The sequence below is a fragment of the Bos javanicus genome, chromosome 26, assembly GCF_032452875.1.
Source record: "Bos javanicus breed banteng chromosome 26, ARS-OSU_banteng_1.0, whole genome shotgun sequence".
Classification (NCBI taxonomy): domain Eukaryota; kingdom Metazoa; phylum Chordata; class Mammalia; order Artiodactyla; family Bovidae; genus Bos; species Bos javanicus.
The window spans coordinates 38,643,160-38,765,756 of NC_083893.1; the positions used below are offsets into that span (position 1 = coordinate 38,643,160).

The 122,597-nt window shown below is 44.4% G+C and overlaps 5 protein-coding genes, 2 non-coding genes and 1 pseudogene across 9 annotated transcripts; 2 read left to right on the top strand and 6 right to left on the bottom strand.

Moving 5' to 3' along the window:
- Positions 1–8,407: 8,407 nt before the first annotated feature.
- Positions 8,408–10,343, top strand: NANOS1 (nanos C2HC-type zinc finger 1). Its single transcript, XM_061403623.1, has one exon. The coding sequence runs from the start codon at positions 8,648–8,650 to the stop codon at positions 9,527–9,529; it is 882 nt and encodes a 293-aa protein (XP_061259607.1). The 5' UTR covers positions 8,408–8,647; the 3' UTR covers positions 9,530–10,343.
- A 2,595-nt stretch (positions 10,344–12,938) lies between these two features.
- On the bottom strand, positions 12,939–44,615 carry EIF3A (eukaryotic translation initiation factor 3 subunit A). Its single transcript, XM_061403625.1, has 22 exons — positions 44,395–44,615; positions 38,761–38,951; positions 38,468–38,604; positions 37,919–38,082; positions 36,366–36,565; positions 35,032–35,240; positions 33,146–33,317; positions 29,894–29,998; positions 29,212–29,310; positions 27,868–27,984; positions 27,428–27,613; positions 26,475–26,822; positions 25,929–26,033; positions 25,736–25,849; positions 24,268–24,390; positions 23,607–23,760; positions 22,851–23,035; positions 19,914–20,002; positions 18,608–19,353; positions 15,764–15,989; positions 14,901–15,082; positions 12,939–14,167 (listed from the first exon to the last, which is right to left on the bottom strand). The coding sequence occupies exons 1-22, from the start codon at positions 44,441–44,443 to the stop codon at positions 13,926–13,928; spliced, it is 4,143 nt and encodes a 1,380-aa protein (XP_061259609.1). The 5' UTR covers positions 44,444–44,615; the 3' UTR covers positions 12,939–13,925.
- LOC133239701 (small nucleolar RNA SNORA19) lies at positions 28,302–28,431 on the bottom strand. Its single transcript, XR_009733946.1, has one exon. It is a non-coding gene; the product is annotated as a small nucleolar RNA SNORA19 (small nucleolar RNA).
- On the bottom strand, positions 29,446–29,573 carry LOC133239702 (small nucleolar RNA SNORA19). The gene has a single exon (XR_009733947.1). It is a non-coding gene; the product is annotated as a small nucleolar RNA SNORA19 (small nucleolar RNA).
- Positions 44,616–60,164: 15,549 nt separating the features above from the next.
- LOC133239613 (10 kDa heat shock protein, mitochondrial-like) lies at positions 60,165–60,937 on the bottom strand (annotated as a pseudogene).
- A 1,216-nt stretch (positions 60,938–62,153) lies between these two features.
- On the top strand, positions 62,154–79,764 carry DENND10 (DENN domain containing 10). 3 transcript variants are annotated; one of them, XM_061403627.1, is made up of 10 exons: positions 62,186–62,296; positions 64,611–64,807; positions 66,193–66,272; positions 69,154–69,302; positions 70,238–70,349; positions 72,282–72,382; positions 74,529–74,636; positions 76,648–76,742; positions 78,220–78,730; positions 78,819–79,764. In XM_061403627.1, the coding sequence occupies exons 1-9, from the start codon at positions 62,242–62,244 to the stop codon at positions 78,394–78,396; spliced, it is 1,074 nt and encodes a 357-aa protein (XP_061259611.1). In that variant the 5' UTR covers positions 62,186–62,241; the 3' UTR covers positions 78,397–78,730; positions 78,819–79,764. The 3 variants fall into 3 exon arrangements, with proteins under 3 accessions (XP_061259610.1, XP_061259611.1, XP_061259612.1); XM_061403626.1 differs by having other exon boundaries at positions 62,154–62,296; positions 78,220–79,764; XM_061403628.1 differs by lacking the exons at positions 62,186–62,296; positions 66,193–66,272 and having other exon boundaries at positions 64,717–64,807; positions 78,220–79,764.
- A 2,175-nt stretch (positions 79,765–81,939) lies between these two features.
- Positions 81,940–98,497, bottom strand: SFXN4 (sideroflexin 4). The gene is made up of 14 exons (XM_061403629.1): positions 98,314–98,497; positions 96,762–96,827; positions 95,484–95,558; positions 94,557–94,583; positions 94,419–94,473; positions 93,703–93,728; positions 92,750–92,803; positions 92,609–92,665; positions 92,411–92,476; positions 91,636–91,714; positions 90,001–90,116; positions 86,948–87,033; positions 84,068–84,185; positions 81,940–82,349 (listed from the first exon to the last, which is right to left on the bottom strand). The coding sequence occupies exons 1-14, from the start codon at positions 98,350–98,352 to the stop codon at positions 82,272–82,274; spliced, it is 942 nt and encodes a 313-aa protein (XP_061259613.1). The 5' UTR covers positions 98,353–98,497; the 3' UTR covers positions 81,940–82,271.
- Positions 98,498–100,528: 2,031 nt separating this feature from the next.
- Positions 100,529–109,912, bottom strand: PRDX3 (peroxiredoxin 3). Its single transcript, XM_061403630.1, has 7 exons — positions 109,804–109,912; positions 107,979–108,114; positions 106,203–106,344; positions 105,065–105,200; positions 104,123–104,226; positions 101,698–101,863; positions 100,529–101,384 (listed from the first exon to the last, which is right to left on the bottom strand). The coding sequence occupies exons 1-7, from the start codon at positions 109,837–109,839 to the stop codon at positions 101,331–101,333; spliced, it is 774 nt and encodes a 257-aa protein (XP_061259614.1). The 5' UTR covers positions 109,840–109,912; the 3' UTR covers positions 100,529–101,330.
- Between the last annotated feature and the right edge of the window lie 12,685 nt (positions 109,913–122,597).

The following is a 122,597-nucleotide window of genomic DNA, read 5'->3' on the forward strand; positions in this document are numbered from 1 at the left end:
CCCTTCTGGTTTCCTCAGTGTGTATGCCCAGCAGTGAGATTGCTGGATCATAAGGCAGTTCTATTTCCAGTTTTTTAAGGAATCTCCACACTGTTCTCCATAGTGGCTGTACTAGTTTGCATTCCCACCAACAGTGTAAGAGGGTTCCCTTTTCTCCACACCCTCTCCAGCATTTATTGCTTGTAGACTTTTGGATCGCAGCCATTCTGACTGGCTTTAATGATTTTAATATGTCACTTCCTTTGCTTACCATCCCTTCTTGCAATTCAGACCCTCAGTGATTACTTTCCATCTGCCTGAGGGACACACACACACACATGCACACACACACACACACAAGGCTCCTCCACCCCATAGAGTCCCCTGTACTCTGTCAGATCCTGACTGGCAAAGGAAAGCTCAGTTCACCAGCCCAGTTGACTTCTGGACATGCAAAGGTCCTGGGACCCATGTGTGTTGGTTGGATGCCCCTTGCCAAGGGGTCCCAACAGTCCTCTGTACTCCTCATGTGGGAGGCAGAATAATGCCCCCCACCAAAGATGCCCACATCCTAATTCCCAAACCCGAAGAACTATGCTACTTTCCACAAGAGGAATTAAGGTTCCAGGTGGAATTAAGATTGCTAATTAGATCAAGTTTAGATCTAATTAGATCATCATTAGATAGATTGCTAATTCAGTTCAGTTCAGTTCAGTCGCTCAGTGTCCGACTCTTTGTGACCCCATGGACTGCAGCACGCCAGGCCTCCCTGTCCATCACCAACTCCCAGAGTTCACTCAAACTCATGTCCATTGAGTCAATGATGTAATCCAGCCATCTCATCCTCTGTTGTCCCCTTCTCCTCCCGCCTTCAATCTTTCCCAGCATCAGGGTCTTTTCAAATGAGTCAGTTCTTCGCACCAGGTGGCCAAAGTATTGGAGTTTCAGCTTTAGCATCAGTCCTTCCAATGAATATTCAGGACTGACTGATTTCTTTTAGGATGGACTGGTTGGATCTCCTTGCAGTTCAAGGGACTCTCAAGAGTCTTCTCCAACACCACAGTTCAAAAGCATCAATTCTTCGGTGCTCAGCTTTCCTTATAGTCCAACTCTCACATCCATACATGACTACTGGAAAAACCATAGCTTTTACTAGCCAGACCTTTGTTGGCAAAGTAATGTCTCTGCTTTTTAATATGCTGTCTAGGTTGGTCATAACTTTTCAAAAAGGGAAAGGATCCTGGATTATCACATGGGCCCAATGTAATCACAAGGATCCTGAGAAGTGGAAGAGGAAGGCAGAAAAAAAAAAAAAAAGAGCGATGGCAGCATGGAAAGGACTTAATCTGCTGTTGCTGGCTTTAAAGAAGGAAGGGGACGACAGTCAAAGGGATGCAGGCAGCCTCGGGGAAACTGGAAAAGGCAACAGTTTCTCCCCTAGATTCTCCAGAAAAGAACACAGCCCTGCAGACAACTTGACTTTAGCCCTGAGATCCATTTCAGATGTCTCACCACCAGGATGGTAAGAAAACAAGTCTGTACTGTTTTAAGCCACTATGTTGGTGATCATTTGTTACAGCTGCAATAGGAAGCTATTATGCCTTCTTCCAAAGTATCATCGTCTGTCTGTCCAACCCATCAGAATATGAGCTCCATGAGCTCGGAAGTCTGTCTGTCTTATTCACATTCAGCCCAAGGCCTTGATGGTGAACCAATAAATCTGAGAGCTGGAAAAGTCTAAGAAATCACTTAGGCCACCTAATTTTTTTTTTATCTTGAGTTTATATCCTATCCCTAGGTTTTTTTTTTTTTAAACAACTTTATTGAGGTAGAATTTGTCCCCAGTTTTTTGTTTGTTTTCTGGGGTGTGTTTTGGGTTTGTTTTTTTTGCCACACCACATGGCATGTGGCATTTTAGTTGCCTGACCAGAGATTGAACCCCCTGCATTCGAAGCGCAGAGTCTTAACTACTAGATTCTCAGGGAAGTCTTGGCCACCTCATTATTTTTAAATGAGAGGAAACTGAGGCCCAGCGAGGGGCAATCACTTGCTTAAAGCCACTCAATTTGTACCAGCCTGGGCCACCACCCTGCCTTCTGGTTGCTAAGCCATAGAAGCCCCAGGACAGGCACAACTGCCGCCTCACCATCAAGGGCAGGCACTGTCAGGGCACAAGAAGACCTAGAGAACTCGAGACAGCTGGGGAAACGCTAGCATAAGGCAGGTTAAGATGGAGAAAAGGTGTCTAAAAAGAGCACTCAAAATGTTAACCCCAGTGGGGCTTCTGGTCCACCACCACTACCGGGGCAGAACCGAGGCCGGCACCCACCTGATCAGCTCAATTAGAAAGACACTAACACCTGAAGCTTAAAAAGCCCACAGGCATGTAGCTAATGGCAAACTGAGGGCTGCTTTCAAGAATCTTAACATTTCACACTTCTGGTCAGAGTCAAAGCTTTGGGCAAATTAGGAAAAGGCATTTCTTCCACAAGGCTTTTCCAAATGTCAGAATATTGTCATCATATACTGATTTCATTAGAAAAAGACTTTACTCCCAATTTGCCAGAAAACTATCATAGATGTACTCCTACATATATCAATATTACCACGTCTGGGAAGCACAAGGCACTCCCTGAGATGGGAAGCCCTTGCACAGTGCACAACCTGCAGAACTGTACAGAGCAGCCCTGCTGGGCAGGCTGCCCCGCCCCATCCCGAAGGCCCATTGGAGAACAACCTTACCCTCATAGTATACCATTTTATGTCTAACTCTTCCACTCGGGAGCCCCAGCCTTTGCGCCTCTCCCCTTGCAGACAGCAGGGACTGAAGATGAGCAGAGAGAGCTGACAGTCCTAGTTAGAAAGAAGGTGAGGAGACAGGAAGACAGGAAGTGGGGGATTCTAACTCAATATCCACAGGTCAGGAGATGGTCGAGGAAGTAGGGTAGCTCCCAGCTCAGGCCTTGGAGAAAGCCATGCACTGCCCACTGGGAGATGCTGGACACATTTTTAGGGGGTGGGGGGTGCTGTGCTGGGTCTTTGTTGCTGTGCGCGAACTTTCTCTAGCTGTGGTGCGCGGGCTTCTCATGGCAGTGGTTTCTCTTGTTCCAGAGCACAGGCTCCAGAGGGGACGAAGCTTCAGAAGTTGCTACTCCAGGGCTCTAGAGCACAGGCTTAATAGTCGTGGTGCGGGGGCTTAGCTGCTTCACGGCATGTGGGATCTTCCTGGACCAGGGATCAAACTCATGTCTCCTGCATCGGCAGGCGGATTCTTTACCACCACGCCACCAGGGAAGCTCTGGGCACACTTTTTAAGCCTCCCCAAACCTTGTTTTCCTTTCTGTGAAAAGGATATGATTATAGGACTGCTGGAAGAATTTAAGAAACTACAAGCTTGGGAGTTCCCTGGTGGTCCAGTTGTTCAGACTCCGAGCTCCCAGTGCAGGGAGCATGGTTTCGATCCCTGGTTGGGAATCCTGCCTGCTGCGTGGCGTGGTCAAAAAAAAAAAAAAAACAAAACTATGCGCCTGTGAGGGTTCTGGATGTGCCAGCTATTGTTATTGCTGTTATTATCACCACCATCAGCCCAGGGACATCTGCCCTTCAGGCCCTCAGCTTCCAGGCATAACTTGCTTTAAACAAAATTGGAACCATACTGGCCGGGAGGTGGAGGGTGTGTTACAAACAGAAAGGACTAGTCGTTGAACCAAAGTACCCACTACTGGATAAATAGAAAAGTCCACACCACTTTTGAACAAAATTGATTTTGGTAGGGAACAATCTCTGACACAATGGATGGGCCCAGTTTGGCCTTGAATGTCCCCTTCAGCCTCCCTCAGCCCCCGCTTGGCTCTTGGCCAACCTCCCCAAGCTGTGCCCTGAAGCCCCAGGGCCAGAGGATGACCAGGTGAACCCAAGGAAGCACAGCCCAGCTTTGGAGAGGGACACAGGTTGACATGTGAGCTCAGCCTCAACTCGAGGATAACACGAGGGCAATCCCAGCCAGCCCTCGCGCACCGTCTACGTAGGTGGTACCGAGGCGATGCTTCGAAGCACCTGGTCTGATGGTTGTGGTGTTATCAATACTAACATCAGCTGGGAGGCTTCAGTGCAAGGCAGGCTGGGTAAGAGAAGAGCCCCACAAAGCTCCTGTTCTCAGCCCTCTGGATTTCCTTCCGTCCCCTGTACACCTACACACACACATATAATGCTGACATGTTTGTCACCTCCATCTGGCCAGAATGGGGTGTCTCCCCTTCATGACAGAATTGCCAAATGCTTTTTTATATTCCTACATCTCAGCTGGGCTTCCCAGGTGGTGCTAGAGGTAAAGAATCTGCCTGCCAATGCAGGAGATGCAGGTTTGATCCCTGGGTCAGGAAGATCCCCTGGAGGAGGAAATGGCTACCCATTGCAGTGTTCCGGCCTGGGAGATCCTGTGGACAGAGGGGCCTGGTGGGCTACAGATCATGGGCTCACAAAGAGTCGGACACAACCGAGCGTCTGAGCACAACACGTCTCAATTAGACTGAATTTAGCTGCAAGGAATACCTGCCTTGCAGTGGCTGAAACAATCAAGATGCTTAATTATCTTGTGAAACAAGTCACAGGACAGCAACAGAAATGTCACCGAGGCTTCATTTTTCTAAATAACTTTTCCAGGCAGCCATCAGTGTACCAGCTTTTTGTCCCGAAGACTTAGCTTTGCCACCTCTGGGCTGCCTCAGATTTTAAACCTGCCAGTGACTGGAGAAGGTGAGGTTCCTGGTTTTGTTTTACATTTTCTGAAGAAAGAAGCAAACTCTCTTCCAGAGCCTCCCTAACAGACACCCTCCTTATATTTCAGGCACCAGACGTGGGTTACCAGCCCTCTCCTAAAACTATCAAGGAACAGGGGCTGTTTCTGCTGCCTTACACCTTTCACGGCTCACCTCGCCAGGTTCAAAGGAGAGACTTCATAGAAGTAAGAAAGCAGGGAGGAGAACATGGCTGTCCCTCTACATAGAGCCCCTTCATTGACGGAGGAAGGAACTGGAGCCCAGAGTGGTAAAGTCCCTCATCCAAGGCCACTCAAGACTTTGCAGAAGGACCAAGGTAAAATCTGAACCACTGGCCCAGCCAGCTCCCGCCACATCACCAACTGTGGCTGACCCTAAGCCCCAAAGGGCACTCTGAGCTTGGCCAGAGGCATGACGCGGACAAAGTCAAGACCGTTAACAGAAGTGAACCCCTGATGCGCCCAAATGCGCCTCCAGGCCCCAGGCACCTCCAGGCCCCAGGGCTGTGTGGGGCTGGGGCAGTCAGAGCACTTCCTGCCCTTCACAGGAGCTTGGCAGGCGGGCCACGGGAACCCAGAGCCTGACAAACAGCATCTCTGTAGCCGCCTGGACCCCTGCCAAGCTGCCTCATTCCCTGGGGCTGACCTCATGTTTCTGAAGAGCCTCAAGACGCCGAGGTCTGTGTGTTCCTCTCCTGGTTCAGTACTGCTGCCAGCAAAGGCAACGGCCCAGGATGGGGCCTGGGGGCCACGTGGAGGGGTGGACACCCAGAGCCCAAGCATTTAACAACTCACCCCTGCCCTGCCCTGCCTGTGGCATGCAGGCCCCGTTCCAGAAGAAATGGAAGATACACTGTCTAAGCTCTGAAATGAGGCCCCTCCTGCTCTGTCTTCCTGCCCCCAACCACCTGAAGGTCCCTCGAAGAAACTTTCACACTCAGGCTTTTCTGTCTGTTTCAGTTCGGACTTACTGGAAGCGGAACCAAAGGCAGTCAGACTTCATCCAGCAGAGGTACTAAGCACATCTCAGAAGTCGGCTAAAGAGCCTCAAAGAGAGCTAGAGGGCTCATGTGAGGTCTGCGCTTGGTGACAAAATTAACTGCTGATTGAGCCGAGAGCTGGGGCAGGCACGCACTCTAGCCTTTCTGGGGTCACTGACAGTATACTGAGGTGCAGCATGTACCCCCTCCCCTGCCAAAAAAAAAAAAAAAAAGAAGCCTTCGTGCCCTTGACCTCCACTTCCAGACACTCTTTCAGGGCAAAATACCTACTCTGGGCAAGGCTGAGGACAGCAGATGAGGTGAGTAGCCTGGGGAAGCAGCATGGAGCCAGGGCCCCAGGATGCACCCCTCCAACTCTCCCCAGGACATCTGCCTCATGATTACCACAACCCACCCACCCAGGCCGCAGCTCCAGATCGAGGCATTTGTTCCCATTCAAGTTCACTTAAAAGCGTTTATTTCCCTGCAAATCCACAAGGGCCAAAAAATCCACATGAGAGAGGAAAGAAAGCCTCTCCTAGTTGCCATTCTCTCTGGTCTGACCAAGAGGGGCTGGCCCCAGCCGCTGGTGGCTTTAGACTTTGCTCACAGAGGTTTTTCTCAGAATAGTAGCTCAGAGTCTTCAGAGCTTGAAAAGCCCGCATACCTTGAAAGTACGCAGGCTGCAGGGCTGCAAGAACAGAGTGGAATTTTCCATTTATAGAATAATACTCTTCATACCACTCTGGGGCCAGCGTTCTCGTGGTAAGTTCAGTGTCAGCAAACCCACCATGCTTCTGCAGGAGCCCCACACCAGCCGGGCCCTTTTATTTATTTTTGGTGGGAGACAGGAGGAAATAAAGGAATAGCTTTTCAACTTGAGTGCCAACACAAACTTGGAAAAGGAACTGGCTTGGCAAGTGCTGAATATCACTGCCTGGTTTGGGGACTTAAATCAACTGTCAGGGAGTAGGAGGTGAGGAAGAGGCTGAAAAATATACCTTCCACCCCAGAATGTAGACAGGTGGCTGGGACAGGCATCACATTACTGCCTCAAGACCTTCCCTGTCCCTGCTGCGTGGTCCCTGGATCATGCCTGAGGGCAGGAGCCCATACCAAAGGCACAAGGCCCCACCTCGCTTCTCTTCCTCCGTACCCCCATGTGCTACACTTGATTTCTGCTGATGCAGGCACAGACAGACTCAAAGTCTGAAATAGCTTCCATATTCACGGTGTAGAGGGAAGGTCACCAAGCCAGTCATGAAGAGGCCTGAGTCCTCACTCTGCAGTGACAAGTTCACTGTGTGGCCTAAAGAAGCCTTCTCTTCTCTGGGTCTCATTTTCTTCATCTGTAAAGTAAGATCGGACTGAATGATCCCAAAGATCCCCTTCACTGCAAACATTCGGACTCACTCATTCATTCTACTGTTAACCCGAGCCAGCACCAGGTTCTGGGCATCCCTACGGGGCCACTCTAAACCTGCTGGGACATACCCAGACCCACCCACTAATGACAGCTGCAACACCAGTCTCCCAACCCTTGTTCCGACAGACAGAGCTCCTCCAGAGAGAGGAAGGAAAACCCTGCCTGCCAGCTTAGAGGAGGCATTGTCCCCGCCCCTCAGCACCCTACAGGAACCCTCCCCCTACCTAATACTTCCCCTACTTTCCATATTTTAAAAAACTGTGTTGCTCCTTCTCCTGGGAAGGGCATGGCCATCTCGTAGCCACCTAAAGTCTTCTGATTTATTTTCCACCGTTTTTACAAAAGTACAGTATTCATTTCAAAGTATTAAATGGTGACGCTCAAATGGCCCCTGAATACGCCTTGTTATTTCAGTTGCATAAACACCTCATATTTCAATACGGTCCCTCCACCCCAGGGGCAGGGGGGAGTGAGGAGCTACACACACACTTAGAAACACACACACACTGATCACTGTCCTAAGGCCCTCACCCCTACCTGTCTGTCACCAGCTACTGGCCACCACCTGGTCTCGGAACACCTGTTGGGAGGTGCTACAGTGCTGCTGTGGGAAAGTTATGTGTCCTTCCACTACTTACGAGGTAAAAACCAAAACCTCTCTGAAGCTCTCTGAGGTTTGTGCGAGGATTCCACCCAGTTGAAAGCTCTCCAAAACGCTGTGCAAAAGGAAGTTACTTGATTGCTGGGCGGCTCCCACTTAAAAACTGCATCGTTAGCTCGCACCAAGTCTTGCCTCCCCACATCTTTCCTTGCTGATGTTGATGAGAAGGAGAAAGGAGAGAAGGGGTTTCTCAGAAGGCAGAAGGCTGGCCCAGGGCACTAAAAGCTTGGGAGGTGGGTCTCACCCCCAGGCTGAGGGAGATCCAGGACTGGTCACCTGTTCCAAACCAGTGGAACAGAGCTCAGACGATGGCGGGCCCCAGCAGCCGCCCCTCCCCTACCTCCCCCTCCCCTCCCAGCTGAGCGGTAGGGCACGCCCCCTCCCCCGGATTCACCAATCAGCGCCCGGAGCGGCGCCCGTGGCGCAGGGGGCTCTGGTCAGCAGCCAATTAGCGCAGCGGCCCGAGGCGGCGCCTGTCCGCCCCCTCCCAGAATGAAAGCTGCCCCACAGCTGGCGAGGCGGGCGCAGCGCGTGGGTTGCAGGAACCTCGCGGGCCGGAGCAGCGCGCGCTCACTGCCCGCCCGCCCCCTGCGCGTCCGCCTCCGCTCCGCCTCCGTCCCGGGCGCGGGCGAGGTGGCCCGGGCGGGGGAGGGCAGGGGGCAGGGCCGCGGCGGAGAAGCCGCGGGGCGGGGAGGAGCGGGTCCCGATAAAAGGCGGCGAGGCAGCCCCACCCCGAGGCAGGCCGGCGGGCAGGCTCAGCTCGTCCCTTCCGTCCGGCCCGCGCCGGCGGCGGGGAGGCGGCGCGCGCGGCCCGCAACCCGCCCATGGAGGCTTTCCCCTGGGCGCCCCGCTCGCCCCGCCGCGGCCGCGCCCCCCCGCCCATGGCGCTCGTGCCCAGCGCCCGCTACGTGAGCACCCAGGGCCCGGCGCACCCGCAGCCCTTCAGCTCGTGGAACGACTATCTGGGACTCGCCACGCTCATCACCAAGGCGGTGGACAGCGAGCCGCGCTTCGGCTGCGCCCGCGGCGGGGACGGCGCCGGGGACGGCTCCCCGCCCTCTTCTTCCTCCTCGTCGTGCTGCTCCCCCCACGTGGGGGCCGGGCCCGGGGCGCTGGGGCCCGCGCTGGGGCCGCCCGACTACGACGACGACGACGACGACGACGACAGCGACGATCCGGGGTCCCGGAGCCGCTACCTGGGGGGCGCGCTGGAGCTGCGCGCGCTGGAGCTGTGCGCGGACCCTGCCGAGGCCGGGCTGCTGGAGGAGCGTTTCGCTGAGCTGAGCCCGTTCGCTGGTCGCGCCGCTGCCGTGCTTCTGGGCTGCGCACCGGCCGCCGCCGCCGCGGCCACCGCCGAAGCAGCGCCGCGAGAGGAGCGGGCCCCGGCGTGGGCGGCCGAGCCCAAGCTGCACGCCGCCTCCGGGGCTGCCGCCGCCCGGCTGCTCAAGCCCGAGCTGCAGGTGTGCGTGTTTTGCCGGAACAACAAGGAGGCGGTGGCGCTCTACACCACCCACATCCTGAAGGGACCCGACGGGCGGGTGCTGTGCCCCGTGCTGCGCCGGTACACGTGTCCCCTGTGCGGTGCCAGCGGCGACAACGCGCACACCATCAAGTACTGCCCGCTTTCCAAAGTGCCGCCGCCGCCTGCAGCCCGCCCGCCGCCGCGCAGCGCCCGGGACGGCCTGCCCGGCAAGAAGCTGCGCTAAGGGCCCGGACCCCGGTCTGCTGCTGCCACCAGATGCCACTGGGGTAGCCGCCCGCCCACTCTCGTGTTTGGTCTGCGCACCATCTCTTCCTCACTGCCGGGGAGTGTGGAGCTCGTCTTGGTTTTTCCAGAGGAAGCCGACGGTACCGAGTATTTTCCTAACGAAGAGCAGTTGAGACTAGACGTTAAAATTTTGATTAATGTTTCTAGTTTGTGCACATCCAGATGGTGAAGGCTGGGTATTCCACTAACTGAAATGTGGCAACTTAGAGGCGCTGTGGTTTATTTATACGTCGACCTATTTTAGATGCGCATCAGTATGAAATTGTCTCAGTCTAATCTTGGATGTTTAATTTTATGAATGGAGGCACTTTACTAGGTCTAGAATATTTTTTTAAAAGCCTCTCAACTGAACTTAAAACTGGCGATTTTATGGAGTGTCAGCAAAATGACTATTTTATTGTCTGAAACAATATTTCTGTTGTCCTTACCCAGTTGTAATTCCAGGTGAAGCCCTGGGTGGTAGCATCATTAAGTGAAGACTTGGTATACTTTACAGTGTTAGTTTGGGTGGGTGTTCCCTCCTTGTGGCTTGTTTTTGTCCTAGCTGGAGATGTATAAAGTGTACAATTTGTAGGTAGCAGGTAGAATACAGCTCATGTACCAGATCTTTTTATTACTGAACGAGCAACTACCGTTTTTCCCCTTTAAAAATAGTGCCAAGTTATAATCATATTGTGTATACACTTGAAAATGGTGCTGTTTAAAAAAATTGTGTATTTATACAGTAACAGTATATGAATTCATTAACCTTGCCTTTAACTCTACTTGGCTTTTTCTTTATGCCCCTTCCTATTCCAGTTCTTCAAAAATATGTGATACTTAAGATCAAACGGGTGCAATAACTCATTCACTCTGAATTGCTCCATTTCAGGGTCTCTAAATAGTGGAAATCTCATTCCAGCTGTTGCCTCTCAGACTAAATGTAAGATGGAATCCTTTGAGTTCTGGAAGGTTAATGAAACAACTGGTGTTCAGGAAGGTTCCACTCTGGACTGTGTCAGCTTTAAACCATCACAGAAGTCCTCAAACCAGTATAAGTACCAATTGAAATGACTGGGTGTAGGGGGGTAACACAAGGAACACAGCCTCCCTCTATTGTGTTCCCATTCTCATTAGAAGACAACCCTTCTGGAATCCCACCAGTTATTTTCATCAGTGAGATTAAATCTAATCTTGGGCAAAGGTGCTTGACTTCTACTTTTAACCTCCCATCTTCATTTTCAAGTCCACCACAGTGCATACCACACCGTATGTACCATCGGAACAGACACAGAAGGTAAAAATGGAAATGAATTAACATGAAGTCATCTAAAATGTAAAAAATCACTATCTGAAAATAACAGCAACAGATTTAGTCTTTAGAGGTTCCAGGAGAGCTTAGCTAGATTATTAAAAATTAGGCTGCCTTCATATTAAACAACTCCCTCCCTCCACAGCAGATTTGCTTGATTTGAACACTTCTTTTAAAGTCTAAGAAGCTGCCATGATAGCTGAGATAGCTATGAGCTTTTTTGGTCAAAGGGTGGGAGAAGGGGGAGGGGGGTACACACAGGCAAACCATTCATTTCTTGGTCAAGAAAAAAAACCTGTTAGTACAGCTCCAAATGAGAAAACTTCAGACATGAATATACCTAAACTCAAAGGCATGCATTAACTTCTCTTCAGTTTTTCTAGAAAACATACCAATTTAAAATAGTTTTGCTTTCTGGGTTGTTTTTAGGTCACACGAATTCCTGTCACCTCTTGCCACTGCTTTAATTCTCCCTTTTCAAGAGTCACTGTTAACAGATGGGTGCATTCTCCAGACGGGAGGGACTAGGCAGGTCACTTACCTATCAGTTCCAGCTAACTTTAGTTTCTAGTATTTTAAAGCATAACGGAGAATGTCAGTAGTTCTCTAGAACTCTCTTACGAAGTTTACTAAACAGGCTCTAACACATTTAAAAGCAACTCTCAATCTGAAACATCTTAAGCACTTGAAAAGCTAAATTTAAGATAAAAGGAAATCCAATTTTTTGAAGTCTAGAAAGTATACAAAATAGTGACAGAAGTACTTATTTTCATAAGACTGCCTATTTTTGGAAAAAGATGTACGGAATCCTCAAAAGAGCTTTACCAACTGTGCAGCCAGACTGCCTTACATTTTAAAATCGTACCACAAATGAACATATACTTCAAAGAAAAATTTCAGTGTTAGTCCTAATTTTCTAATCTGTTCTTAGCTACAACATGAACATTGCTTCCATTAATTTCCAGTATATTTTAGTTAGACTTACCGGTGTCTAGCCAAACCATGTCATACACATAGATGCCAACCTCCCCCTAGTAGCCAGTTTGGACAACCACTGGGATGTGGAACCTTCTTTGGGCCGCTGCCTCCACCCTCAGATCCACCCATGCTGATAGTGATGACACCCTGTCTACAAATGCAGAAGAATAAACACTGAGGGACGGGGTAAGACTGAGACCCTGAGCAGGATCACAAGCAGCTGCACTCTTCTGCCCTTACCCTGTGCTCTGATTCCATCACCCAGGTCACAGAACTTGGGAGAACAGTACATCTGGGAGAGGGTCTGGGTAGGAAGGGTGGTTTGCAGACCGCCTGGAAACCTAACCATCAGCCAGCCATCTAAACCAATCAGCTCAAATGAATGTCTGTTGGGGCCTGTATATGACTGCCCAGGTATGTCCTGTTCTAGTAACTTGGGGACAAAGCAGGTTACTGTCCCAAGTTTTCACTTGTTACAAAAGGCCCTCTTCTCACAAGACTTTCACTTGTTTGAAATATAAATTAAGAAAAACATTTTTTTAAAGTGAGTTCTATCATTATTAACATCAAAAAGGAAAGGCTGCACTTGGTAAAGTTTTTTATAAAAAAGCATCAATACTCCCTCTTCTGGCCTCATGGCTGCACCAAGAGTAATTCTCACCACTACTCAACACCAGAGAGAATCTAAGTGCCTAGAGCCACTATAAATTTGCAATTAACATTCTGTGAAATCAATTATGCTTTTAATTTCAGGGGAAAACTCAAGATGTACATCACACACACACCACACAGAGAGGACAACTTTACAGGGAAATGCAACTTTACACACACACACACACACCCCCATACAGACAGGACAACTTTACAGGGAAACTAAGAGGTTCATCCGGTAACAGAGGAAGACACTTTAGTGGAAACATCCTAGCCACATTTGCTTTTTGTTATATTTAGGTTATTTTCTTTGATACTCAACAGTGAGAAAGTTAGTATCACTGGTAAAACCTCAAGTGAAATAAACTCAAGGAATATGTAAGCTAAACATTATATATGAAACACTAACCACAAATCAACACTAAAACAAATTCTGTAAGTGTTTTATTTATCATTGAAGAAAAAACACAGCAGCAAGTTCTGTGTTGGCTTCAATAAGACCAAAGAGTTAATCTTTAACATAGCTACTACACTCCAAAATTGAAGTCAACACAGTCATTACTACAAATTACTTATTGAAAGAATCTATTCTGAAGAGAAAGGAAATTAGGAAAAAGAATTTAAAGAATTCCTCCAAACCACACATTTATAAATATTGTCATATTTAAAATGCTTGAAAGGCATGAATTCTCCATAAATGGAAAAGCAGTTTGCTATTGGCAACAGAAACAACTCAGCCACAGTTTACCAAATGCTTTAAAATTTAAAAGCTATATCTGTTTTGGATTCACACTCCAGCAGTATTCTCGTCATTATAATAATGACCACAAGTTGGCTTATACTCACCTTCTTTCAAGTAAAATCTACCAAAAACTCCACTGTATCCAATGTGTCTAATGTTTACTGCACTTACAGTAAACCTAAAAACCTTCTGAATTTAGTAAATACCTCAAAGTACCTAGAGGTATGTCTCAATGGTGTGAGAACTGTTTCAGCTCCCTGTTTTAGAGACTTCAGATACATTCTCTATAACAGAACCTTACTTCATTCCAAATTAATACCAGATATTTCAAAATCAAAAGAAAAAAGATCAGTTCTATACCAAGATATAGGTGTTACTCAATACCTGAAGAACTCTCATTTTAAATTTATTTTTAGTTTTTCTTTTTTGTAAACAAATGATTGACGAAATAATGCAACACCTTAAATTCAAAAACATGGCGTGGTTTTCCAACCGTCTGTGGATGCGGTGCCTGATCAATCTATTATATAGGATTAATACAAGTTCATGCTTTTTGTGTTATGGTGAGACATTAAAGAATCCAATTTAGATTGGTTGAAGCACAAATATAATAATCCTTGAATGTGATCAAACCTATGTAAAGACATGAGTTTGAATCCACTATCTTGAGACTTAACGTCGTACTGTGGTCCATCCATCTTCATCAGTCTCATTTTTAGTACGACGAAGAGATTCCCTATCTTTCTCAGCTCTCCAGGAAGTCTTCTCTTTCTCACCTTCCCTTTCTCGGTCTCGGTCTCGGTCTCGATCTCGATCTCGGTCTCTTGAAAGAGCTGCGGGAGGAACACGACGAGGAGTATCCCGCTCTTCTGCCCTGTCATCTTTCCTGTCATCAGTACGTCTCCAAGAACTTACTTTAATTAAAAGAAAAGGAGAGAGAATAAATTTGTACTGTATTCTATCAGCTCAGACTAAATAGAACTGAAGCAAAAGGAATGCCTCAAATTACTCAGAAATCCAGTACTGAAGATGATAGAGAATCTTCATTTAAAAAAAGCTAAATACATTTTAATCATTTTGATACAATTTCTGAAAAACCTTTAAAATAGACAAAAATACCAACTTGCAAGCAAGAAATCACTGGCTTGGGAAGTGTCCTAATTTTTAAAAAATTTAGGATAAGGTGACAAAAATCTGGCTGGATAAAAATTTTTTACAGGATTTTTGGCTCCCATTGAAGACTTAACAGCAAATAAGTGAAATATATTTCATTATACTATAAAAGAAGAAAATACCCTTGATGTAAAACCAAATAAATAGTAAAAGCTTTTGAGGCAAAAGTGCCATGGTCATTTTAAACAAAATGCAAGTGAAACTGAAGTTGCTCAGTCCTGTCCGACTCTTTGCAACCCCAGGGACGGTAGCCTACCAGGCTCCTCAGTCCATGGAATTTCCCAGGCAGGAGCACTGGAATGAGTTGCCATTTCCTTCTCCAGTAACTTTGTGAAGACCATGAACTTTAAATGGAATAAATGATCTACTTGGCCATCTTATTTTTGGTGTTCACACAAGTTAAAGAGACAGTAAATCCCCTCATCAACTGTGGCTCCCCAGTGTTCAGCGGTCACACAGAAAACACATCTCTACCTTCCTCACGCTCTGATCTGAGAGGCGGTCCTCTTCGTTCCCTGTCATCCCGTCTGTCCCTTAGATCACGGCGATCATCTCTCTCACGACGCCGGTCATCACGGTCCCTATCGTCACGACGACTTGCATCTCTCCAGCTTGAAGACTCCTCAGCTGGTCCTCTTCTCCAGCCACCTTCATCCCTGCAAGCCAATTTAAATGACAAGTTCTATTGTTAGACAACATGGGTAAATTTAAGTGGATATATAATACCCAGATCAGCAAATAACAGGAATAAACTTTAAAGTCGTGAGTTGACCTCAAACTGATGCTTCACGCATGAAGTCAAATGAGAACATCTGGCTCTGCATTGTCCAAAAGAACAGTTATTACCCCTTCCAAACACTCAACAGTCAAACGTGACAGCTGGTTACTGTGTGGACATTACATCTACAGGACACTTTCATCCTTGCAGGAAACTGTACTGAATTGTGCTGATCTAGATTAGATTAGTACAAAGCCACTTTGACCAGATGAAGACAGAACTCTTAAAACTAGTAAAAGCAAAGGGGCTTTTTAATAATTTAAAAGCAATAACGGACCTCAACCACAGGGGAAAAGTAATGGACAGGGAAGAACCTGGATTGGCTCCACCACCACAGAGCCACACCGCCTACAGACAGCACCAGCCTGCCTGCCTGTCCCCTCTTTGAAAAGAGGAATCTGGTTCAATTAGATGACCTCTAAATTTTTTAAAATCTATGATGCTACTAGATAAATATATGAAAGGGGGGAGCATGTTTTTCAAAAATGGCTGGGAATGCATAGGACAACATTAAAGGAATTTTAACCGTAAGACCACAGTCTTAACCAGAGTATCAAACCTTGGCCGTCTGAAGCGGTCGTCTCGATCACCATCTCTCTCTCTGTCTCTCTCTCTCTCCCTCTCTCTCTCTCTCTCTCTCTCTGGGTCCCTGTCGTTCTCGTCTCGATCTTGATTATCTCGGTCTCTCTCTTTTTCCCTCTCCCATTCACGGTCTTCTGATGGTCTCGGGTCTCGAGGTGGACCCCAACTCTCTTCTCTGGCTTTTTCTTTCTCTCTCCATCCACCTAGGTTTTAAAAAAAGAAATGAAAATTTCCACTCAAGAAACAGACTGGCAACAACAAATCTTGATGTTAATCCATCTCCACTGTAATGGCTAATTAAGACACTAACATAATTTAAAAAAACTAAATGCATTTACCTCATTTCACAGAACCAACTCCTATTTTGACTACCTATTATTGTTTTTCTAACATATAACACATAGGAACTTTATGTTCCATATGTAAAGATTTCAGGTATAAAAATCTTTAAACCTGTTCTGACAGTGAAGACAACTCATTTAAGCAGAGAACTTCAAGGGTGACAGGTAGGATCTAGATCTGAGAGACAGAGCCCCAATTATGAGTTCATGTGTATCTTTCAACATTTTCAAAACCTTTCTAACAAAAAAGACTCTTTCCTTTTACCACCATAGTTCATGAAACAAGGACAAAGCCTTTGGCCCTCTCAGTATCTCACTTAGCCATGGGATGTCCAAATCTAGGAAGAATGTATGCACACAAATGCACAGGCGCACACAGAAAAGGAAATGAGAGGAAGCAGATTATTTCGATGAAAATCTCATAGCTGCAAGGCCAACAATTATCATCACTACCATTTATATTCCAGTGGGCTACAGCACTAGTCTAAACCGTCTATTATTAGCTCTTTCAATTGTAGCCACAGCTCTGAGATACGCAGATTATTCCATACCTGTTAATTTGCTACTTGCTAAAAATCTGTAATTCCAAAATTAGCACTCCAAAAAAAAAAAATAAAAAACAACAACAACAACAAAACAAAATTAGCACTCCAGCACTTTCACCAGTCACTCCAGGCAGGTACCCAGTGGTGACATTTGAGCCACCTGATGGGCCTGCTCTCAGCTGAGCTAAACAGGCAATGCTGTCTTCTGGCTGCAGCTCTCCTACTTTAAACAAGCAGCCTCTGAGTGGCCTATTTAGTGCCACATTTCCACTTTTTTTGTGCTTCTTTTTAGTGATTTCAGTTACCCCCAGCATTCTCCCAAAGACAAAAAGGCAATGGATGTGACTTAGGGAGAAAATACAGGTGTTAGATAAGCTTCTTCCAGGAATGAGTGACAGTGCTGTTGGCCAGGGAGTTAAATGCTAATGAATCAATAATATACATTAAATAAGGTATCTTTAAACAGAAAATTAAAACAAGGTTATGTGTTGACTGGCTGGAAAAAACTGACCAGAGAGTTCAGGAAAAAACAGGAACCTAACCTAGTATTTCCCTTAGTAGCAATGGTTCAGTATTCACTGACTTTATAAAAATGTAATTATCATGAATTAATGAGAATCTACTATGCTATTATCCCCATGTTACAAAAAGCACAGCAAAGTTAAGCTTACCCAAAAGTCACAAAATTTCACAATGGAATAAAGTGAGAAGAAACACAAGTATGCAACAGAAACCACTCAGGCTAAGGGGCAGGCAGGTGCTCAAACTGCTTTTAAAACAAATTACTGAAAAGATATCAGTTATTGAAAAGATACGAGGAGGATGAAAGAGCAGAGTAAAGGAGAACTCCCATTTTATACAATTAGATGGACAGTGATGCCCCTGAAGAGAAAACGTGTGTGGGTTTGGTTTTTTTCCCCTGGGGAGGGGGGGAGGTGTGGGCAGGGAGGAATTCTGTTTTCATAGGTTGAGTCTGAAGTGTCAGTGACCAGGTGCTACACAAAAGTTGGAAACTCAGGTCTGAAGGTATGGGGAAAAGTCATCTGGGCAAGACAGTAATGAAGGCATAGACCTGTACACAGTTACTTGAGAATAATAAAAATTATGAAGGGGGGATAGTTCCCTGGTAGTCCAGCAGCTATAAAAATTCCACTCTCCCAATGGAAGCCTGGGTTCCATCCTTGGTCAGGGAACTAGAACTCACATGCCACAAACTAAGATCCTGCGCTCAGCAGCTAAGTCCCAGCTACTGCTGCTGCTTGTTGCTAAGTTGCTTCAGTCGTGTCCAACTCTGCGCGACCCCATAGACGGAAGCCCACCAGGCTCCCCCGTCCCTGGGATTCTCCAGGCAAGAACACTGGAGTGGGTTGCCATTTCCTTCTCCAATGCATGAAAGTGAAAAGTGAAAGTGAAGTCGCTCAGTCGTGTCCGACTCTTAGTGACCCCATGGACTGCAGCCTACCAGGCTCCGCCATCCATGGGATTTTCCAGGCAAGAGTAATGGAGTGGGGTACCATTGCTTTCTCCCAGCACAGCTGAATAAATTTAAAAAAAAAGTATGAAAGGATGAACAGGCCCAAGACCGAGAAAGGAAATGGGCTCCTCTCATGAACATAATGCCATGGTTGACAAGAGTACAGACAAATGATTAGTAAGTATATTTTTATTTTTCATTACTTCTACAAGTAGTCCAGTCCAGGAAGGATCCTGAAGAACACTGATACTTAGGGACGAGCACAGAAAGAAGAACCTCAAAGCCCTGAAATAGCAGGAACACGTCTTACTTAACAATCAAAATGTAAGTTGTCCTTTGAGACCTATGTTTTTTCTTTGAGATAACCTGCTGCCCTCCATAGAATAGTGGGGATTAGCTGGTATAAAACTTCAGGTAGCATTTGTAAATATATATAAAGCATCCAATTACCACAATTTTACCTGGTTTGACAAATGGTCTCCAGGGACCAGGTCGTGAATCATCACCCCTTCTGGGAATCCGATCATCATCAGCCCGTCTTGAGATCCGATCGTCATCCATATTTCTCCAAGGCCCCCTGTCATCATCTGCACCGCGCCTGGAAAATCTGTCATCATCTGCACCACGCCTGGAAAATCTATCATCGTCGGTATTCCGCCAAGGTCCTCGATCATCATCCAAGCCCCGCCTGGGACCCCGGTCATCATCCAAGCCCCGCCTGGGACCCCGGTCATCATCCATGCCCCTCCTGGGACGATCGTCGTCAGCATTCCGCCAGGACGAACGCTCATCGTCCGCACCTCCTCGGCGCGGCCCCCGGTCCTCATCCAGCCCACGTCTGGGTCCTCTGTCCTCATCAGCCGTGCGCCAGCTTCCTCTGTCCTCGTCCAGTCCCCGTCTAGGTGGTCTGTCATCATCCGCGTGACGCCAGCTACCCCTGTCTTCATCGCCAATTCGTCTGGGAGGCCGGTCATCGTCTGCACTACGCCAAGAAGGCCGGTCATCGTCCGCCCCCCTGCGAGAGAACCGATCTTCATCAGGACCACGTCGTGGGCCTCTGTCGTCATCCATGCCACGTCGGGGAATGCGATCATCATCTGGTCTAACAGAGGACTCTCTCTCTTCATCATCCCCCAGGCGCCTCGGTCGGTCATCGTCTCTTTTGTGAGGTCTCTCTTCGTCCCGCCCTTCTCCACGTCTCCACTCCCTGTAGAGTAACAAGTCAAACACCTTTAAGAGTATACTTAACAAAGTACGTCATCTCTTTGGCAATGATTTTACTCACTTCCAAAGTGTAAATTCACTAATCTTAGTCCTACAAGAGTATGTTCCAATTAAAAAAAAAAAACAAAAAACAAAACACAAAATCCAAAATTTTATGTCAACAAATAAACCAGTAAGCAGACAACTGCCTCTAAAAGGTATCTTCATTTTCTGAGGAATGCCTTAGCAATTTCTAAATCTATTACTACCAGCTTTCAAAACGACAAGAAAAATACTATGAAACCATTCACTATACTCTAACCTCAAATACCATTAGTTTAGGAAATTAAAAAAGAAAAACCTAAAGCACATATTTTCAAGATATCTATGTCAGTAATTACAGCAGCACTGAAGTAAACCATGACAAACATTTCAGTAATAGATACACATACAATTCTTCATGACTCCCTTTTCCCCACCCCCACAAAATATGCCAAATTAGAAAAACACTAATAAGATACTAACAGGACCTATTATTAGTCTCTTCTCCTTAATTCTACTTACTTCTCTGGAGGGCCTCTTCTCCACTCAGAATCTGTTTCGGGTCCTTTTCTCCAAGTGCCTTCTGTATCTCTATCTCCCCAACGAGAGTCCTACATTGAGCAAGTGAGAGTCACTACATTAGCAACACCGCTGATAGAAACTGAACGGGAACCTCAAAGAGCTAGTTTCTATAGCACAAAGAGATGAAAAAAATAACTGAAACATTAAAAGAGATAAAGAATAGGATTTTGAAAGGCCAGAAGAAGAGAAAAGGAGAAAAAATCTTCCTGAGTTAAGACAATTCAATACGCTCTACGTAAGCTGAATCCTGACTGATGGGCACACGTGCCGAAAGGGTGAACAGTAAAGACCTAAGCTTAGGCAGCTAAACAAAGACTTGGTGAAACATTAGAACTTCTTTTCTCAGAGCTTCCTAGGAATACAGCAGAATATCTACTGAACTAAAAAGATCAAGATTATTGTCAAGAACCCTCTCTCTTCCTGCTAAGTACTAGGACAGTAAGCACAGATAGGTCTCTCAACTTCTGAAGGAGGATGATTTTGAACTGGCTAAACCAATGAACCATTATGCAACTGTGAGAGAAAAACAAAACTTCTTGTGAGGCATACACAAAAATATAGAATATACAAACAAAAAACTTACATGCAAAGGGGAAATGATACAGTGTAAACATATTTTAAACTAAATCACCTTGCCAATGCAGTTGTGAAACTGCTAAGTGATTTCTAAATAGAAAACATTGTTTAAATGCATTGGAGGCAATAAATTTAAGTAAAGCTTTTAAACAGATGTGGTTCAGACAGTAAAGAATCTGCCTGCAATTCGGGAGACCAGGGTTCGACCCCTGGGTTGGGAACATCCCCTGGAGAAGGGAATGGCTCCTCACTCCAATATTCACTCCTGGAGAAGTCCATGGACAGAGGAGCCTGGCCAGCCACACAGTCCACGGGGCTGCAGAGTTGGACACAAGTGCACGACCAACACAGGTGCTACTGCAGGAGACACAGAGGCCTTAAGCCTTACGGTGTTCGGGCTTCTCCGGTGGCTCAGTCAGTAAGACTCCACCTGCCATTCAGGAGACCTGGGTTCCACCCCTAGGTTGGGAGAGCATGGAGGAGGGCACGGCAACCCACTCTAGTATTCTTGCCTGGAATCCCCATGGACAGAGGGGCCTGGCGGGCTGCAATCTGTGGGGTCACGAAGAGTCAGATGCGACAAGCACAGCAGTGCTTGTTTTGTTTGTTTTGCACATTTTGTTTGTTCTAAAGAAAGGGAAGAGTTCTCAAAATCTACAGACTGTAAGTTTAGACTTTGAAAAGAATGGATGGTCAAAGAGCAGAGAAAAGCATGAATGCCAAACAAATATCAGGAATAAAGCCCGAGACTGCATTTCTAACAAGGGATGTTGAATACTGGCTGGTCCCCCAAATTCATCTTTGAGGACCCTTACATCATAGCAAGTAGTCAGTCACCACAGTTAGCTACCATGTTAAACATGAACAGAAAGAACTGAACACCCTCCAACTGAAAGGGAAGGGGGAGCTAACAAACAGAAACAACAACAACAAAGGATGAACACAGAACTGCAAAAGCGGATAAAAACCTTTGAAATCCATAGCCATGGGTGGTCTACCTCATCTGCTTCAGAAGAACTGAATTAACAGGATGTAGCAAATTACACACACACAAGCAAATCACACACACACAAGTGCCCAATAGAAAAAGAACACTAATAATAATTACCAAGACTAACAAAACTAAAAATCCATTCATATATTATAAAACAAACTGAAGGCTACATAACTAGGAGCAGACCCTCCAATAAAGGGAAGCACTGATACAGGTGTGGCACAGATAAAGGCTCAGAGCCATGGCAGGCAATAAACCCTCCAGCCACTTTCCGCTAACCTTAAAAAACAGCAGTATTTCATTTAAAGGACAGCACAGACACACTGCAGGAAAAACAAAGAGCATGGAGGCAGATGTCACAGACACAGTAAAAGCTAACACGAGCTCAGAATAGCTAGAGCAGAAGTGACTAAGGAAACAGCAACTGATGAAGCTAACAAAACGACAGTAAACATAAAAGGCCTTGACTGCTAGGCTGTGTTTGATTTAGTTGGGCTCCAAGCAATGAGTACGACCCAAAGGAAGGTCTGAAACCGAAAGCAGAGGTGACAATCAAGTATGTGTTATGAAAAACCAAGCAAGCCACAGTATAGATGAAGGTCTGAGGCTGGGGGGAAAGATGACAACCAGGGATAAGACCTGTAAGTAATACAGGCAAAAGAAACCAGCTGAATTAAGGCAGGAGCACAGGGACACAAAGGAGGGATGGATTTGAAACAATGTGATTTAAGGAAGTAACAAAGCTACTGCCAGAAGCTATCAGATACCCTTTTTATACAAGATAAAGTCAGAAGCACTGGTCGCTTTGGACACGAATGGAAATTAAAAATAAACACTTAGACCAGCATTTGAAGCACCTGGTAATCTTGTTAAAATGCAAATTCTGGTTCAAAAGATTTGGCTCTGAGCCTGAGACTGCATTTCTAACAAGGAATGTTGAATACTAGCTGGTCCCCCAAATTCATCTTTGAGGACCTTACATTATAGCAACTCCTTTCAAGGAACCAAACATATTCCTCTTCCATGTGACTGTGTTACTTTTCCTCAAATACTTCATTTCATGGGATTAGTTCTTCCTGACAAGTACTCTAAAGCCTATAAAATCCCAGCTTGCTAAGACAAGTCTAATCCCCTCCCCATCCTCCTTAGGAACCCTCCGTCTTTGGAAAGATAAAGCAGTATCAGACTTAAATCTGAACGATGTGATTCAAAACACCATGCCCAGACACTGACACACGAAGACAGCTCTGATATGCAGAGACCTGGCTGTTAACTACACATCAGGTAACACTGACATTCGTACTTACCTTTCTAGAAAGTGAGTCATCACCAAGTCTCCTCTCCTCCTCTCTACGACGCTCCCTTTCTTCAATTTCCAACTCCCTCTGACGTTTTTTCCTTTCAACTTCTTCTAACTTCTTGACCCGCTCCTGATATTCCCGAAGCTCCTCCTCACGCTTCGCACGCTCAGCCCGCTCTCGCTCTTCTCGCTCTGCACGACACATGAGGTTATAAAATGTGCCTCCCACCCACACGTTCCCACCAGTGCTATACGTCTACTTTTCGGGTATTAGAGGCAGCATAATGTAGAAAAAAACTCTTTTTAAAAAGTTTAAAATAGTTTACAATCAGCTAAACTTGAATATCAGAAAATATTCAAGGAAACAAGTATTATCCTACTCAACACAAGTAAAGATATTAGAATCCCACCCCAACACCTGAGCATCTGCGATGCCACAAAAAGGATCATTTGAGAAACTTCACGTGGCACGTTTTGCTCAATAAATATTAATACTATACAGACTACAATGACAAAAAATACGAGGGCAAAGTTTGTGAAAGAACACCAAAATCGTTGAAATAGGCTGGCAGAGGACATTAACAGCCTCACAGGTAACACACTGCAGAGAACCAAGTCAGGTTGTCAGCACCTGAGAACCCATTGGCTGCAGTGAGGCAGCTAATCGCCTTGGCGCCACTTTCCCGTTTCCTAAGTAAGGCTGTAGAGAGAAGACCTATTGTCCACCTTGCCGCACAGCCCCAGTCTCGGTCTAAATAGTCACCTTTCAGCATCTTTTCTTCTGCCCTCCTCTGCTCTTCCTCTTCTTTTTCTCTATAGTAGGTTATCCTTCGTTCTTCTTTACGCTGCCTTTTACGTTCTTCCAAGCGATTATGACGTTCTTCTGCTAATCGCTCTTCAAACTGTTTCAGTTTTTCCTGTAATTGAATGATCACCAAAAGAAAGGAATCAAATTATCAAGGGCTACAAAATGGCAATAAGTTACAAAAGCATGGTTAAGTCTGGTGGAACCATAAAAAGCAACCTACAAACCTAAAAATCAAATTTCCAAATAATAAGTTTTGGCGTTGTCAAATGGTTAAAACTTTGAATTCTCAGTATTATCTATACATAGTGGATTTATATAAATGATTAAATCAGAGTCTAAGAGCAGGACTTTTCGATCTAGTTTTTTTTCTCTTTCTGAATCAAAGAACAAAAGTTTGTATCAAAGGCAAGTTTAATGCAGTCTATTTTCACCTTCAGAAAAAATCCTTTTATAGTGATGGCTACTTAAGTCTAGGAAATAATTTCAAGACATCTCTATTAAAATATTATTTGAATGATGATTATGTTTGCTCAAGACAGAGAATGTACCACCACACTGAAGAATCCTTAAGGCAAAAGCTCACGAATAAAGGTTTCCCTGAAACCAAAAAGTTCACCTCATAAACAGACTGTCGTGCTGCCTTGAGCCGCATTACAAACAAATCTCTGTCTTCAAGCATTCGTGACATCCGGTTCTTATGTTCTAGAGCCTTTTCCCGTTCTAGCTGCATCGTAGTAATCTGCAAACACATGATACAAAGTTAAATTTCAAAGTGCTAATCATCTGATTATGAATTTATCCCAAATTTCTGACAGATATTCTTGAAGAAGTGTAAGTATTTCCTCTGCCCCCTCCATTCTGCCCCTGCCATACCAACAGATCCCTAGGATGACAATGAGGAACAGAAGATGAATAAAAAAGACGTGGGGCATCTGTAAGAAACAGCTTTAACCCCACAGCACCATAGCATCGCTAACTCAATGGACACAAGTTTGAGCAAACTCCTGGAGATAATGAAGGACAGAGAAGCCTGGAGGGCTGCAGTTCATGGAGTCACAAAGAGTTGGACAGGACTTAAGAGACTGAACAAAGACAACCACAAAATTTATGGAGGAAGAACTAAATTGTGTGTGATAAAACAACAAATACTTCATGGCTTTATTATTTACTGTATTTTCTTCTTTAAAAGCAACTGGAGGGATTTCTCTGGCCCCTCCAGGGAGTGTGGGTTTGATCCCTGATCAGGGAACTAAAATCCCAAATGCCATGAGGCACAAGCAAAAAAAAATTTTTTTAATTTTGTTTCAATAAATTAACTTAAAAAAAAAGCAGCAAATCCTCTCAAGCTTTCTCTAGTTTCGTGTTAAAAGAATTATCACACAAATTCCAACTTCTAAGAAAACTGGAAAAGATGGTTAACACTAGGCCCAGAATGACAACAATCCAACGAAAGCAAGAGGAGGCAGCCAGCACAGATATACGTTGTCTCCTGCCTATGGTTACTTTTTTAACCAAAATGAGGTCACTCATTTTTACTACAAATTTGGCCACTATAAGCATTTGCAAATGTTGCTTTTGTACTGTTAAGTACATATAAACAAATAAAACTCCTGAAGGAGCTGTCAGTCTCACACACACAGACTATATGATTCCACCTGTACGAAATACCCAAGGCAGGCAAGCCTAGAGACAGAAAGGAGCTAAGTGGCTGCTGAAGGAGTGGAGAGAAAATGGAGCGACTGCTAATGGTATGAAGTTTCCTTTGGGGTATGTTCTAAAATCAGATTGTTGCCCAATTCCGTATACTAAAAATGTCGATTGCACACTTTAAATCTGTGAATTATTATCTCCATAAAGCAGTTTTCAAAAAAAAAAAAAAAGAAAGTTCAGCTATCCTTTGTACTTTACAAGTTTCATTTTTTAATCTCTGTTTTGTAAATGTCTACTGACCTGTCTGTATACAGCCACTAAAGCACAATTTCTGGTGAAATAATACAAAAATCAATTTGAAACCCTTTTCCCATTACCGGCTTTATTATACTTGCTTACAGTCTAAAAATATTACAATTAAATTAAAGCCTTACTCTTTCTTCTTCTTGTTGTTCCCACAGATCCATGTCTTTAATTCTCTGTTCTTCGTAAGCACTCTTTATCAAGGGGATTTCTTCCAAACGCTTAGCTCTTTCAAAGTAGTCAATCTGAGTATCATGAAAACAAATGTTGTTAAAAAAAATCTTTTAACTTGGCACGTTAAAGTTCACCAGTTCTTTCATTTACCTTCTTTTCTTGATTCTTTAGGCGTTCCTGAAGTTCCTTCTTTTCTTTCTCCAGTTGTTCAACCTGTTTAGCCATGATGAAATCAGGATCCAATTCTTCAAGGTCCTGAAAAAGTAACAGAAATGTACCACAATTAATAAGAGTATAAAAGAAGTGCATACCAGTCAATATGGAGCACCATTTCTTTCTAGAAATGGATCCTAAATTACTTTATTTCAAAAGGGCAAATGCTTACAATGGGTAAATTCAGGCAACAGAAAAATGTTTTAAAAAGGCTTATTTGATTGTGAGGAAAAACAATGTAATCATAACACCTACTTCTTATTCCTGTATTCTATTGTATCCAAACTCCATTTCAACAGTGACTAAAAACCGTGGAGTCACCAAAACAAATGCTTATTTCATAGACTAATGAACTATTAATAGCTGTAATCAAACTGAGCAAAATAACCAAATAACCTAAAGTAAACCAATAAATGGTGAAGAATTGTGCTTCTAAGAGACCTGAATAAAACTGGAATTTTAATTTATTAATACGCTACATACTTCAATGTCAATATCTTTGAATGCTTTGGCACCCAGTTCCGTCTTCTTGATTTGCTCCAAACGCTCACGAACAGTTTTCTTCTTGATTTGTTCATGTTCCTGTAAGATCCGCTCCTTCTCTCTCTCCTTTGCCTCCTGTCTCAGCCTCTCTTCCTCAGCCTTCCGCACTTTCTGGAGTTCAGCTTCCCTCTGCTCCAGTTCTTCTTTCTCACGCTGAATATTCAGACTCTCAAGCCGCTCTTTTCTTTCCTCAATTGTCTGACGGCGAGCCAAGATACGCTGGTGCTCTTTCCGTGAATTTTTAAGGTATGCAGTAACAGCCAACTGATGCTGTTCTTCTTTCTCTTGCTTCAAGAACAAATGCATTAAAAATATTTTTAAGTGACATAGCACAGTATCCAATACCAAAAATACTGCTACATACTCCTAATGTATTATCCTAACATGTATTTGCATTTAAAAAGAGAGGATGACGTTATTCAACTACTGGTTTCTAGCACCAAATACTATGATGCTACAACTATTCAAAGTCTTTAACAGCAATGACATAGCTGAAGAACCTTTATCTGTTAGGCCAACTTTTATCTGAACCACGTGTACTATAAAGTGTTCAAGCCAAGGAGAAAATACTAACAGAGTTCACAAACAACTTAAACAGAAAGGCAAGGCATGATCACAGTCCTCCCTATGTGGAGGGTCATCAGCTGTGGTTTGTTATCACTCATCACAGTACTCCTATGATCACCTTAACCTGTTATTCTGACCCACAGAAGGCAGCTCAATGATCTGTGTTATCTGACAAAGATATTTAACAAAATATCAAAAGTATCAAACACAGCTAAAGAGGAAATATATAATAAATCCCTTCTCTGAGATATCATTTCAAACCTTTTTGTCAAAGACCTAAAGGGCCCCTCATAATTCCATCATCCATTTCTCCCACAGATGCATACCAGGATATGAGCTGGCTTAATGACTTCAAGTGCTTTCGCAAGTACTGAGGACATGGCGGTCAGCTGATTTCTTATCTGTTCTGAAGGCATGCTTTGCAGATGAGGACCAATTGGAGCATCTTCTCGAGTAGCATAATTCAAATCAGATCCAAAACTAAGGGTCCGAGAAGTGTGGTCAATACGAACCTATGAAAATTGAAGAGTATTATCAATAGTTAAATCTACATGCAAATATAAAGTCTTTATACAAACGAGTGACTTTGATTAAAATTTCAACTTTAAGAAAAAAAAATCCACTGAAGAATGTCAAATATCAAAGCTAGAAACCTCAATTCAGTAAAGCTTTAAAACAGTGCCACTCTACCAAAAGCAGAGAACAAAGAGTATGTGTTTTAGTCCTTAGGCCTTCCACCACCTCAGTGTCCCCTGGAAGCACCTACCTGCAGGTCGCAGTGCCGAGCTGCATCTACTATGGCCCGTTCCAGTTGGAAAGCATCAACAAAAGGAACCAGAGAAGTCAAACGAGAAAACTCAATGCTCTGATAAATTTGTGCCACCTGCATAAGAAACACAAGGTTAGTAATAATAGCTATCATTTACTCAGCCATTGTTACGTGGAGTCTCGTGGAACAGTAGAAAGTTAGAAAGTTAGCCTATTTTTCAAAGAAAAGAAACTGAAGCTCAGAGTATGTAAACATGCACTGCTGGAGCCAGAATTAAAATCCAAGGCTAATGAAAAGATTATGCCATATTTCAAACCATCACATAATCCTTTCAAATCCTAGTTCCGTAAAAACAAAAAACCCTAAATGGTCACATATTTGTAGATAGAGACCTGCTACTTACCTAATTTATCTGAACATTTAATAAAACTGTTTGTCTGAAGGAGACTGGCAGTATTACTATTTAGTTATACTGCTAATTAGCCTTCAATTATTTGTATAGCACAGAAGAAATAACACTGCTCACATACAAGAGAGAAAGCAGGTCAATGACATGTGCACAAATATGGAAGTTAACATATAGTAAACGCTCTCCACCACCAACGAAACAATGGAAGACACAACAGGATCATTTAAATCATACTGTAAACCATAATATTCAAACTTAAGTATAAAGCTGAACTGCAATAGTTAAAAGACTGACAATACTGGGACTTCCCTAGCAGTCAAGTGGTTAAGAATCCACGCGTCCAATGTGAGGGGTACGGGACCCATCCCTGGTTGGGAAACTGAGATCCCACATACCACAGGGTTGCCAAAAAAAACTAAAAGACTGACAATACTAGTGTTAGCAGGAAAAAAAGCTTTCTTCATTACTGGTGGGAGGGTCCATGAATTCAATCTCTGAGGATCTATTAAAAAAAGTTTTAAATGTGTAGACTATGACTAACTCCACTTCTTAGCTACAAAAGTTACAGAAGTATGCAGATACTTGTAAAGAAGTTCACTATTTCAACTTATTATGGCCAAAAAAACTAAAAAATTTCCACCAATAGTCTGAATAAACAAACCATGGTACTTTTAGACAATGAAAAACTACGTAGGTATTAAAAGGAATAAGATGTACATGGCTAACTCTTTAATAACAAAAAGAGACAAAAGCAGCTATGAATTCTGTAAAATAACTAGTTTTCAAATCAAACACATAAAATAATTTTGGTGAGGGTTAGAATTTGAGGAAGCTTTTTTCTCGGCTATTTCTAAATTTTTTAGTTTTGTGATCAGAACAATCAATGGAACATTCCCAGCTGTTCCACGAAACATCCATCTTTCCATCTTTACCTGCTGGAGAAGCCGGAGTATGGTGTTGTTCTGCAGTTGTGGAACATACTGTTGTAACTCTGGTTCCTTTTCAGGTTGCTCCCTAACCCAATTGAGAACCTATAAAATCCATTAAAAGAGTTATATTTTCTCTACAATAAATACTAAAACACTTGTGATACTTCTTCATTTTCTTCACAGACAAAATCACCACACAATGCAAAGAAATACAAAATATAACAGGAAGCTACTTACTCTTGTGTGAAGGTGACTGACAGCAATGGCTAAATTAAGTCATGCTGCTAATTTACCTCCAAAGGTTTATTTAGCACATCAGAAATATCTTTTCTCGACACAAAGAAAAAAGACAATGAAATGTGCACCGAATTCGAACACATAGGATAACACTCCTCTGTTAACAAATACGGGACTAACTGGGAGGTTCTGACTGACAAGTACACATTGCCGGGTGGAAAACAGCTAGTGGGAAGCCGAGACACATAAAGCTCAGCAGGTGCTCTGTGATGAGCAGGGTGCAAGGAAGTCCAAGACAGAAGAAGACATATGCATGCATATGGCCGATTTACTTCACTGTACATCAGAAAAACAGACACAATGTAAAGCAATTACATTCCAATAAAAAAGAAAATACAAGGTAAAACCGTAACAGGGATGGCTACATGATAACATAACCAAAGCTTACCTTTGTGACTCTCTCACAGAGTTTTAGTGGGTTAAATTCGACTTCCAGCCAATTGTAAAGGTCTTTTACTTCTGGGACAACATATTGTAGCACATTGAATCTGACCTACAGTAAGCAAAACAAAAGGATTAACTGCTGAAGGTATTTTGTAACTGGGATTCTGAATTGATTATAAATTAAATAAAAATATCAGACTGGAGATCTGGGAAATGACTGGTATTTATCTAGCTCAACCACCTCTAAATTTACCAAAGAGAAATCCAGGACCACTATGTTGAGTCTTTTGCCCCAAATTATGCAGCTCTCTACAGTGAAACCCCACAGGAATTTACAAAGGAAATAAAAACTCATCAATACAATCAAAATATGTACAAAGACAATTCATGTGGCCAACACAGATCAGTTTATTATCAATAAAAAGTAAATACCAGTTTACAAATGGCTGTATCAGAGAAAACTTATTACAGCAACACTGCTCAGAAAGCCACAAACTCAAAAGAAAAAACTCAGGACAAAACAGGCCCTGATTCACATAATATACAGAAACAGTCAAAAAAATAACAACTATATTCAATACATGAATATATCGCACCAATGAGGACATATTTATGTGAGATTTAAATTTCCTATAAAATACACAAACAGGCAAAATTAATCTGTGGTGTTATAAATCAGGACTGTGGCTACTCTTGGAGGAAATAGGAAAAAGTGGTGAATAGAAAAATCTTTTTGAGAATTTACGCAATTATACTTAGGACATGTACTTTAAAAATGTATGTTACAGTTTAATCATATTTTAAGTTGATATGTGAATAGAACTTCCTTGCACAATAAAGCTGTAGCTTGTGTAACCTGCCCTCAGGTTATGGGACATCAGTCCCTATATCAAGAAATGATAAAAACTCATCAAGAAATGATAAAGAAATGATAAGAACTCAAGAAATGATAAAAACTCATCAACACAAACGGCCACCTATTCTATGGCCATTAACAAAAGAAATCTATAAATAACAAATCCTGGACATGGTATGGAGAAAAGGGAACCCTCTCACACTGCTGATGGGAATGGGAATCAGGGCAGCCACTAACAAAAACAGTATGGAAGTTCCTCAGAAAACTAAAATTAGAATTATCACATGATCCAGCCATCCTTCTCCTGGGCATAGACCCAGAAAAAATAATTCAAAAAAGATCCATGCACCCCTACAACTGTGAACAGCAGCACCCTTCTCAACAGCCAGGGCATGGAGACACCGAAACATCCATCAACAGATGAGCTGATGAAGAACACACACAGCGGAGCACTATTCAGTCATAAAGAAGAATGGAGTAATACCATTTGCTGCAACACAGATACAACTAGTGATTATCACACCAAGTGAAGTCAGAGAGAGAAACACCATACGATCACTTTCATGTGAAACCTAAACTATGAGACAGAAACAGACCCACAGATAGAGAGAACAGACTTATGCTTGCAGGGGAATGGACTGGGATGCTGGGGTTTAGTGACGCAAACTGTTACACACAGAATAGACAAACAAGATTTCCTACTGAGTAGCACAACTATATTCAGTATCCCAAGATAAGCCACAATGGAAGAGAATATAAAAAAGAATGTATATAAAATTAAATCACTTTGCTGTACAGCAAATGAACACATTATGAATCAACTGTACTTGTATTTTAAATAAATCAATGTTCTGGATTTTCCATTGAGCACCCCCTCCAAATAAGGAATGTACTGAGACAGGCTATCATCATCTACTGAAGTATACTTGCTTCCCAAGCTTAACAATCTCTTAGGAACTTTTTGAGTCTGTTCCTGAGATACTAGAATCATTCTCTAGGTGATTATGAATTTAGCTACATAAACCTAATACTCAGGTCTCGACCTTGTACATAGAGTGAACTCAAGATTTATAAAGTGCCTCCTGACATCTAGTTAAGCCATTCATCTGACACCAACTAGAAGCCGCCTTATAGGCATTTATTTATGGGTCCAATGAGGACCCAAACGTGAATGTCCTGCCTACTGATCCTGACCCCACCAACAGATTCCTACATCAGTATCATAACTGATCACCTTTAACATCAAGGTATGCTACATGAGCTCAACAGATATGGATAATACTTCCATCAGGCACACTTTGCAGTATTTAAAACAATTTTTTTTAATACTTATTTGCTAGTTAAGACCTCTTCCTAAATACAATGCTCTTATTTAATTACGTTTAATCCTAATTCAGGAGATGGCAATGGCAACCCACTCCAGTACTCTTGCCTGGAAAATCCCATGGACAGAGGAACCTAGTGGGCTGCAGTCCATGGGGTCGCCAAGAGTCGGACACGACTGAGTGACTTCACTTTCATGCACTGGAGAAGGAAATGGCAACCCACTCCAGTGTTCTTGCCTGGAGAATCTCAGGGAGGGGGAGTCTGGTGGGCTGCAGTCTATGGGGTCGCACAGAGTAGTACACGACTGAAGCGACTTAGCAGCAGCAGCAATCCTAATTCAGTCCCATAAAAACATGCCAACACACAAAGCCGGTTTTTATAAATGGCAGCACAATAAAACATGAAGGCATTCAGAAAGAAATATCATTTCATAGGTTAAGTTAGTTCTTTTGAAAAATTTACCACAAAGGGAACTTGTCTTGCTACTATAACAGAGAACTGTTAAAAGAGAAAACTATCGCCATATACAAAGTATATTAACTTTTATCCAAACTGATTGACCCTGCCAGTGAAGGAATAAGGCCTATATTCTCTAGCATCTCTCTTTTTTCTCTTATCCTGAAGTAATTTGCTAGAGGTGTACCACAGTAAACACTAAGTCAAACTACTGTGAATCAAACTCCTCTGGACTACAAATTCCATTTAACTATCACTTGCCTGGCAGGTAACAGACACTAACATGATAAATTCCCACTGAATTAGACAGTCCAGTGTACCCCTGAAATAAGCCATGATTGTTCTTGCCCATCATACTTCCCTTATCAAGGGGCCCATGCTATTCCTCAAAGCTAATCTGAGTCTTGTCTGCTGCATCCAATTTAACTCCAGCTCATTCAAGACAAAACATCTCACCTCAACACAGGGCTGACTTACACCAATGTTTCTCAAACTTGTCCATGCATCAGAATCCCCTGGCAATGCATCAGAATTCTCAGCATTTAATCATAAATTATAAAACCTGATCATAGAGGGTTCTGTTCAAAGCTGTTAAAGAGTGCTAAAACTTATACCAACCATATCGTTAATAAGGCCAATTCGCGTTGGTGGGGCTTGCAGGCCTAGCAGGGTTGCAAGGCGACGCTGTTTCTCAACTATAATGCCGTCCATATCCAGAAGTCGAGCAATATCAGTACGCTCAGGGGTAATAGGGATGGAAAGAGTGGCCAAAAGGACTCTAGTAGACATTCTGGAGAACAAAGTTACAATCTGTTAAATTTGCAAATGTCGATAAGCAGAAAGATACTTCTCTAATTATCTAGTACAATATGCCAGTGATAGAATATGTATACCACCACTATGAACTGGCCTCCTAAGTGTTTATCAAAGCATGGGATTAATTAAAAAAGAAATGGATTATCCTAAAATGAACCCTTGGAGAAACAGAACTTCACCCACCCACTTACTACTGTCAGTGCTTTCTAGCTAAAGAGAAAGACTGTGTTGAATGCAACACAGACACACCTGCATATACCCCTACTTCCTTATAAAAACTATTAGGGAAGACTTTAAAACTAAGAAAAAACTAACACTTAAGAGGGAAAAGTTACAAGGATCACAAAAACATATTTATGGGAGTTGAGGGCAAAAGTTAAACGTTAGCTTCCTTAAAACACAAAACTCGGGGTGAATTTGGAGCACCAGAGGACACCAGGGACTGCGGGCTCTGGAGCCCACGAGTCAAGAGTTGGAATCTCAGCTTCACCATTTCCAACTGGAACCCTAGGCAAGATACTTGATTTTCTAAGTCACAAGGTGTTGGGAGGGTTAAGGAAAATAATGCACATATAGCCAAACAGCCTGATGATTATGACAGCACTCTTACAGTCTTTTCTAACAGAAGACTATAGAAATAAAGAAAATCAAGTTTTTTCCCTTATTCCAACAAACAAGGATTACATATATAACAGATAGTGAATGACATAATGAACACTGTCCTCAATAGTTTTTTAAGGGACTTTCCTGGTGGCCCAGTGGTTAAAACTCTGAGCTCCCAATGTAGGAGGCACAGGTTCAATCCCTACTTGAGGAACTAAGATCCCACGTGATGCTCTGTGTGGCAAAATATACATATATATATACGGAAGTGCCAAGTTTTAGTTGCTCAGTCGTGTCCCAACTCTTTGCAACCCTCATGGACTGCAGTCCACCAGGCTCCTCGGTCTAAGATTCTCCAGGCAGGAAGACTGGAGTGGGTTGCCATATACACTAGAAAAAACTCAGTTGGTTTCATGCACTGCTTACAAGCTAAGAAAAACAATTTGGTGTATGTACTTCTATTAGAGACCGAAATAACATGGTCTGCCAGTAAGAAACGGCATGTGAGCTGCCTAAACCCAACTAAAATGTATAATAAAAAGCAAACATGACTGAAAGTATATATGTAATGCTAAAAAAATAAAAGTCTTTAGATTGTTAGGTTATAGTCTATCTACATAAAAATACACATGCCAATTATTTACAGAGTTAATGTTGTATAGCTGGGGGGGGGGAAGTTACTTGATAAAAGTACTCATTTGGGGGGAGGGGGTCTAATCAGTTCCTAGATTCTAAATACCTACACTCAGTTAAGGAAGCTAATACCTTAACACTGCCTTTCCTAACATTCCATTTTCTCAACTGGAGGGTTGGTTACCAGATAAAAGATAGCTACCGAAGACCAAGAATACTGCCCAAGAATACCACTGAGATTTTTTGGTAGTTAACAGTTAGAAGGCGTGCTGCTGGCAACCAGTGGGAAAACCAGGGATGCTGCCAAAGACCCTAAACACACAGTCCCCTGACAAAGAAATAACCAGCCCCAAATGTCAACAGTGCAGCTGAGAACCCTAATCTAACATTATCATGCCATTTACAAGATAGTTCTTTTATATCTCAATACTATCCAACAATAAGATTCTTACCTTTGCATCTCTTCTTGTGTAAGATTCTTTCTCATCTCTCTAGATAAATGGTAAAGACGATGGAGTGTCGACGCATGAAAAAGAGCATTTCCAGATTTCCAAAATACAGTTGAGACTTTGTTATAGTAATTTGCCATCAACTGAGGCTTGGGCGGTTTTTTAGATAAGGAAAATAGCCCATGAATATCTTCCACAGCTTTGAATGCTTCCTAAAATTAGTGGTATAAATTACAGTCATTACATTCTAAACAAACAAAACAACAACAAAAATCTATGAAACTTAAAATATATTACACTTAAGAATAAAAATGGCAAATAAAATACCTTCATGTGTGGTTCTTTTTATTCATAATTTAACTATCTGATATATCTCAGAAAACTAACACAATTTCTTAGACTGCCCGTGCCTTTAAAGAGTATCGTACCACTTGGGGGAATATATTTTTAAAGAATCTGGAAGGACATAAAACACAACATAAAGGCTATTTCTGAGTGTTAAGATAATGAATAAATATTTTCTTCCTTTTACTTATCATTTTTTCCATACTAGGCATGTTTTACTTGTCTTCTATTAAAATTTTTTCCTTTAGTTCAGGTATCTTAAGGGTGTACCTGCAGAAAAGGAAAATATGGGAGAGCAGATCACATTTTCATTGGCTGAAAACTACCAATTTTTAGTTTCTTCCTCTGCAATTTCAGTAAGATTTGGTGGGGGAATCAAATATATAAAAATAACTCATGAGAAAATGTCTGCAGAATCCTTAGCGTAAAAAAGTCCATGTGGACAACAAAATGCCCACTACCAAGATCTCTGATGTAGCATCCTCACTGTGCAAGCTTCCCAAGTCTGTGCAGCACTGAGAGATCCAGGGGACAGTCTCGGGCTGCATTTCTCCAACTCTCTGTGGTGAAGGCCAAGTCTGTCTTTGTGATTTCTCAACTGTTGCCATCAGTACTTAATAAATTACTATTAAAATAAGATGGAAAGACCAACTGATTTTTTTAAATCCGGGTAAACAGAGACAAAACTACCATGAAATTATTTACAAAATTTTGTAAAGGCATACTCTCTAGGCATTGAGCCACAATTTGAGCCCTGAGGTCTGAAAAAGAGATTAGATGATTTGGCTTGGAATTGACAGCAGGCATCAAGAACCAAAATAACTGAGACTTCTTGTCCCAAACTCTTCCTTCTCCATTAGACAACCTCAAATCTGTTACCTAGCTACTGAAATTAACCAAGAGACACCAAGACGCAGATACTCATTAAGAGAAGAAAAGGTAATATGGGTTATTATTACTACAAAGAAAAGCCAAAATAGTTCACAACATACCTGCCACAATTCCATGCTGATAGCACTGTCCAACTGAACAAGCCTGGTTTCCAAATGCATAGACTGGCTCTCTGGATTATTAAGGTTGATTGCTGTACTTTGGTTATGGTGGCGTTGAATCTGAGACAAATGCATTCTCAAGTTGTCACACAACTTACGGAATTCGGCTTTCCGGGTATATTGGAGGCAGAATTTGAAAGCTATAAGCATAAATTGTAAAATATATTAGGTACTTTCCACCATAAACTTAGTATTTAAACAGGTTCTATTTCATGTATTAAGGTCAGTTATCTTAACAAGATTTACCAAACTCAGCATCAGTTTTAAGAAATGATCAGTTGTAACTCACTTAATGTGCCCTGAGCACCTTTTAGACACAGTCATCAGTCCTGGTCTAAGACTGAAACGGTTCTGAGAGCTAAGGAAGCTATTTAAGTTTAGGTCTAAGAGGGACTCACCTTTCAAACACTTATCACTTCAAACCCTAAAAGAGCAAAAAAATTCTCGTCTGAAATACAATTAACTCTCTTACCTACTTTACTAGAAAACAAAGCTTCTGCACTAACTGAAACGGAATAATACAAATTGGGGGTCTGTGGTAACCTAATTTCAGTTGTGCAGATGTATAAATGAACTACCTGCTCTATCATTAAAACACATAATTTTCTACTATCATACATGCAATACTAAAATAACTTCTTTGAATGTCCTTTGTCAATCCCTTAAAAAGAGTATTTCTATTTCAATAGGCCTGAAACAAAAGGATGCAGTTTAACTACAAGTTAATATTTAACGCAACTGTTATCAAAAGGTCCTAGTTGCCTTGTGTTAAATGCTAGCCATGTGGGCAAAATGAAACAGATTCTAATACTCCTAGTAAGCTATTCTCAGTCACATAATCACTTAAAACTTGAATAAACAAAAACAAATGCCATATTAAAAATGGTGACAAGCTTGTGCCTAAGGCTAAAAGTAAGAAAAAGCCAAGAGCCACTCATGTCATATATAGTTAAAAGGCTGCACTGACAGGACGATAAGCTGCAACAGTAAGGCAAAAAGACAAGATTAGGAAAACAAACTTAATACAGTTCTCCAGATTAAAAGTGCATGGAGTGTTAACTACTGGATACTTTTTACGGTGATCCTGAGTCTTCAATAAGGTTTAGTTCTATATTCAATAACACTCCGGAGCTCAGAAAGACCTTAGAAACCCAGTACATGGTTAAGTAGCTTGCTGAAGAGTATGCTATAGAGTCAAAAGTATTGATAGAATCAAGTTTGCCAGAAAGCAATAGAAAAGTTTATCTTTTCAGTCACTTAGAAAACTCCAAAATGACTTTAAAAGGTGCTTCAGACATCAATGGAAAACACAGAATTACCTTGACTAATGAAACAAATTTCTCATTTAATATCCAAATGAATGCCAATCATCTAAAGAAAGAATTAAAACTATGTAAAGTAAGTACTACAGAGAAAAGGAGATTAACTTTAACAGTTAAACCTTTCGCAAAACCTATGCTTGAGTCAACTTTTCAAAGCAGTTCTTGTTTTACCTTGTTGGGCAATATCATGGTAGAGACGCTCTACTCTAGAATTGTTCCGAAGAAGGTCCAAACACTGTCTGTATGATTCCCACAGGAATTTAACCCATGGAGTTAAAAGTAATCTGTCAGTACGATCCTGAGTGTCTTCACCACTTACAGCACTTAGGAGAACACTACAAAAATATTTAAAAATGTTGAAAACAATTTTAGACATGGTTTCCTACTTTGCCATATGATTATAAAACCAAAACCAACAATCATTATAAAATAGTTCAAATTCTATCTACAACTTCAAACATACTGTAAAGCTATCACTTAGTCCAAGTATTTGAATTCTTAATCTGTATTAAAGCCATTTAAATTAGTATACACCCTATCAGATGGTTTAATTTTTCACTTTTATGAACTTTGAACAGTACGTGACTTGAAGTTACTGTACATTTAAAATTCCAAAGACAAGCATTCTTTCTAATAAACATTTACTTCAAATGGGGACAATGGAGACAAATGTGAAGAAAAACAATGAGAAAGATCTATTTAGCAATTCAGCCCACATACCTCTCAGGAGTTTGAATATTATCCAGATCTTCTATGTCTAAGACCATCTGCTGGGACTCTTCTTTAGCAGCTTCTGTTTTCTCCTCTGCCAATTTCAAATATGCCCTGACAACATCCTCTAGAGATTTGATGTTCACCTAGCCAATAAATAAATAAATAAAACTCGTCTCCCAACAAACCAAAAAATATTTTAAAAGCAAACTTTATGGTATAAAACAGTAAATATGAAAGGTAAATGCCTCCCAAAATGACTAAAAGCACTTACTAAAATATAAAAACCCAGCTGTTCATACCTGTTGACAAATGTTCTTATACTGATATAAGCCTTCTTTAGCCAAATGGCTCTTGCGAAGATCCACACAAAGTTCCAAGTATTTCAACATAATCGGCTCGTGTATCTTTTGCCATGTTCTATGTTTCTTACTTTTCATAACATCATAAAGAACGTCCAGAGCAGGTTGCTTTTTGCCAACTTCAAGAAATTCTGGAAAAGTAAATCAGGAGAAAATTAATTATGTATGCTATATAAAAACCTAAATCTTGCTTTTTAACTTGGCTGTTTTAATTTCCCAACCTATTACCATCTCCTTTGAGGTCACAATTTATTTTTGATTTCTAACACTATGCCAAGGTAAAAAAATGAAAAACTGATACTATCTCAAATATGACCTATGCGTAAAACTAGATTTCACTCAATTCCTCTGCACCAATTATATCTAAGTTACTTTATAAAGTTCTAGAGATTCAAGTCATGAGGGTAACAATCTCCCCCTTGAATAGGCAGAAAAAGCAAGTGTAACTTCAGTCACAATCTGGCTGATGCATTTCTTGCTAGTTTGTATTAAGACTTAAGGTAGAAAAAACATTAGATTGACTATGTTCCTTTTAGATCAATGGACTATGTGGGTCTATTGCAGGGCTCTATTTTATCATTTCTCTACTGACCTGCCTAGGCTTCTGCCAATACCTCACTGTCTTGATTACTGTAGCCTGACAGAAAATCTTGAAGTCAGGTAGTGTGAGTACTCCAACTCTGTTCTTCAGTACTAGCTGGCTATGTAACACCTTTTGTCTTTCCATACAAACTTCAGAATTGCTTGTAGATACCTACAAAATAGCTCACTGGGATCTCACTGAACCTTTATAACAAGTTTGGAAGAACTGACAACAGCATTTAGTCTTCCAATCCATGAGCACAAAGTATCTCTCCACTTATTTATCCCAATCTAAACACGAGAAATAAACTGAGACAAATCCCAGCTAAGAGACAAAATACCTGACAACCAATACTCCTCAAACTGTCAAGGCCACCAACAAATCTAAGAAACTGCCACAACCAAGAGGAGCCTAAGGAGACACCGAAATGTAATGTATCTTGGGTGGGATCCTGAAATACACAGGAGACATTACAGAAAGCTGAGAACAATGTATGGACTTTTCTTAATAATAATGTATCAGCATTGATTCATTAGTTGTAACAAACATACCACACAGATCTAAGATATTTATTAACAGGAGAATCTGTGTGTGGTGTGACCCTCTGTACTATCTTTGCAATAATTCTGTAAATCTCAAACTTCTAAAATTAAAAGCTTATTTTTTAATTGAGAAAAAAATTTTTGAATGTAGAACAAACAAATGTATACTCTTTTAAAAATTCACTGCCTAAATCTGATGGCATTCTGTATGTAGCAATATTTCAAAATCTGTTCCAACCTCAGATTTTGGGTATACTGCTTGTTTTGAAAAGCAAAAGCTCCTCCATTACATTTCTGACCAAAGTTAAAATTTATCATATTTTTTTCTTTTTTTTTTTAAACTTTCTCAATACACTTAACAGACTACGGGTGGTTCTTTTCTGGTTATGTTTAACTTAAAACTAAGTACCAAATTTCACACACACAAAAATTTCTCCACTGAAAATTTGACAATAATTTGGCAGAACACTAGTTTACACTATAAAAAAGTTAAAACACATCTGTTTTTTAAAATCAATGTTCATTTTTCTTAAAAAAAAAAAAAAAAATCGTTGACAATTGTTTTAGGCATTGACCTAACAATGTACAGCATTATCTAAGATATAACTATTCTAGGGCAAACACAGACCAAAACGTCTCCTATCTGAAGGATTTACTTAGTAACTCATTTCTTCTTCCAATCATCACATCTCTCAGGAATGCTGCCTCTGAACATTCCTTCCTCCAGGAAAACTATAAACAATATTTCTATTCTAGTATATTTTTAAAACTTTATACAGGAGAAATCACAAAACACATTGAAGTCAGTATCTTTTAACACAATATCCTAAGTCATCCCATATTATACCAAACCAAACTCCTCACATGCAAATAAATATAAACCCCTCTTCAATACTTCAATAACCTCAATATCATATCTGCCAATATGGGGGCAAGGCCATTTTCACTTGGGTCAATTTTATTACACCCCTCCCAATCAAAGATGTAACACTAAATACAACTAGATACTTTGCTGGAATAAGCCTTTTCTGTTTCAAGGAAAGGACCTACTTATCATCTTCCTGGAGCATGCACACACAGTTATTTTAAAATTTAACAATATATTAGTGTTTTTTCACAACTATTTAACAGAAAAAGCTTCTATCAGCCAAAAATTGGGGAGTAAATGTTTTTACGTTTATCCTTTACATTAAGGGTATCACAGCAGCCCACCAAAATAATTTATTATATCCAATTCCCAATCTTACACTGAGGATTTAAAACCCATACTACTGTATATAAGCACTATCAATATGTTGCAAAATAGGCACCAAGAGTTAAATTTAAGAGCTGGCCCCGGTATGATGTGGTGACAAAATAACAAACTAGCCAAAAATAATTCCCAATCTCTTATTTTTAAATGACTGTGGTAACAATGTCACTTAAAAAAAATAGTAAGTCTTGTTTAGTGATAAAACTGAAAGTACTTTTCATTTCCTCAATAGCTAGTCAAATTAAGATTCCAAATCCAATACTTTCAAATTCCAAAACAATCATCTAATTAGGGGGAAAAAAACAAGTTTTTGAGGCTGTGCGAGAGAAAACTATCACACACTAAAAGCTGTACTGCAATCTTTAAAGAAACGTTCGTTTCCAGATTGATTATCATCTTAAAAATAAAATCTGGAATTACAAACTATTCCTAGGAGGGTAGGCATTCTTAAAGACACAGTGAGTGATCTATGTATCTACCTATAGTAAAGTTTAGGTCAGCCCTTCAATTTTACTAGGTTATTTGTGTAACAGATCAAGTAGATAAACTATAATGTTACATAATTTGTGGGCTTAATAACAACTTTATTTTTAAGACACTGGTTGTAGAGTGTAAGTTAAAAGGCCATTATACAGTCAGAAGCAACAGAGCTGGCACTATCATCAATATGAACTGGAAAGGGGGCTTTTTCTGAATGATTCTGGGGTATGCAAATTTCTTGCCGGTAACTGCTGGGACTCCGTCTCATTTTCCAGAATGCTTGTTTTCCAACTGCTTCCAAAACTACTGCTCTGACAAACCATTCTACACCTAAATTAGGATACTCTAATGCTGCTGCTGCTAAGTCACTTCAGTCGTGTCTGACTCTGTACGACCCCACAGACGGCAGCCCACCAGGCTCCTCCATCCATGGGATTTTCCAGGCAAGAGTACTGGAGTGGGGTGCCACTGGCCTTCTCCTAGGATACTCTAATGGATGGGATCTAAATGTGATTTGATTTGATATTACAAATGTTATAGATAAATGAGATTATTCCCATTAAAAATAAAATGTGCTCTGATTACCCTATTTATAAAATTTTGTCAACAGTGTCATATGCCATCCACATTCTGCTCATTGATACTAAAACAGGATCTAAGATGAAAGGTACAGAAATTATACTACTTGAAAGGAAGGCCTCTCTACCATACCAGCACTCATCTAACAGCTTTTTAAAAGGCCTTTTACAAAAACTACACTAACAAATTGAAGACCCCATCCCCATGTCTTTCTCATCTTGCACTACTTGAATTTCTGACATTTTCACAAATTGCTCTTCATGAATCAAATCTATTTCAACTTAGAAATTGTGAAAAAAGATTTAAGATGTTAACATACATTACTTCTAATTTTAAAGTTACTGAAATATTAAGTTCATATAGATTCAAAAGGGAGGAGTGAAGGATACAAGGCTTGAACACATCAATATGTAGTATTTAGGCCATGGAGATTACAGTGCTTCAGCCAATTAACATGGAAAAAAATGTATTGGTAAAGCATTCAAAGGGCTGTAAAACACATCTATAGTAGTAATTTCACCCAAGTCATATGTATACCACAATATGTAATTCTCTTAAGTTTCAAAACATTTAAGAAATAATGCTTTCCCTAAATTTGCTAGTTTATTTTGTAGGATTAAATTTCCATCTCAATCTTATTTTCTTTCCTATAAATTAATCAGCACGTGTAAACTTCCTGCCTGTTCAAACTATTTACATGGAGGATCAGAGTGAGTGATTAGATCAAAGTTGTAGTTTCCATTGTTTTTTGGAACAGTTACTCTATTCCACAGAATGCGGCATTATCCTATTCCACAGACGGTTACTTATCCCCGAAATTGTTAACTTACAGTAAAAATAACAAGCATACGACAAACAGCTCTCTGGCCCTGACAGATTATCAGTGGTATCAACTGTACGCACTGACTGAAACTGACCTTTTCCTAAGAGGATTTTCAAACGAACTAACAAAATAAGCTTCATAAGTATAAAAGGGTTAACAGACACGGTACATCGATCCACAACAGGGGTAAGACCCAAAACTCGTTTGGCTTGAGGAAGCGTGAAAATGAAAGAGCAATGGACGCTCTAACACTTATAAACCCTAAATAATAATCTATTGGAAGACCAGAGAATACATTTGCACCCCCTGTAATGGCAACGTAATAAATGCCTCTTGAACAGATCAGGACACACACAAGTTTTCCCAACAGTGCCGCCGACTCAAGCACACATATGGAAATAATCCCAAGCAGCAGCGCAATAGTGGGGGCGGGGGGAGAGAACCACGATGGATCTTGAAGTTCAGAGACCTTGGTGTTAGGCTTCTAGCTCAACAACTCACTCCCAGAGTGACCTTGGGCAAACCAGTCTTCCTAGGCCTCACTTTCCTAATCTTTGAAACTTCAAGTCCCTCTTATAGTATTAACTCTGTCCCAACTTCCTTGAGACTCGGAGTAGGCTTCGCAACAGCCAATAATCAATGCCAAAAGAAAAAAAAATTTTTTTAAATAGGGAACGAGTTAAAGGGGTCCGAGTCCCCGAAGCGAAGAAGAGGGGTCGGAAGGGGAAGTGTCCTGAGCCGGCAAAGCGCGGCGCTGGATTCGGGGGCGCGGAGGCGTCCGCAGGAGGGCCCGGAGGTGGGCCTGCCAAGCCTCCCGGCCCGGCGGGAGGTGGAGCCGAGGTTCTCGCGTGCATTGTCCCCGGGAGGGAGCCATGTTTCCTCCTCCCCGGCACTCCCAGATGGCGGCCGGGGGCGCGGGGCCGAAGCGCACAAGGCCCCGTGGTCTGGAGTGAGGGGGTGCCCAGCAGAGGCGAGGAGAGAGAGGAGCTCGGGCCCGCGTCGGCCTGTCTCCGGAGCCGCGACGCCGCCACCCTGCCCCCCGAGACTCACCGGGAGGCGGCGGGAGGAAGGCGAGCCCCGCAGAGAGACGGTTCCCGGCTCCGCGCCTCCCACCCTCCCCGCTCTACCTCCCATGTCAGTTGGAGCGAGAAGGTATACCATACCCAACCCCCGGCTGGGTCGGCGGCGGGCAGGCTGCAGGGGCCTCCCGTGCAGCCACAGTCGGGCGGCCGCACACCGCGCACCAGGCCCGGGCCCCCTCGACCTCCGAGGCCTCGGGCCGCCCCAGTCCAGCGCGCTCCGATCCCCTCCTCACCGTTGGCGCGCTTGAGGGCATTTTCCGGCCTCTGGAAATAGGCCGGCATCTTGGCGGCAGGCTCAGTTCACCCGGCGTCAGCGAATCCTCGGGGTCCCGGGCCGGGAGAGGAGACGAAGGGGAACCAACGCGAGGCTCCACGCGCCTCGCCAGCAGTCGCCCGCGCCCAGCCGGCCAGAGACGGAAAGGAAGGAACCACGTGACCCGCCCTGCGCGGCGGCGCCGCCGCCGCTTAGGCCCCGGATGTAGGGGGCGGGCCTCCGGGCGCGCCCCGCCCCTCCCGCGCGTAAGCGCGTTGGCGTCACGCGCGCCGGCTGACGTGGCGGCGGTGCTCGGCTGACGGGCGCTCGGGTTCCACCTCTGGATTCTGCAAGACGTACGTTGGGGAGCAGATTCTCAGGCCCCTAGCTCCTCGAGTGAGAATAGGGGTGAGAAACACGCAGTTTGGGTCATAACTACTGTCTGGCGAGAAAGCGCAGTCTTCCTCTAATAAGATTTATGCGGAGTCCTGCAAAGTTAGAATCAGGTCTCATTCGCCTCAGTTCGGTTCCGTTCAGTCAGCTGAGTCGTGTCCGACTCTTTGCGACCCCATGGACTACAGCACGCCAGGTCTCCCTGTCCATCACCAACTCCCCGGAGCTTGCTCAAACTCATCTCCATCGAGTAGGTGATGCCGTCCAACCATCTCGTCTGTCGTTCCCTTCTCCTCCCGCCTTCAATCTTTCCCAGCATCAGTCTTTTCCAATGAGTCAGTTTTTGGCATCAGGTGGCCAAAGTATTGGAGTTTCATTCGCCTAGGGAAGAGAATGATCTGACTTGGAAGTGAAAATTAAGTCGCTCAGTCCTGTCCGACTCTCTGCGACCCCATGAATTGTAGCCGGCCAGGCTTCTCTCCTTGGAATTCTCCAGGCAAGAATACTGACTTGGCTGAGTTAAAATACCGAATTTAAAAAATAAATAAATAAATAAATAAAATACCGAATTTATTCGCTTATCACAAATGCAGAGAACATATAATTAGGCCAAGGATTTTCACCTCTAGTGGAGACCTGTCACATGACGGACTAGCATGGGGAGGAGAGTTGCAATAAGTAACTAAACAACTACGCAGGCTTTTTTCACATCTAGATAAAATTCTAAAGTTGGTGACACAGAGAGTACCTGGGCCCTCAGAAAGGGCTCGTTTTGAGCCAAGACCTGAAGGTTGGGGATATACTGGAGACAGCAGTCTGGCGTGGGGAGAAAAGACATGCAGCAGACCAGACCCTCAAAATATTTGAAAATACATGGGAGTGTCGTCGCCTTTATGTTGAGCATATACTGCACACAAACCTAAGAAAAGTGTTAATGAAAAAATTCTGTAACAGGCCCTTCGCTACAGGTCTTCTATTTTTGATGAACAACTTTAATGTTCAAACATTATACCTAGAACTTGAAAGCCATTTAAACTTAATCTAATTATTCAAAATGAGTTCTAGGACTTGCCAGGCAGTGGTCCAACGGTTAAGACTACGCACTTCCACTGCCAGGGCATGGGTTCCATCCCTGGTCAGGGAAACAGAAAATCCTGCATGCCCTGCAGCTTGACCAAAAAAAATAAGTTCAGAAGAAAAATTCAGAAAGCAGCAGTGGAATAAATTGTTGCAAATTTATTACACATTTTGTAATAATGAGAGGTAAAGAATCTGCCTACAATAGAGGAGACCACCTGTAATGCAGGAGATGTGGATTTGATTCCTGGGTGGAGAAGACCACCTGGAGAAGGAAATAGCAAATCATTCCAGGATTCTTGCCTGAGAAATCCCATGGACAGAGGAATCTGGCAGGCTGCAGTCCATGGGGTCACAAGAGTCGGACACAGAATTAGTGACTAAACTCACCACCACAATAATAGATGGGATGTGTAAATTAATGAGAGTACCGCATTAATGAATGAGAAAACTACAGTATATACACACAAAAAGCATTTCCCCCTCATTCCTTCTGTCTCAGCACAGGTTTTTCTATTTAAGTTTATCACTAGAAAGAATATTTGGGAAATGCAGACATAGACAAAAAATAAATCACGAATTCTAAAAAAAAAAAAAATTCTTTACTTTAAAATTCATTTCAGAGAATTCTTCTTCCAAATGATTAGATCACCCTGAGCTTACACCTCAAAAAATAAGAGCAGAGTTGAGCAGTAGTTATTAAAAAGCCATGGGAACTGTTTTATAGGACAAGATCAAGAGACTTATTTGTGTATACAATAATTAAGTCAAAATTAAAGAGCTAAACATAAGAGCAAATATAGCTTTTAAATGCTATAGATAGAAAACTTTTTCAGTAGACCAGAAAGGTATATAACAGAATAAAATGAAAAGAAACCTGGCCTAAGTATCAAAAAAGCTTTCCAACTTTCTTAACTTTCCATTATCATATCTCAAAGAAAATGGTAAAATTATTATTGATTATTGCTCATTATTTGGTAGACCTGAAACAAAAATACTGGAAAATTGGGAGGTAAAATGAAATCCAGTGTTTCTACATCTTCATCCTTTTCTCTTTGAAGTTATTTTAAAAGTTCAACCCTTTGCACCCACACCTGTGGAGTTCTGCATCCTCAAATTCAACTAGACATGCATCAGAAATATTCAGAAGGGAATTCCCTGAAGGTCCAATGGGTAGGACTCTGCACTTTCACTGCTGAGAGTCCAGGTTCAATTGCTGGCTGGGGAACTAAGATCCCACAAGTCACGTGGCACAGCCAAAAAAAATAAAATGCCTTAAAAGAGCAACAGATAGAAAATATTTGGGGAAAAAGTTCCAGAAATTTCAAAAAGCCTAATTTGAATTTGTTACTGGCAACTATTTACATAGGTTTACACCGCATTATGGAGAAGGCAATGGCACCCTACTCCAGTACTCTTGCCTGGAAAATCCCATGGAGGGAGGAGCCTGGTGGGCTGCAGTCCATAGAGTCGCAAAGAGTCAGACACGACTAAAGCAACTTAGCACTCACACTGCATTGAGAGTTATAAGTAATCTAGAGATTATTTAAATTATATAGGAGGATGTGATAGGGTTACGTGCAAATACTATGCCATAAGACTTGAGTATTGCACATTTTGATATGTGGTGGGAACTGGAACCAATCCCCTGTAGATACCAAGGGAAGACTGCATTTGAAGCATTTGGTAATATATCAACACCAAATGGGGCTTCCCTCGTGGCTCAGTGGTAAAGAATCTGCCTGCAATGCTGGAGACCCCGGTTCAATCCTTGGGTCTAGAAGATTCCCTGGAGGGGGGCACGGCAAACCAATCCAGTACTCTTGCCTGGAGAATCCCATGGACAGAGGGGCCTGGTGGACTGCAGTCCATAGGGTCACACAGAGTCGAATATGACTGAAGCAACTAAGTAGCAGCAGCAGCAATACCAAAGGACCATGTAAGTGCATGAAAAGTATTTAGAGCCTGTTACCATATTTTTGAATGAGTAAAGGTATAATGTCAATTTCTAGGATAAATTTACCTATTAAACTCAACTAACAGGTATTCAATACCAGCTAACAGCCATAACGTGAGATGCTGGGGATAAAAATAAGCACGATGCCTCCTTTCATAGAGATGATGATTCACTGGTGAAAATAGACTAGTACACAAAGAGGGACAAGATGGGATCTATTATGGGCCTGGAGAAAAGCATAATTACTTGCTGTTGATTAATGCTCACTTAGTGGAAAACAAGCAACCTGAATAATGCTAAAAGCCACTCAGGAAGTGGCAAAAGGATGTAATCAGGCTGATGAAGGTTTTTTCCCCCTAATCAAGCTACGTTTATACTGTATATAACTGGATACTTTCTCTAATACAGTGTTTTGTAGGATTTTTCTGACTTGAGTGGAATAAATAAGGTTCTCAAAAAAAAAAAAAAAAACACAGTTGTTAAGGGTTCAACTGAAGTACTACATTATACATATTTGCAACATAATACTTCACAGCTTTAAAACAAGTATCATGTTTCACAGTTTACTGAAATACTTTCACATTCATTGTTTACAAGAATGCTATAATGAAGGTATTTGTACTGATGAACATAATAAATTTCAGAGTTAAACTAAGGTTCATGTTTATACGTTCATTCAATAAACCATAATCAACAAACCATTACTATGTGCCAGACTCGAAAGGCAGGCACTCCATAGGTAGGTATGCAGCAGTGAGCAGGACAGATTTGGTTCCTGCCTTCTCAGACTTTGCAGTCTAGAGAAAAGAAAACTCTGAACACTCATCAGAAGCTCCATGGAGGGAATTCCCTGGTGATCCAGTGGTTAGGACACCATGCTTTCAGTGCTCAGGGCCCAGGTTCAATCCCTGTTCAGGGAACCAAGATCCTGTAAGATGTACCAGGCAGCCCAAAAAAAAAAGCCACATGGAGACGGAGAATCCACTCCAGACCAGGCTGCCATTGTCTCTCTAGACCCATCTCTCACCTCTCTCTGTGTCTTTCAGTGCCTGAAACAGTTCTCTCCCGCCTCCAACCCAGGGCATGCCGTCACTTCACTTGGAAATTTACCACCACCCATTCCTTACTCTGGCAACAACAACCTATTTCTCCTTCATACTAAATGTCACTTCTGCCAGGATTCTTCCCTGGTTCCCAAATTAATTTAGATGCCAAGGCATTGAGCACCAATAACATCCTCTCTTAGCGCTGACCATCAGATCAGATCAGTCGCTCAGTCGTGACTTTGCAACCCCATGAATAGCAGCACGCCAGGCCTCCCTGTCCATCACCAACTCCCGGAGTTCACTGAGACTCACGTCCATTGAGTCAGTGATGCCATCCAGCCATCTCATCCTCTGTCGTCCCCTTCTCCTCCTGCCCCCAATCCCTCCCAGCATCAGAGTCTTTTCCAATGAGTCAACTCTTCGCATGAGGTGGCCAAAGTACTGGAGTTTCAGCTTTAGCATCATTCCTTCCAAAGAAATCCCAGGGCTGATCTCCTTCAGAATGGACTGGTTGGATCTCCTTGCAGTCCAAGGGACTCTCAAGAGTCTTCTCCAACACCACAGTTCAAAAGCATCAATTCTTCGGTGCTCAGCCTTCTTCACAGTCCAACTCTCACATCCATACGTGACCACAGGAAAAACCATAGCCTTGACTAGATGAACCTTTGTTGGCAAAGTAATGTCTCTGCTTTTGAATATGCTATCTAGGTTGGTCATAACTTTCCTTCCAAGGAGTAAGCGTCTTTTAATTTCATGGCTGCAGTCACCATCTGTAGTGATCTTGGAGCCCAGAAAAATAAAGTCTGACACTGTTTCCACTGTTTCCCCATCTATTTCCCATGAAGTGATGGGACTGGATGCCATGATCTTTGTTTTCTGAATGTTGAGCTTTAAGCCAACTTTTTCACTCTCCACTTTCACTTTCATCAAGAGGCTTTTTAGTTCCTCTTCACTTTCTGCCATAAGGGTGGTGTCATCTGCATATCTGAGGTTATTGATATTTCTCCCGGCAATCTTGATTCCAGCTTGTGTTTCTTCCAGTCCAGCGTTTCTCATGATGTACTCTGCATATAAATTAAATAAACAGGGTGACAATATACAGCCTTGACGAACTCCTTTTCCTATTTGGAACCAGTCTGTTGTTCCATGTCCAGGTCTAACTGTTGCTTCCTGACCTGCATACAAATTTCTCAAGAGGCAGATCAGGTGGTCTGGTATTCCCATCTCTTTCAGAATTTTCCACAGTTTATTGTGATCCACACAGTCAAAGGCTTTGGCATAGTCAATAAAGCAGAAATAGATGCTTTTCTGGAACTCTCTTGCTTTTTCCATGATCCAGCGGATGTTGGCAATTTGATCTCTGGTTCCTCTGCCTTTTCTAAAACCAGCTTGAATATCTGGAAGTTCACGGTTCACATATTGCTGAAGACTGGCTTGGAGAATTTTGAGCATTACTAGCATGTGAGATGAGTGCAATTGTGTGGTAGTTTGAGCATTCTTTGGCATTGCCTTTCTTTGGGATTGGAATGAAAACTGACCTTTTCCAGTCCTGGGGCCACTGCTGAGTTTTCCAAATTTGCTGGCATATTGAGTGCAGCACTTTCACAGCATCATCTTTCAGAATTTGGAATAGCTCAACTGGAATTCCATCACCTCCACTAGCTTTGTTCGTAGTGATGCTTTCTAAGGCCCACTTGACTTCACATTCCAGGATGTCTGGCTCTAGGTGAGTGATCACACCATCGTGATTATCTGGGTCGTGAAGATCTCTTTTGTACAGTTCATACATCAGTGTAATTACTTGCAGACTGTAAGCTCTGAGAGAGGAATGACCATATTCGTGTTGTTCACCACTGTATCCCCAATGCCTGGCAGAGCATAAGGCAGACAAGATGCTCTCAAAAGATGCTGGAGAGAGAAATGAATAAATCTTTATGTAAATACATAAAATACATTTTCCTACAATACTATGGGGCAGTAACAAGTTTAAAGGCCAATGTATGTCATGTTTCACTCATAGAGCATCTACCTGTCTACACAGAGCATTCACTATCCCTAAGCCTCACACGCAAATATTAAAGGAGAAACAATAATGTTCTTCACCCGAAGGTCCTAATTGCACTGATTCCGAACCTCCAACTGTGCCCAAGTTCATTCATGATTTTCTGAGGTCAGTGTTCAAAGATACCACGCCTTCCTGCACATATATATCCCTCTCCCCTCACCACCATCATTACCTAACACCTGCTAATACTTCAAGCCTCAACCCAAAGTCTTTCTCTGCAAAGCCTCTTCTGCCAGCTGTGGCTGACCTCACTGCCCCTTTGCCATGGTCTTTGCTCAGGCCACCGTTAGCTACATCACTCAGGCCAGTCATGAGCACTCTGCTGCTTCTGCAACTCTGACAAGGGGTGGCTGTGTTTCTCCGTCAAACCACTGGCACCTGGAGGTGAATCTGTGACCAACTAGCTCAACCCACTAACTCCTTCCATTCCAGAGCATGCCTTCTCTATCTCCTCCTCTCTCTCTCTCTCCCCTTAAATTCTCACTTCTGATGCTCACATCATCAGTCTAGGCCATGTTTGATTCCTCCACACTGTGGTCCTTTCTCTTCAGTCATCTACCAATCCCAGGTCACACCCCCTCATTCCTTGGCTGTTAGTTCTGGTTCCCTGTCAGTCTGTCCAACACCACCATTGTAATGACTGGTGGGCTCTATACCCAAGTAATTGATCCTGGCAGATATCCTGGCCACCTGCCCTTCACCACTGTGTCCTCTACCTGACCTCAGCCACTCACACACCCGGTGATACCCTAGAGTCTAGACCAAGAGTCAGCACTCTTTCTATAAAGGGCCTGCTGCTTCGGGTAGTAATTATTATAGGTTTTGAGGGCCATGAAATACCTTCAATTCTTGGAGCAACTGTTTTTGTAAAAGGATAATAGTCTTTTTTTTTTTTAATGTGAAAAACCATTCTTATCTCAAGGCTGTATAAAAGCAGGCTGCAGGCCCAGATTTAACCTGCAAGGCCATGGTATGCTGACCTCTATCCAGATCTTGTCACACTATCTCAGTTCCCAAATCTAGATTTCAAGCATCTTACTTTCTGACCACCCCCTGCTGTGGTTAATTCTATCAGATCCCAACTGGAACAACCCTGCTGCTTGACTGGGATTTATTTGCAATCCATTCATCCAGTGTACCTCTTTTCTCTGCTCTCATCCCCTATGTCCTCTGTTTCCTCCAGATCCAACTTTTTCCTTCTTTTTTATTTATTTTGGCTGCACCTGGTCTCAGCTACAGCTACAGCACATGGGGTCCTCAATTTTCAGTGCAGCATGCAGGATCCCTAGTTGCAGCATGTGGGATCCAGTGCCCTGACCAGGGATCAAACCCAGACCCCCTGCATTGAGCACGGAGTTTTAGCCCTTGGACCACCATGGATGTCCCTCCAGGCCCAAGATGGAGTCCATCATTTAGTTATTGTCTGCTCAGTTCTCTATTTTACCCCAAACCCTGGCCAATCCAACCCTCCACCTACTCCTGCCTGCAGCCTCATATGACTGGAGACCAAGGCACAGCCAAGTCGAGAAGTCTCACTTCAAATTCACCACCACAAGCCTCAACAAGAGCCATGCCGCTGCTCACCCATCCTACTGCACTTCTCTCGGCCTTGCTGTCACTGTCCTAGCTGACCAGTTCATACGTTTTCCTCTCTCTAACCTCCAGGCCCTCCTTTCTCTACTTTCCACCGATGGCTGAGAGAAAATACAGGAGAAATTAGAGAAGTTTGGCACTGTGCCACCTGCTGCCTACTTTCATCTATGCTCAGATTCTCTGCCTTTCCTCCTATTACCATTCATTGACGCTCCTATCTAGGATCAGCCCCTACCTACCAATGCGTTGGATTCCATCTCCTCTCATACACAGAGATGATTGCTGTATCTTCCCTGAAACACTTTCTCCACTTGACTTCCAGGATCCTCCTTTCCTGATTTTCTTCTCACCTCTCTGTCTGTTCCTCGTCCCTCTGACTTCTAAGGTTGAAAAGTCCCGGAGGTCAGTTCCTGGACCTTGTTCCTCCTCTAACTGCCTTCATCTCTTGGTTCTAGCTCATGGTTCTAGATGCTTTTGTTGTAAGCATCTTTGCCGCAAGCATTTTTGCCCCAAATATTTTTGCCTCATGGCTAATTGGCCATAGGCAATTTTGCTGTAAAAGATAAAACAATAGGAGAAAAAAGCTAAAAGAACAAAAAGTAAAGGAGAGACATTACCTGGTAGCTCGATAAAGACATCAATAATGTCACTGACTAGAAGAAATGCTAATGCATTTCAACTCATTGAAACCAAACTGTCAAACCCCAAACTGTCAACCGGTTAGTATATCCTTCATGGCAAAATTGTCTTATGGCCAATTTGCAGCGAAAATGCTTGCAGCAAAGACACTGACAGCAAAGACACACAAAATACTAGCTCATAGCTTTACAAATCACATCTGTGCTGTCAAGTTACAAAACTGTATCACCAGCACTTGACCTCTTTTCCTGAAAGCCCAGCTCACACCCAGATGTCTATTTGACGCATCCATTAAATGTCTGACACGCAACGTACACCCAGCCTGCCCAAAACCAGATGCCAGGTCTCTCTGGCTCCATCCTGCTCTTCTTCTCACCATCCCCCAGAGAATAATTACAACCCTGTTTTTCTGGTTGCCTAAGCCACAAAAATATTAAAGACATCCTTGACTCTGCTTTTCTCTGTCATATCCCCACGTCCAGTCAGCCCATCAACAAATTCCACATACACCACTTTCACAGCTATCCAGTGATTTTTCTGAGTCACCATCACTTCCCAGCTGGAGTGTACAATAACCAGCTAGCTTGTCTTTCTCTTTTCATCTGGCTTCCTCCCTGTTTTTCTCCACATAGCAAGGAGGAGGATCCTTTTCAAAACAAAAGTGAGGTGATCGAGTCAGTCTTGATCAGCATCAAGACCCTCTTGTGGCCCCAGATCTCTCTGTGAAAGTCAGTCCTTATAATGACCTGCAAGACCCAACACAGCCCCTTCTCTTGCCTAGTCCCGCTCACATCATGCCAATGTCACCTTTTCAGCGATGTCTTCTCTCACCTCTTTAATAATAACCTCCCTTCTTTCTATATTTCTTAGTACCCTTCTAGCCTTTCATTCGGAGAAGGCAATGGCACCCCACTCCAGTACTCTTGCCTGGAAAATCCCATGGACAGAGGAGCCTGGTAGGCTGCAGTCCATGAGGTCACTAAGAGTCGGATACGACTGAAGCGACTTAGCAGCAGCAGCAGCCTTTCATTTCCTCCAGAACATTTATTTATCACCATTTGACCCCTGATATATTTTATGAGTTTATTTCTTTACTGTCTGCCCCTCTAAAAGGTAAGATTTTTGTTTATTTGCTTGTTTGACTGTGCCATGTGGCCTGTGGGACTTTTAGTTCCCTGACAAGGGATCAATTCCAGGTCTTTAGCAGTGAGAGCAAGGAGTCTAAACCACTGGACCATCAGGGAATTTCCTAGAATATAAGCTTGATGAGGGGAGGGATTTATGTCTGTTTTGTCCAACTGCTGTCTCTGTAGCACCGGTAGCAGTACCTCACACAGAGTAAACACTCAGTAAGTCAAAGTCATTTGAATAAATGAGAGTTAAAGCAAGCCTTCTATATTATAATTGCCCACCTGCAGGTTTCTCTTGTGTCACCCTGGAAGTCCCTTGAAGGCAGTGACCGGGACCGTTCATCTTTGTATCTGGATGGTGCCTGGCTCATGGTCACACCCAAAAAGTGTTTGGTGTGTATTTCAGAGCGCATCAGTGGCACCGATGCTTTATGAAAATAAACTAGGTCCAAAACCTCACAGCCTGGCGTTCCTCACCTTGAAAATGTCCAGCTGGGGTTGGGAAGCCTATAAGCAGTGGTGTGTCCAGGGCACATGTGGAGTGCACTGTGCTTATGCCAGGCAGTTCTCACCTCACTGAAAGTTTGGGTTCTGCAAATTTAAAGCAGGAACTTGAAATGCAGATTCAGTCGAGTATATTTTTTAGCGGAAACATATCCTGGTGATATATTATTACTGATTGGGAAACATGCATCTTACACTCAAGAGTGTCTTCAGTTAACATTCTACTTGCCTTGGGGCTTCCCTGGTGGCTCAGTGGTAAAGACCTCACCTGCCAGTCAATGCAGGAGACACAAGTTTGATCCCTGGTCCAGGAAGATCCCACAGGCCGAGAAGCAACTAAGTCCGTGCTCCACAACTGTTGAGCCTGTGCGCCAGAGCCTGTGTGGCCCAGAGCCCGTGCTCCATAAGAGAAGCCACCACAATGGGAAGCCCGCATGCAGAAACAGAGTAGCCCCCGCTTTCTGTGACTAGAGAAAAGCCCTTACAGCAGCGAAGGCCCAGCACAGCCAAAAATTTAAAAAATCAATTAATCTAAAAAGAATTTTTAAAAAAGATAGTGCTTGCCTGTAGAAGAAAGCTGAAGGGAGAAACAAGGGCTTGTTTATGGGACATGGAATACATGTTCACACAGGCCAAGGTTGGCATGCCATGGAGCCCAGCTACTGCTGGGGAACTTGGGAGATTATGCTCAAAGCTACACAAACCAACTACAGCCAAGGAAGCAGAATGAGTAAGACACTGTGCAAAGTGGTTTTGGGTGTGGTTTAAAACAAGGCTTCTCTGTGAAGCGTGTTAAACATGATTAGAAGGAACCCTGGAACGTGTAGACTTTCATCTTGGGTTTGTGGATGTTAGATTATCTTCACATGGACCTTTTCATTGTATTATCTTCTCAAGGAGCAGCTAAAACAGTTCCCCCACAGAGAGCCCTTTCCTAATAGACCAGCCCATTTTAATTCTCCGCAGAGCATTCAGCACTAACGGGGAGTTTTCTCTGTTTCCTTGGTTACTATCTGTCTTACTACGCTACATAGTAAGCTTCAAGAGGTCAAGTTTGTCTTGTTCACCATTGTATCTCCAACTCCTAGAACTAGGCCTGGCACAGGGCAGGCATTCCATAAATATGAGATGTGTGAATAAATTAAAGAATGGAGGCTGTGGTAGACAAGACTTGTAAGATGTGGTTTACACACCCTGTTTAATGCCTAAGACTATAAATGTGATGGGGTATTACTGCTGAGCTTCCCTGGTGACTCAGATGGTAAAGAATCTGCCTGCAATACAAGAGACCCGGGTTTGATACCTGGGTTGGGAAGATCCCCTGGAGAAGGGAATGGCTACCCACTCCAGTATTCTTGCCGGGAGAATCCTATGGACGAAGGAGCCTGGGGGGGGGGTACAGTCCATGGGTTCATCAAGAGTCAGACTGAGCAACTTACATTTTCACTTTTTTTTTTAAGGTTATATTATGTGTCACAACTGACTTTAAGAAGGGGAGGTTGGGACTTCCCTGGTGGCCCAGTGGATAGGACTCTGCTTCCACTGCAGGGGGCCCAGACTTGATCCCTGATTGGGGAAATATCCTGCATGCTACGTGGTGTGGCCAAAGAAAAAGAGGGGGCGGGTTCATTATTTGGGTGGGTGTAACGATTCACATGAGCCCTTTAAATCTGGGTCTTGAAGTCAGAGGCAGAGAAGGAAAGAGATTCAAAGCATGAGAGTATCTGGAGGGAGCTACACGAAGAAAGACTGTGGCAGGGAGTGGAGGGCAGTGTAGAAGCTGAGAGCATCTCCCAGGCAAAAGTCACCCCGTGAATAGGGGCCTCAGTCTGCGAGGAACTGAATTCTGTCAACAACTTGGATGAGCTTGGAAGACAATTCTTCCCCGAAGCCTCCAGAAAGGAAGGCAGCCTGGCCATCAAGTCCCTGAACAGAGAGCTGTCACACAGACCTACAGAACCAGGAGCTAAGCAGTGGGCATTGCTTTAAGCTGCTGTTTGTGGTTACCTGTGACACAGCAAGAGAAAACAAATCCAGAGACCTTAACAGTTTTCTCCACAGTAACTCACAGAAGAAAAAAGACTAAAACACTCTGGAGTCTGCTTTACAGGAGGTGAAAACCGAGGTACCAGCTCAATGGAGGAAAAGGGCAAGACTATAATTAAGGTGTCCCTACAAATTCAGACAGAGCCAAAGCCTCGTAAGAGCTGAGACTCTCTGAGACTGTGAACATGTTTCTGTACTCCACATTGGTGTTTTTAGTAGAAGTATGTTTCATTTCCTAGGGAACCAGGATTATAAATACATCTCAGTTCTTCCTATGAGCACACCAGATTTGGAGTCAACTGTGGCTTAAAACCCCCACTTTGCCATTTGACTTGACATTGAGCAGGTAATCTCTCTGAGTCTCGGATTTATCAGCTCTGAAATAAGCATGATGAGGTTGTTGTGAGGTTGAGTAAGATACTACATGTATGGTTCTCAGCAGCACCCCCGACACAAACTCTCTAGAAAACATTTCCACATATATGCATACGAGATGGGTAAACTAATCAGTACTTGAAATATTCACAGCCTCTTTCTGCCCCCTCAACTGCTAAACTATTCTGATGTTGACTGATGAGCATTCCCTGCTTTCCGTCCCTCTGTTTTCTAGATATTTTATTTTATTTATACTTTATTTTCTAGATACTTTATTTGGTATGCGGAGTAACCAATCGACCAATCGTGAGGACAACTGGAGAAATAGGGTAGGAGATTCAAGGAAAGGGATGAGATGAGAGACAGAGGGAGTGGGAAAGGGGGTGGGAAACCAGGTTAAGGAGAGTGAAAAGGAAAGAATAGAAAAATGAAAATAATGGAAAAGTTATTTGTAAGGAAGAGTAGAAAGAGATGTGAGAACCCGTGCCAGATGAATGAGAGAGAGTTTCCCAAAATACGAGTCAGTGCCAACACAAATACATGACTGAATAACTAAATAGATGCAAGTGAATAGAGAGGTTTCCCGAGGAGAATTCTACATAATTTATATAGATACTTTGCCCTCAAGAGAGTGGAGCATAACCCTCCATTCTTGAGGTGTGGGCCGTGCATAGTGACTTCTATCCAAAGAGAACAGCATAGACAAGGGGGAGGGGGGGTGACTTTACAACAAACACACCCTCAGCCAGGTGAGCGAGGTTTCTTATGATGTGATGAGACCTGCACTTGACCTCTGTGGTCTTCCTCCCCCTAAATGCATAACCCAGTCTTATCATGAAAAAAACATCAGACAACCCCTAACCAAAGGGCAGTTTCCTCCTCAAAACTGTTAAGGTGATCAAAAACAAGGAAAGTAGAGGCAAGAGAACCCGAAGGACACATGTTGACTAAATAGCTTATCCTCACTAGAAACCCAAAACAAAAAGAATTAGGTAAAACTTATGGAAATCTGGGTTAAATATGGACTTCAGTTACTAACGTATCCACATTGGTTCCTTTGTAGTTCATTTTTTAGGTATGACAAATTTACTATTGTGATATAAGATGTTAATAATAGGAGAAATCAGGTGAGGAATATACAGTAATCTGGGGCTTCCCCGGTGGCTCAGTGGTAAAGAAGCCACCTATAATGCAGGAGACCTGGATTCAATCTCTGGGTCGGGAAGATCCCCTGGAGGAGGGCAAGGCAACCCACCCCAGCACTCAGAATCCCAGGGACAGAGGAGCCTGGTGGGCTACAGTCCATGAGGTCCCGAAGAGTCGGGCACGACTGAGCAAGCACACTGGCATGCACGCATATATTAACCTCAGTATTACTGGTGCAACTTTTCTGGAAATTGAAAACTGTTCTAAAACAAAACATTTATCCCAGGTTTCAGCACCAAAAATATTTTTTAATTAAAAATTATAAAATAAAATGTTTAAAAAATATGAGCAGAAATACATTTTAAGATGTATCACTGTAGGTAATAAATCTGTGGTCTTTAATGTTCTTTGAAAAATGCAAATAAAGATCAGAATTCATTTTAACTGCATTTTCCTTACTGAACTGTTTCTTTTAATGTGACACAGCTCTTGGGGCCTAGGTTCTGCTCAGTTTCCAATATAAGCATCCTGAAACCCTGGAGAGTACAAGAACGACCTCCTCTTGGCGATGTTCTGGAAGCCTCTAATAGGCTGGAAGCAAGTTAACCATCAAGACAGTGTCAGGGTAGTTGACCGAACCCCCTTCCAGAGGTGACTTTCCAGTCCCCAGGCAGGCCTGGAATGCCTTAAAAGAGCTGCCACCCCGCCAAAGAAGTTCTTGGCTAACATGGTGCCTGATCGCTGCTTAAATCCAATTATTGAAACAGATGAAAAGAAGTGCCACACTTGGCACACAGGGACCCAGGCATTGGAACATTTGTGGAAAACACTGGGTCCCTTATCCACATGCTCAGACAGTTTGGGCATTTTCCAAACCCATATCGATGCCAATGACTTCTTACTCTTTTCCTGAGGAGCAAGGGATAAGCAGGCTGTGCGAACCAGACGCAGCAGGCCAGAGACCGCCATCCTTAGAGAAGCCTGCTGAGAAGCTTAGGCCTGGGGCTGGTGTCTGGGAAGTCGGATTTGCGGGTTGCTCCTACCATTCCCAGAATTGATAAGAACGACTGTCTGCGCCTGAATTATTCATACACGACGTGGGGTTCATGTTGAACACCTGTTTCCTTGTGAGAGCCTAGAATTTTGGTATGCGTTGGGCAGGAAGTGCCTCTGTGACCAGCCCTCAATAAGAACTGCGCGTCTCTAATGAGCTTCCCCGATGGACAACATTTCACATGTCTGTCACTATGCGTCACTGGAGAAGCCAAGTGCATCCTACATGACTCCACTAGGAGATGATTCTTGGAAGCCTGGACCTGGCCTCCTCCAACTGTCACCCCCATGCCTTTCCCCTTTGCTGTCTGGCTTGTATCCTCCAGCTATAATAAATTACAGCCATGAGTACAGCTATGTGCTGAATCCCATGAGCCCCCACACGCTATTGAACCTGGGGTGGTCTTGGAGATGCTCTCCACGTCGGGGTGCCATCATTAGTTTTTATAAAGGAGAGACGTGGAAATTATTTACATGATGAAATATTTCAGTGGAATGGGCAGATGCCAATTCAATAGTGATTTATTTCAGTCTACAGGCTTCCCAGGTGGCACTAGTGATAAAGAATCCGTCTGCCAATGCAGGAGGCATAAGAGACACGGGTTCAATCCCCAGGTTGGGAAGATCCCCTGGAGGAGGGCATGGCAACCCACTCCAGTATTCTTGCCGGGAGAATCCCATGGACAGAAGAACCTGGTGGACCGCGGTCCAAAGGGTCGCAGAGAGTCAGACGTGACTTAGCACCCACTTTTAAAGAATGTCACCATCTCTAAATGAAAAACAATCTTTGTCGACTAGAAATACTTTGGTGCCCCCATATTCTGGGAGAAGAAATTTATCTCCAACTTTCTTGGTAACTGATTGAATCTCTCTACCCCTTCCCTTAGAACCCAATCCAGCAACTACTACTGTTGCTTCCAATACTTTTCCTTGCAGTTTTTTTTGGAAGCATAATGCCACCACTGGTTAGTTTCTGCTGCACTCCTTTTAACTAATACTTGGACAAAGAAGGAAAGAAACTTCCTGAATGCCTGTCCTGCCATGACTCCAGCCACCATAGTTTAGTTCATTCTCTCCACAAGGCTACTCTTATCTATAACATTAGCATCAAGATTTTTCTTGGTCCAACCCTTATTAAGACAAACACAGAGGAAAATAAGATTAGCCCCATTTGATCACTAAGAAAACAAGCCCAGAGAAGATTGATTAAACAGCTATGAGGGGGCAGAGCTAGGATTAGAACTCAAGTTTGTGTTGCCACACCCAGCAGTCAGTTTTATCACCAAAAGTTGGGGTGCCTCTCCTCTCTCCACCCTCTGCTTCTTCCCCTTGACTCTGGAGAACCTGTCTGGCAGGTCTGGCCACACCAGGAAGTAAAAGGGGAGGGAGAAAATTCCAATCACACTTTGCAGAGACAACCTCTGCACTCCCTAGCCTGTCCCCCTTCCCTCCCGGTATATACCACCATCTCCTTCCAGTCCTTTGGTTCAGTATCTACTGGTCATCATCTCATCCTCATTTATTTTCTGAATGCCTCCAGAATGTGCCAGAGACTAAGGTGACACCAATGGGCCTTGGCCACAGGGGATTGTCCCTAACTCACTTGTAGAGGAAGTACTTAAGGTGCCCACAGCACAGCCACCTGAACAGGGCAAGGAAAGGTTGTGCTCTCATCCTGCCCCACCTCTGAGGCTTTTTTCTCTTTCCACAAATTTGCCTCTCTAGGTCTGAAGTCCCAGAAGCAATAGATCTGGTCATGTGTTCCCTCTCTTCTGTTTTCTCGCCTGTTGTGAGATGGTCACAGATAAGAACTGTGCTCTACCATCTTCCCAGCCTTTAGTCCATGTCACAGTCTGTTTTGCAGATGCCAGCGCACTGAGCAAAGGAAATCAAGTCTTACTGATTCTCAGTTCAGTTCAGTCACTCAGTCGTGTCCGACTCTTTGCGACCCCATGCATCGCAGCACGCCAGGCCCCCCTGTCCATCACCAATTCCCGGAGTTCACTCAAACTCACATCCATCGAGTTGGAGATACCATCCAGCCATCTCATCCTCTGTCGTCCCCTTCTCCTTCTGCCCCCAATCCCTCCCAGCATCAGAGTCTTTTCCAATGAGTCAACTCAGGACCCATCTCCTTGAGAATGGACTGGTTGGGTCTCCTTGATGTTTCTGAACTGTGGTGTTGGAGAAGACTCTTGAGAGTCCCTTGGACTGCAAGGAGATCCAACCAGTCCATCCTAAAGGAAATCAATCCTGAAAACTCATTGGAAGGACTGATGCTGAAGCTGAAACTCCAATACTTTGGCCACCTGATGCGAGGAACTGACTCATTTGAAAAGACTCTGATGCTAGGAAAGATTGGAGGCGGGAGGAGAAGGGGACGACAGAGGATGAGATGGTTGGATGGCATCACCGGCTCAATGGACATGAGTTTGAGTAAACTCCGGGAGTTGGTGATGGACAGGGAGGCCTGGCGTGCTGCAGTCTATGGGGTCGCAAAGAGTCAGACACGTCTGAGCTACTGAACCGAACTGAACTGAACTGAGGAGGCGGAGGATGAAGATGTGTATTAGAGACAAGACACAGGACTCGAGGGTAAGGCGCCTGGGGCGAAAGTAAGTGGAGAGGCCGGAAGTCCAGGAAAGCGGGGAGGGCGGGGCCTAGAGGAGGGTGGGGGCGGGGCCTGGAGGGTGGGGCCTGCGAGCGGGTGGGGCCCCTGGGTGGGCGGGTCAGGAGGAGAGGCGGGGTCTACGGGCTGGGAGCTAGGATCTGCGCTCTGAGGCGGCGGCGGCTGCGGCGGAAAATGGCTGCTACGGAGGCTGCGGATACTCAGCTGATGCTCGGAGTCGGGCTGATCGGTGAGGACACAGGCACCCTGCCCCTCAGGCCCACACCCAGTTCCGTCTCCGCCTGGGCCCGGGGCGACCCCTGCTCCCGCGGCCCGCAGCACCGCCAGCGGTGGGGAGAGCACGGCCCCCTCCAATTTGGGCCTGGGCTAGGGACTGTGGGCCCGACCTCCTCGGCGCAGGGGCCGGGCTTGCCGTCGGGCCCGTGCGCCGGAGGCCTTGTTTGGGGCTTGCCGGCCTAGGAGGCAGGGCGGGGGGACCCCGGAGACCTCCAGGGTTCTAGGAGGGAAGTCCTCCTGGGTGTTCTGGGCTGCAGACGAGCCTGGACGTGAAGGCTGACCGAGTTGCTCAGGCGAGGCCCCAGTGAGGCCGAGGGCAGCTTGCAGGCCTCACGACTGTGAGGCTGCAGGGCCGGGGTCCCTCTGAGCGATGCAGAGACCGGCGCCACCCCGGCGCCCGGCTGGCCCTGGTCATGTGATCGAGCGGTTTCGGACGCGGTGGCCTGCTGCAGGCCCGGGGTGCTGCGCGTTCTGCATCGATTGTTTCCCGTTTGATTCTCACCTCGGCTCCAGGGGGTCTGGCTAATGTTTGATGCCCACTTCACGGAGCAGATGGAGGCCGAGGGTGTCATTTGTGTAAGAAGGCACACTAGGAAGTGGTGGACCCAGGATGGGGACCCTTGCAGTCTAGCCCCAGAGCCCCACCTCATACCAGGGGAGAATGCCTGCATCCGAAGAGAGAGGTCGTGCATGTAACATGTAGTATCATCATAGTGGGTGGAATCCCAGTTTCTTTTGAGGAAATCAATGTATAAGGAAGTGCGTTAGGATCTTTGGGCTGCTGGAAATGCATGCCCGAGCCTTGTGCGATGGTTTTTGAAGCAGCGTCCATCCTACAGCGACAGTGAGCACGCGGTTGGTTTAGGGGAACGTCTGCCGTTCTCTGCATGCCATTGTCCTTTGAAAAAATATTCTCCAGAGATTTTCACATATGCCTAAACCCTAGTGCACAAACAAGTTCCTTGGGTTTAGCAAAACTGGTGGAAATGTGACAAAATGTTGCTGATTATTTTCACTGTCTCAAAGGAGTGCCTTTATCTGGGAACAGATTCTGTGTTCATTTCTAATGTGATTTTAAAACTGTTTCAAAACAAAACCTAAGTACCTAAGAGATCTTCCACTCTAGTGTACTTGGGCTTCCCTTGTGGCTCAGCTGGCAAAGAATCAGCCCGCAATGCCGGAGACCTGGGTTCAATCCCTGGGTTGGAAAGATCCCCTGGAGAAGGGAAAAGCTACCCACTCCAATATTCTGGCCTGGAGAATTCCATGGACTGTATAGCCCATGGGGTCCCAAAGAGTCACTCACAACTGAGCAAGACTGAGCAATTTTCGTTAAGACTTCTTAGTCCTTGAAGGTACTTTTGAGTTAAGACTGAATTAAACCATGACTTTATCTGGTATCAGCAAAGAAAAAGATGACTTAATGCATTTTCAATTCATTTAAAAAATTTTTCATGTTTACATAAATTTAAAAGGGTTTGGCTTAAAAATAATGGGGGTGAGTGGAACTCCTTCCCCTTATGACTGGAGGAGGACCAGGTGTTGATAATCGCTGAAGCTGAGTGATGGAGGTTCATTTTATCATTCTCTACTTTTTTTTTATACTTGACATTTTCATAGTAAAAGATTTTTTTTTTAAGTATGTAGATGAAAAACTGCATTTTTACTGGTATATGTTCAGTTACTGTTTCTCTAAATTTTAGGCTGTTTTTTGCCTGGAGTTGTTTTTATTAGCAAATTGCTCCTATTTTGTTACTGAGGTATTGACTTTGGTGGTGAAACTTCATGTGTGACTGTTTAACCATTATTATTAAAATTTTAAATATAGACTTCATACTATCAGTGCATAGCATGATATAACAGAGATTTCCCCATTTTCTTAATTTCCAGTTTTCAAACAAACCCTATGTATTTATTAAACATACTTCCAACTAGATCGTAAGGTAAAGTGATTATAAGTTTATGAGAATTTGTATGGGAGGAGACAGGGAAGACCCTACCAAACCGCTAAAGCTACATTTTCATTCATGAATTGTTAGAAAAGCTTCTTACTCAGGTGGCCTAAAATTCAAGATCAGGGGAGCTAGCTAATGGGACCAGGAGAGGTAGGTGAGAACTGGGGGATGGGGGTGGGGATCTCACATGCTCTGGGTTTCTTTGTAAAATGGGGTGTTGAAACTGATTCCACGAAGTGCCTCTAAGTAACCAATCAATTCACTTCCTTGCTGCTGTTTGGCATTCTCACAGTGACCATCTTTCCACCGTAGAAAAGGACACAAATGGAGAAGTTCTGTGGGTGTGGTGTTACCCTTCCACCACAGCTACTTTAAGGAATCTGCTGCTGAGAAAATGCTGCCTTACAGATGAAAACAAACTGCTCCATCCCTTCGTCTTTGGTCAGTACAGAAGAACATGGTTTTATATCACAACAGTTGAAGTTCCAGATTCTTCCATTTTGAAAAAGGTATGACTGTAGGAGGGTCAACAAAATGGAAAAATATTTAAAGTGATGTAAGATTATTCCAATAACCCTTAGCTTTAGACTTCCTCATTCATAATATGTTTTGGGAAAATATTAAATATATGATTTTAGTTGTGAATGTTCTCTTTGACATTTCACTCTCAATCATTATATTGATTGGTGTATATATATATTGTTTGATTGACCTGTGGTTGGTATAGAGAAGCTTTTCCCAGGTTACACTTGGATGGAGTAGAAATGTAGAAAAGTTTTCAAAGCCTTGACTCTGATTAAAAGTGAGAAGAAGTAATTTTCCATAATTAAAAACTATTTTGAAGGATATAATTATCCTGGATAAGAAAACTTTTTTATTGGTTTATGTTTGATAAGGGGATGTTAAGAATAGAGAGGATAACTAAGGAAATTTGTGTGTTCAGTAGACTTCGTATGTGTGTGTCATTTGATATGGACACCATCAAGGTGACAGGCTAAAAGCCAGTAAGTATGTGGGCATTTTGGACTTTCCTAGTCCCGCACAACCAGGAGGTTTTCTCAGAGAAAAGAATATTGGTACGGAGTGGCTGAGCCCCTGGTCGGTTTCCGGGTGAAGACTTCTTTTAGCATTTCGGGGCTATTTCTGTAGTCAGTCACCAGATGGTTTGAAGCATGTTCAGGATACCAGTTTAAATGTAAGGAATTACGTTTAAAGTAACAGGAAGGCAACAATTTAGAAACTGTAAGAGGTTTAAGACAAAACAGAGATTAATAATTAGAAAATGTGAATTGTAAAAAGATACTAATGGAAATAATAGGTATATGATGATCAGAAATTTGTATGTATAGTAATAGAGGCATATAAATAAATGAAGGTTATAACAATGCCCTTTAGCCTATATAACACCCTACAGAGAATTGACTATTTGGGGAACTGTATGATTTTTACTGAAACATATATATGTTGTTTTCCATCCTTCTATTTCATTAATGAAAAATAGTCAGTAAGTGGTAGGTTTGATATAGCATTCCTAATTCTGCTTTGATGAGGATGGGGGTTTTAAATAAAAACTCACATTTCTGATATTTGAAATATTTTTATGTTTTTGAGGAAAAGAATTCTAACTAAAAGGAAATTAAATATATGTATATATAATTTTTATGTGTGCATATATATATACATAAAATATTTTTTATGTGTGTATATATATATTTGTAAATAGTATATACACATAAAAGTATAAAGAGGCAAGTGAGGACTTGTTACTTGTTTTGGTCTTTTCTTTTTAATGCTGGTTTGTCTTATACAAGAGGCTTGTTAGGATGTAGTAATAAAGATTAATTCTATTAAAGTGTCTTTAAAGAGTGTACTTTTTTTTGTTTGTTTTGGACAGGTGACTCATTTTTCTATTGTTCTGACCGCCAAAGATTTTAATCCAGAGAAATATGCCGCCTTCACTAGGATATTGTGTAGGTCTGTATGAAAACTGTATTAAATGCTAATATACAAAAATGAGGATCTTACTCAATAGTCATGTAGCAGATTTCTACATGAGGAAGCATATTTCAGCCTTCTGTTTGGACACTGTTTTATAAAGAGGCATTTTGTCTTACTTCTATGGTACTGCTCCTGTTATCAGGGGAAATGATAGATGGGGGGAGAAAAGGCAGTTTGCACAACTGTTGTAGGTGCTGGGTATTTTGAGTCACTTGCCACTTTTGGTATTTTACTTCCGCTCATTTCCAAGCTGGAACCTTCCTTGGGATGGAAGTGGTAAGCTGGTTCATCTGTGTCAGGCTGTGTGTGGGAGTCATTGGGGAAGGCTAACAGGCATTTTGAATTATGCTTAAGGACAGGAAAATATTTTTAGCTGGAATGCTGAGGAGCTGAGAAACTGATGAACTGGTTAATCATGATTCAAGTGGACTCCTTCAGTTTCGCAACTGTTGAAAAAATTAATCTGAAGTATACTAGTTTACTTTCTTGTCTTGATAAGTGTATCTGGTGAAATTAATGAAATCTCTTATATGTGAGAGACATTATCTTTTTCTTTAAACAAGACTTTTGCAGGGTTTCGGGTTTTGCTTTTTTTTTTCCTTCTAATATTGTCACTAGATAGAATTATAATTCTATCTAGTGACAGTGATAACCTCAGGTTTACATCCAGTATGTAGATTTTTATGGGGGGTGGGATAAGAGGCGTTGTTTTTGTTTTTCACACTATAAGCCTGATAAATGGTTGCATTTTTGCCATTTTTATATACGTATACACACGTACACACAGTCTAAGAATACCATCTCATGATCTAAATGTTACAGTTAGGTTGTATTTTGACAAAATGAAGTTTTACTGTTTTTGCAGTCAGCTGTGATAAGAAAAACTTGTTGCTCTCCATGAGATAAATTCTGGGAGTGTGGCTCACTGTGGAATAGACACATTTGTCTGCAAATAAGGCACTGACACAAAGGGAGATTGTTACTGTTAGGGTCACCATCCAGAAGCCGTGGACTAAAGCCACTGCAGAGGTGTTTGAACAAACGGTGGACTCCATTTCATTTGAGTCAAGGTTAGGTTACTCAACTGAATTCACTGGGAAGTATTCTGGGCCCTCTGGGCCTCCAAAGGCCAGGTAGCTTTAGACCGTACTTCCTGCCCTGGAGGAAGCCCAGAGGGTTTCTCAGCTTGTGCCGTGCTGTGACATTGTCACACTCTGAATTCTCTCCTCCTGTCACAGTTACAACAGGAATGCGGACTCAAGCTGATGCCAGCCACTTCCTCTGCCCGCCCCCTGCTAACACCCTCAAGTGTTTGCCCTGGCACCTGTCCACACCCGCGTGCTCTCTGCACACACACTCAGTCTCCCCACGAACACCTGTACCTCTTTACACACACAGAGATAAACACTTTTTCACTTTCTCTCTTTTATTTTGATTAAGGTATAGCTGATTTACAATGTTGTGTTAGTTAGAAAAGCACTTTTTGATGGCGGGAAGGCGCCCTCTCCCATTTCTGGTGAGAGGGGCCCTTCACGGCATGCTGCACACAGTGGCCGGGGAATCCCCACATGGCGGGGTCCATTCCCTCTGTGGGATCTGGGCCCACTGCCATGACCCCTGTTTATAATTTTAAATTAATTTTTTTAATGAAATTTTATTTTATTTTTAAAATATGTTATCATTTTAATGGTGCCGTTTGGTTTTCTGCTCTGCTTTGGTGGTGGTAATGTAAGCACATAATAAAAAGAAATGCAAATAACACCAAAGGGTGTACAGTGAAGTCTAAGTCCCCTTTTCCCCCAGTTCCCAGTCCCCAGTTCTTCCTCCTGACCCCCTACCCCAGGGCAGCTCCTGGACTTGCCTTCCTTATGTCTTACTGGAGCTGTTTTCTTCATCTGTAAGCCCTGGATGAGTTAATGGGGTTGACTGTTTTCTATATGTGACAGTTCACCATATTCATTATCCTCTGCCTCTTTTTCCCCAGGGTGTGCACAAAAATAATTTAAAAACACTGACAGTTGATGAAATTTAATAAGCAGTTAAATCCCATGCTTTTTTTCACCTAATCTACAATAAATATAGTTTTCAAGTGAACTTGTCTTAAACAGTTATTTTATGTTCATCCCAATTTTGTACCCCTTCAGCTACTAAAATGCCCAAGTAGACCCAGACCTGCTTCTCTAGAAGAATTCACAGTTTCTCACAGGAAGAGATTGCAGGAGAGGGGCCTGATTTCACATGTGAGCTGTAAATGAGCTGGCTTCTTGTCAGCATTTTCTGGACCTTCTTAATTTAATGAATGTATCTAGTGTGTATTTATCACCAGAAATTTAGAGGAGTTTGATTTCTTAATTATCTAAATATAGGTACCTCTGAGAACTCCAATAGTAAATATATGTTCTACAACTAATTGCTGCTTTCTCTGTGGGCAATGCACAAACTCCTTTCTTATGAAAGGAAATCCAGCAATAAAACAGAGTTGTTATGCCCAACGACACCACCTGTGAATGTAAGACATAAAAACAGATAAGGATACAGTATTCTTGAGAACAGTGGGGCCTCAGGAAGTCCTTAGTTCATTCTCCTGCCTAAGGACCTCACCCGGCCTCCGCAGATGTAACAAGAGCTGACTTCACAGAACTGTTGAACGTTTCTCCAGTGGTGGTTTTATTTTTCTAATATATTTTCCAAGTAAATTTATAGAAGCAACCATGTCATGAAAAGATGCAGGCATTCAGAAGTGTGTTAGCAAGTTGGCTCAGGTTCTTTAGAACGTACCCATGCCTGGCCTTGGTACGTTACTCCAGGTGGTCCATGCTAACTAGAAGCACGCTTGCTTTTTTGTCCTTTCTCACAGAATGTACCTGAAGCATGGGAGTCCAGTTAAGATGATGGAGAGTTACATCGCAGTTCTCACGAAGGGGATATGCCAGAGTGAAGAAAATGGCTCTTTCCTTAGCAAGGACTTTGATGCCCGAAAGGCATACCTTGCGGGTTCCATCAAAGGTAAAAAAAAAAAAAAAAAAAGATGCAAAAAAGAAACAAAAACCCATCCCAACAACAACAAAACCCCAGGCCAAGGACAGTCTCGCATTAGAGTGTTATTTCCTCTTTCCACATGTTTTCATCTACATGATATTCGTTTCCTGTGCGGGAAGGTAGTTCTCCATTTCCTTATGTGGTTAGAACTCTGTCAGGAAAGCAGACTTGTGTGGTGTTTCTTTCCATGTGATTCCAACTGTCTATAGAGAGTTCTTTTCATCTGTATGCTGAAGTTCGCAGGTCGAAGTCTCCACTGACTTCCGTCGTTTTCCTTTCCTTAGATCTTAGCAGTGACCTCTTCCTCCTGGGGAGCTGAAGCCCCTGCCCCAGTTCCCAGTCTAACTCCCTGCCTCTCCTCGCTGGAAGGTCCAGCCTAGAGCTGAGCCGACAGTTTGTATCCTTAAACAAGGAAAGAAAGAGGATTCCGCGGCTGATGCTGGCCTTCATTCTCATCCCTGATCCCACTGTTTCTTATGGTTTCTAAGCATCCCTGTTGAGGTATTAGGTGTTTGTCCAGCTGTCTCTCACAAGGACTTGTGCAGTGATGAGTATGTAGGTTTGGGGGATCAGTGAACCTTTTTTCTTAAGCTTTGACGACCCCAAAGATGGTGATTCCCTTCATATAATTCCCCTTTCTTGTGAATCTGGCTTCACCTCTGCACCCAGCATCCAGTCCCTTGTGGGAGTGGGTGTAGCTACCGTAACACCCACCCTGGGAGCAGATGTATGGGGTGACATGACCATCCACCAACTAAGGTGCTTCTGTACTTACGACATTTACTGAAATTTATTCTCTGTTTTGAAAATAATTATGCATTCGTGTGATAAGAATTATTTCTGATAAAAACTTGATTTCCTTATATAATGTTTAATGCACTCACAATTTTTTTTGTTTTAAGACATTGTATCTCAGTTTGGAATGGAAACTGTTATCTTACACACAGCACTGATGCTAAAGAAAAGAATTGTTGTCTATCACCCCAAAATAGAAGCTGTCCAGGAGTTTACCAGGTATGATCTCTTATCATTAAAAAGTGTCAACTTTGTTGGCAGCCACTTTGGGGTCCTCTGTGTCCCTGTTGGTTTTCATGTTGGAATAAATAAGATATGTTAGTTTAGGGGTGAAATGCCACTTTGGTTTAGATTTTGTATTCAAGGTCACTGAGTTTGAACAGATTCTTCTTTAAATTTTGAAATATGAACTAATATTTTGGAGCAGGAAGTTTGCAGACATTCCCTTGCCAGATAGTAGATATCAGCCTTGTAGCCATATGCTTTCTGTCCCAATTACTCAACTGCCATGGGTTGCATAAAAACAGCCATGGACAGCCCATGCATAAATGAATGAGCATGACTGTGTTCTGGTAAAACCTTACGTGCAAAGGAGGGCAGCACACTCATGGGCCATAGTTGCCTGACCCCTGTTTTTGGCAAGTTGTTCTTCCATTCAGTTTTATCCCAGACTCTTATTTATATAGTAAATATAGATTTGTTTTGTTTTCTTTGCCAAATCTAACTTAGATTTATTCTTAGATTCTTTTGTAAAAGCAGAGGAGCTAGCATTTATGCTACTCACTGTATGTGAGGCATTGTGTAAGTCACTTGGATGCATTAGACTTACTCACGAGAAGAACCCTGGGAGGAAGTGTGACTGCCCTGTTTATAGATAAGCAGATCGAGGCTAAGTGGTTAGATACTGAGAAGAAAAAAGGCTTGCTAGGCAGAAAGACCTGGGGTAAAGTCCTGGGAGACAACTTCTTAGCCTTGTGACCACGTAAAGGATATGTAATGTTTCTACACCTCAGTTTCTTTATCTGTGAAATGAAGCTGGTAATACCCGCCTCATAAGCTTGGTTTCAGGACTGGAAATAATTTGTGTAACATGCTCAGCACGTGCCTTGCACATAGTGTGCACTCTAGAAGTGATTACGGTTGTAAGGATGGTGCTTGCCTCAGGTCACAGTAATGGGACCAGAATTGTCATCCTGCTCTCACTCCCCAAGTCTGTGTTTTTCCACCCATTTGCCCTCTTCCTCTACATTTATGCTTCTGAAACCTGAGTGTCCTCAGTTTCTGAGATGTCTAGTGGGCCACCAGAGGGTTCACAAAACCACAGGCGCATCAACGCATACTTCTTCCTGAACGAAGTAGCTGTCTCACTGGAAGTTTTTTAAGAAAACGTATTTTCGTATAAAAACAAACACAAAGTAGTTTGCAAGTTTGGCTGGAATTTTAAATATGAAATGGGAGGCTTCAAAAAAATTTCTTGCTTGTAGGGCCCACTTTGGATCTTACCCCCAGACCGCTTCTGTGGCAGCCTGCAGAGTGGGGCATTGGGAAGAGCACTTTATTATTGTTGTTATTGTTTTGGCTGCCCTGTGAGGCGTGTGGGATACTCCCTGAGCAGGGATGGAACACGCACCCCCTGCAGTGGAAGACAGTCTTAACCACTGGACCATGGGGGAACACTTTAAAAGCATCATTCCCCAACTATGGAGATCTTTTGAAACTAATACCTTCAGTTTTTTGTAGCTTATCTGACCCAAAAAGTTGTGTTTAAAACACTTGGGCTTCCCTGGTGGTTCAGTGGTAAAGAATCCACATGCCAATACAGGATACTCGGGAATTGGATCCCTGGGTCAAGAAGATCCCCTGGAGAAGGAAACGGCAACAGTCCAGTTTTCTTGCCTGGGAAATCCCATGGACAGAGTAGCCTAGCGGGCTACAGTCCACGGGGTCACAAAGAGTCGGACACGACTGAGCAACTAAACAACAGCAAAACGCTGCATTAATTTACTCTGAAGCCTCGAGGTGTTGGCACAGTGAGCGTTTGTTCTTCTGCATCCGGAAGCCAGTTTCCTCCCGCAGAAGAGGAGGGAACAGGATGGGCGGAGTCTCAGGGGTGGGCTGGCAGCCATCTGTGTTCTCACTTTGACTCCCCAGGACTCTGCCTGCCCTGGTATGGCATCGGCAGGACTGGACCATACTTCACTCCTACGTGCACCTGGATGCCGATGAGCTGGAAGCCCTACAGATGTGCCCAGGTAGGCAGCAGGCTCCCAGGGGAGGAGAAGCTCGGCTTTAACCAGGGTTGTTGTTTGTTTGCAGGGGGATTTTGTTTTGTTTTAATTTTAGAGCATTCCTAAGGGGAATGTTGGGCTTTCCTGGTAGCTCAGTTGGTAAAAATCTGCCTGCAGCGTGGGAGACCTGGGTTCAATCCCTGGGTTGGGAAGATTCCCTGGAGGAAGGCATGGCAACCCACTCCAGTATTCTGGCCTGGAGAATCCCCATGGACCAAGGAGCCTGGCGGGCTGCACTCCATGGGGTTGCAAAGAGTTGGACGTGACTGAGCAACTAAGCACAACAAGAGGAATGTTGATTATTTATTATTTCTTTGGTAAATGCAGCCAGTTGTTTTTTCCCTTAAAAAGTTTTTTTAATTAAAAAAATTTGTACACCTGAAACTAATAAAACATTGTAAATCAACTATAATAAAAATTATAAAATTTTAAAAAATTGTGATAAAATACACAAAATCATCTAAAAGTTAGCACCGTTTTCATTTTCCTTTTTATGAAGTGGGGCATGTTTCAAGACTTGTGGGGTCTTAGTTCTCTGAGCAGGGATTGAACCTATACCCCCTGCAGTAGAAGCATAGACTTAGCCACTGGACTGCCAGGGAAGTCTTCCTCATGGTATCTTTTGATGAATAGAAATCTTAATGTGTTGGGATGTTTTTAGACTTATGATTTTATCTTTTATATTTTGTTTAAGAAAATTTCTATCCCAATGGCAGAAAGATGTTCTCCTATATTTTCTTATAAAACTTTATAAAGTTTTTTCTTTCCCATTTAAGTCTTTAATCTACCTGGAATTACTGTTTTTGTAGGTAGGGTGTGAGTTTCACTATTTCAGTTTTTTCCATCTGGATAGCAACTTGGCTCAGGAACACTGAATAGTGTCCTCTCTCTCCAGGAATCTGCAGTATCATTTTTTTTATATTTTATATATGATTTTATATATCATAGAAATCATGGTTTTATGAATCATATTTGATACATGATTTTGGTCATCATATATATCACATTTTCTTAAACCTGAGGGAATCTTTGTCTGGGTGCTCTGTGGTAGGTTTTTTCTTTTGTTACTGCCATTGTTTTTTAAATGTCCTCACTTGGTAAAGTAAAATTGGTCCAAAAAACAATTTCTTTTAATTGTATTGCTCTGTGAAATCTAAAGTCAAGGAACCTTTGTTTTAACACCAGTTCAAAAAGTCTGCTAATTCTTATTTATTTATTTATTTTTGGCTGTACTGGATCTTCGCTGCTGCACCCAGGCTTTCTCTAGTTGCAGCGAGTGGGGTTCACTCTCCAGCTGCGGTGCGCAGGCTTCTCATTGCGGCGGCTTCTCTTGTTGCGGCTCATGGGCTCTAGGGCACACAGGCTTCAGTTGTTGCAGCCCATGGGCTTAGTTGTCCCATGGCATGTGGAATCTTCCTGGAGTGGGGTCAAACCCGTGTCCCTTGCATTGGCAGGTGGATTCCTAACCACTGGACCACCAGGGAAGTCCAGTCTGCTGATTCTTGAGTTGCTTTGATTCCTCTAGTGTTTATTGTATCTGATCTAAAGTTGGTGACGATGATGCTATTTCCTCCATGCTATCCCTGAGGAACCTGAGTGTTTGGTTGTGACTTCTTGGCGATAGAGACCTGGGAGGGGACAGTGGTCAAGAGAATCCTTGCTATACACTGTTTTCTCTATCATTCTCTTTTAAAGATTTTATTTTTTATTTGGCCGCACAGATAAAGACTTGTGGGATCTTAGTTCTCCAACCAAGGATTGAACCCGGGACCCAGCAGTGAAAGCACCGAGTCCTAACCACTGGGCCACCAAGGAATTCCCTCTGTCATTCCTGACCCAAATAGCAACAACTAAAAAGCCGATTCTTTATTTCAGCCTTCTTCCTTGACGTAAAATCTAATTTGGGGACATTCTGAGGGGTTTGTGAGTTTCTTCAGACAGTTAGCAATAATGTCACCTTGAGAAATACCACGGATACAGCTTAAATGCCCTGGATAAGTAACGCAGAGAAGAAAAGCAGCTGATGAGCTCTTAGACTCACTCCCGTTTTGGCATGTTCACAGTGTGATTTCCTCCTTCTCCAGTAATGCTGATCCTCCCTGTAACACAGGTTACATCGCTGGATTTGTGGACTTGGACGTGAGCAATAGATCAGACCTGTACGATGTGTTTGTGAATCTGGCAGACAGTGAGATCACCATCGCCCCGCTAGCAAAAGGTTAGTTCTCTGTTCTCTGTTGTTGACACCAGATATAAGCCAAGCAGTTGTATTTTTTTAGGCTGATTCTCATTATTTAAATACTAAGTACTCACCTGTTGTGCTGGATGGATTTTTCTGTGTCTAGAACACAGCACTCATTCTAGTAGACCTAACGGTTAAGGGTACGTATGAGTGCTTATGCTGTATGGCATATGTATATTAGTAAGGTCAATGGTCTATTCATCTTGTTTCTCCACTTTTCTGTTTAAACAAAGTGTATTTGATATCTATTGCTGCATAACAGATTACTGCTAAACTTTGTGATTTAAAACACCAAATACTGATTATCTCAAAGTTTTGGTGGGCAAGAATTTAGGAGGGACTTAGCTAGGAGGTTCTGGCTCAGGGTCTCTCATGAGGTTTTAATCAAGATATTGCCAGGGCTGCAGTCAAATGAAAGCTCAGCTGGAGTGAAGAGGACCCCTTTCCAAGCTTGCTCACACGGCTGTGGACAGGCGGCCTCACCACAGGGGCCTTTCCCTAGCACAGCTTGAGTGTTCTCAGCACGTGACTGTTGGTCACCCCAACAGTAATTCAAGACAGAGGGGCCACGATGTCTTGTGCAACCTAGTCTGGGAAGTCACATACCGTCACTTCCTCCGTATTCTATTTGTTAAAGCAGGTCATTAAGGGAAAAGAATTTACCTCATGTCCACCTCATGAAGGACAAAGTGTCAAAGAGTGTACAGACATCTGTCACTACACAAGGGTTGAATGTGACTCCTGTGTGGAAAATCTTTTTGAACAATGTCTCAGTAAACACCAGGGAATGAATATTCTTGGAGGCTAAAGACCCAGGACATTGTGAAGTTTTGGTTTTAGGTGAGAATTACCTGTAACAGCTTTTGTGTTGTCATTTTCTCTTTCTAAAATTGGGAGCAGCTGAATGCTAGCCAGTGAGGGATATTTGTTAGCTGGGTTCTGATTATGTGAGGTTTTATCTAGCAACCTCCAATTAATAGAACTAAAACTTGTTTTCTCTTAATTCACTTGGAAATTACAAACATAATACATATTCATGGTGAAAAATTCAAAATACAGTATCAGGTTTTTAGGAGATGTTGCCTTTTATAAAGCTGGAGTGGTAGAAATCTAGCTGTGGCCAGGGCCACTGAAACTGCTGAAGCGTTAGGACCAGGCAGAAACTGCCGCTCCCTGCTGTCCCCTGATGTCCTGAGTCAATAAAATGGGCTTGTCCCCGTGGAGCCTGTCCCTCTTGAGTGTTAAACCGAAATCTCTGTTAACCTTCTTGCTGCAGAAAATAGCAATGTAGATACTGGGTTGGCCAAAAAGTTCATTACCGAAAAACCTGAATGAACTTTTTGGTCAGCCCGTAATTACTGTAACTTAGGTTGCTGCCGTGGCTCATTCCTAAGGGCCTTTACACCGTGATTGTTGAGATGCTTCTGCAGAACTGACAGGAAGCACGGCTTTCACAGTATTCCTGCCAGAAAGATAAACATGAATTCCCAACTGTGAAGACGGGGACAGGAAAGTCAGGCTCTTGGCTTACAACCTACACACAGTCAGTTTTCATTAGGTTTTTGTCTAGAAAGAAAAAATTGTTATCAGAATTTTGGTTTGGCGTTGGTGTATTTTTACTTTGGACATGAAGTATATAAATCATGATTATGCCTTACCTCCTGTTGTGTCGTCGTATTTGTGTGAGGTCAGTTCAGTTCAGTCGCTCAGTCGTATCCGACTGTTTGCGACCCCGTAGACTGTAGCACACCAGGCCTCCCTGTTCAACACCAACTCCCGGAGCCTACTCAAACTCAATGTCCATTGAGTCAGTGATGCCATCCAACCATCTCATCTGTGTGTAGTAACAGGATGGAGATGTGGGGGCTTGTCAATTGTTTTTTCAGAATCCCCTCTGTATAGTCATTTGGGTTGTCATGTAGATGATTATTTTTCATTTTGTAAATGTCTAAACATTCACATAACATATTCTTCTTGATCTCACCAGAGGCCATGACAATGGGCAAACTGCATAAAGAAATTGGTCAGTTAATTGTCCAGTCGGCAGAAGATCCAGAGAAGTCAGACAGCCAAGTTATACAGGTAATGCTTTCATCTTCCCACCAACAGGGTCCCAAAAAGGCATCTTTGGGCAGCGGCAAGTTATCTGCTGTCCACGTGACCAGAGTGAAGTGACTGGAGGGGCCCCTGGGCAGCTGCTCAGATGAGGTCTTCAGGATAGACCCGATGAAGATGAGCCAGTTAGTCACCAGGCTCCACGGGGAGACGGATACAGGGGGCTGGTGCCCAAATCAAGCAGTTGTTGTGAAAGCTATAACCACTGAGTGGTGAGAGGGGCCACAGGTTTGGTGGGCACTTGCCAGCAACGCCATTCTCTTCAGTGCTGGTGGCCCATCCAGCTGTGGCTGGGAGGGGTGGGTGGGTTTTGTCCTGAGAACCCAGATTCTTGAGACTGTCCTACTGGACAGATGGTCATTACCCACCCATTCCACCATCAACATTAGAGTGAAAACAGTGTTGGTGAAATGTATAAATTTGAGTTTTGAATTACAGTGTTTTTCATGGACTAAAAGTGATCCATAGATGGTTCACTATAACGTATGATGTAGTGCCTGGTATGTATTCTGAATTCAAAAATATCCAAATAAATTAATGATGTCACCAAACCAGGAAAGAGACATGACTTTAATGCGAGCCCTGCTGAGTCCTCAGCCACCCAAAGGGAATGTCAGTCTGTGAAGGGGAAGGAAAGCCTGTGTGGCTGGTGCTGGGCTGCTCATCCCAGGCAGGAGGGGACTCTGGGAAGAGATTTGTTCTAAAAACAATAGCAGATTCCTCAAAGAGCCAAACACAGCATTAATAGAGATTTGGTAATTCTATATTAAAAACTGAAAACAGGAACTCAAATAGATATTTATGTACCCATGTCCATAGCAGCATTATTCACAATGGCCAAAAGGTGAAAACAGCCTAGATGTTCCTCAGCAGACGGATGGGTCAACAACATGTAGTGTGCACATATGGTGGGATGTTAGCCTTAGAATGAAGCGCTGACGTGTGCTACAGCATGCATGAGCCTTGAAAACATTATGCTGAGTGAAATACGCCAGTCACAGAAGGACAGATGTTTTGATTCCACTAGTACCTATTAATAGAATAGGCAAGTTCATAGAGGCAGAAAGTACAATGGTGATTGCCAGGGTCTAGAGGAGCGGGTGGGGGGTTACTGTTTAATGTGTACAGAGTTTTGGTTTAGGATGATGAAAAAGTTCTGGGAATGGGTAGTGGTGATGGCTGCACAACATGACCAAAGTACTTAAACGCTACTGAGTTGTGCACTTCAAAAAAAAAAAGGTTAAAATATTCCCCCCACCCTGACCACTGCTGCTGTGCAAAGTTAGCCGTGCCATATATTTTTTGTTGTTTTAAATTGGTTTCATTTTTTATACTTTACAAATAAAATAAGTCTGATAAACTTAAAAAATAGCAGGAAAATTTCTGGAGAGCTATTCAAATTTTTGGACACTAGCGTATTATATATTTTCCTATTCTATTAAAGGATATCTCCCTAAAAACAAAAGAAATCTTCACCAACCTGGCTCCATTTTCAGAAGTTTCAGATGATGGAGAAAAGCGAGTGCTCAATTATGAGGCACTAAAGCAAAGACGATTTCCACCAGCCACAGAAAACTTCCTCTACCATCTAGCAGCTGCGGAGCAAATGCTGAAAATCTGACGGTGGGACAGAATGTGTCACGGATGACTGATGTAAAGCCCTGGCACCATGACTCTCCATTCACTATGTAAAATACTGGAAATGACCAAGAAAATGTTACACTTTTAATGTTTTATTTGAAAGCATTGTAATTTGACCTGAAAAAGCACTGAAACACACATGAAAACACTTCTGATTTCCTCCTGATTAATTTCATGCCTACTCTCAATGTTTACAAAGTGCTGTAACCACCTATCTGGGTAACTTTATAAAAGCCCGTCATCCCGGGGTAAGAGCAGAGCAGCTCTGTCAAGTTCTCCTGCAAATCGCAGCAAATCTGAAGGCCTTCATTATTGTAAGTTCCAGTTTATCTCATTGTGTAACCACAAACTAACGGTTTATTTTCGGAAAGCTGCCTGAAATTTTGCTTTGAATTCTTCTAGGAAGAACTTTAATTCCTCATGAGGAACTCTACTTTCTGAGCCAAACTACTAAGTTCTCTGCAGAACCGTCTAGAAGATCATTCAAAAGACCCTGCAGTTGCACTTTCTTGTAAAAGAAATTTTTTTCTTAGCCTTTGAATATTTTGCCTATATTACAAGGGTTTTGCCTAGATTTTATACTTGAGTAGACAACTTTAATAATCCATATTTATACTGTCTCAGAGGTAAGCATTTGGCAAATTTAAGCCATGAGTACTCTTTAATTAACCTAGTTGCTAGCAATATTCTTTTGAAAAAAGAGGCCAGTCCTTATGTAGTAGCATAAGAGAAGAAGCCCATTTTGAATATAAATGTCTGTCTGACTGAAAGCAACCTTATATAATTGGTGAGGGAGTATGAGAATTAACTTGTCGTAAAGGCCAAAACCAGAGAATGTCTTCAAACGACGTCAGTAAAAATAATTTGGCCACATATGAAGGTATCCATTCTCATTTAGTTAGGTACCTTTTTCATAATTGGAGACCTAAAAATTGCAAAGTAAGCATGGGGGTCTAAATTACGTTTTGTTATATGTATTCATATTAATTATGACAGGTTATTTTTTTCACTTAGTACTCTTGTCCTCAGAAATCTTAACCAGAAAAATGTTTGCAGAAAAACTTGTCTGTATTGGATCTTTCATTTATCCTGGGTGGTAGACATTTGTTAAGGAAAAAAATTTTAAAACAGTCCCTTTTTGGTTGGTGTCAGGGGAGGATTTGAAGTGAAGTGATGTTTACTGGGGCAAACAATTGAAAATTAAATCTGCACTTTATGAAAATGAATACTAACGTCTTTTTCACCCTCTTTTTTTTTTTTATATATTACTGTATTAGCTCATGATCAAAGTTGTTGAAATGACAAATTTATGATACAGAAATAAAGTGAAATATTTTGATATTCAGCACTTTTAGGCATAAATTGTGCCCTTTCTCCACACTCCAACCAAACAAAAGTAAAAACCCTCTCTGTCAAATGTGGACCCCCTGGGGATTATCCGAAGACCTATTTGAGTGTTCAAGCAGTCTGGCTCCTTCCACCCCTGCCTTGGCCCTTCTTTCCTTACCCGGTCCTCCTCCACGCCCCCTTCCTGGAGCTGACTGTAAGGTCCAAGTGTCATCTTTGAAAAGATGTCCTCACATTACTGCTGTATCCTCGATCAGTGGCTAAATCTTCCCTTGGAGCCTTTGCACATTTGTCATTTTGTTTAGTAGGAACTTGTGGCTACATGGAGCTGACTGGTGGATCATTTTGACTGGTTTTGTCCTTCTAGGCTGTGGTGAAACACCTTTTACCAAATTTGGAGATAACTGTCATTGTGGCCCAGGGAAAACTGAAAGCCACAGGTGCATTGTTTCTTTTTTAAGATTTATTTTTTTGGCTGTGGTGAGTCTTCATTACTGCATGCAGGCTTTCTCTAGTTGCGGTGAGCGGTGGCCACTCTTCATTGTAGCGTGAGGGCTTCTCACTGCGGTGACTTCTGTGGAGCGTGGGCTTGTAGGGCTCACGGGCTTCAGTAGTTTCGGCTTCCAGGATCCAGAGCACAGGCTCTAGTTGTACAGCACGGGCTTAGTTGCTTCACAGCCTGTGGGATCTTCCCAGACCAGAGATCAAACCGGTGTCCCTAGCATTGCAAGGCAGATTCTTAACCACTGGACCCCCAGGGAAGCCCCACAGGTGTGTTCAGAGAGGACTTGCGGCAGGGTGTGTGAGAAACATCCTCCATCTGGTACACAAGCATGGTGCCTGCTCTACACTGTGCTCTGTGTATCGCATCCCGGGGCTTCCTTGATGCCCACAACAATGTTCTTACTCTCAAGATGCACCATCTGTGGGGGCATAGGGTCAGCAAACAGGCCATGGCATGGCCGTGTGGCAAGTGCTAGGCGAGACATGAGCGCTATGGGAGCACATTGGAGGGGCACCTAATTCAGTCTTGCGAATCCTGGAAGGCTCCCTGGAGGAAAGTGATTAGCATCCAAGTCAGACCTGAAGCCCAGGGAGAGGTTAACCTGGAACAGAGGGAACAGCGTGTGGGAAGGCTCAGAGACACTGATGGATGTCAGTACGGAGTGTGGCAAGAGAGGAATAAAGTCTTCTACCTGCTGTGGCAAGGAATTTGGACTTGATCCTGGTGTACTGGGAGGCCATTTAAGGCTTTTAAGCAGGTGTGGTTTAGAAGAGCAGGCTAGAAATGGATTGATGAGCAATACCAGCAGGGGATGCTGTTGGACTGAGCCATGGTGGTGGCAGACAGAGGGGTGAGTTCTAGCGGCTTAACACTATCTATCCGGCTGCTGAGTCTACTGAATGGGGTGGGGGGAGGAGGGGAGTAGGGGGTGATGCCAGTGGTCCTAAGCTGGTAAGTGGCAGTGCCGTTTCCTGAGACTGGGAGGGAAAGATGCTCCCAAATGTATGTCCGGATGGCAGAGTGCAGGGGACAGTGGATGTGGGCCTGTTGCTCAGGGGAGAGCCAGCCTCATGACAGGCCTGCCCAGTGGGCAGTGGCCGTGTCAACAGCACTGGGGGGCACAGATGACAGCAGCCTCAGCAGTCAAAGGTGGGGTGGAAAGACTGAGGGCAGAAAACTCTTTGAAAAACTTTGGCTACACAGAGGGGTGTTTGTTTTTTCATGAGCCAGGTGACTCATGCAGTTGAAATGCTCCTGGGAAGAAGCAGAGGAAGGAGGCTGAAGCCAGAGGGGGCAGTGAAGGCTGCAGAGCCAGGGCCCGAGGAAACAGGCAGGGTTGGTCAGGCCCAAGCCCAGGACACTGCTGATCACGCAGGGAGGAGGGGAGGCTGGGCGTGGGTGGACGGAGGTCAGCAGGCTTCATGCCGGGAGGCCGATAGCCTTGGCTTTCACCGTGGAGGGCGAAAACGAGTCATCTGCCAGGGAGGAGAAAGGAGGAGCTGGGTAGCAGCTGGCAAAGGTTTTAAGCAGCTGTCCCAATAGGAGTAAGCTGAGAAGGCAAACACCATTGCTTTGGGGGTGGAAGGCCTTCACTCACACCCCACCATTGTACCTGGAGGTGGGCTAGCAGTTTAATGCCTGTGCTTTGGGCACGTGGACCTTTCTCCTTCCTTTTCACTCAACTCTATAGACAAGTTTATTGGTGATTTCACAGTATCCTTTCACAGGCTGACAAACAAATAGAAAATGGAATCTTACATCACACACACATCCCCTTAGCAACTGCACATCGTATGTCAGACAGGACAGCTCCCGTTTCTCTTCTTCCAACCAAGCCTGTTTAACCCGAGGCAGGACCAGTCTCGGCAGGTGTCATTGTAAGCCATCCTGTTGGCACAGACACCTGTGGGGTTTCCAGGACACTTCTGGCAGGGTTCTTGACACTGAAACCTTAGAGGAAGGTTTTCACGCAGGAACCAAATGAATGCAGCTAAAACGCACACCTACACCCCTCTGTTATAGAAGAGTTCTGTTTCTTCAGTTGCTGACTGAATTTCCTTTTCAAGCTCGTTGCACTGTATCTAAAAAACAAAGTTAAATTCTTAATATGCATATTCAGTTTTTTTGCTTTAGAAGTTAAAAAAAAAATTTTTTTCAGGAGTTCCCAGTGCTCGAATGGTTAGGATGTTAGGATTTGGAGCTTTCACTGCCAAGGGCCCCTGGGTTCAATCCCTGGTCGGGGAACCAAGGTCCTGCAAACCATGTAGTGTAGCAAAAAAAAAAAGTTCAGAAAGCATCTATTTCAGTCCAATCTTTTCAGTGATGTCTAAAAAAAAAATTAACCTGGAATTCATGGGCAGTTCAGTGGTTAGGACTCCATGTGGTCACTGCTGAGGGCCCGGGTTCAATCCCTGGTCAGGGAACTAAATCCCACGCATTGTGAGGCTTGTAGGATCTTAGTTCCTTGACCAAGGGCTGAGCCTGGGCCCCATGGATTGCAAGTTCAGAGTCCTAACTACTAGACCGTCAGGAAAGTCCCTTATAAACGTTCTTATGGAAAATTTCAAATATAAACAAATGCTGCAGCTCACACAATGTCTGAGGAGGTACCCTGGGCAGGGCCCTGGCAGGACGTCTCTTAGCCCTGCACTCTATCTGCAAGCCACCCCGGGCAGGACAGGACCACCATTCAGTCACCTCAAGCCCACCTTGGATCAACAAGGTATTTTAAACGTCCAGCAAATGCCAAGACTTGCTTGGTGGGGGTCGGGGGTCGGGGGTGGTGGTCGTGACAGCAACAAGCATTTCAGCCAAGAAATGCTGGAAATCAGTATCTACTACATTAGTAATGTCGTTGCTATCAGCAACAAGCCTTTGCAGAGGTATGACCTCCGTCTGTCTTTAATAGAAACTAAGCCTCAGAGAGTTTAAGCAGATTGACCAGGGTCACGGATGAGCTGGGAATCTGAGTCCAGGCAGTCTGACTCATCACAGATAATAATATATCCTGCTCTATAGAGCAGCAGGGGCTTCCCAGGTGGCGCTAGTGGTAAAGATTCCAAGTGGTAAAGAATCTACCTGCCAGTGCGGGAGACAGATTTGGGTTCGACCCCTGGTTCAGGAAGATTCCCCTGGAGTAGGAAATGGCAACCCACTCCAGTATTCTTGCCTGGGAAATCCCATAGACAGAAGCCTGGTGGGCTACAGTCCATGGGGCTGCAAAGAGTCGGACATGACTAAGCACACACAGAACAGGTGTTACTGGCTGCACGTGAGCATTTAAGATTAAACTAGGTTAAAAATGCAATCCCTCAGTCATATTAGCCATGTTTCCAGTGCTCAATAGCCAGCTGTGATGAGGGTCTACACATACTGGACAACACATACACACCATTTCCATCACTGCGGAAACTCCATGGGATGGGGGGGGTCACTATAGTATCTCATGAAGCTTTAAACTATCTCAAAGTTGTTTTTTTTTTTTGACTGTCCCAGAAAAACACTTCGGATACACAGTTAAGAAAAACAGAATCCAAAACTGTACAAGTCATCTGCAGGGTGGGATTATGCGTAAATGATGTTATTTTGTTTTCAGTTCAGTCGCTCAGTTGTGTCCAACTCTTTGAGACCCCATGAATCACAGCACGCCAGGCCTCCCTGTCCATCACCAACTCCTGGAGCTCACTCAAACTTCTTCCTCTGTAAACTTGGCCTGATTTTTTTTCAGAGAATGAGTCATCTCACTCTGATAATGAGAAAAGACAATTTTTTTAAGAGGAAGTTAAAGGGGGACACTTACCCGTCCAATCTGTGGGAAGACACTAAAGGAAACTGGCACCATCAATCCCATGACGAGGACAGTACAAGAAAGCTTCAGCGTCCACAGTGACCATGGATTCTGCAGGAAAAACTGGGTCCTGTAAGAAAAAGGTACCAGGGCCTTTTAATTTAATAAAAAAATTTTTTAAAAGATGGCTTACTTAAATTTTTATTTATTTTTTTGGTCTCACCACACGGCAATGCAGGGTCTCAGTTCCCCATCCTGGGATTGAACCCAGGCCACCTGCCATGCAAGCTTGGACTCACCCACTGGGCCACCAGGGATGTCCCTTCAGGGCTTTTTTAGAGGCCCGCCCTGTGCTTAAATGGCAGGCAATTGTTTTGTGAGCAGCCGCAGGCCCGGCCTCCGTTCCTAATCACCCCGCAACAGGTGATACCAGCAGCTGCACAGATGGAGCTCTGTCTACATGTCAGGCCCGGGTCAAGCACTTCACGTGCATCTGCTCACCTGCTATCCCCCGACCCTATGCTGCTGCTGCTAAATCGCTTCAGTCGTGTCCGACTCTGTGTGACCCCATAGACGGCAGCCCACCAGGCTCCCCCATCCCTGGGATTCTCCAGGCAAGAACACTGGAATGGGTTGCCATTTCCTTCTCCAATGCATGAAAGTGAAAAGTGAAAGTGAAGTTGTTCAGTCATGTCCGACTCTTAGCGACCCCATGGACTGCAGCCCACCAGGCTCCTCCATCCATGGGATTTTCCAGGCAAGAGTACTGGAGTGGGGTGCCATTGCCTTCTCCACCCGACCCTATGAGGTCTGTGTTATCATCATCTCCTTCACACCAACAAGAGGATGCAGCCACCGACCGGGTAAGGACCTTGTCTAACATCTTCAAATTCTCAAAAGTGAGAGGTCAGATTCTAGGACCTGCGCCCTCCTCCCCTGGACTGTGACATTCTGACCCTGACCTCTGAGACTGTGGGAAGAAGGTGCAAGAAACCCAGCCTGGGAAGTCAGTGACCTGGGGTCCTAGGGTCCAGCTAGGGCTCGGCCACTGACAGACCCTGTGCCCTCTGGTAAGTCACCTTCCCCTTCTGAGCCTTGAGACTTTTCAGAGGCAAAAATGAAAAGGTTGAGTCAGAAGGGCCGCTGCGGTCACTCTGCCTTGGATACTGTCATGGGTGTGGGATGAGGTCCCTTCCAGGCACCCCCAAGGCCCACCTGGAAATGAAGACCATCTCTCCCCACCAGGCAGGTGGTACCACTGTGCAGGCCTTGGAGGATCAATCTCAAGATCCCAGCTTTCCCAGAATCCCCCATGCTGAGGTCAGCCAGAGAGGAGCAGGGGGATCCAACCCAGCAGAAGTCCCCACAGCCACCCAGCTGGATCGATCACAGGAAGTAAGAGTTGGACAGAACACTGCTGCTTCCTGAAATGCACTCCTTGTGTGGTCCAAACAGAGGCTTCCTAGCTCAGCAGCCCAGACAGAGCAGGCTGGGCCAGCACAGGGCAGGTGACCCCTCTGGACCAACAGAATCCTTTCCCAGGAGTTTGTGAACTGCATGGAAGACAATCCGTGCCCCCAGCCCCCCAAGGTTTGCTGTGTTTTTCTCTCTCATCCAGACACTGAGGACTTCCCTAGTGGTCTAGTGATTAAGGGGCTTCCCAGGTGGAGCTAGTGCTAAAGAACCCGCCTGCCAATACAGGTTAAACATAAGAGACAAGGGTTCAATCCTTGGGTTGGGAAGATCCCCTGGTGGAGGGCATGGCAACCCCCTCCAGTACTCCGCCTTCCAATGCAGGGGGTGTGGGCTTGATCCCTAGTTGGGGAATTAAGGTCCCACATGCTGTGGGGACAGCCAAAAATTAAAAAAAAAAAAAAAAGACACTGCAAGGGTACGAGCTGGGAGGTGGCCACAGTCACGTGTCAATGTGAAGAAGCCCATGTACAGAGGGAAAGGAGGAAGACAACACCCACAAAGGAGAAGAGAGGACTGTCCTGCACAACAAGAGTTCTGATCCGCTGCCGCAGGCCACTCCCCCTGCCCTGTTCCTGGTATCTAAACCAATACCTCTCCTCCTATTCTAAGCTACTTCCTGCAAGTGGGGCCTCTCACACTAGCTGACCCCAGGTTCTCCTCCTAACAGGCCATGGCAGGGACTTCCTGGTTGTCCAGTGGTTAAGATGCGGTGCTCCTAATGCAGGGGACCTGGGTTTGATCCGTGGTTGAGGAATTAGATCCACAAGCTACAACCAAAAGATCCTGCATGCCACAAGTAAGAGCTGGCACGGCCAAATGAATAAATATTGAAATGGATAAATAAAGGAATGGAAAAAAAAAAAAAAAAAAGGAATGGCAGTCAACTGATTCTGGGCCACTTAAGCTAATTTAGCACATGCTTGGAACGACGAGGGGAGAGACTTGAGCAACATCCATAGCACATGAGAGCTGGGAAAGAAAAGTGAAAAAGCGGAAGTGTTAGACACTCAGTCATGTCTGGCTCTGCGACCCCATGGACTGTAGCCTGCCAGGCTCTTCTGTTCCTGGAATTCTCCAGGCAAGAATACTGGCCCGCAAATCCTCCAAACTCATCTTTCTATCAACAGAAATGAGGAATCGAGCCTCAGCAGGTGCAGGGACATGCCCAAGGAGTAGATGTAACCGAGGACAGAGCCTGGGGGAGAGTCCAGGTTTGTTGGAACGTGCACATCAGGATTTCCAGACCTGCCCTAAATCAATCCTACCATCTTAATGGTGATGAAGACTGTTTAGAAGGAAGATTCCTAAAGCACCTTCTTCCTATCCCGCTCATCAGGTTCAGTATTTGACAAATTTTATGCGATTTTGATGGTCAACACGTTTATTCCTTCCTGGGGATATAAGCATACCTCTTACCTTTTAAAAAAGTATGCGAAGACTTCAGGGATAAACGCAGAGGTCCCAAACAGCACAACTCTGGATGTTGCTGTATCTTTAACGGCCTAGAGGAAATGAAAAGAAAGCAGCTTAGCGCATGGAGTGGGACAATTTCCAGGGATCTTGCAACTCACGACAGAGAATGGCAAACTGCCATTCTCCCCTCTCTGCACGTGCAAAGAGCTGGAAGCAGCGCTTGACCTGCACATGTACAGAAGATGCCTGGAGTTGGTGCCTGCAATGATCGGAGATGAGATTAACCTATCCCTGACTCCACAATGGTCTCCATCACTCCCACCAACCACCCCAAGTAAGATATTAAGTACAAGCAGAAGCAGCTGACAGATAAATCCTTACTTAGAACCAAAGGGCAGGCCCTTTGCTGGAAAAGCTTGATTTGCCACTGAGGACATCTCCACGTTTTTCTTTCAGTCCAGAACTCTGCACACCAACCTTCCTCTCCTGAACCGCCCCCAGTTAATCCCACTCCTTCTAGTAGGGGAAGCCCAGCTCCGAGTGCACTGGCATGGCATCATGTCCGCATGTAACATGCATGAGCCTGCCTGCATGCACCCATCTTTAGCTTGTGTGATGAACAGTGTGTTATAAAATTTTATTTTGCATAAACGTGCATGTATAGTCTATACCGTGTTGCCATCTTTTCTATAATATACGTTACTCTCTATATTGAACTTTTAAACATATCACTGACAGTACGGATTATATACACAAAATCAGGTGTATTCAAGGGCAACATCGAAGATGTTCAAGGGAAATTCTGACTATAGATGACACTTGCATTGGAACGTCAGAACCCAACCCCTGGGTGAGACACAACTCTACACGCTCAGTGCAAGACAGACAGGCACTCTGCCCACTTGGCCCTCCCCTAAAATCTGTTCTGTGCACTTCCGGCCTCCTGTGACTCCGTGGCTACAGCCCATTGTTCAGGCTTCTCTGCTGTGGCCCACGTGCCTGTTTTCTGCCTAGGACACTAATGCTCAGCTCATCTGATCCCCTGTAGGAATGCCCTTCCCCCACGAGGACAGAGGGCTGCAAGGAGGGTGGCTTTTAAAAATGACCTTTCAGGAGTATAAGATAAAGTCACTCGACTCCAAGAAGAAAAGAGTAGTGGCTGAGCCTGGTGTGCTTCGGCGTCAGCAGGGCAAGGCCGGCCTCTCTCCATTTGTCTTGTGTGGAAGGGAAGACATTGCAAACCAGACACCAGTCATGAGACACTGTGAGATGCGTGATGGCCTGCAACTGAGTAGGCGGCAGAGCCAGTCAAAGGAAAACAGCGTGGACTAGGCTCCTGAAATCTGATCAAAGGTGCCTTATTACAATCAGATATTGCTGGTTACGCAGTTTCTGAAATTTTAGCTGAAGAAAAGAAACCTTCCGGTGACAGGGAAGTGACGAAAGAATGATCAAGCTTACGCACGGTCACAGACATTTTATTCTTAAGAGAAAGATCACCTTTTTTTTTTTTTTTAAAGTAGATCATCAAACCTTTCTTTTACCCTAAATTGGCTCTGTTGCAAACAAGGAAGCTCCTCTCAATAAGATGGGCTAGATAACTGGGTAGCTAGCAGGGCCCGAGGCTCCCTCCCAGCCCCTGGAGAGAAGCGATGCTGACCGGTGAGGGGGTGGGTCTCCAGAGCCCAGCAGAGCACCCGAGAGGTGGGAGGTGCTGAAGAACAACTTGTGGATTAGGCATTTGCTCTCATGCTTCTCACCATGCCCTGCAGTTAAAATTCAGTTGAAGAAAAATGCCAAAACACATCCACACACAGAGTTGTAAACAAGTGGTCAGAGCGGCATCAGGGGCAAAGCCAAAAATTGGACACAATCCAAATGTCCATCGCCTGGGGAGTAGACAAGCAAAACATGGTACAGCCATACAGTGGGAGACTGCTGCTGCTACGTTGCTTCAGTCGTGTCCGACTCTGTGCGACCCCAGAGATGGCAGCCCACCAGGCTCCCCCGTCCCTGGGATTCTCCAGGCAAGAACACTGGAGTGGGGTGCCATTGCCTTCTCCGACAGTGGGAGACTACTCTGCAATAAAAAGCCACGCCCTACCAATGCATGAAAAGATGGATGAACCTCAAAAGCCAAAGAGGCCAGACACAAAAATACTGTGATTCACTTGCATGACACTTCTAGAAAAGGTAAAACAATGAAGACATGAAGCAGATCAGGGTTTCCCTGGGGCTGGGGGTGGGAGGGGGAGTGACTGAAACGGGCCCCGACAAAACTTTCAGGGGGATGAACATGTTTTAAAATTGGACTGTGGTGGGACTTCCCTGGTGGTCCAAGGGCTAAGACTCTGCTCCCAGTCTTGGTCAATCCCTGGTCAGGGAACTCGATCCCACAAGCAGCAGCTAGGAGTTTCTGCATGCCACAACTAAGACCCAGTACAGCCAAATAGTAAAACTTAAAATAATAATAAAATAAATCTCGATATATATTTGGGTTCTCTGGTAGCTCAGCTGGTAAAGAATCTGACTGCAATGCAGGAGATCCCAGTTCGATTCCTGGGTTGGGAAGATCCGCTGGAGAAGGTGGCGCTAGTGGTAAAAAACCCGCCTGTTAAGGCAGGAGACAGAAGAGACGTGGGTTCAATCCCTGGCTCAGGAAGATCCTCTGGAAGAGGAGGGCATGGCAACCGACTCCAGTATTCTTGCCTGGAGAATCCCACAGACAGAGGAGTCTGGAGGGCTACAGTCCATAGGGTTCCAAAAAAGTCAGACACGACTGAAGAGACTTAGCACAGCACACACTTAATGTATCTATATAGATGACTGATAGATGGTCAGATATTCTATTGGTTCTGTTTCTCTGGAGAACCCAGATACTGCATCATCTTTTAAACATCAGAGTGCAAATGTAAACTGCCTCTAAGCATCATGAGAAACGACAGATCAGAAAAGGCTGAAGGGAGATGTGAATTTGTTACCAGCTCTCAGACTGACAATTAAATTCTCTGCCCCAAAGGCAAGCAGCTTAAAGCTCCAAGGCGTGCGTCCCCTACCTTTGTCCCGGCTTTTCTGGAATAACCTATGACATTGCCTTCCTTGTCCATGACCTCGATCCCACGCATGGGCTCCAAACTTCGGGAGGCGATCACGTTCATCCCACTGAGCTGGGCTGTGGACGTAAAGAAGGAAACAGAGGGGTGAGTGTGGGTCCAGTGAAGGGACATGTTTCCGAAGGTCACGCCTCTTTCTCTGATGGGTGTGCTTTGCCGATCCATGGGTGGTCACCTGACACATAAAAGGTCAGCTTTCTCCTAGGCTGTGGAGTAGGGGTCAGAACTGCTGGCCTCTCAGTCTTGGATTCTGACTACAACTCAGCCCCAAGTCCTGACACCCTTGATGGGATTCCCAGAGAAACCCCGGGGCCCTTGAAATATGCCTGCCTTCTTTGCTGAAGCTGGCTTGACCCAGTTTCTATAACATAATTTCCCAGATTTTACCACTGACCTAATTCTGCCAACTCTTCAAGCTGCTTTGATTTCCAAGCCCAAATGCTGAGTGTGAATTACCGAACTTGCAGACTGGCAAATTTAAAACAGTTGGTTAATATCTCTGTCCCTCCCTTAAGAGTCAGACCTGCTGCTGCTGCTGCTGCTGCTAAGTCGCTTCAGTCGTGTCTGACTGTGTGACCCCATAGGCAGCAGCCCACCAGGCTCCCCCGTCCCTGGGATTCTCCAAGCAAGAACACTGGAATGCATTGCCATTTCCTTCTCCAATGCATGAAAGTGAAAAGTGAAAGTGAAGTGGCTCAGTCGTACCCGACTCTTAGCGACCCCCTGGACTGCAGCCCACTAGGCTCCTCTGTCTACGGGATTTTCCAGGCAAGAGTACCTGGAGTGGGGTGCCATCATCAGACCACTGGTTTGAAATCCCCAAGACTACTACTTCCTCCCTGTGTAACCCTAGAAAATCTCCCTAACTGCCCCTTGCCTCAGTCTCCTCATCTGTAAATGGGGATACTATTACCTGCCCCTAAGTTGTTGTCAAGATTCAGTGAAATAATATATGGACAAGGCTTGTACAGTCTTTACAAAAAGATGGAGATGTAGCGAATGGACGTGCGGACACAGAGAGGGGTGGGGGGTGGGGGACGAACTGGGAGACTGGGATTGACGTATATACACCACCAAGTATCAAACCGAGAGCTAGTGGGAAACTGCTGTGCAGCGCAGGAGCTTAGCTCAGCGCTCTGTGATGACCTGGAGGGGTGGGATGGCGGCGGTGGGAAGGAGGTTCAAGACGGAGGGTAAATGTGTATACACACAGTCATATACACACAGACATACATATAGCTGATTCCCTTTGCTGTACAGAAGAAACTAACACTGTAAAGCAATTATATTCCAATAAAAAATTTTAAAAATAAAAAATATTAATTGGAATATAACATTTATTATAAATAATATATTTATTTATTTATATAAATATAAATAAAATGTAATTTGTGTTTCCAGGTTTGTGTTCATCCTTTGACAACTCAACGGGTATCTACAGAGAAAGTGTCATTTCTCAAACCAAAGACCCCATCTGGACCTGGGAGCACCAGCAAGCTGTAAATGGTGGCTCTCACCAGCTGCCTTGAGGCCCAGAGACTGGGGTATCCCTGAAGATGGAGACAGGCTCCTGCTTACCAAGAATGATGACGGGAATGAAGTTTCTGCTCAGAACGCTATTCATTGAAAGCCTTACTTGGAGCAGACGAGGGAATAACTAGAAAATGAGAGAGACAAATCATTATTGCATGGGATCAGCAGAGAGCTAGTGTCAACTCAGTTCCTGTTACAGGGCAGGACCCTGCACGTGTCTCCACATATTTCTTGTTTTAATTCCTGCAACAGTGAAGTGTTCTCCCTGATCATCAGAGGAACACTTGGAGACTTAGGCTACAGAACGTGTCCAGAGTCACTAAGATATTACGGATTTGAGCCAAGATGTGAACCCAGGCTCACCAGACTCTGAAGTCTACATTTTCACTCATTACAGTATCCTGACATTGAAAGCAACACACAATTTGTATAACATGTTTACAAACATGACATTATTTTTTGTTTTTGGTCTCATACTGCTGCATATGGGATCTTAGTTCCCTGACCAGGGATCAAACCTACACCCCCTGCAGTGGAAGTTCCGAGTCTTAACCACTGGACCACCAGGAAAGTCCCCTGAATTAATTTTTTTATGAAAGATACTAGTACTGAGTCCATGCCTAGAAACTTAGGGGAAAAAAAAAAATCACATAATTTTGGGGTTGTAGGGTTACAGGTAACTTTGATTTTCTTCTTTATGTCTTAATCATACTTTCTAAATTCAGTTAGAACACACAATTTTGATTCTGAGGAGTAAAAGATTTGACACATTTAAAAAATACATATGCCCAAAAAACAAACAAACAAACAAAATACATACGCCCAAAAAAGTTGAAGACACAATCACTCCTGCTCCTAGTAATAAGCTCTCGTGTGCACGGCGATCCTAGGGAAAAACAAACGTTCATATTTAGCAAATACCACAGTTTTACCCAGGAAAGATAATTCCAACACACACACAAAATCGCCAAAAGAAACAGTGTGAAACTGCATGGCCTCTGGGCCTCGTAATACTCACATAGCTTGCATTTCCATTGACGATGTTGAAGGCTGTACTGTAGGTGTAGAAGGAAGCCTACAGGAAGACAGAGGCGAACACGTCACATTTTGGTTTCAAGTGCAACAAATTCAATAATTCTGAAATAGAAAGAATTGCTACCTGAGGTAAAATCATGGACTTAAGACTTTTCACTGGCAGCATTGACAGAAATAGCTGTAAAGAAAGTAAAGCACATATAGACTACTATACATAAAATAAACAAGGACCTACTGTGTAGTACAGGGAACCCAAGATCTTATAATAACCTACAGTGGAAAAGAATCTGAAAAAGAATACATATATAATGAATCACTCTGCTGTAAACCTGAAGCACTGTAAATGAAGTATACTTCAATTAAAGAAAATAAAGCAGAGCTGAGAGTGTCTTGGGGTGGGGAGGGAAGGCTTGTGGTACACAGAATCTCCCCAGGGAGATGTAGAACCGAGTCTCCAAGAGTGGGGCAAGAAGCAGAAGATGTGGATGCTGGGGGCAAGTGGCCCATAGACAGGTGGTGTTGGATGGGCCCCCACGGGCAGTGAGAGCCCGGGGGGTGCCTCACGGTGGTCCCTGTCTCCAGACGTGCAATCGAGCAGGGTGGTTGAAAAGCAGCATTTTAATTTATTTTAAATTAAATTTGCAGGGGGCAAAGGAGTGCTGTCACTTAGTAAGCACGCCTCATGAGAGCCAAGGTGGACAGCCTCACTGCGGGGGGAGGGTGATTCCAGGTCCCAGGGGAGGGCCTGCCTGATTAGGGGGGAGGGGGCTTGGGGAGAGGAGGTGACAGCCAGTGACATGGGCCTGTGCCACAGAGCATGTCCTAACTCATCTACCTCCCCCTTAGAGCTTGGCACATGGTAGGTATTCAAAGAAAGGGTTACCTTGCGACACTGTGTATCCACAACAGGCCCTGATGCCCGGGGCGATAAGTAGGGGTGGGGTGTGCACAAGGGTCAGAGGTGAGAGGTCCTAACCATCTATCAGATAGTCACGGGACAGGGTCCCAGAGCTTAGGAGATGGATGGACGTCCTCCTGACCCCTTGGCTTCTTAGTGGTGAATGGTAGCTTACTTACCGTGGGCGCTGTGAAAGGCAGGAGAGCTGGCGAAAAAGACAAGAGGGTCAGTGACGGCAGAGAGGGTGGGAAACCGCCCACCCTGAAGCCTCTTCTCAGGCACGGGAGTCAAAGGATATTTTTTACACACTTTTCTTTCTAATACAAATAACAACTACCTGCATGAGGCAAAACTGAAAACCAGCACAGCAGAGGAAGGCCTGACCAGGATTTCTCTCACTGAGGGTAAGTGGTCACTTGTTGCAAGTCTTTTTTCACCCTTCCAGGTGAACTCAATACATCTGTGACACTGTGACTTACAAGACATATGTATTTGGTCTTCATCCCTATTCCTGGCACAGAGATCCTAAAACCCTTGAAATTTCCTAAGTGAGAAGGGGGATAAAGGTGAAAGGAGTATCTCTTATTCTTTTTTTTTTTTTTTGATTTATTTGGCTGCACCAGGTCTTAGCTGTGGCATGCAGTCTAGTTCCCTGGTCAAGGATCGAACCTGGGCCCCCTGCGTTGAGAGCATGGAGTCTTAGCCGCTGGACCAAGTGCCTCTCATTCTTCAAAGCAAGCCCCTTTCAACCACACCTGAGATAATGTCAATACGGTGGCTTTGGGAAAGCACCGAAGGATGGGGCTGGTTGCCAGGGGAACCAACCACATGACTTGGAGGGAGGCAAGGTTTCCTAAAGGTTACAAACCACTGGTGAGAATTAGAATCAACTCACCTGCAGGTCGAAAAGGACCAGGGATTAGTCTGCTATTGTCAGGATGCACTGTGGACTTCAGAGGGGTAAACACAAAGGTGAGTCTGCTGTTTGGTTTCGCTATTTTAGGCTAAAAATTAGGATGGGGCTGAAACTTACAAGACTTCTCTTCCAAGCTTCTTGTATCTAAAAAGAGAAAGACCAAGCAATAGCTTTTAAAGGTGGCTCGGCAGCCAAAATAGCTCCTCTCCAGTTTCATTTCTGGTACCACCTCTGCTACCTTTCAGAGAGTGGAGGGTGAACTGTTTTCTACCACGGGGGCAAAGAAGATCAAAACAAGTAAATCAAATGAATGAACTAACAAGAAGCAAAAATAAGAGCCACATGAAAATGACCAAAACATTAAAAAGCCCCCCAAGTCTGTGACCTTGGAGAGGCCAACTTCTAACTCACCCCTTGGGGGAGTCCCTGAATGCAGCCAGCCTCCCCCAGCTCAGAGTGGAGCAGGCTGTGTGCAAACCACACCATTAGCCAAGTCACTGTAACAGAGCCAGGTGTGAGTTCAGAGGCCCCAACAAGTTCTTAGAAAAACCAAGTTAAACATGCGAGCTTTCCGCAGGCTGCCTCAAGGGATTGATGTTTGTGGGCTCTGGAAAGCCCCATTTGCTGCAAGGTAGATAACAAACACTGGGCTTAAGTCTTTGGGCAGGGGCTGTAACCCCACCCTGTAACACTGCTTCTAACAGGGAGCAGATGCTGACTTCAGAGGCCTGCCAGAATTCTGGAATTGGCCATGGGGCTCGGGAGTCAGCTACAGAGAACACCCATAACAGATATTACAACTGCCAATCTCTGTTGCACAGGAGGAACCCTATGCTTTTTCCCCTTAATACTAGTTCCTAACAGTCATAACTCATATTCATCTAGCTTACAAGAAGGAGTCCTAACTATATTTTAAAAGCTAACCCAACTGAGTAGTGTTTATGATGACAAAATCCCACTTGAGTTCAGACCATGCAGTTGGAATCACCTGAAGGCAGCGAAGCCCAGCCTTGAGCCATGCACACCTGGGAACAAGAAACATACCCTTTTGTCCTCCAGGTCACCTCTGGATGCATCTTCATTTGTTAACAACAGTTGCCTTGATTTTTCTATTTTTTCCTACAATTAGATATAAAGAAATCAAGCAATGATCTCAACTTCAGATTTATCCACAGATTTAAGAATCACATGCTTAGTAACACCTGATTTTAATTTTTTTTTTTTTTTACTTCTCCAAGAAGCTTGCAGGATCTTAATTCTTGATCAGGGATTGAACCCACACTCTCAGTATTCCACTGCATGAATATAGCATTTTCTATTTCTCTATTTCCCTACTGATGTGCATTCAGCTTGTTTCCTATTTTTCTCTATTATAAACAAAATGACAGGGAACATTTATTTGAGCACAAAGATGGAAGTGTCCCGGTGGATCTGGCTGAAAGTGTCATTGCTGGTCTCTCATGAAGGGTTTCTCTTCCTCTTCATCCCTCAGCCACACCTGGTTCAAACTCTCATGTTTCACTTAGACAATTGAGTCATCTCCTGAACTGTCATAGTCTGGGTCCCTCTGGTTACTCACCACATGGCTAAGTAAAAATCCCTCTTGTCTGAATGATACACAAGAACCTTCCAGAACTGTCTGGTTCCCCTGAGTTAAAAGACTCAGTAACTGGGTGACCTGGCCCCTGGCTCCCTCCCCTTTGCTTACAGTCCTGTCTTCCTGACAGTTCCTCCCTGGCCCACCCTCTCTCCCTCCCAGCCTTCTTTAAACAACCTCCCCCAATTCCCTGCTGCACCTTGCCCTTAGATCCCTGGGTCAAGGTCTGTGACTAGCTTTGCTAGTCTGTCCTCCATTACCAGGGAGGTTTATTTTTGAAACCACCAGCACCAGGCCCAGGGTTTGGTTGGTTATTGTTGTTTAGTCAGTAAGTCATGTCCAACTCTTTTGTGGCCCCATGGACTGTAGCCCGCTAGGCTCCTCTGTCTATGGGATTTCCTAGGCAAGAATACTGGAGTGGGTTGCCATTTCCTTCTCCAGGGGATCTTCCAAATCCAGGAATTGAACCTGTGTCTCCTACATTGCAGGCAGATTGTCTACCATGAAGTCACTCACCCAGGAAGCCAAGATTTGGTACTACCTGTTAAATGGATGTCTGTTTTTATGTAGCAACCTTCCTATCTCACAAGTTCACTCACAAGGAGTAAAAACATGATAATATACATGGATTCTGCTATTTCAACTGCTTTGAAAAGGGAGATACAACCTTCACATTTCAGAATAAAATGTGAAATCCACTATTTTGAAAACAAGAAAATACTTACAATTGAAAGGACCAAATTCGTAGGATCCAACAATTCTGTCCACTGAAGAAATCTTTGAATAAAAGACTTAAGAGGGGCAGGAGCACCAGAGAGGTTAATGGCAGCAGAAAAACAAAAACAGGTAATAATAACAGTTAACATTATTTTCAGAACCTCATAGGGCCTTCTCCTTGCAGCATCTCCTAGAATCCTCACAACATCCCCATCTTACAGGTGAAGACACTGAAGCTTCCAAGGGCTCATGAATGTACTCAAGGAAGCCCAACCAGGAAATGACCCAATGGCCTGTGCTTTTCACTTCGAATTGCTCTTGAGGATTAAAAGCCCAGACTTTAGAGTCAAATGGACCTATGTTCACTCCCCACATATCACCTTGAAGCACTGCCTATTAAGGTCTTAGAATCTGTTTCTTCACACCCCTTGGGTGATTATAAGGCTTGCATGCACGCTATGTCACCTCGTTGCAACCCTAAGGACTGTAGCGTACCGGGCTCCTCTGTTCATGGGATTCTCCAGACAAGAATACTGGAGTGGGTTGCCATTTCCTCCTCTGGGGATCTTTCCCACCCAGGGATTGAACCGGAGTCACCTGGAAAGTCTGGTTATAAGGCTTATCTCCAGTCATAAAGAACTGAACTCTCCAGTGAAGGCTCAATAAAGGCAGTTTGGTTCACATATGGAGAAAGGAGGCTTGGTTTGCTTCCCAATGCCCACAGACTTTGCAGTGACTCCCTCTTTGAGACCTGGCTCTGCTAGGACAACTTGAGTTTCTTGTCCTTGACTTTCCCGCCTAAGAGAAAGGAGCTAAGCTCTGCTCTAGGTCAAGGCTGAATGAGACCACTCTAGACACGTGCTGTCCAATTAACCACATGTGGCCAGGCCAATTCGAGATGTGCTGTATGTGGAAACCATACACAAAGACTTCTAGAGAAAAGGATGTAAGAAATCGCATTCATAATTTTTTATATTGGTTACATGTTGAAATGTTAATATTTTGTTTCTACTGGGCTAAATGCAATATATTATTAAAATTACAAGGTAAAAAGTCATATATATTTTTTTAATGTGACTACTAGAAAATTTGGAATTACCCACGTGGCTCCATCCTATTTCTATTGGACAGAGCCTCCGGCCACTGCCTGGAGGCGGGGCTTCCCGCAGCCCGGAATCTCACGGTCGGGTGGCTGAGCCTACAGACTCCTGTGGGGCTCCTGGGGAGGACCTGTTTTGTGCCTCTCCAACCTGGTGCTCAGCAACAGCCTGAGCAGCAGAAGCAGACCCCTGAGGGGTGGGAAGTGACTCCTGGTTCGTGCGATCTGCAGGGTGACACTGCGTTACCCTCCCAGCCAAGTCTGCGGCAGAGGCGACGCACGCTAACCGCCGTGGCCGTCGGCATCCTGCAAGCTTGGCTTTCCCTTCGTTCCCTCCCCGGGGTCTGAGACGGGAAGGCGGGTGCTGCGACCACGTGGCCTGCCCAAGGTCACGGTGGCCAGCGGCGACTCCAGGCCGCGCGGCCCTCCCCGCCCCCAGCTGCGCCGGGCCCGGGCCGTACTTGGCGTTCGGTGATCCAGAAGCGCACGTTGGGCTCCATGCGGGCGGCGGCGCCGCTGCACCCTGGGAGCCGCCCGGCCCCTGGCGCTTCTTCCTCCTCTTCCGGGCTCCTCTTCCTGGGACCTTAAGAGCTGCCAGGAAAGACCGCGGCGGCCGGGCCTGGCGGGAAGGAGGAGCCAGGCGGCGAGCCCCGCCCCGGGCGCGCGCGCGTCCCCTGTCCCGGCTCCCGGCTCCCGGCTCCCAGGCCCGCGCGCCCTCGGCTCCTCTGTACCGCGTGCGCTCTGTTCCCGCTCCCGGGTTCCTGCACCCCAGCTGTTGCCTGGAGCCCACCTCCCCCATAGGCCAGGTCTTCCCTACAGCGAAGATCCGATCAAGGGCGCGAGGCACCTTCCACAGCCTCACCCTGCACTCCTGCACAGGTTTTTAATCCTCGGAAATCCCTTCGATTGCAGCCGAAGTCCAGCGGACACAGGATAGGGGGGTAGGACGCACTACATAATTTGTGTGGCCCGGTGGTACCTCTTTTTCGAATTTTCAGAAGTCGACTTTAAAGTATTAAAGCAAGCCCCGGGGCCCTTCTGGGTTCCCTAGCCCTGCCTCCCAGGCAGTGTCTCTGCCCAAGGGCTTTCCCCTTGCTCTGGGGCAAATCCAGTTACCTCTGTTGTGCACGAGAGCAGGTAGAGACCACTTGTAAAGGAAAACGTGACTTTCTTCTGCCTCCATCCGCTTCCCCAGCACTGGGGTGTGTGAGGGTTATGTGTGTTTGTGGAAGGCTGGATGTTGAGGGTGTTCCTCAGGAGTCCTAGGTTAGGGACCTGGTGCCATAGAATACTTGGTTGTGTGACCATGGTCAAGTCAGTATCTTCAAGTCTACTTTCTCATTCTGTAAAATGATGACAATAATTGTACCTATTGTGTTTTTGTTGTCGGTCCAAGGAGATAAGACATGTGAAAGCCCTAGCTGTGCTGGGTCCATAGGAGTGCTCAGTCTGGACCACTTGCAGCCAGTTGGCCTTGGCCCTCCCTTTGACTTCCCCTCCTGGAATATGAGAGCAGTTCATGGTTTTCTTCAGACCCATGTGGCCTCTCAGCTCCCACAGGTCACTTTCCCGTATCTCCAAGACTTCATCTCCTCCTCCAGGAAGACTTTCTTGATGCCCATAGCCAGGTAAGGTGTCCCCCTCATCAGAGTTCCCTGGAATGCATCTATTGCACCAAAGTATTTAGCACATCTGTATTATCTTGCTGGCTCTACTCCAAGTATGTCACAAATCCAGCCCAGCTGACCTGCTTTCCTCTGCACTGTTATGGGGTCTAGTCTTAACAAAGGAGCCAGAGTGATCCTCTAAGAACAAGATGATGTAACTCTTCTCAAAACATCTCTGCCATTTCCCATCTCAGAATAGAATCCGAAGTCCTTAGCTTGCCCATAAAGCACTCTGAGCTCCCCATTACCATTCTCCTCCTTCACAGGTCCGGTCACATGGTCCTTCTTCACCCACCCCACGTCCACTCTTGCCTCAGGGCCTTTGCACCTGTCATTCGCTTTGCCTAGAACCTTTTTATCCCTCACCTTCTACGTTTTATCTCATTTGACACCAAAACACTAAGGTAGGTACAATTACAGTCCTCATTTTGCAGATGAGAAAACAGACCTGGAGAGATTGATTCCCTGAAACCCTATTAAAATACCTGCACCTCTCTGCTCTAGTCCCTGTTCCATTTTATTGTCCTTCCAGACATTTTATGTAATGTTATTGTTTATTCCCTCTACAATGTAAGTGCAAAAAGGAAGAGGTATGTCTTTTTTGTTCATTCTGCCTCCAAAATAGTACCTAGCATATAGTAGGCACTCCAGGATTTGACTGTAGCCTGCTAGGCTCCTCGGTCCATGGAATTCTCCAGGCAAGAATACTGGAGTTGTAGTCATTCCCTTCTCTAGGGGATCTTTCCAACCCAGGGACTGAACCCAGGTCTCCCACATTATAGGCAGATTCTTTACCATCTGAGCCACTAGGGAAACCATTAAAATGAATAAATGCTTCCATATTTCTTTTGTCCAGCTCCTTGGATGTGTAGCCAGCATCTTATTCATCTTTGTAGCCAGTGAATTAAATGCTCAGTAAATGTCTGTTGATATAATCAGAGAAGGAAAACTAGAGAGCCCCACAATATAAGTAAGCTGAAGCAAGAATTAATGGTGTTAAAAATCCAAGTATTTTAAAATATGTTTATTTTTGATTATATTTTTTACATGGAACACTTCAAGAAAGAAAATCATTACAATAATTCAAATGCATGAATGATTCAAATTCATACTGCAATCCCTGGATTCAATAAATATCCTTTCTAATTATACCCAATCAATATTAGAAATGTATGTAGACATTAAGTCAGCTAACAAAGTAAGTAAAATAACTATATAAACTATAAATCTCAGGAATGGGGAACATGCATGATCAGTTAAGTCACTTTGCCACTGTGTTTTTTTAAAAAAAAAAACATGATTCACATTTCCTTCAACCATACATTCATTGCAAGCGTTACATTAGACCACTGATACTAACAACTTAAAACTATGTTCTTTAAAGAAAATTCAGTTTAATACAAATAAATTCAAGAGGAAAATTTCAGGACCCTTGATCAGAAGTTTTCAATACCTGTCATACTACTCTGGTATACACAAAGGTTCAAGTAAGGCTGAGGAAAAAGATCTGTTTCCTTTTCCTATTGAAGACATGATCCAAGAAACAGGTCAACCACATACACACTCTGTAGAAACTAGCCATCCATCCACACCTTGCCTTGGACTCATTACATTAGTAACTGAAAACATTTTAAAAGCCTTGGCCAACATTACAAAAACAAAACATTTAGCGTAGTACTATTTATGAATATAAGCATCATTGGGTTCGGTTTTTTTTGCCTGCTATAAATACTAATCTTTGAAAAGCTACAAGTGAGTTCCCACTGTGGCTCTTTTCTGGTGTGGGAAGCTGCAGGTGTGCACGGGACGGTCTACTGATTTACCTTCTCAAAATATTCTCTGGAAGCAGTTGGATGGGGCTTGATCTGAAAATACAAAAACATTTCACTGGGTCAGTGACTTCATGATCTCAAAAGGGAGCCGAAGGCCCCCAATTTTTAACCTACAGTTCTTTAACTTTTAAAAGATTGGTCTGTTTCCTTTAAAATACATGGATGAAACTGACACGAACAGCATTCCTGGGGCCTGGGCCCACCCCCACCTGCAGCAGCTTCACGCATTTGCACACCACCTCCACCCCTGCTCCAACGTGGATATTCCAGGCCAGCAGCCCTTGAGGCAGTGAGGACCTGGGACCCTCTTGGCTGGGCTCCCATTGCTTTTGGGAAAGAAACCTACTGTAGGAGACTCGGGTGTCCAGTTGGCTGGGCAGACTTCTCCATGGGCTTCCACAAACTGGAACGCCTTCACCAAGCGGAGGGTCTCTTCCACGCTTCGGCCCACTGGGAGATCATTAACACTCAGATGCTTGATGACTCCGTTGGGGTCAATTATGAAGAGACCGCTGCGTAAAGATTCATCCTCATCAGAATATCAACATTACCAGAGCTAGAAAAACTCTACTTCTACCTTGCCTTTAATTCTCCTTGATAGAGCATTTATTAAACTCTATCATGTGCTTAAAAATCAGGTTTTCCTTATACAGAAAGCTTATCATCTCCTATTGATGACAGATGCTTTAACAAAGATAGGACTGGACTAGGCCACCATGGAAAGCAGGCAGTGTGTTCACATTCACAGATTTGACTTGGATGTCTCACAGTATCTGAAGGTCACTGAACTACACAGAGCAAAGACTTCTCGTTAGTGATGCAATAAGCATTCTTTGGGCAGCTGTATCAAATCTTGGCAAGAAACCATAAGCAACTGAGAAGGGACAGAGACGTATTTTATCTGCATTCTGTAAATACTTATGAGTGAATTGAGTAGCAGGGAGAAAATCCCATGGGAAAATGTACTGGTCTTAAGTCTAGGCAAAGCAGAAATCTAAAGGAAAACAATCCCATCACTTTTGTTTATTTTTGGCTACCCTGAGGCACAGTTTGTATAGTGCCTAGTACTCTTCCATTAAGTTTCCAAAATAATGAACTGGTTTCCTGGAATTCTTCGAATCTTGGATTTAAATATATTTGATGTGTTTCAATCACTTACAGTTCTTATTTTGATCCACAGATTGTCCAAGCCCATCACTGTTACTCAGCAGCAATGTATGAGGTAACCCACCGCCCTGGGGTCTGTGCTTATCTTCTATACAAGTGAGGGTGATACTCTGACTTATGCAGAGATCATAAAAGTCAAGAGGTTTCTAACAGTCCATCTTTAAAAGGGTGTGGCATCCCAAACGTTGATCACTCAGGAAAAAGGCAAGTTAGAAAAAAGTCAGAAGATAAAAAGGTGGTTCTCCCTCCCTGGGCCTGGCTTTAGGGGGTCTAGGCTCTGAGGCTAAAGAGTCCTGGCGCATATTCCTGCTGGGTGCAGCCAAGCTGGAGTCCACCCCATAGGTGGAAATGGAGAGCTGGGTTGGAGATGGGCCCACAGCACAGTCTCCAGAAAGAAAGGCTTATCTTACAAGCCAGACTCAACTCCTCTCCCTTTGTCAGTCCTAAGAGTGAAACCAATAGGGAGGTAACTACAAAGTTAGTGAGACTCTACAGGAGATTCTGGGAGGAAAACACCAGGACTCTTCTCCTTCCCTTGCCAACGCTGTCAGAGCTAGGCTTCCATTTATTAAAGGAAGGCAGTAATCTCCTTGGAGTCAAAAGGCCTAAGTTCCCAGGTGGCTTCCGGAGCCAAAATTCCAGTGTACCCCCAGCAGGCGGGAGATCAGGTACAAGGGTGGGCAGGTTCAAGCCAGCCCCAACAAAACTGTGAGGCCCATCAAAGTGGGATCCTTGCTTGTGTCCTGGAGGTCAAGTTCTGCCCTGTCCCTCCTTCATCAGCAGCCATCATGACGCCTAAGTTCTCGTCCGTCCCAGGAAGGCTGAGGGTCTGGGACGGGGCTCACAACAGCTACGAGGACCTGTGCGGCAAACTCTGTAGCTGCCTCACCCTACTCAATCCTTACAACCAACCCGGGAGGTACATTCTCATTTTAATTATGGGGAGAAAGGGACTCAAAGAGGTTAAATATCTTGCTCAAAGTCATACAGCTATTGAGCAGCTGAGCTTAAATTCAAACTCTGGTCTGGTTCCAGCGCTTGTACAAGATACTAACCATACCAAGAAACTGACTCCTGCCCTTGCCGGCCCCCTCTGCCCGCCAGCCCCCTCTGCCCACCGCCCCCCGATCTCTAAGCAGTCTGATGACTTCACTGCAAGGAGTGGCTCCCACGTGGTCAGGAAGAGTGAAGCAGTGTGACCATTAAGATGTGGTACTGGAGACTTCCCTGGCGGTCCAGGGGCTAAGACGCTGTGTTCCCCAATGCAGAGGGCCCTGGTTTGATCCCTGGTCAAGGAACTAGATCCCAGGTGCTGCCATTAAGACCTGGTGCAGCCAAATAAAATAAATATATATTTTTTAAAGGGTATGATATCCTTCTTCAGAAACAGGCCCAGGGAGACACAGGGGGCACACATATCACAGTCATTTCTGAAAGACTGCCAACCCTCGCAGGAGGCACCCACTGATGCTTATTACAATGAAAGACAAATTAAGAGTTTGGGGTTCTAAAAATTCCCTACCCGGGTTTCTGTAAATTCCCTATGAAGTACAATAATGCTAAACACAAAAAACAATTTTAAGTTCATACGAAACGGATCTTACCGTAGTGCGAGGCCAGGACCTTCTAACAGCACACCGTAGTCTCGGGAAATCTGTTTGGTCAAATCTGACAAGAGTGCGATGTTCATATGGCCCAAACCACCATTCTGATAAAAATACAAATAAGGCTGGTGGTTACACTGTGGCTCCCACAGCCTCCTCAGCCAGGTAACAGGACGACTGACCAACACCAGCCAGACAGCAGTCACTGAGCACCCACAGCGGGCCGAGTGCTACTTCTGAGAGTAGAAGATGCTCTTTCTACTGCCTCACTTCGTCCTCCAGCACCCTGGAGTAGCTACGATCATCATCGCCATTTTACAGATGATGAAAGCATCATCAGATGATGAAAACCTCAACCTGAGGCACACACAGGTTGAGTAACTTGCTCCAGGTCCCAGCTAGAAAGGGGCAGAGGCAGGATTTAAACCCAGAGAATACTACAGACTTTTCTTTTTCTAATTCTTAAAGTATCCTTTTGGTTGAAGATTCATTTCTGAAGCATAAAGATGGAATAATAATAAAAAAAAGAATACTTTGACTAATTTGATATTTAATAGTCCAACATCATAGCTAGAAATTGATTCTCCCAAGCAAGTTTTGAGGCAAGAATACTGATGATGCAGAAGAGTAAAATCAGAGAACTTAACCACTGTCCCACCTGCCTACAGGGTACGGGGATGAGAGGGGAGACAATGGACTCCAGCCGTTTCCCCTGCCCTGCTGAGTTTGTTCTCCATTACTGTTTGGAAAACACAGGAGTAATGAGGAGTAAATACATGCAGTGTTACAGGAGACATGGATAGAGCTTAACAGAATCTGCCAGTAGGTTAGGACTGACAGCCTATTTCAGACTAGTCATGCTTTAACGACTTCTGGCCTGGTCCTTCATGGGATCCGGCAGTCTTTGCGATCACAAGTGCAGAGGCAGGTGGACGTGTGTACCTTCCTCGGTGTGTTTATCCAGGCCAGGTGGCTGAAGTGGGAGTCCACCGACACTGCCACAACTTCGCAGTTCACATCGTGAAATTCACTGGCTTTGTCACTGAAAGCAATGATTTCTGTAGGACACACAAAGGTGCTAGGAAAAAAGGGCAGAATTCTCATCAGAGAATTTTTTTTTTTAAGACGTTTAAAATCTGAACAACAGTTGTCTAAAGAGTAGTTCTATTTTCTTAAAGGAGAAAAAGGCAAAAGGGTTAATTATCCTCACTGGACTCCTGGTCACAATGATACTCCAGTTAAAAAAAAAAAAATTAACCGACTTTCTATTTTAAGAATCATATCAAAAAGTATGGGTGGCAAAGACATACTCCAAGAATAAAGACAAAATTTTATTTAAATAGGTAGCTTCATGAGAAAATTCATTTTATTATCCTTACTTTTCTCATTTCCCCCAGACCAGTGGAAACTTCCTCCCTGACAGGCTTACAGGAGCCACTACTCCAAAGTGGAACGCGGGCTCAAGGGCACGTGGGTTCAGTAATGCAGCTCCCGGGCTGCAGAGCCATAAAACAAGAGCCACAGGGCTTCTCTGGTGGTCCAGTGGGTAAGAATTTCCTTGCAGTACAGGGACCCAGGTTCGATTCCTGATCCCAGAAGAGTCCACATGCCACAGAGCAGCTAAGCCCGTATACCTCAGCCTGCGCTCTAGAACCCAGGAGCCGCAACTGCTCAGCCCACGCTCTGCAACTACTGAAGCCCGTGCGCCCTAGAGCTCCTGCTCCGCCGCAAGAGAAGCCACTCCAGTGAGAAGCCCAAGCACCGCAAGAGAGGAGCCCCCGCTCACCACAACTAGAGAAAGCCCACATGCAGCAACTAAGTCCCACTACAGCCAATACATACATCTTTAAAAAAAAAAAAAACAAAGAGCCATATTAAAAACCATTAAAAGGAATGCCACTCTACCCGCTATACTTATCACTTGTGAATTAACTACAGATGCAAGCTGTATCAACAAGACCATCAGAATCAGCAATAACCCTCCCGCTGACAGGAGTAAAGATAGGCAGTGTCAGTGGGAAAGCAGCGATCTTTGCATGCTCGCAGAATGATGTTATAGCATCACAGAAAATACACTTACAAATCCAAAGGATAGAAGAAGAGCACCAAATATTTCCCCTTAAAGTCATCAAGGCTAATTTCTTTGAACTCTCCACTGACAACAGCTGTACCCTTAAAATAGGGTGCATGCTGGGTGACGGCGGGGGCATGGTATGAGGAACCTGAAAAATACCCCAAAAACATGCATATACAGTTCATTCGTTAAACCAACCACTTATCTGATTTTACTCAAACCTCTTCCAGTAATCAGTAGTATAATTAAAAGGTTCAGTTCAATTGTACATCTTACAAAACTGTTTCTCTTTCCATAGGTCTAGACTGTACACTAATTCAAAGTGCTATGGAAACTAAAGAGACAGGAGGGAATTCCCTGGCAGTCCAGTGGTTAAGACTCAGTTCCTGCTTCAGGGGACGCCAGTGTGCTCCCTCATCGGGAAACTAAGATCCCACATGCCGTAAGGTGCAGCCAAAAGGCAAATAAATAGACAAAAGAAGACAGGAGAGAGTAGGGATGGATGAACATAGAATTAAGGACCAATCAGCCTGGAGGTGGGTTCTAAGCATGGTCTGGATTTTTGCCAAGACCAGGGCAGATGGCACAAGGAAGGAGCAGGGCAGGTGTGGGGAATGGCCTGTAGCAGAGTTTGCTTGATGTAGAGATTAGGTGTGCATGGAAGGAAGACGCATGGGGGACAGAGCGAGGATGGAGGAAGGCCACGATGCGAGGGCCCTTATATATCAGACGGATGAGTCTGTTCTTAAAAGAGAGATAAAGGAATCACTGGAGGCTTCTGTGCAGGAGATGGGTGATGTGTTGGCTGTTCTTAGGAAGATCAGTCGGGCAGGGGAGAGTGAGAGGAGCAGGGAGAGCCTGATGTCAGGAGGTGACTGCAGCTATCTAAGTGAGGCAGGCAAGGTATGGCAGAGGGGACAGAAAGAAAGCAAAGGATGCAAGAGCTGTGTCAGGACTGCAGAGGCCAGGCTTCAGGCTGGGAAGGCGGGACACAGGAGGCCAGGTGTCAAGATGCCTGGCTTCAGAAACAGAAGGAACTACTGGGAGCTGGGGTTTGGGACAGGTGACAAGGAAAGTTAAACTCGTGTCATCAAGTTGATACTAGAAATTCCTTAAAGCTCTGAGAAAACTGTAAGTGTTTTAGAACACTTCACCAACAAACAAAGGTTTTGCTAAAGTACATCCCCCACCCCCACCCCCGCAACCATCACAAGTTAAAGCCTTTTTAACAGGTGGGACAAACCTAAAGGAGGCCTTTTCAAATGCCACTCATTATCTGAGGCTGTGCCGAGCAAATCTCATATTTTAGAATGGAGTATAAATCTCAGGAAACAGCTGTGTGTCATTTAGATCACGGAGGAGTCCAACAGACTGGCCTAATGTGGCCACGCAGGTCTGAATCCAAAAGCCTTTGGAGTGGCTGCGCTGTTCGTCCCCAGTCAGCTCATACCCTTCACACACAGCAGGCCCAGAGACCTCTGGCTGTCCTCACCCCTCTTTCATGTTCCTCGACCCAAGGGATTAAAACCTCTGGAGTCAACAAGGAAATGTGACAGTAGGGCAGTCTGCCTCGGTGAGTCGCAACCCTTGGCTGCACAAAAAATACGATGTTCTGGTCCCACCCAACAGATTGACTTAATTTGTCTGGTGGGACTAAGAAAGTGGTACGATAGTAAAAACTCCCCACGTTGAGTCTAATATATGGCCATAGTTCAGAGCTCCTGTTCAGAGATGATAAATGTTTCCATTATCTGGTTCAAACCAAAACATAACAACACTTACTGGTGCTAAAGGCGAATTTTGCTTGATCGGAACCAGACCACAATGCATTTGTCAAGCACATTCTTCGAGAAGCAGCAGGCCTAAGGGCTGCAGAGGCAGAAATGCCCCAAGGAATGGCACTCACATGTCGGATGAGCTAAAAAGAGAAACACTTTATATCAGAAAGTATTCCCAGAATGGCGGCTGAAACCCCGCTGAAAGGGCATCAGGCCAGTAGTGGCCTCCGCTGGCCTTGTTCCTATGAACAAACACTTCAAACTGCAAAAGCATGGATTGAATCTGCTGCTAAGTCACTTGAGTGGTGTCCAACTCTGTGCGACCCCATAGACGGCAGCCCACCAGGCTTCCCCGCCCCTGGGATTCTCCAGGCAAGAACACTGGAATGGGTTGCCATTTCCTTCTCCAATGCATGAAAGTGAAAAGTCAAAGTGAAGTCGCTCAGTCGTTTCCGACTCTTAGTAACCCCACAGGCCACAGCCTACCAGACTCCTCCATCCATGGCATTTTCCAGGCAAGAGTACTGGAGTGGCATGTTCTTTAAACTCCCTTCTGCTTCCTTATCCTTTAAGACTGTAAAGGAGACTGGGAAGACAGGGAGATGTTGGTCAAAGGGTACAATGTTGCAGTTACGGAGGATGAATAAGTCTAGAGATGTAATATACAAGCAGGTTGAGTATACTTAATAATACTGTATTGAAATTGGAAATAGAGTATTATTATTCTAAGAGAGTAGACAGATGCACTCATCACACACATAAAGGCTAACCATGTGAAGAGATGTTAGTTTGACTATAGTAATTATTTCATTACTTATATCATGATGCACACTTCAAAAATGTAATTTTTATTTAAAAAAAAATAGGGAATTCTCTGGAGATCCAGTGGTTGACTGTATATGTATATACATATATAAAGATAATTACCAGGTTGGCCAGAAAGTTCATTTGGGTTTAACCTGAACGAACTTTTTGGCCAACTCGACACATATGTATTAATTAATGGGAAACAAGACTGAAAGGTAGAGGGAAATTACAAGAATATGAAAATTCCATGCTTTTAAAAGGAACCCCAATCACTCAGACCAGGAGACTGGCCAGGCTCTGTATATTAAGCTCTTTACCAGCAGATATGCTGGGCATGTTCTACCACGTCAAGGTTTTCCCTTGGAAAAGACAAGGCCATTCTGGCCCACAGAGATGCAAACAGCAAAGTTCAGCCTGTGGGCGTCTGGACAGGGGTCAAGGGAAACGTTTGCTCAATTTCAGGGTTCTGCATGACTCAGGAAGAAAGAGCCTGGGTGGAACCCCACCACGAGAAAGGGGAGGGCGGGCAGCCAAAAGCCTTTGGCACTCAAGGACTTTGATTACTTTAGCATTTTGGTGTCCATCCAGCATTTAAGGGGATGCTCACGGAAACCCTTGAGGTAGGCAGTCTATATGCTAAGGTAAGGAAGTTATCTGAGGTTTGGAAAAGAAGGCAATGGCCCAAGGTCATAGAGTCAGTTATAGAACCGGGACCAGGGGACAGGTCGCCTGCATCCAGAGCCAGGTGCTTAGGCAGAGTGGACTGGGGTCCCACGACTGGGAGCGAAGAAGGATTTGGAAACTGGAACGCAAGGCGGGGGTGGGGGCGGGGTGGGCGAAGGCCGGCTCTGCGCAGGCGCGAGGAGCCTGCCTTAGACGCTGCCCCTGGTCCATTACCCTCTGACATCCTCCAAGCAAGGTGAAAGGCCCCCAGGCCAAGGGAAGCGGTACCCCACTTGGGAAGGACGTCCTCGGAGCCACCGCAGGGTCTCCGCGCCTGTGCCCCGCAGGCAGCCACTCACCGAAGCCCGAAACAACCTTCCCGCCGCGGCCGCCATCTTCGTTATGCAGGGGACCCGCGGGGCCGACAGAGACGTAGAGGAGGCGGGGCCTTCGGGGGCGTGACCAGGGGCGTGGTCTTGGCGGGCAGGAGTGGGCCAGCGCCGGAGCCGGGACGTGGAAGAGCTACGACCTTCTGGCCGGTTTAGGGGCCCTCCGCCTGGTACACTTCTCGGTTGTGGGGTCCCTCGACCCCACCCAGAGGAGGATTAAGTCCTGTTAAAACTCCTAAGTAGCTTCATGCTTGGGAAAGCGATACTTTGTCTCTGTTTGTCGCCCCAGCCTAAAAAGATCCAATCCAGGGTGGCAAGATATTTCCATATTTGCTACTGACTTAAGAACTGACTCATTTGAAAAGACCCCGATGCTGGGAAAGATTGAAGGCAGGAGGAGAAGGGGACGACGGAGGATGAGATGGTTGTAGATGGCATCATCGACTCGGTGGACATGAGTTTGAGTAAACTCCGGGAGTTGGTGATGGACAGGGAGACCTGGCGTGCTGCAGTCCATGGGGTCGCAAAAAGTCGGACACGACTGAGCGACTGAACTGACTGAACTGTGAACCTGTGGATTACTGTTAGTGTAAAAGGCTCCCTTTCCTATTTTGGCTGGAGGTAGAGACTTCTGGCTTCTAGATGAAATGGAATTAATCATGAATGCAATTTCAGGGACTTCTCAGTGGCTGAGACTTGGTGTTCCCAGGGCAGGGGCTGGGGTTCCATCTGGGGTCAGGGAACTAGAGCCTACATGACTCAACTAAGAGTTTGCATGCTGCAACTAAGACTTGGTGCAATCAAATAAATAATAAATGTTCTTTAAAAAAATCATTAATGCAGTTTTTCTGTTAGTAAACCAAATTGAAGAAGGAAATGGCAACCCACTCCAGTCTTCTTGTCTGGAGAATCCCATCGACAGGAGCCTGACAGGCTGCAGTCCATGGGGTTGCAGGAGTCGGACACGTCTTAGCAACTAAACCACCACCACCAATAAGCCAAGTGGGTCAGACACATCAAGGTTTTGTTGCCCTGAAAAATCTTTGGGATGATATGTGGGCTTCCATTTTGGCTTCTTTTGCCAAAATTGGGGGAATTAAGACAAATTTAACATTTATTTTCTGTTGATTAATAAAGTCAAGTGCTCAGTGGTGAGCACGGTACTTTGAAGCATGTTCATCAAACAAGATAAAAATCAATTAAGTGTGATAAAATGCAGATCCCAAGTGGTATTTTCCAAACTGGGTTGGTGGGTGTGGAACCAAACGACACAACCTAGGCAAAGATCAGGAAAGGGAAGGATTTAGTACTTGCAACAAGTAAGTTTTTTTTTTTAATATTTCTTTGGCTGTGCCATGTCTTAGTTGTGGCACACAGTATCTTCCATCTTCACTGAGACATTCAAACTCTTAGTGACTTAGCAATAGCAATAGCAAGCTAAGGGTATGTGGGTATGCATGAAGGGACTTGGGTGGTAGATAGAATCCAAGCTTTAGTTGATTGAAGTTGCTGCTGCTGCTGCTAAGTCACTTCAGTCGTGTCCGACTCTGTGCAACCCCATAAACGGTAGCCCACCAGGCTCCCCTGTCCCTGGGATTCTCCAGGCAAGAACACTGGAATGGGTTAACATTTCCTTCTCCAATGCATGAAAGTGAAAAGTGAAAGTGAAGTCGCTCAGTCGTGTCCAACCCTCAGCGACCCCATGGACTGCAGCCTACCAGGCTCCTCTGTCCATGGGATTCTCCAGGCAAGAGTACTGGAGTGGGGTGCCATTGCTTTCTCCGGATTGAAGTTACAAGGGCCAGAAAAGGTCAATATCATTCATTGCTTAGGTTCCAGTTGATCTGGTGGTTGAACACTTCAGGCCAATCTTTATCATTGAAACAGACCTGAAAGTGTTTATAACTGAAGTATCCTTGCTATAGTTACTTCTATTGCCTGATAAAGTCATTTGCTTCTGCATTCTTTTGTTCCCTTTAGATCATAAGTTACTAAGACCTGTTCAAGGACAGCACTGTGGCCAGCCTTAGATCACAAAAATAGCTTAGGCCAAAAATGGCTTTTCTTACATCAAGATAGTCATGTCTGGTTCTCTTTCTCCGGGGAACCCCTACCCTATCTGCTTACAGGTCCAACGTGCGTGCGTGCTAAGTCACTTTAGTCGTGTCCGACTCTTTGCAACTCTATGGACTGTAGCCTGCCGGACTCCTCTGTCCATGGGATTCTCCAGGCAAGAATACTGGAGTGGGCTGCCATGCCCTCCTCCAGGGGATCTTCTGACCCAGGGATCAAACCCCCCTCTCATGTCTCCTGCATTGGTAGGAGGGTTCTTTACCACAAGTGCCACCTGGGAACCCCTACAGGCTCAACATAGATGCCCAATTCCCAGGTCTTTTGGCTACTGCAGACTTTTCACCGCTTATCACTTGTTTTCCAAATAGAAAGCTGAAGCACTTGCCTGTGGTTCAACAGCTTGCCTCAAGTCACACAGGCATTCACTGACTGGGGGACAATGAGAATGGAGAACTCCTCATTGGACACATTGGTCTGCTGATCTTTGTCTAAAGCTTATCTCCCTGGTCCTAAAAAGAATGAAGTACCCTAGAATCTCTGGCCCAGAGGCCCAGAAGGAATTTCACACTAGAGCCTTTCAATATCCTGTTCAGAAATTGCAAAGTGAGTGTCCTTTAGCTAAGCTCTGGCTAGAGCCAAAGATGTCCTCTGGGAGGATAAGCAGAGTCCTCCATTTGTTCATTCCAAGAAAAGATAACCTTAATTGGAATTGATATTTGAGTACTATTCTGCCAACCCTTTTCTGACTACCTCCCCCATGGGTTGTTAGAGAAACCTCGAAGGTACCTAGAAAGCTTTTCTCATTCTCATTTCTCATTCTCACTCTTGATACATCATGCTGGGATTCCCGATAGTCTTGTCTGGGGCTTCCCTGATGGCTCAGAAGGTAAAGAATTTACTTGCAATGCAGGAGACACAGGAGACACAGGTTCAATCCCCTGGAGTAGGAAGTAGCAACCCACTCCAGTATTCTTGCATGAGAAATCCCATGGACAGAGGAGCTGGGTGGGCTACAGTCCATGGGGCCCCAAAGGGTCGGACACAGCTAAGCAACTGAACACACACACACACACACACACACACACACAGAGTCTTGTCTAGATCGTAACCATACTGTGAACTTCGTGAGAGTAGAGCTTGTATCTTACTCAGCTCTGTGGCCACCGTGGTTAGGCTAGTACCTGGCTCATAACAAAGGCTCAGAAAAAGTTTGTCAAACTAATGAATAAGCAGTGGCTGACATAGTGGCCAAAACGTTCTTTCCACATTCATTGTGGGGGAAAAAAAAATCTCTTTATTCAGTTTTCTCTAGCTGTCACAACAAGAACATAGATTGTTCCCCTAAAGGAAAAAGACAAACTGAACTTGTCTTCATTACCAAAAGAGTAGAAAATAACTGAAATTCTCCTTTTTGAGTTTGGGGGAAGAATTTTTGGACCTAGACGAGGGAAAGACAAATGAAAAGATATATGCTACTTTTTTATGATGATTAGGAAAATACCCCCCTGGAACCACAAGTTAATATTCTGGTAACCGGGGCTACAATTAGAGATGGCAGACATTACTCTGGGTTTTACTGAGTTCTTCCTCTTTCCATGGCTAAAAGCATTCGTTTTCCCCTTTTTATTCCTATTGATGAGGGCCCCAGATTCAGCTGTCTCCTGGGTTCTGAGGAAGATGCACCCTCAATGCTGAGCCATGTCTCCTGGCAAAGGCCTCTCTGGACAACCTCATCCCTGAATTCCCACTGCCTGACCTCAGGCTGCTTCACGGCAGTGAGTAACAGATGAAGTCAACCTGTCCTCCATCCAGAACCCCGCAGATTATTTCACCTTCCTGAGTCTGAGACTTCCCATCCTGCCCCCAGCACACCTCGGCTTCCTTCTGAGCCTTTTCTGAGGCTTTCCTCTGCTGTCTTTATTGCCTATCCCCCAACTGTTCTCTGGAGGAGTAGTACAGAATCTGCCTGCCAGTGCAGGAGACTGAAGAAACATGGGGTTTTTTTCGATCCCTGGGTCAGGAAGATCCCCTGGCGTAGGAAGCGGCAGCCCACTCCAGGATTCTTATCTAGAAAGTTTCATGGACAGAGCAGCCTGGTGGGCAACAGTCCTTGGAGTTGCAAAAAGAGTCAGACATGACTCAGCATGCATGTATGCATCTATTCCCACCCCTGCCTCCTTTTTCAATAGACTATACATATATATGTGTGTGTGTGTGTATTTTTTAATTTTTTTGAATGCACTGCAGGGCACATGGGATCCAATGATGCCCCCTGCATGGGAAGCATGGAGTCTTAACCACTGGACCACTAGGGAGGTTCTCAATAGACTGTATTTTTTACAGCAGTTTCACAGCAAAATTGAGTGAAAGCCCAGAGACTTCCCGTGTACTCTCTGGCTCCTCGCCTGCATAGCCTCCCTGACCATCCGCCAAGGTGGTGTATTTGCTACAATCCATGAACCTACACTGATAATGTCATGATCACCCTGAGTTTACATTAGGGTTCACTCTGCTGTTGTACATCCTATGGGTCTGGACAAATGTGTGCTGATGTATATCCATCATTATAGTATCACACAGAACAGTGCACTGTCCTAAAAACCTCCTCCTAACTCTAGGCCACCTACCCTCTTTTCAGAGTGGTGTCTCCCAGCCAGCCTGCCAACATCTCTCCTCGGATATCTGTTACTCAGCCCAAACAACAAACACAAGACCAAACTCTTGCTTTCTCTCCGCAAACCTACTCCTCACTAACTCCTTGCCGCCACCGCAGCCAGCCAGCCGGCATCCAAAGGATGGATGTCTGCTATGTCCACTGCCACCACCTCAGTCCAGGCCATCAGCATTTTGCCCCTGGAATTTTCTCAGCTTCTTAGGGCCTGTTGTTGGTCAAAAGGGCTTAGGTCACTTCCATGATGTGAGGTTGTTGTTTTTTTGATGTGGACCATTTTAAAAGTCTTTATTGAATTTGTTACAATATTGCTTCTGTCTTACATTTTGGTTTTCTGTCTTACCTTTTATTTTTTTGGTCTGGAGGCCTGGGGGATGTTAGCTCCCTGATTAGGGATTGAAACCAAACCCCACGCATTGGAAGATAAGCTCTTACCACTGGATCCCCAGGGAAGTCCTGAGGTCTATTTTAAAAGGGAAAGAAAATGCAACACAAAGTCCATGCAGCTGTATCACAAGTCTCTGTGTCCCTCAGATCCTGCTACTTCTTTGGACCCCAGAGATTCCTACCTGCCCATACCTGCATCTCTGTATTGAGGGCTTTCAGAACTGGGAGGGCTGGACCACCCACCCCTGCGGAAAGACAGATTTAAGAGAATGAACCCCTGTTCTTGTTTGGGAAATCCCATGGACAGAGGAGCCTGGCAGGCTACAGTCTATGGGGTTGCGAAAGTCGGACACAACTGAGCGGCTAAACCACCACCACCAAGGCAGCTTTCACAGTGGCCAGGTGGAAAGAGCTGGTGTCAAAGTAGCCCAGCTCCCCTGCTCCTGGGTTGAGGTATGTTTCCTGGAGTTTCCAGAGGGATTAAGTTGCAGGTATCCTATGGAGGTTACTTAACACATTTTTACCAGCTGCTTTCCTGTCTGATCTCCCCCTGCCTCACCTGCACTTCTGGTACCTCCCAAACAAGCTCCTTGCGTTGAACCCTAGGCTCAAGGTCTAGGAGAACCCAAGCTTAAACATGACTCTACAAAAATTGTAATACAAAGTGCTATCCACAGGCTGACTGCAGGATTTAGGCATAAATATTTTTTCATAATTCATTCCATACTGGGAGAGCTGGTGTTGGGAACCAAGTTGAAAGGTGGAGGATGGAACTTCTCTGGTGGTCCAGTGGTTAAGAATCTGCCTGCCAACGCAGGGGGACATAGGTTCGATCCCTGCTCCGGGAAGATTCCACAGGCCTCGGGGCAACTAAGCCTGCACGCTACAGCTATGAGCCCACACTCTAGAGCCCATGCTTGGAAACCAGAGAAGCCACTGCAGTGAGAAGCCAGAGCGCTGCAACTAGAAGCAGCCCGTGAACAGCAATGAAGACTCAGTGCAGCCAAAAATAAATAAATGAGAATATGATGTAATCCTAGAATAATACAATATAAGAAAGAGAGAAAGGTAGAGGATGAACGCCATCTTTCTCAGTTCCGTCAGCCTCTCTGTAACGAACTTTATTCGGAGATGTTGCGAAAGTCCACATGTGAGGCCCATCGCATCACCCCATCTGCCTCCTTTCCTCCCTGCCTCCCATGATGGGCCCAGAAGCTTCCTAACCTGTCCCTCTCCTTTCACTGCCTCCCTCTGATGCATCCTCAGCAGCAAACACCAACCAGGTCATTTCATCTCCTACATAAAACTCTTCAATGGCTTCCCGTTTTTATTAGGGTAAAACCCCAATTCACACAGGGTCCTACGTGGTCTGTGCCCCTGCTTTCTTCCAGACCACTCATTTTGGGCCCATCTACCCAAATCCTGCTCCAGCCATACTAGTTTATTCCTGCTTCCCCAATACCCAGTCCACACCTTGGCACCTGCTGTGCTCTTTGGCTGGAATTCTCTCCACTCATGTCTGGCTGCAGTCACCATCTGCAGTGATTTTGAAGCCCAAGAAAGTAAACTCTGCAGCCATGAAATTAAAAGACACTTGTTCCTTGGAAGGAGAACTATGACAAACCTAGACAGCGTGTTAAAAAGCAGAGATCTCACTTTGCTGACAAAGGCCTGTAGAGTCAAACTATGGTTTTTCCAGTAGTCATGTGTGGATGTGAGGGCTGAATCATAAAGAACACTGAGCACCAACAATTGATGCTTTCTAACTGTGGTGATGGAGAAGACTGTTGAGAGTCCCTTGGACCGCAAGGAGATCAAACCAGCCAATCCTAAAGGAATCAGTCCTGAATATTCATTGGAAGAACTGATATTGAAGCTGAAGCTTCAATATGTTGGCCACCTGATGTGAGGAGCTGACTCATTGGAAAAGATCCTGATGATGCGAAAGATAGAAGGCGGGAGGAGAAGGGGATGACAGAGGGTGAGATGGTTGGATGGCATCACCAACTCAATGGACATGAGTTTGAACAAACTCTGAGAGATGGTGAAGGACAGGGAAGCCTGGCATGCTGCACTCCATGGGGTCACAAAGAGTCAGACATAACTTAGTGACTAAACAACAAACAACATGTCTGGCTACTTCCTCCTCCTTTTTAAAAAAAATTTTGACCACACTATTGGAGAAGGAAATGGCAACCCACTGCAGTGTTCTTGCCTGGAGAATCCCAGGGACGGGGAGCCTGGTGGGCTGCCGTCTCTGGGGTCACACAGAGTTGGACACGACTGAAGAGACTTAGCAGCAGCAGCAGCATACAGCATGTGGGATTTTAGTTCCCCAACCTGGGATCCAACCCATGCCCCCTGCACAGGAAGCACAGATTCTCAACTACTGGCCTTCCAGGGAAGTCCCTCCTCCTCCTTATTTAGGACATGGCCTGGCTGTCATCTTCACCAAGAGGACTTTCCTAATGACTCAGTCTGTTATTCTCTATCTTGGCCCTTGTTTCCTTTGATTGGAAATTACAATTACTTTGTCTGTTTACGAATTATTTGCTGGGTTTCTTCCCAAGGTAAAAGCTCCACCAGGGCAAGGTCCATGCCTATCTTGCTCACTGTTACATGCCCAGCCCGAAGCACTGTGCCTGGCACATGGCAGACCCATAGCAAATGTAGATGAACCTGGTTGAATATCTAGCTAAAAACTCACAATGTGCAGCCATTTCTGATTACCCATTCCCCTACCCTAGCTGATATCTCCTTCCCCTAAATGCCTTTGAAAGTTATCATCAACATAATTCTCTTGGTGATCAATACTCTGTGTTTTATCACAGATCTTTCACTGTTGCCTTGAACTGTTATTTGAGTCAAGATTCATTTCTGAATAATTTCTGATGGCTCTTCTGGTTTGCAGTTTGCATAACTAGCTAATTCACTTTTTAAAACCCCGTCATACTTGAGGATGTATTTTCTAGAAACAAGTACATTCATGTATAATAATCATAATATTCAATACAATGATCAAAATCAGGAGTGTTAACATTGATCACTGTTATCAAATCCACTGTTCATATTCAAATGTAATCAACTGTCCCCAATGATCCAGTCCAAAAATTACACATCGCATTTAGTTGTCTTTTAGTCTCCTTCAGTCTTTCCTTATCTTCCTTTGACCTTCACAGTTTTAAGGGACACCAGCTGGCTCTTTTGTGGAATGTTCCTCCACTTGCTTGTCTGATATTTCCTCACCATTCAATTCAGGTTAAATATTTTTAAATATTTTTGACAGGAATACCACTGGAATGTTGTTCCATAATCTACTTAACCAACCTGATAGTATTGAAGATTTGTGTTGTTCCAAAATTTTATTTATGTTATAGTTAATATGATATTGACACACCTTTGTAGCCAAACTTTTGCACACATTCTTACACATTCTTACCTATTTCTTTAGGGTATATTTCTGGAATTGTCACTGCTGTGACTAAGGGCTGTGTGTGCTTTAGTACATTTTGTTATGTGTTGCCCAATTGCCTTCCAGAGGGCTTGTGCCAGTTTACACTCCCTCCACGATGAGTGCAAGTGGTTTCTAGGCGATTTTGCCGACACTGCATCCAGGCAGTTTAAAGCAGGCTTCTTTCAGCCCTCTGTACGTCTCCTGTTGATCTATCTTCCACTCCAGTTGCTTCCACTCCAGTTGCTCCATGTGACTGGTTGTCCCAAAACACTTGCTGCTGCTGCTGCTACGTCGCTTCAGTCGTGTCCCACTCTGTGCGACCCCATAGACGGCAGCCCACCAGGCTCCCCCGTCCCTGGGATTCTCCAGGCAAGAACGCTGGAGTGGGTTGCCATTTGCTTCTCCAATGCATGAAAGTGAAAAGTGAAAGTGAAGTCGCTCAGTCATGTCCAACTCTTAGCGACCCCATGGACTGCAGCCCACCAGGCTCCTCCGTTCATAGGATTTTCCAGGCAAGGGTTCTGGAGTGGGGTGCCATTGCCTTCTCCGCCCAAAATACCTGAAGCTGTTAAAAGGTAAAGCCTATGTGTCTTACCCATCTTTGTGGTCTTACTCATCCCGTGGTGCCTAACTATGCTTCCTACTTAACAGTCACCCCGTAAATGTCAAAGGAAGGAAGGAACAAATGGTAATGATGACACCTTGTGTGACTGTTAGGTTCTTCTCTGGCATGTTGGGCTACTAAAAATGTCATTAAAATTAGCACCCCAAAGTCCAACAGCCAGAATCCCTCCTAGCCTAGATTAGAAAGTGGTCCAGCCTTTTACCAGTCCCCATTCCCAGGACCTCTTGGGATTCCCAAGAGCATCTTTACGTCTTGTCCATATTGATCCTGGGGCTTCCCTGGTAGCTCAGCTGGTAAAAGAATACACCTGCAATGCAGGAGACCCCAGTTCGATTCCTGGGTTGGGAAGTTCCCTTGGAGAAGGGATAGGCTACCCACTCTAGTATTCTTGGGCTTCCCTGGTGACTCAGATGGTAAAGAATCCGCCTGCAATGTGGGAGACCTGGGTTTGATCCCTGGGTTGGGAAGATCCCCTGGAGGAGGGTGTGGCAACCCACATCAGTATCCTTGCCTGGAGAATCCCATGGACAGAGGAGCCTGGAGGGCTACAGTCCATGGGGCCACAGAGAATCGGACACGACCGAGTGACTGAGCCCATACATATCGATCCTAGGCATTCCCTTCACCTCAGGCATCAGCACTGCTCTGGGCTTCTCAGCTCCCCTCTTGCCCAGAGGCTTTTCTGGGCTGCTTGTCTTGTTTACATTTCTGGATCCCAGGATGGTCACATGTCTTTCCCTCAATTCCTGGATGCCAGCAGAGATGAGTGATCATTTTAAATAGAAGGCTCGGGGATTACAGCTGGGGATTATAATGCAAACAAGACAAGCATAAAGCAGGGTGGACGCTATCCCTTTAATGCTCTCTGTCACCTTCCCAGCTCTTTAGGCTCCCCTGAGAGACCACTTTTCTCCTTTGCAATAGCCCTCCTTCCCCACGTTGCAGGGATCTGCTCCCTTGGGAAAATATCACAGGGAACACCCTTGATCTCACCTCTTTTTCCCATCCCGGCCCTCCCCACCCCCACCTTGGCTTCTCCCAGAAAGCATCCTGTGATCAGCCTCCCCTGAAGAAGACATGTTTTTAGAGAATGTGCAGCCCAGCTCAATTCCTCTTTATTCCCATTCCAGAGTGGGTAGTGGCTTGATTCTCAAGTAACTAAAAGCCCTGAAAGTGTTTTCCCAAAATAAAAGAGCCTTCTTTCCTTTCAGATGAATTTTTCCTCCACCCCTACCACAACCACAACAAAGCACTGTTTGCCTAAGTTTTCTGTGATTCCCTTTAGTCATCAATGGTTCAGAAATACTGGTGCCTCGTCATGGAGCATGGAAGGATTCCATTCAACCTCACCATTTTCAAAGCATTCTTATGGGCTCCAGCTCCCCCCTCTGTTAAGGCCACTTAGGGGAGGGACCCTAAGTCTTGTGCAAGGAGAAGCTGCTTCTAATTTTCCCAGGGGTGGGAGATCCTGGAGGCCAGAGTGGGCAGAGGTTGAGTAGAAGTGGGACCAGAGGTTGTGTTGAAAATAAAGATGCTTTCCTGTTTTTGTCTTGTCTCTGGTCCTTCCCAAGTGGGAAACTGACATCTCAGAGGGGAGAAAGGATGAGAAGGGTGCTGGGGGCCGGGGGGAGTAGTGGATCAGCTCCTGCAGGTTAGCAGGTGGCAGAGTTCCTAACCCGAAGTTTCCTGACTGGGGAGTGCTTATCGTGGCTCAAGGCCTCTTTCCTTCAGTGGAGTCTCACCCTACCACCATGCCAACCAGCTTGCCTGCGTCCCTCCCGCCCCTTCTCCTGATTTTGTTCAGCAAGCATGTTCCGGTCACTCTTCCATTTCTCAATTGCTTCCTCTTCTCCTCTGCCACTCCCTCTGTCCATTTATCTATTCTCTGGACTCTAGGCTTCCTGCCAACATTCTCTCTTTCCTGCAAGATTGGTGCACTTGGTAAAAATGCTACGCCTTTCCTCTCGTTCTGGAAGATCACACAGTAAGTAGAATGGAAACAGCGTGGCATAAAGAATCAGAGACTGGTCTTGGGACCCAGTCCTGCAACTTTCTGGTTATGCATCTTTCATTTCTCTGGCCTTTAATATCTCTTTAATTTCCTTTGCATATTAATAATATTAGCACTATTTTGTAATTAATTATTTTCGTTGCTGTGCGTGGGCTCTCTCTAGTTGCAGCTGCTTGGGGGCTACTGTTTGGTGTGGTGCTGAACAGACTTCTAATTGCAGTGGCTTCTCTTGTTGCAGAGCACAGGCTCTAGGCACACGACATTCAGTAGTTGTGTGGCTCAAAGGCTTTTGTTGCCCAAGGCATGTGGAATCTTCCCAGGCCAGGGATCGAACCCGGTGTCCAGTGCACTGGGAGGTGGATTCTCATCCACTGTACCTCCAGGGAAGTCCAGCACATTAATATTATTAATCACTTAATCCAACCTAGGTATTCTCCAACTATTACTTGGATTTAAAAATTTTATTCTTATTGAGATAAAATTAACACAACATAAAAATGACCATTTTAAAGGAAACAGGTCAGTGACATTTAGAACATTCACTATGTTGGGAAACTGCCACCTTTATCTAATTCCAAACCATTTTTATAATCCCAAAATAAACCCCCAGACCCAGTAAGCAGTTCTTCCCCCATCACTGTATCCCAGCTCCTAATAACCAATACATGTTTCTGTCTTTTTGAATTCTGGATATTTCATATAAATGGAATCATACAATATTTGTCCTTTTACATCTGGCTTCTTTCACTTAGTAAAATGATTTCAAGGTTCATCTACTTTGTCACATGTATCAATATTTCATCCCTTTTTGTGGCTGAATAATATTCCATTGTAAAAACTAGGATGATGGAATCTGCTCCCATCACTTCATGGCAAATAGATGGAGAAACAATGGAACCACTGAGAGACTTTATTTTCTTGGGCTCCAAAATCACTACAGGTGGTGACTGCAGCCATGAAATTAAAAGACGCTTGCTTGCTCCTTGGAAGAAAAGCTATGACCAACCTCAGTTCAGTTCAGTTCAGTCACTCAGTTGTGTCCGACTCTTTGCAACCCCATGAGTCACAGTACGCCAGGTTTCCCTGTCCATCACCAACACCCAGAGTTCACTCAAACTCATGTCCATCGAGTCAGTGACGCCATCCAGCCATCTCATCCTCTGTCGTCCCCTTCTCCTCCTGCCCCCAATCCCTCCCAGCATCAGGGTCTTTTCCAATGAGTCAACTCATTGCATGAGGTGGCCAAAGTATTGGAGTTTCAGCTTTAGCATCAGTCCTTCCAGTGAACACCCAGGATTTATCTCCTTTAGGATGGACTGGTTGGATCTCCTTGCAGTCCAAGGGACTCTCAAGAGTCTTCTCCAACACCACAGTTCAAAAGCATCAACTCTTCGGCGCTCAGCTTTCTTCACAGTCCAACTCTCACATCAATACATGACCACCGGAAAAACCATAGCCTTGACTTGATGGGCTTTTGTTGGCAAAGTAATATCTCTGCTTTTCAATATACTATCTAGGTTGGTCATAACCTTCCTTACAAGGA

Excerpts from the sequence above, each read along its gene's own strand:
- NANOS1 (XM_061403623.1), top strand. The coding sequence starts at position 8,648 with ATGGAGGCTTTCCCCTGGGCGCCCCGCTCGCCCCGCCGCGGCCGCGCC.
- EIF3A (XM_061403625.1), bottom strand. The coding sequence starts at position 44,443 with ATGCCGGCCTATTTCCAGAGGCCGGAAAATGCCCTCAAGCGCGCCAAC. Across the intron at positions 38,083-38,467 it reads AATATTCAAACTCCTGAGAG|TGTTCTCCTAAGTGCTGTAA; the intron begins GTATGTGGGCTG and ends ATATTTTTGTAG. Across the intron at positions 24,391-25,735 it reads AACAACAAGAAGAAGAAAGA|ATTACTACGATGCAGCTAGA; the intron begins GTAAGGCTTTAA and ends ATGTGTTTGCAG.
- DENND10 (XM_061403626.1), top strand. The coding sequence starts at position 62,242 with ATGGCTGCTACGGAGGCTGCGGATACTCAGCTGATGCTCGGAGTCGGG. Across the intron at positions 70,350-72,281 it reads GCTGTCCAGGAGTTTACCAG|GACTCTGCCTGCCCTGGTAT; the intron begins GTATGATCTCTT and ends TTGACTCCCCAG. Across the intron at positions 76,743-78,219 it reads CAGACAGCCAAGTTATACAG|GATATCTCCCTAAAAACAAA; the intron begins GTAATGCTTTCA and ends ATTCTATTAAAG.
- SFXN4 (XM_061403629.1), bottom strand. The coding sequence starts at position 98,352 with ATGGAGCCCAACGTGCGCTTCTGGATCACCGAACGCCAA. Across the intron at positions 95,559-96,761 it reads CGAATTTGGTCCTTTCAATT|GAAAAAATAGAAAAATCAAG; the intron begins GTAAGTATTTTC and ends ATCTAATTGTAG. Across the intron at positions 91,715-92,410 it reads TGTCTTCAACTTTTTTGGGC|TTATTCCCTCGTCTGCTCCA; the intron begins GTATGTATTTTG and ends CTCATTTTCTAG.
- PRDX3 (XM_061403630.1), bottom strand. The coding sequence starts at position 109,839 with ATGGCGGCCGCGGCGGGAAGGTTGTTTCGGGCTTCG. Across the intron at positions 104,227-105,064 it reads GGATAAACACACCGAGGAAG|AATGGTGGTTTGGGCCATAT; the intron begins GTACACACGTCC and ends TATTTTTATCAG. Across the intron at positions 101,864-104,122 it reads GGTCCTGGCCTCGCACTACG|CGGTCTCTTCATAATTGACC; the intron begins GTAAGATCCGTT and ends ATCTTTACGCAG.